Below are 121,896 nucleotides of genomic sequence, written 5' to 3'. Positions count from 1 at the left end.
CCACCCCAACCCCAAGGATAGATTCATTTAACCTGAAAAGCAGCGGTGCCTACTGTTGCATGGGGCACGTGGTACAGCTGAAGACATCTCTTTGTGAAATGCTCATCTATTATAGAGAGTTTCCACACAGCCTGTTTATCCTAAGCCTCCCATAGGCCTGCTTTTGAGAGTCTGAGATTGTTTGTTTCCTTCAGACTGCTTTCCAGGAGTATAAATAAGCCCAGACTGCTGTCAGGAGAGAAGATGTCCTAACCTGGACATCCCCAGCAGAGGGAAAAGGGAGTGCTGCAGAGGCACATGCAAATAGCCTTTGTGATAAACTGCTCTCAGAACATGAATATAGCTACATGGCTGCTAAAGGTTAAAGGTAAAGCAATTTTCTGTGGTGGTTGTGTGGAGTTCTGAATGTCCTTTCCTCATACAGTGCTGCCCCATGGTGGTGTCCACAGAGCTCCTAGTGGCTTGTCTTGGGAGCAGCCGTGAGTGCAACACACAACCCTCTGGTGTGCTTGCCTGCAGAAAGCCTTTCCAGTCACACCTGGCAACATAACAAGCCACTTCGTCTCCTCGGGTATGTGGGGTCCCCTTTGTCATGGGGGGACAACGTGGGGCCACACACTCACAGATGTGCGGTGCGCCTGGGCAGCAAATTGGGTCTTGGCAGCAGCACCGGCTTGCTTCTCCAAACACAGCATGAATGTTTCCCCTGCGTGGTCTTTCACGGGTGTCTAGAGAAAGTCTTGAAAAGTCCTAATAGTTTTGTTGGACTGTGCTTAATCCACTGACTGATGAAGGCTAGGACGGATTGGCCTCCACCTTGGTTTGTCTTTCAGCGCCTTGGAGCCAGGCCACCCCTTTAGCAGGGCAGGGGTCTGAAGCATTAGGAACTTTTGTTTTACCACTTCATTACTTACCTGAACAGCCGTCTCTTGCAGCATATGGTTTGCTATTGCTGGCATCATATTAGAATAAAAAATTCTAAAAGAAAAACAAAAAATGCCCACATAAATAGAAAAGCCAAACCCAAACCAGAATTCAAGGTTGCTTCTTAAATTTGGGACTTTCTGTTACTTATATGAGAGAAATGAGGGACTTAGGTTTGTTCCCTCCCCCTTAGCCCTTCTTCCATTTTCTAATTTCTTCTGGTTACATTCAGTTTCTTTCCCAGTTGCAGTTCTCTCATCTTAAGCCTGCACTAAGTCATGAGCCAGGGGTGCGTGTTGTTCATCACACCATGAGGACCTCGCTAGCCGTACATCTTGATGCAGTTTTGTTATGGCTGATTGCAGAGTTTGCAGATCCTTTTCCCCCTCCCTCATAGCTGTTTGTGAGGTTTTGAGCCCTTTTCTTCTGTGAGCTTTGCTGCCATGGTTTTCTTTTCAGTGGTTTGGATCCTGAGGCTAACATTAGCGCTAGTGCCATATTGCTTGTTTTCAGCAGCACTGCTGGACTATTTCACTTTTTTCCTTACTCGGATCTAATCTCACGGTTTGGTTATCTATACTGTTTGAAGTCTGCCTCCAGCCATCCTGGAGAAGCTTTGGGGTCCTGTGGGTACTGGACTGCTACTCATTACCAGCTTCACTGGTGACTTCCTATGTGCTCTTGGAGAAGTTATTTTGGATGCAGTTTTCCAAAGCAGTGTTGAAAGTAAGTGAGACTTCTGCCTCTAAGCTACTTCAGCCTTTCAGAGCGTTGTTCTGTGTCTTTGTCATCTGTTTGTCTTCCCATCTGTCCTCCCAATGGCTTGTTCAGGCTACCAGCTCTTTGGAGCACTGCTGCTTCTTGCTGCTGTTTCCATGTACGTGCCTTTGGCCTAACGCAGTGCGTTCCTGCTCTCAGCTAATAATGACAGCATCTTGGGGCAAACAAATGCAGGACGGAACTGGAGCTCACTTTGAATGAATCTGAAATCTAGGCTGGAATGGCCTGACTAGGGGATGCTGATATTAAACGTTCTTTTCTGTTAATCAGTTACATATGGTGGCCTGAATAAATAGGTGTATACAGGGCTGGGCACAGCCCTGGTTAACATTCAGCAGCTTGTGTCTGCAGGCCTGGGTCACAAACGGTGAGTGTGGAGGACCCAGGGTCCTTTAGTAAGCCCACGAGTCGTGGTTGTATCCCACCCACTGAGGCAGGGCAGCAGCTCCTCGTCAGGGCTCGCAGATGCCTGACATGTGATTGCACCTAATGCCCTGATCCGGCCAGGCAGCAGTCCGAGAGCCAAAGCAATGCTCTGCCACAGCTGCTGCAAGTGGAAGAAGGAGACAGTAAAGACCCATTAGCCACTCTTAATAAATCTGTCCCCAGCTGTGACAAAAAGAAAGGTGCTGGAGGTGCAGGTGGGACTGTGGGCTAGTGCAGATTCTTTTTTTTTAATCTCATTGTGGTTGAGGAAATAGAACACACTGCTATGTAATATATGACAAAATATATTATTTGGGCTTTTTTAAAAGGTAAATATTGCCAAGGAGTTTATTCTTCCAGCATTTCCACGTACATGTTAAGATATTTGGATCAATGTTTTAAGAAGAGGAATTTAAAGCAGAAAACCCGATACATGAGTTTACCTGAAGGAGTGATGAGTACGCATCAGTTATGTCAGAGGCTGATCTGAGGTGCACAGGGAGTTGTTGCTCTTTTTGCTGTTTCTTTGCAAGTGGGAAATTGGGGTCTTAACTTTATGGCTCTGTTTTGTAAATCTGGTATAGCATTGCTCACTGGAAAATGTTGTAATTGATACAAAACTGTAAGCATTCTGTGCTACAAGCCTCAAATTTTTATCGCTTGACTATTACACCACTGTATGTAATCAGCAACTGGACATCAGATGATAAATAGAAAGTTACTTTAAAATGGAAAACTTAGGCAACCTGATTTTCTAGTTTCATTTTAGATGGACAAGAACAGACACCACAAATGCATACTAGTCCCTTCTGTGGACATACTCTCTCAAACAATTCTTAGAGACTTTACTCTTTTAACTAAGGACATGACTGGCTGAATGCATATCAAACACATTGTTATTCATGCTAATATTTTCAAATTAGAAGCTATCTGTGGTATATTTTACAGAAACTGCCTCACTGCTAGCCAAAACCTGAAAGCTGCAGTTACTGAAGGTCTGGCAAGACAGAAATCTAATGTTGGTTTGAAGGAGCAATGTGCTGTGAGTGCCTGACTTGCCTTCAGGAGCAGTCGTGACAGACGGAAGGTTTTAAGTGTACTAACATTTTAAGTCAGGCATATGGTTTAGTGCCTGTGTTGCCCATGCTGAATGAATGTAAAACTGTCCCAGAAAGGCTGAGCTGAGGCAGAAGGTCTGCTCAGAGCAGGAAACAACAGGGGCATCTCTGTGTCATCGCGCCTGGGTACCATCTTCGTTTGCAGAGGTGCCCAGGGGAGCATGGCACCTGAATCCCATTGCCTTGCCTGACTAAATGGCAACCAAAAAATGTGAGTGCCAGCCCTGAAGCGCACACACACACGGTTTTATGATCCTCCCACCACGTCCTTTCCCCAGGACTATAGCTTCTCTGCCGCCAGACTGCATTCAGCACAGCACAACCACATGAAACCCGTCTGGCCGACTGTGAGGTTTCTGGTTACAGAGCCAGCTTTGGAGTGAGCTTGGCCCCTGCTGCAGTTAATTGGAAATATTTGTCCAGCGAACTTGCCTGGTGGATTTTGTATGCTGTTTGATTTCCTCATTCTTGGTGTTTAATCTGTCATATCAGAACTTGTGGCTTAGTACAGTCGGTTGGTACCGTCTAGAGGAGTGGGGTGGATGGCAGGCGAAGCCAGCAGACAGCGCAGCCCCCAGTGAGGCAAGTCCCATGGATCCCCACCCACTGGGAGGCCTGACGGGGACAAGGGGCACCAGGTTTCGGCTGGAGATTTTGAAGGAGGAGGGCTGATGGACGGCTGCCTGCTGATAGTGGGTGCTGGTTGGATCAATGGCATTCAGTACAATGCTTCCTTTGGGTAAAAGTGATAGAAGTAGGATATCTCTGTGCAGGATCATTGGCTGATTACCCCAGTGTAATTGCCAAGCAATCCTAATTGTGTTTGCTCTTTAATTCAAAATGTTCTTAACCAAGTCATCTGAACTCTTTAAAGTAAAAGTATTTGTTTCATTGCTGCCTCTAAAAAATATGTAAATCTCTTCTTCCTTGCTTTTTAAACTCGTTGAGCAATACCTTGACTTTGTTTTAAAGCCCTTTTGCCAAGCTTTTGTCTTAAGCACCAGTGACAAGACTATGAAAGGAATTAGAAAATTATTATGGGATTAAGACAGAATCTTGCTCATACACAAAAGACATGTTGATTCCTTGTCCTCCAAAGAGAGCAGTATAGGTTCTGCAATTAAATCTGGTGTAGCCAAATACAAAAGGAGCTTATATGTGCAGTAATGTATGTGGTAGGTAGGAAAGTAATGCATGGAACGAGCTTTGATTAAAAAAAAAATCAACACCCACCCCCAAACAGTTTTTAAAGGAATAGCCAACAATCTCTTTTAATTTTTAGTGAACTAAAGAAATATTATTCTTTACATACAATGGTTATTTCTCTCTATGGTAAAGAGCTAAACTGGGTACTCTTGTGGCTTACTGATTTTATAATGTGTTCTTTCTACCTGTCTCTTACTGATTTTATAACATGTTGTTGCTGCCTCTCTCATCAGCAAAGAGGTGCTTTGCTGCATGGGTGGAAATTTTTCTAATTCCATAATAATTTCCTATATAGATAAAATTAGATGGGATACAAAATAATTTATTTGATACTTCTTTGAAAGTTGTCCTCCACATCTAATTTTCAGCAAACAGAAATGCCCTCCTCCATATCCTCTTCCTTGTAACCACAGATACGTCCACAGCTTTCATAACAATGCTATGCATATGAGAAGGAAACTTTTTTTTGTGGAAAATTACATACAGCACTCTGGATTCCTGTTTGTTACAAAATCTGACCAAAAAATAATCACTTTAAAACTCTACTGAGTGGACTTTCAGCTATTTGAAACTCCCAGCTAACTGATGGTCAGTCTTAAACCATGAGCTCAGTCCTTGCAAACCATAAAGTTAGTGTCAACTGGAATCTTGCATCAGTGAGGACTTCAGGATGTGGCCGTGTGCATTACTCTGTTGCTTATTCCAGTTCCTGTTTTCTTCTCCTTTTGAAAACCCCGTTTGAAGTTGCTTCTTAATCTCCTAAGTTGACTTGAAAGTGCATATCGACCCTTTCAAGTATGAGTCACACCAGCCCTCAGTCATCACTATTGTCCAGAAATGTAATGTTTCCCTTCTCATCTTTTCTTACCCCCTTAACCAAGGGCAGCTATGATTCATACTGTAAAAGGGCTTGATTTGCGTTTGATATGAGTCAACAACTAATTCAAGATCAAGAAACAGCATCAAACAGGCCTTACAAAATGGGAAGGAAGCTTTCTTGTTTACTGTGAGTGAATCAAAAGTAGAAGCACAGACATTATACTTGAAAAAACAAAAGGTAGATTACACCATCTTGAAAACCCCTTTGCACAGATACTAGAAAGATTTGAAAAAAATAGTACATGTTAAAATATACTACGTTCCAAGCAAATCAATATGTTGTTTCTTTCTTAAACATCCCTGCTAAGGAAACATTTCTGCTTTGATTTCTTTACAGAAATCTTTCTGTTAGACTCTCTACAGGTGAGCAAAACAAGATGAAAAAATCTCCCATAAGAAATCCTTTTAGGAATGCACTTAAAGTGTACAAATCTCATCTTTATTTTAGACATAAGTAATTATGTGCTTACCTGCTATTGATGTCTGTAGGCTTTAATCACCTCTTTAAAGTTAAGTACATTTATAAGTTATTTTCCTCCACTGAGGTCTAAATTAACAAAGTCGGACCTAAGGAGGGGTCAAGACAGGCCAAAAAGTTGTAATAAATCCATAGGTCCCTCCCTGCTAATCTAGAAATTTACTTCAGGGATCTTCAACTAATACCATTGATTAATTCTGGATGAGTGATGCAGCTGAGCAGGAGCAGACTTTGCAGGATGATTGTACCTCCTAGTCTTGGGGCAATTTTCCTTGGAACAAATTAATATACACACTATAAATCTTGCCTGTCTTTTACATGTTTTTTTTTCAAAACCCACTTTGGCGAGAAGATGACCTGTTTCTTTAAATTGTCTTGAAAGCGGGTACCAGAGGAGATGGAAAGGGTAAATTCTGGTAACATAGTAAAGGATTTAGTATCTCTGTTTTCCTTCTGCTTATGTCTTAATATTCAGCTTCTCTTGCTTTCCTTTTCCCATCTGCCACCATCATGGTTGTCTACCTCAACTGTAGGTTCTGTGAGGCTTGCCTTGTGTCTTTAGGTGGTGGCCAGCAAATCACTTGGCTTTTTCAATGTAAGCCAATGACTGCTCAGAGGAAGAGTTTGGGAGAAAGGGAGATGGATCCCTACTCAAAGTCAGGCTGCTTACATTAATAGCTGTAAACTAAGAAGGCAAAATAAGGTGTTGGACCTCACCAAGGACTTTCATTTGTCCATGAAGGAGGGGAAAAAATGTAAGTGACGATGCAGCAAATTCTGCATAGCTCTCCATCAGGTTCTGAGCTAGTGCTTCTTTGCTTGTAGCTCTCCACAATGTTTTGTTCAGTCACTTAAACCCATCCTGACTGATCCCCTCTGTCTTTTCTAGTCTGCTCTGGTTTTGATCTTGGAGCCTCAGGATGTTTATCTTTACTCTTTCTTTTGTGCAGGTTTAAGGTGGGCACTATTTGTGCAGACTGTCTTAGTAATTTTCAGAGAAATCAATAAACTTGTTTTACAGGAAACAAGTGATTTTTATAACTGCATTTGCTGTCAAATACCTTGTGTGCGCTATTTTGTGACTACAAAATCATGTGATATACTGTCACAGTATATCTTCTGCTCCAATTTGTTTCAATTTATTTATAAAAATATACACAAATGCATTAATGCATCATTCTTTTGATTTTCCTTGGTTTTCCAAGGCTGGTAACTTCTATGCAAACAGAGATTTTATTTTATATGTAAGATCACATATTTCATGGGTGCATACCCTAATGGTGGTATTTCTAGAAATTAGGAATAATAATCCATAACCAAAACATGAACAGTTATTCATCTATGTATGTAAGCCTATATACACCAAATGTGGCCTATAGGACTAACCTTGTTTAAAATTACAGAGTTTCTTTTCTCCCCCCCCAGTTTCGAATATTCCTAGTTTTGACATCTATTGTGGTGTTGGGGGTTTTTTTCCCCCCCTATATCTGCATTAATTTTGAGGCGAGTACCATGTGGTTTTAACCATTTTTCTCCACTTCTGGTGTCCACAGACCTTTAATAGACTCATTTTTGTATTACCTATGTTAAAATTTTACACACCACTGATCTACAATCTTTGAGTAAAGTACCATCTGCAACATAAATTTATCCTCCAAAGCTGTTAAAAGGAGTAGGTTTACATTCGGAAGGCCAGCCAGCCTTAATCACTGGTATTACCTTTTGCAGAGTCTCAATTTTGCACTATGGTCTCTTGCAGTGACAGACTGCATCCTGTCTGAGACCAAGAAAATTTTCTCAAATCTATTTACATGAACAGCATCAGACTCTGGTGTTTGTACTACCTCTTTTTTATTGAAAGCTCAGACAGAGTGTCTGCTGACAAAAGGTCTTTTCCAGGTTTATATCTTAGCTATAAATCATCCATCTGCAATTGAAAAAATAACCTTCTCAAGGAAGTTGTGTTTGTGAAACCCTTTTCTCCACCATTGCCATAAGCAGTTTGCAGTCTGCTTCTGCAAGTGAGGAACTGGGGGGGTTGTGCATGCATAAGGGACAAAGACTTTTCATTTTCCTGTTCATATTCACTGCCATTCAGCTGAAATTAGGTTTCCTGCAGCATTAACTAGAGTCTCTGGCAATGCCCATCGTTGCAAAAATGTTGTTGCAAGGCCTCACATAGCAGGCTTGACTGACAATTTTCTATCTCAATTACCATCAGAAAATCAAAGGAAGGGCATCTTCTTCATAAATTGTTCTTACGGTAATTGTTATGATTAGTGTCTTTCATACACTATGTATTTTTTGCAGATTAAAGTGTTTAGGTCAACAGTTATGGCAGCCAGTTTGGATAGAATTTTTTCAGACAAATCTATCACTCCTGTGTACTTTCCTTCTCTGTAAGTAGGGAAATATTGATAACCATCTATAACCCCCCAAGGCCTAGCAAGGCCCCTAGATGAGTCCTGGTTTTCCTACCTAAGTTAATTATTCACCCCTACATTTACATTGCCGTCTCTACAGTTCCAAGCTTACAGCACTGGCTCCATATCCGTGATACTGTTCCATTCTTTATACTTGCAGCAGAATACCATCGGTAAACTTCAGCACCTTCCCATGCTTGGATATCCTTTTGTGAAACGATACAGGTGCAGAGCATAGCCTGACAGTGACAGCAGAGCACTGTGGTCAGGGGGGGTCAGTTAAAATTTCACAGACATGAACTCTCTAAAGAAATGTTCCACGACCTGATTGAAGTACTTCAGGGTGAGATGAGAGGGGGAGGGGCAAAATACATTTATTAAGAAATGCCTTTCCTGGTAGATATGTGGAGTTCTGTACACAGGCATCAGCTTGGCCCCTTAGAAGGTAGGTATAGGTAAAGAGTTTCCCCTTTCTCTTCTGGAGCTAGAGAGGAAAGACTCCTTCTAAAGGTGCATCAGTTACTCTCTGCTAGATTCAGAGCAATAAGTCTAATTTCTTCCTGAAGTTTTTGTCCAAGTACACTTCTAAGTATGTGTTGGCGCACATACAACAAAGAAATTGAGTTCTGTTAAGTTTATTTTGTATTCCACTGGTAGCTTTTTTATTCCATCAAAAAGAGCTGAGAATATGTTTCTGTCTTTTAATGGCTTCTGTCCTCCTACTGTATTCACAACCTACTATCTGGCATTTTTACCTTTTGAGTAAGTACTCCTTTTCCTGAAAACGTTTTATAAGAAAACAATTATAAATGTTATTTCTTCAAGATTTTGTTATACTTTCACATGGAGTGAAAGCATATGTCCACACAGTATGGATATTTAGTATGCATCTGCATCCACACATAACAGCTTGATTTCACTGGAGTGTCATCAAAAAAAGCATTTATCAATTCTTTTTCCTATAAATAGGTTTTCTTTTCAAAAGCATTTCTGTAACTTCAGCTAACTAGTAGCCTGTACACGCTCTCTGGGTGTGAGAATAACTTATGCACTGAAGTCTAACCTATAAAAACATGGTATTTCAGTAACAGGTTGTAGCTATATATGAAAACAGTCCCCCAACATTTTCCTCTCTTTTCCTTTTCACAGCATGGGCACGCACATTCTGTTTATTTTTGTCCTGGGGTTTGACTATGTCAAAGCCTTGCTAAAGCCAAGGTATACAACTTGCATTGCCTTCCCCACTGCCTTTGTCTACAGGGATGGTCACCTTGCCAGAGAAGGCAGTGAGATTAGTCATCATCCCCTGCCCTTGGTAAATCTATGCTGGCTGCTCACAGTCACTTCCTTGCCCTTCTCATGCCTGGAAATGGTTTCTATGAGGATTTGCTCCATAACCTTCCCAGGGACCGAGGTGAGGCTGATTGACCAGGACCCTCCTCCTTGCTATCTTCTTGCAGAGCTGTGTGGTATTTGTCTTTCTCCAGTGTTCAGGAATTTCCACAACTGTCATGACCTTTTGAAAAGGATGGAGAGCAGCCTCACAATGATGCCAAGCTGCTCCTTTAGCACCCTCAGACCCATCCACTCTGGTCCATGAAGTTCTGTACATCCAGGTGGGTTAAGTGATCCCTAACATCATCTTCCTCTGCTGTGGGTACTGCTTCATGCCCATGGACTCTGCTAGGAAGCTCGGGGACCTGGGAGGTCCAGAGACAAAGCCTACCAGTGAAAACTCAGGCAAAAAGGCATCATGTAACTTAGCCTTTTAGATGTCCTTTGTCACTAGATCCTAATGAGCAACGGGCCCGTGCTGTTCTTAGCCTTCCTTTTGCTGTCAATGTACTTAGAAAAATCCCTTCTTATATTTCACATCCCTTGCTAGTGCCAGGTCCAACCCCCAGCACCATCCCTGCCAGCTCAAGCAGTGTCTCTTTTCCTCCTGTGTAGCTCATCCGTGCTTCCACCTTTTATGGGCTTCCTTTTGGTATCTAAATCAGATTGCTCTTCCTCTTCAGTTTTGGTTCTGTGCATCACAGAACCCCTTTACTTCAAGTTCTAGAGTCTGCCTCCAAATTTATGGTACCAGATAATGCTCATTAGTGATCATCACTCCAGTGAGAATTTTGTGTTGGAATTTACAAGCTATAACGAGTCTTTTCTAGAATAAGCAAACAGTGAAAAGAGGGAATTAGAGGGCTCTCCACAAAGTTAGCTAAATCTAAGGACAGGATAAAATTAAAATGCTCTGTGCCTTTTAGAGGGCTAGTTCTCTTGCAGTATGTGTCTTCTTTTGCTCTAACCCACAAAAACGTTGCCATCGTTCCTGCAGGAGCAATAATCTGGGCTTCTTTTTAATCATGTTCCAGTTACTCTTGTGCTTGATCTGGAAAGGAAAACACATGAGGCCAATACTTGGCAAAATTTTTGTATAGAATTTAAGAATAAATAGATATGCCACTGAGCTAATAATCAGCAAAAAGTCATATCCAAAGCTGATTGTGAAAAATATGTATTTGCTTTTTGAAAATGTTTCCAAACTTACATGCATTCCACAAAGAAACTGTTAATTCTGATTTCCCCAGTTTTCTGTGTGAACCACCTTCCTCACTGAATAGTCCACAGACATTCACTGAAAGTACTGATACTTAAGATGATGTTCTACTCTTTGTCAAAGACCGCTGCTTTAATAGGATTATTTACATTGCATAGATTATATTTTTAATGGTTTGGGGGTATATATTTTCAAAATTATTTTATTCCGGCATTCAAGCTTTTGGGAATTCACCTCATCCCAGTATGCTTTGAACTGCTCAAATATTAGTTGAAGGACAAGAATAAATCATAAACAGGATTGAGTAAAACTTAATTTTGCATTTCTAATGAGTTGTTTACTGATCATCTCACCCATTTGTGCAGTAGAGAATTGGGGAGGCACTTACAGATAAAAGCTGAGTGCCTGTAAACTCATTTTTATTTGTATGGGATAATGCCAACTCTGATACAGATTCAGAGGAATGACAAAGAATGTTTTTTATATATTTGTCTTTAATATGTAGCATAGGTTGTAGACCCAGATGGATTTTAATTAAAATAAATACAAAGGAAAACAGGTTGAAAAAAGAGATCAGCAAAACATGAAAAGTTTTCTACTTCAGAGCAGGATTCAGATTGCTGCTCTGATGGCTACAGAGTCATATTTACACATTGCCCATGATCTGTTTGGGTTTTGCGTTTTCACTTTAAAGAAGTTTACTGCAAAGTTTTGATTTATTAAAGTACTCAGAAATTAAATAATAGCTTGAAGAATGTCAGGTTAAATGGCATCTTTCAGTGTTCACAGCTGATTTTCCTGCATTTTGGCACAACGTAACTCTAAGCCAGTGTGTCACAGTACATGAAGTTCCTGTGAAAATCGGTCAGGATATATCCTGTAGGATTGTTATGGAGCATGCAACCACAAAATATGGATCAGAAATGTAAAAATGGACCCAGAAATCTGCAACTGGTTAGGGCTGTGCAAGATGTCCACAATGAAAACAGAAACTGCATGAGATTTGTTTAGTTTGAGGAATTGTTTAGAAATTCAGAATAAAAACTGCGTTTGTCCAAAGGTTTGCTCAAGTTCACTAATTCGCCTACTGACACCAAATTAATTTTCAGATAAACCTGGGTTGATTTATAAACCAGTATCAAAATCATGCTAACTTTGTGGTTTCGTACAGTTTAAACTGGCCATGCTACTAATCCAGGTAGCACTCGGTGGTTTTGGCTGGGTTTTGACTGGCTATTTCAAGTTCATTAGAGCCCAAGCTCAAGGTGGGAAGCCTGGAGCTCCAAGCCTGCCCCGTGCCCTCCCCGGGAGCCTTTGGCAGGGCTGCAGGAGCCGCGCAGGGGAGCCGGGTCGGCTTCTGCAAGGGCAGGACTATAACTGAAGGAATCCGTCTTTCTCTCGGGAGTAGAGGCATTTCTCTGTTCAGTTGCAGAAGAAAGCGTGTGTGTGTGTGCCTGTAAAGAGCTGAAAAGCTGATTTGGGGAGTATGCATTCAGGCAGAGGAGTAACTGCTGCAAGTTCAAGAGCTATTTATCCAGTTGTGAGTTGAGAGTGTTTCTACTTGCGTTATTATGTCTACTAGTATTAACCTCTTTCTTCAACTTATGCCAGATTTTATCAGCAATACATGTTTTGAGAGATGAGTAACTATTTTTGGAACAGTGCTTGTGTTTCCGTGACTGTTTCTTCTGCATCTGTCTTTGGTGATTCGGAAGCAAATTCATCCACTTGTCTTCTCTGAAGTATAACCCGCCGTGCTTCTCCTGTTATGTGCATAATTCCACATATTAAATTTATTTCTTGTGCTGTATTTATTTTCAGTCACATGTCTCTGTGTGCATTTAAAAGGAGCCACAAATATTTATGAGGCAATTTTAACACTTGCCACTTACTTTTGTGGGGCTTGGTATTAGAGTAGGTACTTTACTAGCTGTGGCTGTACCAACCTTGGCTAATATTTCCTAATTATTCATATCTAGAAGTGTTATCAGCCATCACAGAGTGTTACCAGCATCATTTTAAGCTCTCTTCACCTTCTTCAGTCTGGGTTTTATTTGAAAAGCAGACATGCAGTCCCCAGCGAGAATTAAAGTAGAAGCATTACCTTGCAAAATATATGCCAATGACCTAATGATTCTGACATTTCCACAATACAAGCTTTACAAGAAGGCATGCAGACAGCAAAGTCTGTTTTTCTATCTCATATTTTTTTAATGGCTAAATGTTTGGAGGAAACAAAATGGATTTATTCTGCTCAATCCAGGGTATAATATCAGGACTTATCCGGTTCCGGGCCCCAGGGCTTCAGACAACTAACAAAACACATCTTACTTCTGCTCTGCTAGTTCTCTGTTATGCTTTTCACATGCAGGAAGAAAGAGTAAAAGCATAACCCAATTGAATAAAGCAGCATGGCCTGCTATTCTTTGCTTATGAAGCATCACATGATAGACACCAAATTAAGAAGAACCCCCCACCTGTGGTTAAGTATGTATGCAACTGTCAAGCCATTTTATATAATACAGAGGGAATTTCACCATCCCTTTCACTGCCAGAGTGCGGGAATATGTTAAAAATGTTCATGTATTACCAAAGCATGCTTCATTATTTTTTAATAAGCCAGTGATTTTATGTCATTTAAATAAAAACAAAGATCCTGCTCCCTGATCTATTTTGAAATGTTCCAGTCTTTCAAATCTTTTGCTCTGATATACGGAACAAAATCTAATCTGAGGTTCTCCTTGTAGAGTTTTAGTTGCAATTTGTTTTTTGGCTATTTAGTCGCTGTTTGTATAAGGATGTATTGGGATAGGGCTGTCTGCCATGATATGGAAAAAAAAAATCATTTCTAATAAAAATAAGATGCTATTTAAACAAGAGGTTAAAGTGAATCTATCCTCTCCATTGACCTTTTAGACTGTGGTAAGCAAAGAACATACAGTGCCAATTTTATGACACAGCCACGTCAAATATATTGTACGTGATATACTTTAGTTGTGATTTCAAAGAAGGTTTTGATGTAAGAGTTAGAAGGGAAAACTCAGTCAAATGTGTTCTTGTTATTTTTTGTACAGTAACTTCATGGACCAATCACCTAATGCCTAAAATACACCATATGCAAGAACTTTCCCTTAACCACAGGGTTTTCTGGTTCATTTGCTTGAAGTACTCCGAATTTTTCCCATTGCTATGAGAAGTCACAAGCAACTCTGATGGCTATGTCAAAGTCTTGGAGGCATCAGGCTTTTTTTCAGATACTGGGCTGGGAATTTTTTCTTTTGTGTTTTTCCTTCCTCTCCCTTTTTTGCAGCCTTTATCTACTTAGGTGATGAGCCAGTTGCAGTGATTTCTTTTTTACCTACATATGTTGGGGTCCTTGCAGCAAAAGGGCTTAAATTTCAGAGGTGGCCTGTGTACATTAAAACCCTGTAAATCTGGATTGCTTTCTTGTGATACAGTGTTCAGGAAATCAGCAATGAAGGAATCACTTTGAATTCATTAGAAGGATCTGTACTACAGTTGCGGGTTGCTGACTTCTCTGACAGAAATATTTCAAATACCTGGCTAGAGCCCAAGGAAATGCAAGCTTTAAAAGTGGCTCGTCGCTGTGTGTGAAAACCCAGTCCTTGCTAAGCGTAAGAATCATTAGTTGCTTTGGGGGATTTAGCCTGGAATTAACATCACTCCTTTTCTTTTAGATTTTCTTCCCTGCAGTTGCCGTTTCTCTCTGTGCATACAGAGGAAAAGCGTTGCTGGTGCCATTGCTAGTGCACAGTGTCTTTCTTTTATTTTTAACATGGGCTTCTACCAGCCGCAGAGGTGAAAGCTGTGGAAGCCTTCTGCCTTTGAAGAACTACTTAAGATGAAATGGTTCTGAAGTGCATTTAAGGGTGTTTACTTTAGGCACTTTATTTTTTTCTTTATTTTTATTCCTATTGGAATTGTCTAATGTTATTCATTAAACTAACAATTTCTCCCCTGCCTGTTCTTAAGTGTGACTTGTGACCTTGCAATCTGTGTATTTTGTCATCACAATGTGTTACCATGGAACTGATTTTGATGTCATGAATAAGGGCATTGTGAGTTTCCACGTTCCCAAGCATATTTGAGACACAGGTTTGGAAACAAAAATGACTTCACCAGTTAAATATTGTTAGATCCTATAGTATATCAAAGGTAAGAACACTTGTGCCCTATATTCCTTTACATAGAAGAATCTAAGGTTAGGAATTTCAAAGCAGGTATATACAAGAATGACACTACAAATAACATTTCACAAGATTAAATATTTTGTGAGAGCATTGAACTCTAACCCCTTTGTGTTACTGTAGACAAAAATCTTTCATATTATTCATGGAGACTTCTCAGACTATCCAATATGGAGCCTATATAAAGAGGAAGAAACACAGTGTGCATAACAGCACTGGGATGCTGCTGGGGCTTAACTCCTTCAAGACAATAGTGGCCAAAGGGAATTTTCCGCCTGAGATTGCTCACAGGCAGACAGAGGGCAATGTAACATTGCTGGTTTTGAAGCTGGGAGTAATATTTGGGCATTTTTCAGAAGAGAGCCTCACACAATGCACAAAGGAAAAATATGCTTTTGTTGGGCAGCAGAGTGCATGTATTGTGTGCCTTAAATTAAAAGGAAAGCAAGTTCCCTCGGTGATCTACCTACCAACTTGAGGTTAAAAGAGTTCAGTTGAATCTCTTGTCACACTGTTCCCCAGGGTGTTTAATTCATCTCAGTTAAAGCGTTGATAAAACTCTGTAATAATGAAAAATTCATTTGAAAAGCTTCAGCTGAGGTTAAAATCCCGGGTTGCATAAAAAGTGCTAGTGTAACAGTGACTTCAGATACATTTCTGTTTATTTGCTTTGCTTTTTGTTTTTTTTCCCCCTCCAAATGAGGTTTACCCATCCTTTGCATTTTACACTCCAGCTCAGTACCATTTTGCTCCTGGCACCAGGCAAATATGTCCTCATTAAGTAAAATTTATGCTAATACCATTCTGATTAGCCAGCAGTCATTGATATTCACTCTCATTAGCTAAATTGGTTCGCTGGAAGACATCCCACTGAGGATTTTTTTTTTTTTTTTCTGTTTTAAGTGGAATATAAAATGTATGGATTCACAGAGATGACAGATGATGATAATTATACCCTGTGTTTACTTGAGCAAGTTTTTTTTTTATCCTAAAGGCTCCCAAAGTACTTTGCAGCATTTACATCTGCAAGGAGAGAGAAGACTTCTTTTTTTTTCCCCTTCTGAAAAAGAGCCTCTGTCAGAAATACAGAAGCCATTCTGGTTTCACTGTTATTAGGACAGATTGCACAAAGGAATCTTCCATTCTGAATTCAGGAGCACTTTTTAATGAGACAGAATGCAGGTCATTTCATAGGAAATCTAGCTGGGGAATAAACTCAATTCACCCAGTAATGGGTCTTCCTATATACAATCTTTCTGGGGTAACGTTGCAACTCTGACTTAACATCTCTGAGAGTTTTGCCTGCAGTAATATTACGAAATTAACCTCAGTGTGAACCTTTCATCAAAATTACAAGGATTGTGTAAGCTCATCCATACCATCTTGGTTGAGAGGGCTGATAATTTCAGCTGAGAATTTTATTATGTTTTCTTGTACTAAAACACACATGATTAATTCAAGCCATGATTTAATATAGTCTGGTATGATGCTGTGAAGAGTTATCATCCATTTTCTCTTATCTGTCTTAAAGGGCTCTTGTTATACAGGGATGACCAAGTAGGAAGCTGTTATTGCCAAGGTGTGATAATCTTGTCATTAACACGGTTAGGGCTAAGAATATGTTCCTTTGTATCATAGTCTCCTTCTCAAATGCAAGATGGAAAGCAGTGGTCTTAATGCCTTACATTCTTATTTACATTAAAAAAAACCTTTCAGTAGATGTCTGTCTGTATGCAGGCGTATCTGTCCTTTAGAAACTCTGCCCCTATATTCTTCTGATAAAGCTCTGTTTACCTTTAAATACTGGTACTGCATACCCTCTCTTTTCTTTAAAGAAGAGAAACAGTTCTCCAGTCCATTCAATTCTTGACCTTGCTAGAAGGTTTATAAACAAGGATGTCTCTTCATACTAATGTTTTACCTTTTGAATCTTTAATCAATACTACTTCATTTAGGCTGCCAGGCAGCAAGCAGATGGCAGCAACCATTGACCATCGGCAATAGCAAGGTGCGAGACCCTGGCCCACAATGACCTTCAGCTGGGCTTGTAATTCCTCAGTTTGTCTTTGAATCCCCATCATTGAATAGTTCACATTACTCCTGTAAAATAATTGCAGTGTTTGTACATGTGCTCTTCTGTTTCAAATTGTCTCGCTCTTATATTGATCTAATCTTTTCTTCAGTAATCAAAACTAATTTTACATCTAAAAGATGCTTTGGAGGGGAGATCTGTGACCACAAACAGTAACGTGAAACCACCCAGATGCAGATAAATTGCCATTCTCCCTCACTGCACAGAGAAATTGCGTCCTAATGGTATAGCAATTACTTTGTTTCCATGGTGATGTGTGTGTGTGTGAGAGTGCTATAAATAATGTTTGATGTTTATAAACAATTCAGTTTATACTGAATTATACATACTATTTGTATGCTAATATCTGGAATGCAATGCTAGTTATTTCACAGCAATAGAACAGTGAACAGAAAGCTGAAAGTTTTGGGAGCACTGCAGTGAAACATGTGATTTTACTTTTTTTTCCACTTTTACATCCAAAGGAAAAACTACATGAGCTGAATCTATTTCCTTGTCATAATGTATATGCTTAACAACTGAAAAAAGTACTAGAAATAAAAATTCACTGAATTAACAGATTTTTTTTGCTACCCATCATCATTACTATGGGTTTGTCCCAGAAGGTAAAAACCATTTAGGTTACAATTTAGCAGCAAACTATTTCTGTGCATCCTCATTTTTAAGCCTGTATACTGATAAAATATCTTAGTTCAATGTTTTAAAATTACTTTCCCCCCCCCTTATTATTGTGTAATAGCAAAATATTTTATGTTTTTGTTTAGGCACTGAATTTTCACTAATACTGCAAAACCAACAAAGAGCCATCAGCATTTCCAATCAAGTAATAAATTCAGTTCAGTAGCACCTTGTTTGCTAGTCACGTGTGACTGTCAGGTTAAAAAAAATGGGGCTATAACTACTGTTTAATACAGTTGCAAGACTGGGTGCTGTGGCAGCAAATTTTGGGAAGAGGCATGTGAATATCCACCGGCAGGTAGAAATGTGCGGACAAGGGCACAGCTCTGCAGTGAAGGAGCACTGATAGCAACACGTTAGGGAATTCCTCCTCCTTCCTCCTCCATGGCTAGGGAAACACAGTTCACTTCTGCAGCTCCTTGGCCCCTGGCCAGCGTGATTAAAACGCTGCACCCCACCTCGGCGTGCTTTAATTGCTGCCTACACACTTTGCGAGCAGTGTTTGTACTTGTTTAGCTTTGGACCTTTGATAGGCTTAGCAGCCGAGCTGGAAGAGGGAAGCAAACACAAGCGAACAAATTTATGTTAACAGACGGTAAGTGTTCGTACTGCATAACACCTGTGGGCAGACACGTAGACAGCGGTGGGTATGCCCTTTAAACAGCAAGAGAGTGCCATTTGCCCATTGTTTAGGAGTAAATGAAATACATTGCATTAAATTTGTTCCTTGGCAGTCATCCCAGTCAAACTGCCACGCTGGTTAGCTGTGGACGCCCCTGTATTTACATTAAAATAGTTTGGAAAATTTTGCTTTTATTCATGTCCTGAGTATGCAAACATGATCTCTTCAGTGCGAGCTGCAAAGCGCGGCAGCGAGGTGTGCTGGGGGCTGGGCTCATGCCTCTCCAGCTCCTCGGTTGCACCGAGGCTGTTTGCTGGCAGCAGGGCAGCAATCCCAGTCTGGTCCCGAGTCGATGGGGTCCCCTATGCCTTGGATTTCTTGACACAACCACTGCCAAAATGACACAAATGGAATATTTGCTTTATCAGCTGGTGGGGGGGATGTTGGTTGGTTTGCCTTATCCACACTTGGAGTGACTCTGCAACCTGTGCTGAAGATGTTTTACAACACACTCTCATGGCAGGATGGCCGTTTTGCCCTGGTTTGTCACTGGTCTTGAGAAGAAAGGCACTTGCTGTCAGCTTTTAGGAAAGCATCAAGAAAACAAGGCTTTCCAAATAATAGCAGCTAAATACTGTGGGATTCAGTAGGGTGCTGTTAGTATTGCAACAGGGCTGCAGTGTCACTTGAGAAGAGCTCTGCACTTGACCACCAATTGCATCTCACTCCTTTCTCTCTCTTAAATAATTTCTCCATGGCTCGCCACCACACTGATGCCAGAGTGCTGGTTTTCCAGCAGTTTGCCTGTAGCTCTCAAAATGAAGTCACGGAGCCTTCCTTCTTGCCCTCTTCTCCCTCAGAGGATGCAGAAGCAGTCACCATCCAATGGTGTGGAGAAGTCAAACACTTTTCACGGCTGAATATAACTCTAGCCATAAGTTGCCTATGGCACGGCGGTTGGTATGAGTATTTTTGTGTTTTGCAGATGGCTGCCATGATGTTAAAACAGCTTGCTAAATCTGTGCAGTGCTACACCTGGCATGTGCTCCCTGGATTCCCAGGTCTGATTTGGTCTTCCTGACCTCTGCTACACCTGACCTTGGGACTGAGTTTTGCCAGGGTTTTCTGAATGAAGGAAAAGGGGAAACTATCTAGCTGTTGGGCAATATTTCACAAATGAGATCTCAAGTCTGGCCAGTAAGCTCATATTTAAACACTTGTGTTTATTTTAAAACTGAGATAATATGACAGCCTGGCTTTGTTTCAGTATTAGGTTTCTACTACTTAAATGTTGTTTTCTGTAGTGGTTTTTTTCTTTATATTCCCACTACCTTTTAAAAAAGATACTTTTAACACGTTTTGGCTTTATATATTTATCTAAGATGAATTTATCTAAGAAACAGTTTTGTTTGTCTTGGGTGTCTGCATTTGGAAGAATGACATAATACATAGTATATGTCTGAGAAGGCTTAGAGGGAATAAAAAAAGAGTTGTCTTCTTTTGGAACTTAAATATGAAATGCCACCACTGTCACATGGTCAGGTTTTTTTTACCAAAGTAGGAAGAAAGAAATAATATGGGCTCTATTTGAACAGAAATGTTCAAAAAGATAGCATCCTCCTTAAGCTAGGAGTAAAATTATTTTCCCATCACATATACACACAAGAAAAGTATCCTGAAAAGTACTCTCTTTTCAGGGGAGCACAGAAGTTTGTAGCTCCTTGGACCTAAGATAGGGTCTGGTTTGGACCAGCCAACTCTTTCTGTATCTTCTTCCCTCTCTTTTTTGAGCTTTTAGCTTAAATTTAATAAAATAGATAATTAAAATGAAACAAAAATTAAGACTTTGAGGAAGCCTACTCTAAAAAGTTTTCTCACTTGTTAGTCTCCCATTTCTATGGCCAACTTGAGCACTGCATCCCAACTCTTCCTTATTTTGGTCTTGATTAACCTTTCCTTTTTCATCAAAGAAATTTTTTTGCAAAGTTCTCTCACAACTCTGGGGTTTTTTTCCAACCAATGTAAGTGTGTGAACATGTTACAGGACAGACAAAATGTGCACAACTGTGTCAGCCTCGTAACTGTTGCAATTATATACTGAGTAGGCTCTGTGCTAACATTACTGCTCTGCACAGACTCCATCTTTTCAGTAGGTTCAATTTTTGATCTTCATGAGACTGCTTTTATGATATATTTTTTTTCTGGTGTTTCTGTTGAGTGTGTGAGCGACATTATCATTTTGAGACAAATCCTGAAAATCCCTTGTTGAGAGGTCTTTTTTCAATAGCCGAAGTACTGAAGGGTTAGTAAAACATAGGAATTATCCTAAAACCAAAGCTTTTAAACAAAAAGTGTTTCAAAATTTTCAAAGCTGAAATGGAATATTTAGGATGAGGTGTTCAAAAGTCAGTCAGAGGGTTTTAATCACTTTTGAAGCCAGACTTAGACAACCCTCTCATTTAAGTCACAGCATCCTCTAGTCCAGCTTTGCTGGATATAAAGTCAGAGCTGAATTTGGTGAAAACCATCACCTTTGGCAAGTTTCAGGTCAGGAGCTTGAGCAGGCTCTGATTTGATTTCTTGCCCCTTAAACTGATGCATCTTACCTTGCAGTCATCTGCAGCTGAAGGGTAAGATCAGTTCCCTCCTCTTTCAGCTAGAGAGGACGGGAGCAGACAAACACTTCACTGCTCTGAAGTGCCAGCAGAAAGGCTTTCGGAACTGTGGCCGACTCCCTCTACAAGTACTTTTTGGATCTGTCTCAGCTTGAGTAGAGACATTTGAACAGGCATCAGATTATGAGGGAGTGTAGCTAACTAAAAAGCTGGAGTGGAAAAAGGAGCTCAAGTGAGCCCATCTAGAGAAAAGGGGCATCTATTGAATGCAAAATGTTTTAAACAGAAACTGAGGATACTTTTCTAAAGGGAAAGGAAATGCAGGTCCTTGGAAAAGCATCCATTTGTCTGGGTTTTTTTTTAAAGTATTTCTGTTTGTTCTCTTTGCTGGTGGATAGTTAGGGATGGGGAGAAAATTTCAGGAACACCTGAAAACACAAATGGTCAGTGCTGGTGCTTTCACTAAATGTGTTTTAAGTATATATGACTTATACAGAGTCAAAAACTACAAAAAATGGTTCAAATACTAGTAGAGGACATTAGACTTATCAAATCTTAATTTCCATTTCAGGAAACCATCACCAAAAGCTCATATGACCTCTTACTATCTGCTTGTAAAAATGCATTGAATGAAAACAAGTGCTGCCCCTCATTTTAAATAGTAGTATGTTTTGTAAAATATGCCCTGATCAAAAATCAGTATTTTCCATATTTACATTATCTTTTGATTCTTGGTTACAAATACAGTCAAATCATACAGTAGCACTACCAGGGAGTGTTTATGGCTCATTGCTTCCTGTTTTGGATCTTTGGGACTGAAACTTGGTATTTACAGATAGCTCTAAAATGAGATTATCTCTAGATGAGATAATGGGAACATTACATGCACTCGGGTTTTATGAACCTGAAGACTAGAAAAGATGAGTATGGGGAAAGTCATTGGGAACAAGGAAATTTGGTGTTCTGATGCCTGTGTCCTTGTGCTATTACTTTTTCCTTTTATAAAATCAGTTTGATAATCCCCAATATCTAATAAAATTATTTCTATTTCATGGAAACTTTTCAGCACAGAATATACAGTGTACTGCAAAGGATTTGGAGATTAAGAGTGCTAGGGGTATAATTAGTTAAAATTAGCGTGGGTGAAAAAAATCCAGGATGTTCAACTTCTGTAAAAAGGCCTTCAATCAGAATAAAAGAATCTTGTTCAGAGGCATATAACAAGAATAAAATGTATTATTAATGCCTAGGAGTGGCTCTGTTTGACTAAGAAAATGCCATTAGAACCAAGTATTTATGACTAAACAGACTTGAATAGAAAACATGCAGAGAAAACTCTTGGTAGTTCATTTGTCAAAAGCTGGCTGAACTGTAGCCCTGTAATAATTATGTACTGGAGATCACGGGCAGAGAAGCTGGTGACCGCAAACTGACTTCCTCATTCCTTCTCCTTCCTCCAGGAGTGGTTTGGATTAGGTAGTTCAGCTGAAACTTCCAAAGCACGTATTTCCTTACCATGCTGCTGCAACCCATCTCCAGGTATTTCTTGCTTAGATTCACACTAAATGCTTTTCCCTGCACACACCCCGTTCGCCCATGAAATTAAAAGTTTAATGCTTTGACTTAGTTAAATGCTTCCCAAGTCCCCCTGCACGTGCACGCACGCACAAATGCCCAGGGAGGCAAGCAATCTATGCACTGATACAAAGGACAACTGGGCATTGCTGAACGTAACCCAACAACTCTCTCTCTCTCTCTGGTTCCTTGTCCTGAATAACAGATATTCTGTATCGCCTAATATTAACAAACAAAAGGCTTTTTCCCACGCCATTATATATTTACATTAGCCTACTGTTCAAGCTTGGCATGTTGGCTTCCTAAGAGTATTTGATCCTAGATGCAGCTCTGTGCCAGAATTGCTGGAACAAAATGCAGTGGGTGGACAAACCTGTCCCGCTGCATTGCTTCTAGCCTTTTAAAAACAGACAGCATTTATCTGACTCATTACTGTAAATGTACTAACAGAGCATACCGGTGATGATTTTCTGACTGAAAGTGCCTGCATCTGTTCGAAAGGTTAACACGGGTGCAGAGTAAGTGCGTATCATGACACATTTGTTGATACCAGCCAGGGGCAAATATTAAGTGGCTTATCTTTTAAAGAGAGAGATAAGGAGGAAGGGTTGTGAGGTGCTTGCCAATAAATGTATATTCATCACAACTGACGCTCCTGTGCACTGCAGTAACCGTGGCAGGTACGGCTGGTAATTGGAGGCCCAGACCAAAAAGCAGCAGGTCTGAGTTGTAGCCCTGACTCTTGGCTTTTGCTGGGGGCTTTGGCAAGTGATTTAGAGCCAAGTGAGGCTGCTTCCCATTCCTGCCTGGATGAAGTGGGGGGAGATTTCACACATCTCCACTTTCTCCAACTGCAAAATCAGAGCTTTCTTTTGCTTTTCTTTGAGACCTCCAAACAAAAAGACCTACAAATGAAAGAAAGAGGTGTTACCAGGTGTTATTATGGTGCTGATGACACGGCACATCTGGAAGGAAATGTAGAAAAGTTGTATCCCTGTATTTCAGTAAGAGGCCACAAAATCCACTCCCCTTAAAAGAGGGAAAATTGAGAAAGGATCTTAGAAAAATTGCTCTGAATATCTGCAGCATGTATTTTTCAGATATGCACACGCATATATGTATGTATATTTTAATGTATTTGCATATATTGTATGTGTGTGGGCAAATACATATATGTTGTGTGTGCATTTTAGGCTTTTTATTTGGAATATATGATGCAATTTGAGGAGTGCCTTTTTTCCTTACTCTGGGTATGCTAATTCTTTCAAGTACCGCTATGTATATATTTGTTTGTCTTTAAAAGATAAAATACTTGCCTCCAAAATTGACACAAGTTACCATATTGTGTGTGATATCTAGCACTACTGAAAATCCATGACTGCTAAATTTCACTGCCTTTTTAAACAGCCTAACCTGTAGCCTGAACTCGGCTTCAATGGGAGGGTGTAATCCATGCAGGTAATTGGGATGCAGCTGCTGCGTGTGGCCTGATGTGCTCAAGAAGAGCAGCCTGGATGCAATCCGATGCAACAAGCGGGAGAGCATTGCCATGCACACCCGTTAGGCTCCTTCACAACCTGTATCATAGAACTGTTAAACATTCACCCCTTGGACTGAAGTTCCCTGCACAGCACACATGTTAAAAGGAAGTCAAAATCATAAATGGGCTGCTTTGTAGGAAACTACTTCATCAAATCACTGGATAATAGTCTGGCTTTTACAATTCTCTTTGAAATAATTTCTGCAGGAAAATAGTTCATGCATAAAATCAGGGGTCGGAGATTGGTTGGAAGAGACAAGAACAGGGTGGCAGTAAAAAGGAAAGGCAAAACCAATTTCACTGACATAATAGAGTATCTATTCCACAACACATGAAATAATAAAGCTTGCAGTTTAAAAAAAAAAACTAAGGAAAATATAATTAGTGACCAAGAGCAGCTGAGGCAAATGGTAGAGGGGAAATCAGAGTTCATTCACATGACACGATTTTTGGTGCTTAATTTCAGCTGATAAATTATGCCGCATGTCTCCCTGGGGTTTTTCTCCAGTTGAGGAGGAGAGTGTCTGTCAGAGCTGAACTAACACCTCCCCTGGAGCAAGTTTGCTCTCCCTATTGTAGAGGGAGTCCAGAGAGGCTGTCAGCTCACTTAGCCCAGTCTTTTAGTCTTTTAAGTTGAGTGGTGTGAATAGTCTTTAAAATGCCTTTGGGTTTCCCTTTACCCAAAGATTGAGGGAATGCTCCTTTTCATTCTCAGCCACAGGAATTAAACAATAAGATCAAAATCTTGTAATCTCCTTGGGAATTCCTTTTAGTTGTATGGGATCTAAAATGCTGGTTTTCCCCTAAATTGCTGGGCAAATGAAGGCAGAGGCTAATCATACAGCTGGCTTTCAATGCAAACATTTCCAATGTCTGCTGCAGTGCCATTTGTTAGGAAACACCTATGAAACAAATATCTGAATCATTTTTAATGCCTATGCACAAGTTGAAATACCATTGAGCTGGTTCATTATTGATTTTATGGTCTGTTTACAGCGAAAACCCAGAATCAAAGTAAACTTTATTGTTCCCGTTGTTCTGGTCTTTCATAGTACCAGTTTATGAAAAGGACCGTCCTATGAAACAGAATTGCCCTAGGGTCTCCAAACAGGTAATATTTAGTGTATTGCTTTCAGTAAAAAGAGCACAAGTAAAGATTTTTAATTTACAACAGTATTATTCCCTCTGCCTCAGCGTTCTGTGGAAAACGTTACAAACAACAAACATGTATTATGTGAAAACTGCTATCTTATTCTTCACCAAACAAAATTTCTAAATCACATATACCTGTACTGCAGGACGACGCCTGGGAAAAACCCTAGATCTTAATTTAAAAGATGAGATACAAATTTAAAATTTGCAAGTGTGTGTCCTCTGTCAGAAAATGATCCCCTAAAATTTCCTAGTAGCAGGTAAAAAGCACCAAAAAGAAAATACTTGCCAGCCTTTGGGTGTACTTATGCTTCAGTGAAACAGTCTGAATGTGCAGAGATGCAGATGGGGACTTTGGATTCAAGGGGAAAAATGTTTGTGGGTGAAGTCCAGCCTACAACGCGGTTTGTTTTGTGTGCAGGAGGTTTCTTACAGTATCAGTATCACAAACTGAAATTGCTTACAATTTCCCCTGCCTTTCCAACTTTGATGTGTTTTTTTCCTCTTAGACGTAGTTTTAGTTGTGTATATCCCACATCTTGTTGTGGCTGTCACTCGGAGAGAAGAATGTTGGGTCTTTACTGTACCACTTACTGTACCGCCTTCGCTGTGGGAACTGTCATTGCAACAAAAGGTCTGAAGGATTGGAAAGGAAACGTGCAGTCATTCTGTCCAGTTATGAAAATTGCTATGAATGCAAATTATCTCTAGCTTTATAGAAAGCATTTTCTGTTGAACGCCAATTGTGCCTTCAATAGTGAAAGGCATATCAAGTTATTCACATGGGAAAGCTGGTGTAAAAGAAGGTCTTCATTTGTTACGTTCCGTACCACTTTGGCTTTTAACGTTAAACTAAGAAAGAAATCCGTGGAAATATGTTTGAAACTAAGTGACCTACTCACAACATGCTTCAGATTTGTTAAAAGATTTGCGAACTTTTGATGAGTTTCATCTACTTTCCAGATGTCATCGTAGAAACGAATGTAATATTACCGTTTGCTATAAAAACTTCCTGCAACTCTATTAACAAGTTTCCCATGATGTAATTAGATAAAGCGTGCAGTGGTTTTTCTTTTGCATCTGTGGGTAAAATGTTGTGCATACTTATGCTGTTATAAACCCAGGACAACTCAGCTCATTTTAATGAAATTATTTTGGACTTAGCTCTTGCGGAATTTGGCTATACCTTTATCTATAGCTGGGTATCTTCCCCAAGGGGCAAACACAAAAAATGTTCTACATTGTCTTTAGATTTCCTATAGGAAGACACTATTCTCAGTATCAGGGTTGTTGCTACTATTCTGACCAAGATAAATGCTGTAAAACCTTTTAGGTCCAGATTCAGGTAGGGTTTTCAGATGCGTCCATAATTTGCTTGAATCAGCTGGAGCATATGCAAGTGCTGAAGCCAGGGCCTTCAAGCCTCTCCTCTGTGCCTCTTATTCCTCTCTGCTAATCTGTGATGTGAGGTTCATGATCAAGAACCATTTTGGAGCCAAATGACACATTTCTATCACAAAACATTTATCGTCTCCTCCTTTGTGCTAACCAAAGTCTCCAGCAGCAGCAAGGCTGGTGCTTGTGCCAGTTTCTCTGTATCACTGGCGTAGGTAGATGACTTTGGACTGTGATACCGAACACAGGCATGTTCATTACTGTTTCTCAAAAAACACAAAAACATTGGTGTTGGAATCTGCCCATCTTTTCTCACCCAGAGAAGCCTGTACACAAATGACCTTTGCATAAGGCCTTCTTGCCTTCTTTCTTTTTCCTAAATGAGTAACAAACGAAAAGAAAGGGAACTAGAAGGGGGAAAATTTTTTAATGGAAACACATTTCATCTTTTGTTTTCTGCTTGCCATAAAACATTCACATAGTAAACAAATTTATCTTTGCTCTTAAATTCTTTAATAGCATACAGTATTTTGAGTTTTGCCAAGGCTAAGGTATGGTTAAACCACATTGTGTTCCTGGTCACATTCAAACTTCTGTTGTCACAGTCCTTTGACATCAAACTACATTTTTTAAAATAAAAGTTGTGGGTAGCCCACTTCTGTTCATAGACACCTTCATTAAAAGGTTGCCATTTTGGGGGGATGTTTCAGTACGTAAGTGGTAATGGTGTTTTCTGACCAAAACTGCTTTTTCTTGGGACATAGTTCAAAGTCCATGCATTCCCATGGTCAGCCCCTGCTTTGTACTGTTCAGTACATTTCTGAATGCTGCACCCCCACATGAGCAAAACTTTTATAGGATGCTCTGAAACGTTATATTCTAGACAGCTAATCCAATCGTAGGACTGCTACTGTGGTATTACAATAGCTGACAGAGCTATTTGAAATAGGGGTATGTAAAAAAAAGAGAGAAAGTGTCACTTTGGTCCACTTTTCAGAGTGGCTGGTGTTATAATATATAACCTTTTTTTCTTTTTTAACGCAGTGTAGTTCACAATAATTTAAAATATTCTATAGACATTTAAACGATATACAATAATATAACTTAATTGGATTCCTCAATTGTACTTAACAAATACTATTCTAATATATTTACAGTATCTAGTACCATAAGACTGTGCATTACTGTGTTTGGGAGCTTTATTTGCTTCCTGTCAAGAATGTAGTGAAGATACAGTATATCACTATTATTCAACAACAATACCCATGAATCAAAGAGACTTCAAATATGGAGTGACTCTAGCATTTTTGAGAGCCCCTGTTGACTTCTTTGAAGGTGCACTCGTTCACACCAAGGCTGGTATTTAGAAACCAACAGCAACAATGGAAAAAATGAGCTCTTCAGTTTTGGATTGCTCTGTGGCAGACTCACGAAAGGGGTCTGATTTTCAGAGGGTAAGTGCTTGGGATCAGAAAGGCAGGTCCTCATGAGCATTCAAACGAAGGTCCCCAAGTGAGTAGTTACTTTTGATAATACAGGTCCAAAAATTATGGAGGCAATCCTGGTTCGTTCACATATCCAGCATGGGAGTTGGCAGAGTGGTAGCTCTGCCAGCCCCTTGCCCAAAGAGCACCATGTGGTGTGGCAAGTGCTCCCGTATCAGGTGGGGAGGGCTCATGGCTCTGCAGCCCTTCAATAAAAGTAATCGAATGAGGCAAAAGCTAGAAATGCAGATATGCAGACATTAGGAAGTTTTTAATCCATGTTTTCAGAAAATCAGGTAGGGACCTTTGCTACAAGCAAACATTTGTCACTCAGTGTGCTGCATTGTCAGTGGGCATATCTGGCTCTCGGGGCTAAAAACACTAGATTTTACAGTAGTAAAATATCCGAGGATTTTTTTAAAATCTCTCATAGGGAAAAGGTGTATGAGTTAGAATTGAGCGCTGGTGTAAAGTCAGCTTCTTTCTTAACATTCATATATTTACCGGGAGGTACATTATTGCCAACCTTAGAATAACAACGATGCAAACTAACCCAAATTTTAGCTTTCTTATGCTTGTGAAGCCACAACAGCTCACAGGTTGCAGCAACCTAGAGCTCAGCTACCATATTTTTATTAACATCTCAGTTCATACTGAGCATAAGTTATTTAAAACTATTGGTAATATTAACTTTCAACCATTAAAAGCAAAATGCAATGCTTGGAAGATCCTGCCAGTGCATTTGACGGCAAAGCAAAACCTTTGATATTTGTCGAAGCATGTCTTTGTATCATAAAACTCCCTACAGGGAGCTGAGAGCAGGTGCTCCATGCCTCAAGCCTGAGTCTAAAGAGTCATTCTTATTCAGGAGGCAAGCAGGAAAAGTCTTTATCAAGCATTTGTAACCACAGTTTCACATGATCTTTTTGCTTAGTTCTGGTAATTGCTTAAGGCCTACAGTAATTGAACTCTAATAGTGGAGTGACAACAGATCAGTAGCATTGAAGAACTTAGGGAGAACCAAATACAAAAGTCATAAAGTCAGAATTCCAATAAGTTTACATTTAGTACAGAATTAAGACATAGCTACCCGTTAGTGCTTAGATTTTTTTATACTATTAAAAACATAAATAATTTTTTTTAATGTTCATTCAAAGAGTTCCAGTGTCACTGGCAGCTGATGTAATTTTGTGAACATTATTTTTTTCCAAACTGATAGTGGAGTATTTCCACCAGAGGTTTTGTCTCCCTACCAGTTGTTTTCTCTCTACCTGCTTTCTTAGAAATTTAGGTTTTTGCAGGAAGACTGCTGTGTTCTAGTCAGTGAAGATTTTGTTTCCTTAAAAAAAAGTCTTTATTTGCACAGGGCTCGGTGGTTTTGTTGTTGCAAAATAGGAGAAAGTGTCTTTTTCTTTTAAGTTTCATAGGACCTGCAATGCAATCAGCTTCTCTGATATGTATAACTTACAACACTAAGAGAACTCTACAACACCCAGATTGTTGTAAAAAAAAAAAAAAAAAAAGGGGGGGGGGACGTGGGGAAGAGAGAGACAGAGGAAGTTTCATGTGGTTGTCAACATCACCTTAATCCTATTGCCCTTGTTTCCAAAGCAGTTACAACAGCCAGCCAGCCAAAATGCACCATCCTTAGAAGTGTAAGTAGTGGGGAGGGAGTGGTTGTTGTGGTGTTGGTTGGTTGTTATTTTTTTTTTTCCCAAAGAAGATTAGATGTGCAAAATGATGCTGTCGTTGTTTGTTGTACTCCACTTTCTTCACTCATGGTGATTTGTTCTGTTCATTTGCACGATGCCGTTATTTGCAGGTGAACACCTCTGTCCGCTCGCTACATGTGTTGCACTTCACAAAGCAGCACCAGTGGAATTTGCAATTACACTGCCACACCTTGGTGTACTGGTGTGTGTTGTACCCTCTTCCACAGCACATCATGTCACACCCATCAGCGTTGGGAGAGGTACGGTTGCAGAGTCGTCCCTGGGTACCGACACTCCCCGTGGAAGCATCTTCCTCACAGTAGTTGGGTGACTTTTCGATATACACTAAATCCGTTTCCATGGGTTTCTGGTAACTCTTAATCTGCTTGATCTTCAGGAAGGTTGGCTGTCTTAGTCTACTGGCTCGTACCACCTCCACTTGCACTGCAGCATTGTATTTCTCTTTCAAAATATATCCAATTTCTCTGAATTTAGGAAGCGTTGTCCAGCAGGTCTTAGTTGTACAGGACCCTGAAACTCCATGACACTTGCACTCCAGTTTCATCCTCTCTTCAAGAACCTATGTGTACAGACATTTGCATATTGTTACTGCAGGAAAACAGTATTGCAAGCTTGCTAAATCTCAATCTGTTTACTTCATATCAATATTCATTACTGCTGGTTGAATTTTACGAATGCATGCTTATAAATCTTCTCACCTCCCAGCAGAATGCTTATAACACATTTTGTTTTACATGGCATCTAGTTGGAAACGCAGTGTTTTGTCATTTTGTTAAAGAACATTTGCATTCTGTCTCCAAATATTGGAAACTATTTACTTAAATTTCACAAGACATGTCTTTAGAGCCAAAGTAATTCATGGGACTCCACTGACTTAAAAAAAAATATTCAAACCATTTTCTTTTTGAAAAGTGAAAAAAAAAAATTTAGTCTTGTAAGATTCAGAATATTTAATCTTAACTACTCTAAGTAGTGTTCAAATAATGTTTAATTTTTTTTGACCAGCTTTAATATCACAGAAAAATATATACTGTGTGGCTGGTTGGAAAAGCAGCCACATGTTTTCACATAAATTCATGTTTACTGCATAATTAAAAAATTATCCTGTACCAGCAGTGGCAACAGTAGCACACCTATTACCTATTCAAACCACAGAGCATACCATCCCCTTTAAAATCAGCACTCCTTACACTATTTAGCCCAACTATCAAGCAAATGTTCAGCAACAAATATATCTGTTGCACCAGGGCAACAATTACACGTTGTTAGAGGAAATAAAATGCACTGAAGGGTCCTGTCAGCTGTGAGCCAAAGAGAAAGGGGAGCTTTTATTATTGCTATTGCTGGAGGAGGTTAAGCTAGAGGAGATTAATCCAGCATCAGATGGTCCCTAGAAGGGACCCAAACTGGTGGGTGCTCAGGCTCACGCTCTGCTCCCAGCCTCCCACCTTCACTGGCACATCCCTCCTTCTCCAGTCGTGGGTGTACGCCCTGGGGGGAAGGCAAGCAGATGCCATCCCGCTCCGTGTGCATGGCGGAGGGGAAACCAGCCTCACGGAAGCGCCTCTCTGATTTTCTGCCCTTGCGCTACCACTTAAGCCTGACCACAATTACACCCACAGCCATCATTAGCTTATGAAAATCAAGGCCTAAGAACAAAGCAAACTGATCTTTCCCATTCGCCATGGGATGCTAACAAAGAAATATGAGCTACCAAGCTTGTCTTAAAGCATTACTGATGCTGCAGACCATCTCCTGTAGTGGTTTTGTTGCAGATCCCAGAACATGACTGAAATGGGCAAAGGATAAAAGGGCCGAAATCCGAGTACAATGGCATAATGAAGTAGAAGGGAGTAAAAAATGCTTACTGCTTAAGAAACTGGCCTTAAAATAAAAGCTGTAGGGATCTGCTTATCCCTGCAAATAGAGGGCACCCTCCTGAGTTGTTCGAGTTTCACTTAAATTGTATGTTTTGTTTATTTCCAGATTTCTGGGGTTTCAATATTGAAAAGAATATTTGGTTTTGATTCTGCCTTGCCAACACACAGTAGCAAGTACAAGATAGCTGAGCATCCTATTGAAGAATACCTTAGACCTCCTGGAACTACAGGCTTTGCCCAGGTCAAGGTCAAGTTAGCCTAGCAGAGGCAGAAGTGATATCCAGGAAGGGTTAGCGGGAAGAAGTTCCTATAGGTGTGACTACTATAAAAAAGAAAATCAGAAAGGCTACGATGAACCGCTTTTTTGTGGACACTGGAAAGGCCACTGACAAACGGTATCACCTTCCTGTATTCCCTATGGAAAAAAGAGAAAACTTGCCACCGTCTGCTGCAGTGGCAGCATTTCAGTGGTGGTGAGTAGGGGAATGCCTTATGAAATACTCCAGGGTTTTTCAGGGGTCTCCACTGTCTCCACTTCATGCCTGGGCAGAAGGACATGATTTTTCAAAGACCCCGAGCACAATTGCAATCCTGTTCCACAAATCTGAGTTAGAATAATCTATTGGTGTTTAGATATGCATGTAAATATGTATAAAAGCGCTTACAAGATTTGGTTGATATTGCTGAAATGTGCGCGTTTTTTGAAACTAGCCCGTTTCTACAGCTTTCTCAGCCACTGGTCAACACACAGCTGCAGCTACAAGAACTGCAGCAAAATCCATGACAAAATGATGGGTGGAAGGAACCTTTTCTACACCTTCACCAAAAAGCACGAAGATCTAAGGACTTCCAGGAAAGCATTACCAATGGGATGGATCTGCCACACCTGATCCACTCCGTAAGTAGTAAATCTTGATGAAGAATACACGTTTTTTCGTGTTCTGCACATGTTTCTGTTGTCTGGTGTTTGGTTGGAAAGGCCAAGTCAGTGACTCACTCAGAGTGGGAGGAGGTGAAGCTTGTGAGGCTCCTTATTCTCAACACCCTGGACACTTCCAAGGAGCTTCTGTCTCTGTCATTGATGTGCTTCCCTGATACAACAGAAAGTGTCATTGTTCCTGAAAGACAAAGATATCACCATTTCTGGTGTCCTAGGTGATATCTTTGTAGATGTATATTTATATATGGATATGTGTATATATAAATGTTTGCTTGTGGGTTTGTGTATTCATTGAGATGCTGCCATTTATACGCAGCACTGTCTGGCGCAGTCTGTCATACAACCTCCATCTTTATCCTAAGTCTTGATTTCTTTTTTTGTTGTCTTTCTGAAGGTCCAGTTTTATGAGTCATTTTGCTGTACAGAAATCTGATTTCACTGCTGTATTTTTTCAATGGTTCCCACTGTTTATTGTGCTGGAAGAACTTGCAAATATATGCTGCCACGCAAGCTCAAAAAAGCAGAAGTTTCAAAAAGTATTAATTCATGATTCTGAAGCCAATCTCACAGGTTTTTTATTTTTTTGGAGGCTTCTCTCATGAATGTGGAATGCTTGGGGTTACAACACTGAGCGCAGGCCCAATCATCAGGTAGTTAAATTCCTGAATGCTATAATTTGTGTGCCCACAGTCAGCTGTGGGTATAAAATTGTGCCCAAAAACTTGGAGGTCAGGGAATACAGGGCCCAAACTAAGCAGACTCTAAGCAACATTTTTTTCCTTCTTTCCACCCAGATGGTGTGGAGTGTTCCTCTTTGCTGACCAGCCAGCGTGCTCCATCTTTCCTGGAGGTATGTCCGTCTGCATGGTGTTTCAAGCAGCTTCCCACTTGCCAGCAAGGTGCCATTGGCAAAAGGTGGCAGGATTTGACCCTGTTCATTCAATGCTGTGGATGAAGAGTGACTAACGTTTTTCTTCCTAAATCTCCCTCCAGCTCGGTTTTCCTCAGCAAAATTCCCATCAGAGCTTTGACCCTGAGCCTTAAAGGTACTTATTTACTCAAATGTAATACACTGTGCCAAGCTAGGTGCCTGATTAAAGATTGAAAATCATTAGCTCGTACAACCCACTCTCTCAGCAGTTTCATTTGTCATATGTCAGTGCCTTGTATCTAATCTTGAATGGTTTACAGCAAGATCTACCTCCCAGAGCAAATTCCCATCGTTGAACTGTGCTGCCTCAGACTAATCATAGGAACATTCCTTAGGTCCCTTTTCCACATACAGACCCACTCCCACCCCAGTATGGTCTTGCCAAGTAAAATTTTCTAACTACTGCTACTTTGTTAAATGAATTGTGAAATATAATGTTTAAGCTTTCTTATCCCACATTTTTGTACCTATATAAATCATATGCTGAAAATGCAATTTGAAGGTTGTCCGCTGCCAGTTAAGTAGAAAACGACTCATGAAGAATGAAATAAAACAAAATGATACGCATGAAAAGAAATTAATTTTTTCAAGTTCCATATCTAGACCCAACTGCATAACATCAGATACAGTTTCTGTACATATTAAAAGTCCTATCTGAATAAAATATGTAAAAACAATAGTAACATTTTGTGTGTGTTTGTTTTGGCTTGCCTGTTCTGGTTTGTGTTTTCCTTAGTGGAAATGCACATTTTTGGACCAGATGTTGAATGTAACAAAATCCATATTACTTTTTGACTACAGTATCAAAAAGAAATAGAAGACCTTAGGAGTCTTCCCCCATCAAATATGCAAGTTATCAATTTTTGTTCTGGGTAATAACAGTACCAAAAGAGATGTATCCTGGTCGCAAGATGTCAGCACCCCTTTGGATACTTGCAGCTGCAGCCACAGGAGCTGATGGCTTGCTGATGGTGTGTGGGCACTGGCTAACCTTAGTCTCAGTGCAGCCTGGGGTCCACCACTGCTGACAAAACGCTGATCTCATGGACCCATCTGGGAAACAAAGTTGAGTTGGTTTGGGTTTGGTTTTTTAACGTGGATAGCTAGGGGTATAACTAACATTAGTAGGGTGTAATGCTACTTCTCTCTGAAAATATCCTTCATTAATAGCAGATCACAGAGCCCAAAATTGAGCAGTTCATGCCATGTCTCCTCGGGTAGTGCCAAGCCCTGAAGACATGGAGCCAGCAGGAGAGGAATATGGGTGCTTCAGCTGCATATTTTCCTTTTTGCTCCTCTGTGAAGCTGTTCCATCAAGCATCAAAACACTATTTATACTCTGTGGGATGGAAGATGAGGAACTGAATTGCTGTGCTTACCCCTTCTCTTGTCACCATCCCTATTTTTCCTTTTGTTTAATTTGATGAGAGCAGGGGGCCACTGCTTTGCAGTGGATCAGTATCCAGCCACAGCGTGAGATGGTTTTTCCCTGACACTGGCCAGAGCTCAGCAGGGCTGGGGACCCTCTGAAGTACCAAGAGGCACCAACTGACCTTCTGCCCTTCACCTGCCTCCTTAGGTAAGGTATGCTCTTCCATAATATCTCCACTGAATGTATTTAAAAAACTGAAAGCCCACTGCTCCCTTTACCCAAGTTCTCTTGGCTAACAGGAAAATAAGCCTGGGATTCTGGGACCTCCTGCCCATCAGATGAAATTCCCTACTTTAATGAGGATGAGCTATAGAGCCTAACCATCTGTGCCTCTTCTCTACCTTCTAGAAGAAGAGAAAAAAGCCACTAAGTTTGAGCAATAAACCGCTGCAATTGGTTAAAACTTCCTGAATTTTATTTTTACAGTGAAGTGTTGCAAAAAGCAAAAATCTTGAGAAGCACCCTTCAAATCATCCTCAAACCAAGTGTGATTGCAGTATTTCACACTCTCTTCTATGAAATTTGCTGTAAAGCTTGAAGGCAAAATTTTAAGTTTCATCTTAAAGGGTTAAAAATATTCCATTGCTGGTTTTGTTCTGTAAGGCTATATAGAGATGTCAGGTTTGAGGAGGTGCAGTAATATTTTACTAGATGGATGATATCTGTCTTGCATACATAGAATGATATGCATGAGCATGTGCATTTCTAGAATAAATCCATTTAGCAAGTCCTAAAATATTTGGCTATTCCCCCCTCTAATTTTAAAGCAAAATGTTCAAAAGTAGGATAGTACCAGATGTAGCTTCTGGCAGTCAATATTAAGGGTGTGTTTCTGGAAGAAAAAAATAGGCTAGTAAATCCAGCCCGACTGGAAGCAGGAGAACTATCCTCATGAGCTTTTGAGCCAAAGCTTGAATATTCAGGACATATGGATAAGCATTAGTTATCCATCTAACCCACCCAAGCTGTAACACCAAACTTTTTGAAATTGGATTTGTATCTGTCTGCAAATCAATTTAAGTGGGAAAGTGAAAATTATGCCATGAAGCACAACTATCGAAAGCTTTTCTTTCATGAGTGCTCTCACAAGGGATGTGCAGTGAAATAGTTTGTCTCCTTTAGAGAAAGAAACTTTCAGCAAATGATGGACTTAGGGCTGTAAAACCTGGAAAGTCGCATTCTTTAAATCACTGAAATTACTTAGGAAACAAAGTCACATTTTAAAGAATATTTTAGGCTTATAAAAACATAAAATTAGTTGGCTTTCACTTCTGAAACTGGGATTCAGCCTGCACTAGGACTTTGAACCGTTTCATCTAGAGTCGTTTTCTGGGCATTGCTTCTAACCTTTATGTCCTGTTAGGTGACAGTGAGGGCAGCCTGCAATGTATTACAGCATGCTGTTCATCTTGCAGAAGTGAACTTACTAATTTAAATATTTCATGTGAGGTGAAGTGAGCTAACACTTCCTTACATATTTTGTGCACAAACATAGAAATGTTTTTAAATATCCATAAATATGTACACATACACACACTCTACATGTGTGTGTGTGTATGTATATATATAAAGCATGGTGACCAACAAATCACCTCATTAGCTGTTCTACAGCCAAGGCATGTCAGCAAAAAAACCCTTCCCAGTACCACAGTCCTGTGGCGCCAGGAACTGTGAGAACAAGCCATGGCTTAGATGGAAATGTTGTCCCAAGTAATTTAATAATCTCTTCTGAAGAGAGTCTGAATTATTTTTTTTTTGTCCCCACACTCTTATTGTTTCAAATGCAAAATAAGATGTTGTCATCTTCCAGGCATTCAAAAAAACCAAGAAGAAAACCCCATAGACATTACAAAGGAATAAATATTGGGATGGTACCAGGCTGAGTTGCTGGCAGTCAGCGTGATGGGTGTGTTTCTGGAAGGGAAAGAAATAGGCCAGCTTTTTCTCCGCATAACCACAGTCATTGTCTATCGTAAGAGCCTAATTGATTGATAAACTGTTAGAAACATTTGTTTTCTTCTTTTTGGTAAAAGCTGTGATCTGCTACCAATTTGTCAGCTTGTTCTTTTAGTTCCCCCCTTAAAAACAAACAAACAGAAAACCCCATTTTTATAATTGAGATTCCCCATGAGAGCGGTCATTGTTTTGAAGCTTTCAACAAAAAGTTAAGATTAATGGTGTGCATTCCCAGATGTTACTCTTTCTAAGTTCATTTATTCCAGAATAAAGATACTTGTTTCTAAAAATACATGGCAGAAAGCTATCTCATAAAACAGCATCAAAGCTTACTTGGTTTTGTTGGTATTTAATTTTTCATTACTCTATCAAATTTTTGCCCACAGATCTCTCTGCAATCATTCAGATTTACAACAAACCATTCTTTCAGTAACATTTGCATTAGACTTACACCAGTCTTCCTTTGGGGGCTTGTTTTCATTTACCACACTTGTACTTTCCACCCTGAATCATAGCGGCCATTTGAAAACTGATGGTGAAGTTAACTCTTTTACACAGCACGGCGCTGTTTTGCCACAAAGCATAAATCTTCCATCAGTAGCATCTCATGTCACCAGGAATCCCTAAGCATTTATTTCTTCCAAATGGCACCAATGGCAAGTCCATTATTTTGTCACTGTTGCTATTCATTATAAATTTATTAGAAACTTCACAAACTCGCCATTAGCTGAAACAGTTCTTAGAAATGAAATGCAGAGCCATTAGGGGAGGCAACATGGGGCAATCAGGGGATTCATTCTCTCCACTGTCATCAGAAAACCCCTGAAAAACCTAAATAAATTTATTCCAGGGAATTACTTTATCAGAGTGTTGTGCTGAGCATCCCAGCCCCAGACTCAGGTTAAAGAGCCCCAGGAACTATTTCCCCCCTTCATCTGTTTGCAAAATTTTTGCAATTATTTATACAGCGTGCTGGTTTTTCCTCAAAGAGAAATTCCTCAGGACTCTATTTTTACCAACAGTGAAATACCAGCAGGCCAGCTTTTAAGAACATCCCTATGAGAGCAAAACATTATAGTCACTGATATAATTACAAAAGCCTCCAGCTTCCAGGCATGTCTGGGACAAGTGCTGGGAGAGACTGAGGGTGGGCAAGACTCCTGCCCTGGCATATGAAAAAATCCATGTGATGGTATAGGAAAGCATCCAAATATTTGCTCTGGGGGAAAAACTGGTGGTCAGAGTCCTGGATAGTGATCCTAGCAGTGGATCCTTCTGGCCACCTGTTAGAGATCTAGTGACGTTATCAAGTGCTTTCCACTGACTTCAGAGCAAGCTGAAAATAACTGTAGGTAGGGTTGGGAGCTCTCTGCATCCTTTTTTCCTGTTTCTGCCTTAGGAGCCTATGGGATTTAAAGAGAAGACTAAAAAGAAGATAACAGATTTATTGGCTAAATACCATTAATCTTTACCTAACTCAAAAAGCCAGTTTGGTGTGACTAAAAAAGAACTGTGAGCCTTACAATTAGAGTTGTAAATGTTGGGGGGTGAGGGTGAGTGGGTGCGGGATGTTAAATAGTGAAAGTGCTGTAAAATCTCTGTAGGAAACTACAAAAGCATATATATTTCCTTTACTGTCTTGGCATTCCCACTCTAAGGTTGAAAAGATTATTTGAGAAATTCAGAAGCAACAAAGAAGTAAAAAATAATCTGAGTTGCCTGTGATCTCCTTCTTACCTTTTATTCCTATTCATAACAAGGGGGAAATATCCTTGCTTTGGTCCCTAATAATAACAGTCATGAACAGAAGCTTGGTTCCAAACTGTTTCCAAATTTTAAGATTAGTCACATGCTGACAGAGTCTTGCTCAGAGAGGTACGAGCTTTTCCCAGTTGTGTTGTGAGATTTTTGGAAGGTGAAATGAGGAAGATGGAGGCTCAGTGTTGTGCTTCTCACAAATGTCCAGACATAAATGCAGTTGTTTCCGACTTGAGTGTCAGTAAGGACCATGTGGAATGTGTCAGAATGACATCCACACGTAAGCAAAATCTCCTGGTTTCAGATTTTGTGTCAAGTTCACAATGCAATCCAGGTTTACCCAGGACCCCCGTAACTGCCAAATTTCAGGTGAGTGTAGGTCAGATTTCAAGTCTGCCTGGATTCTCAGAAAGGACTTGTGATTTCACATTGAAATTGCACAAAATTCTGTGGCTGCTTTTGTAAAGGCCCAACCTCAAAACAAAGAAAACAGCCTAGTTTCCAGAATTTTGTCCTAAATTTAGTTTCAGTTACTCTCGAATTCATAATGTCTAAATTATACAAATAGTAGATGATCTCAGATGAACCAAAATCACTAAGTATTATATACTGTACACCTTTGCATATCCATTTCATGGGAATGTATGTCATCACACCAACATCAATTCTAAACATGACCCCAGCAATATTTTATATGAGCACATTCCTTGGGATTTGATGGATTGTACTTAAAAACAAAAACAAAAAGCTCCACCACATCCTTTCAGTCATCCTTAGCTTTTAAAAGCGATACAAGACATTAATGATTATAATGAATATATGTGGGTATAAATAACTACTGAAAATGCCAACAACAAAAAAAGTGGGTAAATCCCAAAATACTGTTTATAAAAAAAATATGTTTGGGAAAATATATTGTCAGTATCTACAGGCCTTTTTGTTACTGTCTCAAAAACTTGAAAGTGAGTGTTACCCTTTGTTTTCACAAGAACATTTGCAAAAAAAATTAAGTTTTAGAAATGTTAAGAGAAATGCATTTGCATGGATGCTGCTACCCTGGTATGTGTAAAAACACACACTTTGGTTTGTTTATGTCCCCTGCTTATGAAATTCTGATAAAGAGTACAAATGCAATTTGCTTAATAAGAATCAGCAACGTGGCCTAGTGGTTACTGGTTATTGGGCTATACTGGGTGATCTGGGATCAGTGCCTGGCTCAGATACTGAGCTGTCTTCTGTCCTTGGGCAAGGGACTTCACTGTTTTCTATCCATGCATCCGCTTTTACTCTTTTGTCCCTCTTTCACATCTAGACTCTTTCACATCCCCATGTTCAAAATGGGACATGCATCAGCATCTCTGTGGCGGTGACACAGTGCCCACCACAGAGGATTGCCAGTTTAAGCAGGGATGATAATGCACCTAGCAGTAATAAAATGCTCCCTTGCAAGTTTAACAGGTGGCTTCCATCTTCTTTTGCATCTGAACATAATGTATGATGCTGAGGTGAAACACCCAGGCTAAGAGAAGTGGTAAGACCTGGAGTGGGTCTTGCAAGCTTCTGTTTTACCAAGAGAAGAACAGAACTTCTGTTCTTCTTACACCTCTTAAGGATGCTGTTCTGTCTGGCTTTTCAGTCAGCTCTCTCCTTCACCTCGCAAGACCTCAGTATCGACCATCATTCAAGTATCGATCCTGTCTCTTCATTTGAGATTATGCCCCATAATTGGTCTTTTCATCACATTGAATCTATACAGTACTTTCATGCCAGTGGATAACTGCTCGTACTTCAGTTTCAGTGCACAGCCAGCTGCAGTCCCCAGGAGTTTTTGTTGCATGAACTGAGTGTTAATAAGGAAAATACAGGCAGTAAGGTAATTGTACTGCTTCTGTCACTGCCAATTCTGCCACCTCTGCCCACCGCAGCGGCCAATGCTCAGTGTAGGACTGAAAGCACACACTATTTTAAAGGAGAAAATTTCAGTCTAACTTTGGGGGCTGGTTGTGGAGGACTGGTACACTGGAGTCTTCTACAACACCGGAGGGCAGAAGCAGCATGTTTTTAACCCTGGGGAAAAACTTGGAAGGGTATAGTAAAATCTCACCTGAGGTAGTTATACACTACGCAGAAAGATTTGTTATACTTTTTCAAGGGCAAGATTTGAGACCTATGAGGACTGTTATTCAATGGACGTATATTGGCATAGCTCTGTGATGTTTATTGTTTCCATTGAAAGCAACTTATTAATTGTTGTAGACATTAAACTTTCTTCTTCCAAAGTGATTCTTATGCAGCTGCTTGTAGCCCGCCACTGAGAAATGGACAGTTGTGCATTTGCTATGAAATATTTCATTAGAGCTGTTGTCAAAGAAGTATTTTGGTTTGGAATGGAATAAATAGCTACAAATGCAATGCAGACACTCAGTCCTGTCCCATCACGGGCCCCAACATCTCTTGCTAGATTTTTGCGAAGGAGATGAAAAGCAAAAATTTATCGTTATGCCAAACAGCTCCACCAAAACCCTCTGTGTTACCAGTGGGCCTGAAAAGAAGACAGGAAGCAGAAACGTTTAGGGGAGCAGCTACAATACATGGTCATCTCTGAATAAAAAGAAACACCAACAAAATATAAACATTAGATGCCATCAGGTAACTTGATGAGTGAGTGTGGGATAACAGCAGAGAGGGGTAAATTCTCGGGATAGCCTCCTGCCACCAAGCCAGCCTCCCCCCGTCCTCCAGTGCACACATTTCCCCATCCCTCATCCTTTCTGGAATACCTTTCTTCCAGCCTCATTGTTGTGCAAGTTCATCAGCCTCCGTGCATTCTTTTTGATTTCTCGGGCATCAACAAATCTCCGGGAGAACTCAATGCCGTATCTGATATCCGCAGAGCAGCCTCCCCACTTCCAGCCCTCCTCCTGGTTGTAGTAGCCCTGTTTCTCTCGGTCACAGCCACAATTGCTGAGGTTGCCCTGGCTGCAGGCGGCCGTGACAGCGTGTGCAACCCCGGCAGCAGTAATGGCATAGGTGAACGCAGCTTCCCTGCTTCCTGTGGAGAGAAGCCAAAAGCTGATGGGTTGGCAGAAAGGCAGCACTTACTAAAGAAAGTACACACATTTTCTACAGGAACGGTGTCAGGCAGCAATGTGAGGAGGCCATTAGTACTACGTGTGTATTTCTTATTCCTACAGAATTAGATATGTAATTAAAATGCTTGGCTCAACCGGGGCATATTACCCCAGGTAAGCACCAGCCATATGGTAGTCCCACCTAAACCCATTCACCAGGGGGGAATTTGGCAATGATTCTGGACAGTGGTGAGGTGAGGCAACTTGATTTGTTTTTACACTGTCTAGTCAGGTTTGCAAGCTGAACTTTATCTATTTCAGATGAATAATAAGCGAGTCGCTGGCGGCAATGCTTACTGGAAAACGATAGTTACCTCTAACCATTGGCACTGCATGGAAAAAGAAAAGCATTCAGACAACGTAAAAAATACCAGACCCTTTCAGACATGTGAGAGGACTACAACACAAATGAGGAAGATTACTAATCCACCTTTATAAATGCTCCAGCAGCTTCCGTTAGTGATGCTGAAAGTATTGCAAGAGAGGACTATAGAGACAAGAGCTGGGTAGGTTTTGTTTTATTTCTAGGTAAAGTAGAAGCTACCCCTTTCCCTAGCTGACTTCTCTGCGATATTAATTTTGCTGTAATGACCTTTTTCCACTCCCACTCTGACTCAGACCTCTGCATTACCTTGGCTATTGAGCATACAAGGGGTATGGAAGTGCTGTGGCAGCATTATTTCCTCTCCAAAACAAGTGAGATACTGTTATGGAAGTACAGCCTTGTTCAGAAAAAAGTCTGTTTAGAAAGTTCCTTTTTTTTTTTTTTTCTGTGAAGCCACTGCTTGCCAAGGTTCCTCATTCCCAATTCCATGTTACAGCTGTTGCTATTGACTATATGAAGAGAGGTAAATAAGCCCCTTTCTTTACTGTACCCTGGTTGGCTGAGTTGCCTGTGGGGTGCACATAAGCAGGGAGATACAGGGGCAGAACAAAAGGGATACTACAGCCCATTCCTGCTCTCACGTGAGACCACACTGTCACTGACCTTCAGCAGGGCTGCATCACAGCCCTTGGCTTTTTGCTGTTCTGATCTATAACATTTCCCTACAAGTTCCCTTCTCAGCGCTATCATCGTTTTCCTCTGTGTGTTTATCTGGTGATAAACAGGCAATCTTGTAATACTGCAGCCAAAGAATAACTGTAAAGAATTTGCAGAAAGTTGCTGAAATGCTTTAATGACCACACACAGAGCTTTAACATCGTTAACAGATTTGTAAAGGAAAAAAAAAGAATAAATTTTCCAGAGGAGAAAAAAACAAAAAAAAACTTAGACGGTATTTTTAATCTTTTATTTTAGGATTCATATGTATCATAACTATTCTTGAATGACCAGTGCACACTGTGGGGCTTTTTGTGTTTTATATTTCTTATTTTCACAGATAGCTTCCTGAAAGGTTACACCACTGCCGGATACGAGAAAGATCCTACAAGAAAAAATCATAAACTGGTTTTTGGCACCCTTTACTTGTTTCTCCAAAGCAATAAAAAAGAAACTTAAGGTAAGAGAAAAACAAAAGGGTGCTGTGTTCTTCAGGTACCAAGAAGGTTAAACTGACTTGTGTATTATTTGAGTACATCAAGCAATGGAAGCACTGACTTTGCTTTCAGACACAGGATTGTTTTGTTGGGGTGTACGATGTGTGTAGTCTGGTTCAGTGGTTCCCAAACCGTGGTCTGCAGAACACTGGTGGTCCAGGAGGCCACGGTAAAGGGTTCGCAGCTAATCCGCAGAGCCATATTAAACACTGTTTTTAATAGTGTTTTCAATTAAAAGTTTGATGATAATGATGCCTGGTGGTCTGCAAGAAATTCTGAGGGTTGATAGCAATCCAAAAAAGTTTGGGAACCACTGTTTTAGTTCCTAGTGTGTTCTCTAAAAATGCATATCAATATTCATTCCTCTCTTCTTCACCCACCAGCTGAAGTCAAATCTGGGACCCGTGTTTTAAAATGTATCTTGTTGACTTTGTTCTTCTAAAAAAAAATTATTCTTAACTATAAATTAAATGACTGGAAATATCAGATGTAATAGGAATTACATATATAGATAACTTTTTCTTTTCTTCAGGATGGGGGTAAATAAGAATGCATAATCAGACCCAGGAAAAATTTTTGTTCAGACACCTTTGAAACACATGTAGAAATGCTTATAAACAAGCAGAAACATATTCCTGTCAGGCAATATAGCAGCTGTGACCCACAGTTCAGTAGATTTACTCAGAGATTAACCAGAGAGGTTGCTTATGTTTTATGTTGAAGCTCAATACATGCCAAATATATCCAGAGTAGAAGGCAAGCCATTTTATCACAGCCACTGTGTCTGTGATCTGTCTGTGAGTTTTCACATGGTGCTTTCCTCAGTCAGTTTTGTAAAACTGAAGAATATCCTGTCTTTACCTTTCTTTCACTCCTCCTCATCCCCGTTATACCCCTGATTACTGATTACCTTCAGGAATAGAGGAAAACATCTTTTCTTCACCCACATGACAGCTATAGCAGTGATGGAATTATCTCAAGTAATGGGGTAATACCAAATGCAAACCATACTGACTCTCCAAAGAGATCGCTCTTCTGTTTCAATGCAGCTCTAAAGTAAGAAGGGCTCAGAAATAAATCTGGCTTGAAAATCCTATTCCTTTTGCAAGTTCTCCTGCTAAGAAATAAGAATTTTTTAGGTTTAGGTTTCTTTAAGTAGAGGATGTTCCAAAACTTGCCTTGAACTTTAGTGTAAGCATTACCTCAGCAGTTCTTTAAAGTCCTAGGATCAGTAGAGTCCATCAGAAAATGCTGATGGGGGGAGGGAGGGGAACCTCTGTGCTCAAATAATGTGTCTGCTGTACACAAAGCTTTCCATTAGCATGTCATCACTTGGAATCAGTTCTAAGCAAGTCTTTGTTGGGCAGCTAAAAATATTTAAGTAATGATTCCTGTGATACCTGAATGGAGAACAGTAATCTCATTTTATGGAATTTTTTGAGATTTCAAAAATATTTTTGTTCTGCAATGAAACAGAGACAAGTCTTTCCAGAAATGTTCATGACATTAAGAAATACTTATAAATAGCAGTAGATAGGGAATTCAACCCAACTCTGAAGCTAGTTTTTTTTCTTTTTCCAGTGAATATCCTGGTCATCTGGTTATTTGGTGCTGCATATGCTCAGTATCTGTGTCTCAGAAGTAAAAATCTTGTTTGGCTTCTTCAAGTTTTCTGTCACATAGATCAGAATAATTCTGTCAAGATTTTATTTTGGTGGAAAAGACACTGTTTTGGCTTTTATTGTGACCCTTGGATTCATCCATTGCTCTGTTAGAAATGCCTGCTTTGGGGTCAAAGAAGATAGATCTGATTTAATTCCCAAAACAGAATGAATATTTACATGAGTAACATGAACGTTACTCTGTCTGATGTAATAATTGTCTGATCTGATAACTGCCTGATCTAAAAACTCCAACAGGAGACGACTACCAGTACTAACTGAAATGAAGCCTTTTGTCTTTGGTGAAAGCGCTGAAGGTCACTTCTTGCAATCTGCCATGCCATGAGAGAAGACTTGTCTGTGGTCTGCTGGTCTGAGTTACTGCCATTTACTTGAGTTCATTTGCATTCTGACTGAGGGCTGTATTTTAAAAGCACTCCAGTACCCACCAATGCAGGCAGCTGCTGCTCAGCCAGACAGATATTGGATCATTGCTTCTTCACATGAGTGATTTCTGGCAGATAGGGTGAGAGGAGCCTATTTATCCATTGTTGGAGTTGCGGAGCAGCCTATACCCCTAATTTAGATGTCATCTCTGACTAAGTTTTAGACTGGTAACTGAGCAGTCTAAACTTAGTACAGTCTGATGTGGAAATTATTACAAGTTCCATAATTGCTGTAGTTTACTACAGTCAAACATGCATATATTCAGCAGCATATTTTTGGCATGTAACCACAATCAGCTGAGAGTCATATACACTAAATACATTTTTTGGTCATTCAGCTGTGAGTGCAGGATTAAAGATTTAACTGTTTCATAGTTATTAGCAAGGCATCTCTTTTTCTGAGGAACTAGACGAGAATATTTTGCTATTCCACACATCATTCTGAAATGGCTTATGTCAGCAGCTAGATGAATAAGACTGCCACTGAATGTCAGCTATTAGAACTGTAAATTCACTTGTAATACAAAACTGTAGAATACATGCTATTTAGCCAGTAATTTGCTAAATCTTTCTATCAACAATGATAGAAAAAAAATACTACACGCTACTGTTAAACAAAATAAATTCCTCATGTATTTACACAAGACACCAGATTGATTATATGACACAATACAATATAGGTCAGTGGTAAGAAGAAATGAACCATGGCAGAAGTTTGATTTTTTTGCCAAACCTATCCTTTTCAACAAGTCTTCTTTTGCAAGTGAAAGCTGAGGACACATTCAGTCATTTTTAATGGGCAAAAGACAATAGGCACAGCTAGATGAGTAAACTAAAACGCAAACAGCACCCTAAGTAGGGCTGGATGAAGACTTTTGCAGACAAGTTTAGTTCCTTTGTAATTCTGTATTTTATTCAACACACTATTTAGCAATTCTCAAGGAAAATAGTACAGGCTCTTCTGTTTGGGTTCAGTCCAAGGGCAATACAAGCCAGCGAGAGTTTTCTCACTGTCTGGAGCAGATCCTTTCTCTATTTGCATTTTCAGTGTAATTGGTTTTGGGCTTCTTGGTTTATAATCTAAAAGCAGGGATTGGTTTAATTCCACTATCCCTCTAATTTACTATATCCACTGCTGCATATCAGCACTATAGACTACTGAAATCAGTTTGTACAAGCAGAAAAAATCGCCACAGAAAAACAGGGCTGGCAGGACCCTCAGAAGGGTTTCTAGTCTGACCCTTAACCCTATCATAGGCTAATAATGTCCTTCACAACAGCTTTTTATTTCTCCTGTTCTTAAATATCTTCAGTAGTGGAGGTTCCACAGTCATTTCAGTGCCTCAGGATGCCTGCTGGTACATGTTTTACTAATTACTAATATTAACCTGAAACTGTCTTTCTGAACACAAAACCACCGCTGCTTTCTCCACAGATGCTAAGAACAAATTACTCCTTCCTTCTAGCAGCAGGAGCCTTTAAATATTTAGTCTTCCACCCCTTCCTAGATGTGTTCCATCATCAGATCTCGCAGAGCATTTCCAAGAGCCCTGCTCTCCTGGCCGGCTGGCCTGGGCCTTGCAGTGTAGTGCCAGAGATGCGACAGCTGAGGTCTTGCCTGCTTGGGGTTAGAGCAGAAGGAGCACTTCACGTCTCACATGCTACATTCCTGTTTACTCATGCCAGCATGGTGTTTTCACAGCAGCAGGACACTTTTGACTCTTACTCAATTTGCAGTAGTCTTCTGTGCAGCTGCTCTCACACCAGATGTTTCACATCTTGCATTTGAGCAGCTGATTATTCCCACGTACAGATCTTTGTATTTCTTTTTCTGATTTGCCTCTGCTTTATTTTCTTTTTTTCTTCTTTTCTGAACCATTTCTCCATGGTCATTTTCAATTTGACCCAAACTTCCTCCAACTTCCTTGCAGTCCTTCCCAGCCTGACATCCGTGGTCATGTCCAGCATGTAAATCAGTATTAGATCCAGCACAGATCACCAGAAAACCTAGTTATCACATCTTTCCATTTTGGTGACTACCCTCCAAGTTCAATTTCCAGATGGTATGTACCTACTTGGTGTTTCCTTAGTTTTCTTATGAGAACATCGCAGAAAGCAATGTCAAAACCTTTATTTAAGTCCAAGATATATAGTATAAACTGCTTCTTCTCTGCCTCTGAGGCCCTGGGTGGCAAAAGAAGGAAATTAGATTGGTTTAACACGATTTGTTCTTGACAGATACTTGTTGACTGTTACTCATCTCCATGTTCTCAGTTATGAGCTTACAAATGGGGTTTTGTTCCCATATTTTTTCATTTACTGAAGTTAAGCTGATTGGTCCTATAATTCCTTTCTATTTTTCTTTTAGACAAAGGCACTACATTTGTCTTTTCAATTCTTCTTAATTAAGAGTTCTCCACAAGTTTTCAGCACTAATAGCTGTCAGGACTAACAGCTGTAAAATGGCTTCATTAAATGTTCCAAGGTAAGTGACAGCTAACTGGAAATCATTCAACCTGGACAAATGCTTACTTCTGTCTGGTGCCACGGTGGTATTCCTCTGTCAATTATATTAGTTCTATAACCATCTGCTCACCATTGACCTTTCTAGCAAAGGCTGATGCAAGAAGCATTTGGCTTTCTTGACATTAACCTTGGTTTACACTTCCCCCAGGGGCCCACTCCACTGAGTAGTAGACCAGATTTTTTTCTTCATCTTCCACTCACTGATGAAGTACCAACTGAATGATTACTGTGTAGCCTGTCATCAAAAAACCAGATATAGCTATCCATGCTCGTGAGGTTCCTCTTGTAGCACCAGTGCTCAGAAGTGCTTCTGAATGATGAGCCTGGTGCAGATTAAATATCTGTTACTCTAGTAGGACTTTCAGGTCAAATCTGATGGAGGCTTCTGATGGTCATGTTGGGTGATGTTCTCCTTACAATATTTATTTGTTTCCCATTTCCTCCCTAAAACCCTTATCTTTTACTACAGTCTAATTAAAATAGTCTTGTTTAATTTTGTTTCATCCAGATAGGTCTTTTTAGTCAGACTAGAGCCAGAGCAGGACTTGCACATGATTTCAGCATCTTCTTCCTAGACAGCTCATGTTGTCTAGTTCCGGTTTCATGTGGTTGGGACAGAGAACATTGCAGATTTCAAAGCTGAGAATGTGTAGTGCTATGACATAATGATTTATTTACAGATTCTTCTCTATTCAGCATTTTTCATCTCTATACTCCCACTGTTTTTATGGTTGGAGGTGCCAAAATTTTGGCCATCAGTTTAGAATCACTCTGTCAACTGGATTGTTTTCTGTTGCTCATGTGGGTTTGTCAAATTTTCTTTTAGAATGGGCTGTATAGGAGCCAGATGTATTCCACACTTGCCGTTTTGCAGCTCCTTGCTGTCACTATTTATATGCTTTTGGAAACATGTCTATTAAAAAGAGCTATTTACTATGCCTCTGCTTTTCACATTTTTTCAAGCATTTTTCTAATTTCTTGGTTATTTTCTAAAGGCTTGGTGGTACTTTCCGCCGTGATTTCTGTAAGGAGGCTTCCAACAAGTTACAGGGGAGGTTTATTTAATTTACCCCCAAAACATATTCAGCTAATTCCTGGCAACTGTAAACAATAGTCAGCATTTCTGTTCCAAAGTGAGCATAATTTTGTTGTGGTTTTGACTGTCTTTTGGCAGCATGTCCCTTAGTGAAGTTTTCTGGGACAGCTCCTGTGAGGTAAGTTAGCTGTGATCTTTGAAAGGGTGTTTAGAAGTGCCCAGAGAAATATGAAATTTTTGGGCTGTAAAACTGTATTTGTTGCAGCAAATATTTCTTACTAACTCAGCCCTAACAAACAATCTGTATCTCATTCTTACAGAAACTGGGGACATTGAGTTTTGATCCAAAAGCACCACTGCTTGTTTTTGTCAAAGCTTAATCAGAACATGGTGTTAAGCACTCATTTAAAGAATGCACAAGAGCATGGCTTGAGAAATACGCAGTGCACAAAGCGTGAGGGGGTAGTTCCCAGATACACTGCACCATTGAGAAAAGCCTGTGCAGTGTCACAGCCGGCTGTGTTTTCACAATGCTACTGCTAATACTATCGAAGTACCATGTGGGAAGCAATAGCTGGAGCAGAGAAATTGTCTCCTGCCTGTGTTCTTTTCTGGACCTACTGACATCCCATTGTGGGACTTAATGATTCCCTGCTGAATGTTTGGTGCTTTTTCTTTTCAATGATAACTAGTGGTTTGATATATCATAATATATGAAAGCTCAGATGGAGACATCTTGCAGCGTACTGGGGTTTTAAAAAGTTCTTTGCAAGCCTTGTCAGAAAGCATGGACTCCTGAAGGCATCTCAAAGAAACTGGGTCCTCAAGTATGCTGACATCCTTAAATTAAACGGGGCTGTGAGGAGCCAGATGTTGTTATATACTCTGTTCTATTCTATTCCATGCTAATAATTCAACCACATCAATCTATTCACAGTCACAGTTCTTATCTGTAGGATTTGCCACTGCATTATGGTCTCTTTTATTAAGTGCATTTCACAGGGAGAAATAAAAACGGTATTTAAGAAAAAGGTAAGGGAATCTATAGATATATGGGCACATATTTTTCTTTTTTTTTTAGGTTTGCTCTTGATAGTGCTCTTGCTTGAGACCTGTTAAGTATGGTTTAAATATGACCTGTTAAAGGCTTCTGAGATACCTGTGTGGTGCTCAGCAAGGGAAATGTTGTCCACTCTGATTTAAGAAATAGAAAATATGCTTTATGAAACCACCACTCTGAACCTGTCAGGGAAATGGAGGACATTACTACCACATTTTTAAAGTAAATTTCTTTTCAAGTCAATTTTCTTGCTCAGTTTAGTAGGGTACAACAGCAGGGCAGGTTGTTACCAAACCATTTCAGTCACTGAAATTTTCATGTGCAGGGATTTTGTAGGCTTGAGCCTTTAGTGAGTGAATCAGTCCAGAATGGATGTTCTCCTTGGCTGTCAATAGCAGATATTTCCAACCTAAATCATTCTATGATTCTGTGCTTGTATTTGACTTTGCTACAGACCTAATTTCACAAATATTCTGTCATCCCTACTACTACCCTCATAAATATTAAGAAATCATCGCCTTGCAGAATCAGACTTTCTCAGTGGGCTTTCTACTGGTTCATTATTTTAATTAACTCATTTCAATCATTTCAGTAGCCTGACATACGAATATTGTGTTGCAGAACATCTCTTTAAAAATAAATCTGCACTGCCATTTGCATGAAGTCATCTTCTGCTGTATTATCTTGTGTCACTTCTAACCTAGATAACAAACCCCTGAGGGCAGTGATCATGTCTGTATTCTTTTGTAAATCACTGTGCACACCTGTGCTTTGCTGTAGAAACATGTTAAATAATAACACCTTTTAAAGGGTTCACTGAATTATGAGTAGTTGTAAGCACTAAGTTCCTATACCTGTGCATGCCAGAGTGCCTGTGGGTGGGTGTCTGTGTGTGCGAACGTCTGTGTATGTTGCAGATGAAATTTCATCTCTTGCTTCAGAATTTCTTGAGGCAGTTTAGTTAAATCATGAATGTTACCTCAATATATTGTGCAGAACCTATTGGTGGGCCAGTAGCACTTTGCTATAATTATTGAATTATAGATATACTAAGTGAAACCCAGCTGAAATTGGTGTTAGACGCAAATCTGTTTATGCAAGAGGTAGTCCTTGCCTTAAGAAGCTGCATCGTTTAGCTGAGGAGGACAGCAGAAGAGAGCTACTATTGCCTCTTTTTCACAGGAGCAGAAGGAGGTTAAGGCACTTATCCATACGGCAGAAGAACCTGTAAGAGAACAAGCTGTCCTCTTGTTGGATTCCCCTTGTGCAGAGGCCACTGAGGAATTTAACTGTAGGCTTCTCAGCTGACAACTGAAACACAAATTCAACCCCATTCTCTGGGAGGATGTCTCAGTGGGACAGGAGAGCTCCAAGAAAGAAGCAGCAGCTCCTGGAACTGGGACTTCTCTGCTCTCCTGTTCCACATACTGTTCTTGGCATAGTACTGAACTGGTCATCTACTGCCAGAGCCATAAAGGGATTTGGACACAGCAATGCTCAGCATCACCATGCCTGCCAGAGAAGTACACTGCTAACATTCTGTACTCATACCTCCTCACATGCCATACCTGCACAGTATGAGCTCCACATCCTTCCTTTACTTTTCACTTGAAAAAAGTAACTAATTTAAGTGTCTTCGTGGAGTTTTGGTGAGGTTGCATTTGCTTCTGTCCCTGTTTGGAGTTGATGTTTCTTGACTACTAGTAAGATGTGCAACTTTAAGCAGGATCTTAAAAGCTGGCTTCTTCTATTTGTCAGCATACTTTTTTCTCATACTCACTTCTTATGTTAGCGAACACCATTGTTTGATATATATATATGTGTGTATTAATCTAGAAACACACACAAAGCAATAGCAGTAGCAAACAAGCCTAGACCAAGATGTTTCGTAGGTATGAGGTACTGTTTTCAAATTAGATGCCAATGTTTACAGTATACAAAATTAATTGAATCTATAGGACAAGAGCTAGGCACCTAAAATTAAATCTGCGAAGGGATGTTGGCTCTAAAGTTTGTCTTTTAGATGTTCTTCCACCTAGTATTTTGCATGTGGCCTGGATAGGAATCCAGCCTTACCAATCACTGAGAGAGTTAAACACCAAAAAATCAAGACTTCCAGAAGCTATCAAACTGCATGGGGAAGCCCCAAAGCTGGGAGCAGAAAATGCGAAGAAAGAGAGAGAATCTAAAGTTATCCCATCGGAGAGTAAAAACAGATCTCCCTGCACAGTGAGCTTTTCCAGCTATGTTGGCAGCAGTCATTTAAGTGTAATTACTGAGGGTATATGGTGGTTTTAGCAAAGGAGATCCCACCCTTGAAATATTCCACTATCAATCCATTATCCTGTTTTATATTCTGAATGGAGAAAAAAGATTTCATTACATTAAAAGCCAGAACTTGTCTTTGTTGGTTTCACTGATTAGGATAAAAATATTCTACTGATAACTTCTACTAGTGTATTTTTCTAGGTTTTTTCAGCATATCATTTAACTTGATTCTATCAAGTACAGAATTAGGATGATTTTATATAAAGTACTAATTCTACTTAGTCATGATGTTTTTAAAATAAGGCTTATGAAGAGTAGCAGTATCTTTTTTTAAAGTGAATCACATACACTAAGCATCTACTTGGTCTGGCCAGGATCTGATAAATCTTTATTTAAATTGTTTGTCAGATTTCCAATCTAAATCCAGAGAAATATTATAAAATAGCATAACTATCCATCATTTTGTAGCTTTCACTGCAACAGCAACACAAGAGGAGTATTATGTCAAATGACCATGAAATAATGCCATCTAGAAATACCTTGATCTACATACCCTTTTGTGGCAATAGCAATGAGTATGGAGGAAGTACTGCCCAGCCCCAGAAGTAGTGACAGCCAGGCTGGGGGCCCTGAAAAGCAATTTGTGTAAATAGTGTACCAGAATGTTGCCTTTTTTCTGTAATATTCTGCACAGGAGTGTAGCAGAGAGGTTCTCGTTGCATTTTCTAGGAATTGCTGTTAGATTGTCTCCTGGAGGATAATTCTGCATATTGTTCATTGAGGTTGTCCTACAAATCTGTTTCTTACATAAATTCCTGGCATGGTTTCTGATGCCTGGCAGGACAACTTAGAGGACCAATTCGAGATGTCAAATTTCACAAGTAACTCTATAACGTGAGCACTATGGCTGGTGACTCACCACTCATCCTTTAGGTCTGGGGGCTTTAACGTGTTTCTCTGGTGCATTCTTGGCAAGGTAGGGTTTCACAGTTGAGACGCAGTGAGTCTTGATCTGGTAGTTTAGGATGTTACCACTCCCTTGATATCTCCCATGGTAGCAGAAGAACTGTGCCTCGTTGGCTTTAGCTTATAGTCCAGCCCAAACCAGCCCCTCCCTGGTGGTTGCAGCAGAGAGGTTGGGTTTGCAGGTCATCAGTCTGAGCCTGTGTTCTGCTCTGCTAATTCTGCTGCAGAGATCACATCTTCTAGGCATAGGACAAACAACTGGGCAGTAACCCTTTAAGTCACTGGCATCCCCTGTCAGAGCTCAGGTTTTGTGGAAAGCAAATTAGAAAGATCTGGTGGAAAGGCTGGGTTTAAAGCTGCTTTCAAATTTGCTTAAATATTTTCCAAATGCTCTTACACTGCTTGTGTGGCTGCATTCACATTTCTGATACATTTGACTTCCCTGACAATATTTCTGGGAGGAGACCTAGGTTCAAGTAACGATGTCTACGCTTCTTGGTGTTTAAAGGGTTTCGCCTGGTAGTCAAGTTTGTAACCCCAGTGAACAAGACATGGCACAAATCACACATATGAAAGAGATTTAAGAGTAAAGAGCTCAGACGGTTTTGGATAAATACACAAAGTTTAGATTCTGGTCCAAACCTCTCTGGTTTGCAAAATGAGTCTGGAAGCATCACAAGAGCAAAGTCTTTTTTTTTTTTTTTTTTCAGCTCTGGAGTTTCTGGTCCTGACAGGAGTTGGAAAGCGACAAAATTCACATAAACAAGGAAGAATTATATGAATCTTCTCAGGACTCATGAAAGATACTGAATCAATGTTTAATCTGAACCTGTCCAGATAACCCTACCAGTCATGTTATCTTACCCAGTAGACTAGTGCCTGTTGTTTGTTATTTGTCTTGTGTTAAGCTTGTGTTTTGCCAGGTGCTGAGCAAGCTCACCCTAAAATGCTGATCCATACCTGCAAGAACTTGACAAATGAGTAGATGCCGGCCCTGTGAGTTAGCTGTCCCTTCAGCTGAAAAAAATAAACGTTATAAGGATAAAAAGATCAATTTTCTAGCCCACAAGGAGCTTCTTCCATTGTTTTTAAATGCAATAGGCTAGAACAGAAGGATGAGTTTTAAACAAAGATCAGAAGCCAAATCAGTAGGTTTTGTAGGTACTCCAGCTTCAGACCAGGCTTTGTGACCAGGCAAAGAGGGACAAGTCCCTTTCTGCAGTATAAATACAAGAGTATTGAACCAGATAGATTGGTATTGATACCAGTCTTTGAGATGCTGATTACATAAAAGTACTTTTTAAAAAATGCTAGCAAATGTCCCTACTGCAAATCCACCACTAAAACAAGATATGGGTCTCATTAAATAATCTTTTTAGCCCCCCGCTTTGCAGCAGCCTGTTCCCACATCTGAACTTTGAAGCTGACCCCATCTTTGTGATGGGCCAAACCAAAAGCCAGATCTGAACACCACTGAACTCTGGGAAAGTTCAAATCTATCGTTTGTGGTTCAGGTTGAGCTCTAATTAAAACAGACCAGTTAGAAAGGCAAATGTCTTAAAACCAAAACAAAACAAATGTTTCACGTGAAAAGTCTTGGATTAGGCTATATGGTACCAAGTAGTGTTTTTATCTATCACATGATGTCATGTTTCTCTGGCTATCAACGAACTGACAGCACACACATGCTGCTGTAGGAGATATTCCATGCAGACACTTTGAACTTAACTTTGAGCAGGACACAGTATTCACAGAAATACTTTGTGCTGTGCAAAAACCCATCAGCAATCTTACTGCCACTAAGATTTGAGGGTAGTCTGCCACCTTTCAAACTTTCCGTGCCCATCCCTAGGAGCACAGTAGTCCAAGGTCTTTTAAAAATCAGTGTCTTGCCTTCTTTGAGTGAAGCTTATGCCTCATTATGTCAGCAGTATGTGGAATATTGCCACTAATCCCTGAAAACAAACAAGAAAGCAGTGCTGAAGAAATGTTGGTTGTGTAAGAGGGCAGGGAAATCCCAGTTAACTCTCCTGCTATGGGCTTCTGTTTATACTGTAGTTAATACTACAGTGTCTGTAATAAAGCAACATGGTTGATCAATGGATGAAGGCAAAGCAAACAAAAAGCAAGGGAACTTGGTTTCACATTATTGAACTGCTGAAGTAAAAGAAAATGGGAGACAGCAAGGAGAAAAAGAAAGAGAAGGAGGCAAAAAGCACTCAAGCCCTATCGCTGGTGTCAGGATGTCACTGTGCACCGGTAGCTGGAAAAAGAGGGTGTCAGGAAGATTTACTTGGAGAATCACAGCAGATATACAGTGAGCATATGGTAAGTAACCAGTAGTCTCTCTGCCTGTGGGCTTTGTTCTCTCTTTTTTATGTTACATGTAAGTACTGAACATGTAAGTATTTTCTCTTCTTGAAATTTGAGTTTAGGCTTTTTGTGGACAACTGCCTAAAGTTTCCAAACTACCTTCTTATGCAAACTAAGGTAATAAACTTACCAGGCCTGTTCTACTGAGATTTTTCAGCATGGTCTTTTTTCCAGGCCTGGACTTTCTAGAAGACCAAATCCCTCCATGACATTTCTGTCCTTTGCTTCCTGTTTGGATAAGAAGACTTCAACAGCAACCATTTCTGTTTGAGGAGCCCAGAGTATTTCACAAATGTTTAAGTGAAGGTTAGTCCACGTTATTTAAGCCTTTCCATTCCCGGCTGAAATTAGATACCTTTAGTCTGCAGACAGTGAGGTATGAAGTGACCTGCCCAAGATCACAGGTGTATGGCACAGCTGGGAACAGGGTCTAAGTCCATTGTCTCCTGGTCCATGCTTTAAGCATAAAATGATAATTCTCACACTGAACTAGGAGCCGCAGCGTATGTGAAAAATGACAGGAAGGGAATTGTATTGAGCATCTTGAGGTGACACCTTCCTCTCAGCTTAGACAAAGAGAACGAAAAGTTATTTTATCCATCCTGAATAAGTACTTCTCGGGTCAAAGAATATTCAAATATTTTCACTTTTTGCTCAGAGGAAATTTTCAGTTCAGATGTTTCTTTACTGACCAAGTCATAATTAAAAAAGCAACCTTTCTAATCAATCATTCTCTAGCAATATATTAAATTCTTTTTATGGCATCCTTTAAAACATACCAAAACAATAGAAAGCAGTAAAGGACCCACCTTTGCAAAGGAAGGAAAGACTCACAGTATTTTCTTCTGCATCAATTGTTCATGAAAAAAGATTGCAGGAACCTGGACATTACCTTAGAATTTTCTTTAAGGCAAGAAGTAGAGTAGAATGGAAAGAGCAACCTACTTGTGTCCTACACATGATGTATTGATTTACAGCAAATCTAGTTGAAAGAATCACATGTTCTTGTGACATTGTGAGAAACGCAGCAGAAAACATATGTTTATCAACTTGCACTAATCTTTCTCTGAGTATGGAGTGCCACAAGTGCTTAGGAATGAGAAGAAGTTTGAGAACAAAAGCCACTTCATATTTTAGGAAAGTTCACCACCTTTGCTATGCAGTTAATAAAATACCCCATGTGTTTTCACCTGGGATACCAGCATTGGTAGTTTTCCAAAATACTGACTTAGACATCAGGACTATCCTTCAGAAATGCACTGACCTCAACCTTCTCCCAGCTACCTACCATTAACAGCCAGAACTAACCCAGCTTAATGAACAGCAATGCACAGATGCTCTGCGGACTTCTGATTTTGGAGTCTGCTCATTGCCGTTCACCATTACCAATTTTTCTTGCTCCTGGCTCATCTCTTTTTCTTTCCTTCTCTCTTTCAATGCATTTGTAGAACTGCTCCGCTCTTTCCCACATCCTCATGTCCCTAGCCAGGCAGTTAAAAGGCTTCCATCACAGAGATTGAAAACATACTCCATATTAAATGTAACAGAATAGTATGACCAGCAAGTCTATGCTTCAAACACATTTGATTTATATCACAGCTGAGAATAAACAGCAGGGGAAGCAACTTGATGGGTTGCTGGAGGCTGTGGCTACCCTTTCTTGTGGAACATGTCTCTGTCACTTGCTAAATAGGTGCACCATCTGGTGGTAATTTTGGACTCCCACTTGTTCTTAAATTTCCAAATAGCAGTGGTGGAGTTCTGCCTGTGGTTGCAGCATACTTTATTTTTTTTCTTGCCACTATCTGTCTGAAAGTCATCAGCTAAGACAACTTTTGCAGGTACTCCTGGTGAATGAGTACCAAAGAATAACTAGGACTTCAAATGAAGATCAAGTTCCCATGTCTGCTGTGTGGGGCAAGTGGGTATGACTTTATGAGAGGACCACATGCTCCCCTGAGAAACATACATGGAGAGGCAGAAAAAATTCATAGATATTAACAAGCTTGATACATAATTAGGTAGTCTAAACTCCCAGGATAGTCAACAGGGACAGTCATGCAGTCAAATTAAGATCCAAATCACCCTCTGGAAGTGCTTCTCTCTCTTCTTTGACCATACAAGGAATACAGGCTGACAGGTTCCTATCTTAGACATCTTGTGCAAATGCCTGGAGCAATGTGGTATGAAATTGGGCCAAAGGAAAGAAGTGAGGAAAGGACTCCTCATTTCTCTGCTTTTGTTGTCTGAAGCCTTTAGTTCAGCAACACAGACAGAAACCATAGCTACCTCTTCATGCCATTCCCCTCAGAAGGTGCAAGGTTGCACTGATCATGTCCAACGGGACTTTGCATGGAGACCTCTTCTGAACCAGATGGATGGAGGCTGAATCAGAGAACAAGTTTCCATGTTGTCATGAAGAAATGAGTGAACAGGTAAAAATAAATCATGATCCATGAGTAAACTTTTTTTGTTTGAGCAACTTGAATAGAACTTTCCAGTCTACAGCAATTCAGTTCATGTCTGTTGAGCTTCTATCTAGAGATAGAAATGTCTTCTTCTTGAATATAGCTTTCTGGCATGAGCAGACTACTTAAAGACTCCTCAGCAATGCAAGTCCACTTTTCACACTGGCACTTAACCAGAGATTGAACCTCTGCAGTGGAGAGAGTATTATAGACAGCAACAGATTACACTTGTGGCTAAAAGGTGTCTCCTAGAGCCACTTCAATCCTAAACCCAAATCTGATCAAAACTGGATAGGTGTGACAGTTTTTACTAGCTGAAGGACCCGTCATCAGCTTGATCTTGCATGTTGGGTTTCACTATGTCTACTGTATTCTGTAAGCCACTCAGGCATGCGTTTAAAGTGAAACAGGACTTACAACAGAGAGTTTAAAGTTAGGCATGTACTGGGTTAACAGAGCACAACTAAAGTTGTTGGCCAGTTTGAATCCTGAGAGAATAGTTACCTCAGCACTACCATGCTACATTCATTTTTTCAAGCTTCCAAATGATAGATAATACAGTCCTTTTACTTGCTTGCTTTATTTCTTTCATTTTAATCTGACTCTTATATCAGTAACAGTAATATTATACTTCACAGTTATGGATATGCAATATGTCAGTAAGAAATAAACTACAGTCATGGGTAATTTAATCCAATGCTAAAAAGACATGCATGATACTCAAGAAGGAAATTCTGTCAATTAGAAAATAAAGTATTTGTCAAATGTAATATTCTTGAATACACCAGCCACTTCATAACAAAAAGAAATTGCTCATGACTGAAGGCAAGACAGCAAAGTGCATGGATTGGTGATCTAAGCCTGAATGCTAAAACATTTGTTTGCAAATCAAAATTTACAGATCAACAAATGCTGTGTGTTTTGTAATGTTTGTAAATGCCTCTCTGTGCATTTCAAGTTTTTCAATTTAGAAACAGATGGTTTACCAAACAGAACGTATCCCAAAGAACAGAGGAAAGGGAGGGATGCTTGCTACAAATGTAACTCAGAAGTCTAATGTTATGTTTAGCCTGTCCTGCTTGATGTAGAGGTTGTACTAGATGACCAAGCCTATCATCTGTAATTCTAGGGAAGAGATTTTGACAACATAGTTAACCACAGTAGTAAAGCTCAAGGAATCTCCAAAGTCATTAGAACCCCAAGTTATTACAGGATCACATACTGGCAGGTTAGCTGCCATCCCATGCTACCTGTCATCTTAGGTAAAGAGCTTCCCTTGCAGTGGCAAGTTTTGGCAGCACCTGCCTGTTCACGAAATTGCTCTGTACTTAAAAAATCAAATATTGTATAGTTGATTTCCATTTAACTTCCATTTAATTAGGTTTTAGCTGAGTCCTTGCTATGAAATTCACCTCCACTTGGAACTTCTGCCCATACCCAAAAGCCAAGAGCCTTTTTAGTGGCTGTAAAACCCTGGCTCTGGTGAAAGCAGTAGTAAAATTTCTACTGACAGCAATAGGACCAGATTCTGGCCCCTGTCATTTTGGATTAAGCCCAGCACCACTCTATTTAACTTTAAATGTTATTTGCCTTTCTGTTTTAAGAGTACATGACATTGTAAGTCATTGACCAATAGGACTGGGACACTGGAAGTCTAGAAGACTAAAGCTAATGATTCAGCATGCTATGGATCATTTGTAGCCAGCAATTTTATTACAAAGTGACATGAAAAAAAAAATTACATTAAAGAACATTAGCATTCCAAGTGAGGCACTTGGAAGTAAGAAAATGTCAGACTTAATGTTGCTGCACAGTTAGCCCTGTTGTGTCCAAATTTTGGTACAGTATTCAATTAAATAATAGCCTAGAATTTGCAAACTACCTTTTCCGCAGGACCTCTGACTCACTCATCCCAAGGCAGACTAGAAAAGTAACATGGAAAATTTCATCCTGAGTAGCTAAGCACAAGGTTAAAAACAAGAGAAAAGGAGGATTTTTGTTATGGACAATGTTGAGCAGGACATAGAGTTGCAGGTCATTACAGACTGCCTGTAAGGCCACAATATACATAACAGTACCTTTTTCCACTACAGCTAAGTACATATTTATTACAGAATAATATTACAGAATCAGGGTTGGAAGGCACCTTTAGAGACCATCTAGTCCAACCCCCTGCTAGAGCAGGTTCACCCAGAGCAAGCTGCACAGAGTCATCCCAGAGGGTTTTGAGTGCCTCCACAGGAGACTCCACAGCCTCTCTGGGCAGCCTGTTCCACTGGTCTGTCACCCTCGAAGTAAGGAAGTTTTTCCTCATATTCAGATGGAACCTCCTGTGTTGCAGTTTGTTCCCCTTGCCCCTTGTCCTGTCACTGGCCACTACCGAAAAGAGCCTGGGACCACCCTCTTGACACTCTATCTTAAGGTATTTCTAGACATTAGTAAAATTCTCCTCTCCATCTTCTCCAGGCTAAACATGCCCAGCTCTCCCAGACTTTCCTCATACAGGAGATGCTCCAGTACCCTCATCATCTTCATGGCCCTCCACCGGACCCTCTCCAGTCATTCCCTGTCTCCCTTGAACCAGGGAGCCCAAAACTAGACAAAGCACTCCAGATGGGGCCTCACCAGAGCAGAATCCCTCCACCTGCTGGCCACCCTTCTCCTAATGCCCCCCAGGATCCCATTGGCCTTCTTGGCCACATGGGCACACTGCTGGCTCGTGGGCAACTTGCTGCCCACCAGGACTCCCCGGTCCTTCTCTGCAGAACTGTTTTCCAGCAGGTCAAGCCCCAGCCTGTACTGGTGCATGGGGTTGTTCCTCTCGAGGTGCAGGACCCTACACTTGCCTTTGTTGAACTTCATTAGGTTCCTCTCCATCCAACTCTCAGGCCTGTCCAGGTCTGGCTGAATGGCAGCCCAGCCTTCTGGTGTACCAGCCACTCCTCCCAGTTTGGTGTTGTCAGCAAACTTGCTGAGGGTACGCTCTGTCCCTTCATTCAGGTCATTGATGAATAAGTTGAACAAGACTGGGCCCCATACTGACCCCTGGGAACACTTTAGGCCTCCAGCTCGACTCCATGCCATCGATCCCAACCCTCTGAGCTCTGCTGTTCAGCCAGTTCTCAATCCACCTCACTGTCCACTCATCTAACCCATATTTCCTGAGCTTACCTATGAGGAGGTTATGGGAGACATGAGGTCAAAGTAGACAACATCTACCTACCTCCCTTCATCTACCCAGCCAGTCATCCATCACAGAAGGCTGTTGGGTTGAGTAGACATGATTCCCCCTTGCTGAATCCATGCTGACTACTCTGAGGATGATCACAGAATATAAAAAAAACTACCTCCCTCCCTTCCCCCAAAAAATGTTTCTTTTCCATACTGACACTTAAATGGAGCTATTCCATTTAATAAAAAACAGGTACATTTGGTTTTGAACCATTGAAACAAAGCCTTACACTGCATCCCCACATCAGTCCACTGTTTTCTGGGAGACCTGAGGTTTAAGGTCGCAAGAAGGCAATGTGTCATGCTATGTGATGTCTGTTACCAAGCTATGCCGTATGCTGTGGAACCCTATAGCTTAGAATACATACAGAAGCATGTGAGAGCAGAGCTCATGAGATACAGAGACTTGAGTCTCTGCAGTGACAGTTCCCTTCATCAATTTACATTAATGCACTTAACTAATTTAAACTACAAACCAAAATGGAGTTAGTTATTCAGAGTCAGGTATATCAGTGTATCTTAGTTTGAAAACATCTGCAGAAAAACCTCAATTCCAAGAATATCGTTATTTTTATATGTATAAGTGAAATGAAACAGAAGTTTAAAAAGTTAGCACTTCCCTCAGGATGGAAATTCCAGATTTCATTGAGGTCAACATCTACCATTTCTCATCCAGCTGCAAGCCACACAGAGTTCATGAAGTAATTGTGTTAACATATTAGTGCTATGTTTAGAATAAGGATGTCTGCCTTCTAAAGCAAGCCTGCTGCCAAAGAGGTAAATATTTAAATGGCAACAGTAACATTTTACTTGAAGATAACTTGTACTTCAAACTTGTGACCCTTGAGTGAAAAGAAAACACGATTGAGCTACATTTGAACTAGACGGTAGTACCTTACAAAAGGACTAGGGAATAGACAATACAAATTGGGAAATATAGATCTATTTGGGAAATATAAATCTATTCATGGCTGGAAAGTATCATATGCTACAGATTATATATGCTAGACATTTCTTTTGTAGGGAGACAAAGAAAAAGAGATAGAGATAATAAAATTAACGCAGAAAAATGGCATTTTTTTCTAGTAAAGTCAAAAAAAATTATTACTGTCAAGTCATAATTTACAAATGGTACTGTCCATTCATGTTTATCTTTTCAGCTATGATTTACATTGTGTTTTGAAAACATTACTAAAGCTTCACTGGATCATTATGAGGTTCTGGCATCTAAAATTTTTAAAGCACAGAAAAATTATCACCCACAAATTTTCAAATTGATTCACTAACTGGGAATCCTCCGTCCTCTCAAAATAGGATGTTTCTTTAATACAATAGTACTTTCTTAGAATAGAAAGATATATTTAGTTTTCTAAAAGCCTCCAAGTGACAGAAACCTACTAAAATGAAGTCTGAGCCTACCACTCTCATAATAGGCTGTCTCCCCAGTTAAAATAATATAAATTCTTAGCACAGTAGCTGTTTCATAACTTTTTTACCAATCCTTCCCAACCTCAGCTACCACCAGCTGGGAGGTTTATTTTCTTATTCTGGTTTGGGTTACTGTCTTGCTTTGCTGCTTGTGATAGCAAAAAGCTTATCCACCCTTCTACAGTCAGAAAGTATGAACTGAATCAACTTCATTTCCTCCAAAGATGATAATGCAAAGTAAAATAGACCTCTTACTTTAGTTTGTAACTGCTAGATTTTTTTCACAGCTTTTTTTCCACTGTTTTGCTTTCCATCAAGATTAATTGCACTGAAAAAAACTGTCCTTGTAAGGCATCTTACATGCCTTATAGCTTACCTTACTGCCTGTAGGGTAACTAGGTGCACAGGTCTTTAGGTGGAATAGCCCAGCTTTGCTCCAACATGGCCTTTCTACCTTTGTAAGGCAAGTTGTGAGATAGTCACTGACATAACTTAAATCTTTCTGCAATAATATATATCTAATAAGCTAGAACAAATATACAGGATATCCTTAAGCTTAAGGATATTTTTATTTCTCCTTCCAGCAACAACATGTCAGTTGTGAAAAGAAATGCGCTGTTTGAGACATTTTAAGAGACGGCTTTGCAATGAGTGTTTGCAGTGTGATAAATCTTTCCTGCAAAATGAGCACGCTGAGGCCATCCTGAAATTCTGGAGTCTTTTTTCTCTTTACCAGCTGCCTCTGCCTGCCTGCCTGTAAGTTAGCCAGCTGGTATGGGTTGTGGTTCAATATGCGTGTCTTCTTGGGTTTTTTTAATTCAGCCTAGTAATGAGCAAACTTTCTAAATAACCGGGAATTATACATCTTATTATACACCACTGTCCTTCTGTTAAAAGCTATCCTTGCATAAGCTACAGCTCATTAAATTTGCCATGGTATTTATATCATCTACTAGTTTAACTAAATCACACTTGCAAATGCAATGGCTCTGTACAACATTTTGTGGAACGGACATCAGCAGACACTCCGAAGTAGCCATGTGAATAAGAAAGATGCAGTTTCTATTGGTCCTATGTGGACTTCTGTAAGTTGCATACATTCCTAGAACAGATTTCAGCTGATTGAATACATCCTATGCACCTCTTTCCTGGCATCCCAGGCATGCTGCTGCACTAGGAGATGAAAGCTGATGCCATCCCCTGAGAAGTCACTTCTCACACTGCAATGTTTTTTACTATAGCCTAGCACCAACACAAACATCCAGTTCAAATTACTAGAAACAAGTTTCTTTCTGATCAGTTGCTTGGATCCTTATTGTTGTCTGGGACCATGTTATATGACAAAACAAAAAACCAGAAATTTTTCCACATTAGGTCCAAAAGCCACCGTGCAATTGAGGTTCACAATAACTGACAAATGCCTAAACCAATCATAGCACCTACTGCTATGACAAAGATAATTACTGCCTTTCCACCAGTGAAGTGTGTACCCTGCTCTGTATCATATTTAAAATAATCTAATTCCAACTCATTTTCCCCCTCCAAATTGTTTCCAGCTGTACTGTTCCTTTCTTTCCCCCATATTGTTTTTATTGGATATAACGCAAGTCTGTAAAGATAGATTTTCCCATAATAAATACACAGATGTTAGAATAATAAACATACAGTCAACCTGATATATGAATATTACTAAGCATTAATAAATATATAACTAACAACATAAATCGATTAAAAAACTGGAAAATGAGAACATAAAGTAATAGAGAAAGAAATGACAGGAGGAAAGAAAGGCAAAAAGTGAGAGAAATGTACTTACTTTAGGCAAACTATCTGGATTCATTTATGGTTCCCTTTACTGATTTTTTGATAACACTACAGCACAAGTATGGTTGTAAAGCATTCCTAAGAATGTCGCCTATCTTCATGTATTGGAAGTTTTCTGCTCATACTGAAAGTCAAGCTTTCCAAGTTGGCCAACTCATACCATACTAGACACTACTGTGCTAGATTAATGTATCTGCTTGGACACAAATTTCCATTTTTGGAGAATAATGAGTCTCTCTACTCCTCCCATTTTTGGTAGGAAGTTTTTATGAACATTTGGCATCTCGGTTAAACCACCATCATAGCCCAGAATAAAAATGACTGAATTCATATGCGAGTCTGAATCCAAATTTAATTAAGCCTATATATGGCCTGAACCAAAAATAATTTACTGACTGACACCCCCTCAGCATGTATGATAAGATGCCAACCATTTCTCCATGACACCATCACTTACATATCTTTCATGCCCAATTCCCATATTCTTTCAGGACTGCAGCTAAAACACTGGGATCCAATGTGGACTTAGTTACCTGTTTCCAGTACAAACATAGAAAGATCATTTTTTTAATGAGGATCTTTCCTTCAGAAGATGTTCCCTCCCTTTCTTAGTCTTTCTTCTGTTTGGAATTACGCTGTCTTCTTAGAAGTTTATGTGTGCATGTGTACGAGTGCATGCTTGTATATAACTCTGACATTCAACTTTATTTTCTGATTGTGTTTCTCAAAATAACTTGTAAAGTCTTCTTCACCTGTGAGTTAACAAAATCCATGCACAGATTTGTCTTTAGAACTGTAGTTTTCTCTCCCATCCCTCCCCCCTTTCTGCCTGGAGAGTGGACCAGAAGCTCAGCAAATGCGTGGTAACAGTGAGCTTCTTAAGATGATGTTTTTCTCCTAAACATCCCATGGCAAGCAGGGTTTTAACCTCACTTCAGATGCATCCTTTCAACATGCCAGAAAACCACAGAACAATACAAAAGGTCAGAGATTTTTTAAAAACTTCAGAACTCCCTTGTTTTTTGCCTATTCATTGATTCTCCCCTGTCAGTGGCCCAGATCAATGATTTGCCAAATCATTGTAACAACAACACAGCCAAATGAATACTAAATCATGATCATTTTCCACATCATGAGTCTGAGAAAGGAGACATCTACAGATTGCTTTTGATATCTGGACAGCTATATTTTTCAAAACACCTTATTTTTGCCCTGAATTTAACACTTGCAAGAGCAGTCTGTTTATAAGCACTTCAATTTGGAGAACTCCAGCAGAAATGGTCAATGCACAAATAATTAGCCAGAATCATCCACTGTCAAAGAACAACAGTGGATTTCACTTTCATCATTGATTCTGACTCCATACTCAGAGGCTGCACTACTTACTTTGTTGTGTGGAGTTATTTGCTTCCAAACATTATTAGTGATCTGTAACTTTTAAAGGTACCTACATAACAGAATGTTCCAACCATCATTTAGAGGACAAGAGACCAGTCCCTCATGCTGGGGCTCTTTTGCATCAATAACCTGATAGGACCACAGGCTTTACTTTTCCAGATCACTGTCCTTGCCCTCAGAAAGTTAGGTCAATTCTCTTTAAACAATGGTTATCAATAACAATATCATTAACCAATTAATTTTTGGATCCATCTGTTAAAGAGGTAATCTTTGAAGAGGCAATATGTTGATGAAGATTGCAACAAGAGGAATGAGTGGAGAGTGCAAAAGATGACTTTATGTGAGAAGGTGGCATGAAAACCAGGGATGAGTGCAGGAAGCTGACAAATATAAGTATGTGCAGAGACAGGATGAGTGAAGTGAGTGCAGTAGTGATTTTTCTTTGGGGATGGCATGACTATGGAAAAGTTCCCAGATATAAATATACCAAAAAAAGCTATGCACAATGCTTGGCTAATTCATCCCATGCTACATCCTTTGTTCATGCTATTAATTTGGAACTCTCCATCACTTTTTAGCTCTGGCTGCTATAAATCTTTCACACCAACATGAACGCCCCATGCCTAACATAATTTCTACAGTTGTTACACTGTCCTCTAAGCTATTTCAGTTGTTTTGAATACAGACTCCCATGTATTATATAGGTGGTACAGCCCTCATTCACTGAAGAAACTCTTTGAAAAAACGGCTCAGCACCAATCCAGCTTAGCTAACTTACTGGGGATTCCCTTGGCACAGTAGGATCCCCAGAAGCCACATGAGTGGACATTTGCTCCTGTGCCATGCCTTCTGGCTGCTGCTTGGTTGTGGCTGGAAGACATGCATAGTTGGAACATAATGGCACCCAAGAGATGTTGTTGTCAACAGGTGCACACATGTTGGAGAAACCCCATGTTGGGTGAGTCGGGGGATTTGTTATGAGTTTTGATGGGGAGTGTTGCATCAGGGTACGAATTACCATAAACATAAATCTGCACCTGTCAGTGTTAGTGGTAGAGTCTTGGCCTGGAGGCTAAAGAGTGGGTCCTTTCTTTCCCATACAGAGAAAAAGCAACTAATTTCATGCTATCACAGCTTACTCACCCTCTCCACGCTGTTACCTGAATAACTTGCCTTGATTGTTCATCTCCCTAAGCAGTTCTGGGAAGAAGCTAGATGAGCTTTCCTTTGGGGTGAAGTGAAAAACATGCCTATCTTTTTTAGTCTTAATTATTTCTTCAGTCTCTTCAGGCAGAACCACATGTCTGGTTCGGTGTTGCCATGTGCGTCAGATACAGACGTGTTTTGTTACACATAAGAATATTTATGCTTACAAGTATTTTGTACTTTTAAGTAGGGTTTCTTTAAGCTTCGTCCTTTTTTACTTTTTTTACATTTTCCCCCCTACATATTACTAGTGTAATAACACCACTTCCTAAACCCTCTCCTTTTCCTAGATACTGACCACATCATCTCTGGGTGCTACTCCACTAATAAAACAAATAAAGACATGTGGATCATGGGATCCTTTATAGACCTGCATGGAACTCATCTGGCTTAGCTGGCAGGGTCATGTAAACCTTCTCCATCCGTTACAGTTTGTGTGGTTTCACACCCAACAAATGTCAAAGCAGAACTCAGCTGCAACTGCCAAGTTCTGTCTGTGTTTGGGTTAAGCCATAAAAGAACCCACCAAATTCCACATCAGTCATTTCAGAGTTGCAAGAAACCACCCAGGTTCGGTGAAGAGGTCAGGAATCTGGGAAACATTTTGGCAAATATGGCTTGACCAGTGGCTCAAGAAAACCTTGGGTTTTTCAGACTTTGTAGTCTGACTAACCTAATAGCTGGTCTATCTTGATGCCAAACAATTTTTGTTCCCTGTAGCTTTTATTTTGTATAAAAACGTTCAGAATGAAAGCAGAGGCATGACTTTTAGTCCTCTTTAGGCATTTTGGCTGCGCTCACTTGCAAGGTTTCTGAGGATGAAAGGAGTCTCTCTGGTGAAAAGGATTATTACTCATGAGTACAAGGATGGAGCTGATGATGTGCCACAAGATTCTCGCCTTAAAGAGGAGAGCAGAACTGGTGAAAACCTTTTCACCGGGAAGCTTAGTGATGACACTAATTTTGGTACAACCTTCCAGAGCATGCCTCTTCAAGGACAGATGTTAAGAGGGCTTGACTAAGGGCCAGAGCATGCCTGCAAGCTTTGGCAGATCAACACAATACTGCATGAAGAAGTACAACAGTGGTATGTTTGGCAGTTCTGTATTTTCTGGCAGCAACATAATTTTGGACATCAACTTAAGATAAATAAGCATAAGCGTGACCAAGGAGGACCAGACCTGTGTGTCTAATAGTCAAGACATGTGGCTAGATGTTTTTCTAGTTCATTTAAAGTTGAAGGTAAAAGTCAAATGTCAGGTTATTGCCTGTATATGGTGTCTTGAGAATATTTAATGCCTTCCGCTTACAGTCTTTTAGACACAAAGCTAGGCAAGAAGTATTATCTAAAAAGAATTAGCCAATAGGACAAATGTGGGAAGAGACACTGATAAGCAAATGTCTCACCACCAGGTTTTCAGCATCAAAACAAAATTCTACCAAGCTTTTTTTGGAAGTTCGAAAGGTCAGACTTCTTTTGCCATTGATTTGGCTTACTGGGTCTTTTTATTATTAGTTTTAGACCTCTCCACTTCTGTGATTTGGTGTGGAGTAATGCTCACAGAATATGACAGATTCTCTGTGGGTGTAGCTCAGCTCAGTTCCCCTGATGCCAATGGATTTATTCAATTACAACACTTTACAGCTGGGCCACTGTGCCCTTTAAAAATGCCCAAACCTCAGCCAGACTCTCAGACTTGCATGTCCTTCGAAAAAATATTCAGTTCCACCATTGACTTAAGCGTACCTCAGCTTTTGGCATTCACCTCACAAGAGTGCTGGGGAAAAAAAATGAAAGCCTTGATCTCCAGTAACAACCAAAGCACCATGGAAGTAATTTCTTCTTTGCAGGTGGGATGAAATGTTATGCCTTTTTTTCACACAGCTTTAATGAGATCTTATGTATGACCACATTCAGTTGTGTTGGAGGCACAAGACTTACCCAAACCATTGAATTCAAAAAAGAGGTGTTACCCAAGGAAGAATCAAGCACAAGAAGAACAGGATACAACCCCACTGAGAAGACAGATGTTATCACTCTGAGCACCCTGTGAGAGCCACATACTAAACAATGTTATCCCAACACTGAGCAGCAGACAGTATGGGGGGTGGTAAGTGGGCAGCCCTTTGGGGAGAGAGGAAAGGTCAGGGATAGGCTTAGGATACTCAGCTAGGCAATGACGAAAATTATGATCTCAGTGCTGGAAAAAATTTGCATAATCTCCCCTATGAAATAATGTCAAACATAGGGTAAATGGAAAGTGATCAATTTAACTTCTGCCAGCTAACAGCTTGTCAGGCCAAGGTCCTGTATTATTTTCTTTGAATAGGTTTCCTGCCTCAAATCACTTGCAGTATTTTCTTTGCAGTATGACAGCAACACTAAAAAGGATGTGTACCGCTGCTTTATATCAGAAGGCCAGTGTTGTATGCACTGTACTTCCATCAGTTAATTGGGACTGTCCCATTACCTAAGCTGTTGGGAAGTCTGCAGAGGGATTTTTTAGAGCTGATTTTACTTCCCTTTTGACTGGCCGTAACATTCACCACAGTTATTATGGCAACCTCTAACAGGACAACAGTTGGAAATATTTTTTCACAGGGTGTGATGATGCACAGGGTGCAGGCATCTGGGTCATTGCTGGGTATGAAGTTGCACAGATATGAATGACTTCATCTACAGATCACTAGAGATTTCGTGTCTCTTGCCAGTTACTTTTCAATGAGTGGAAACACACAGACCACAGTTGTTCTTGGAGCATCACTGTTGAGCCCCAGTAGGCAAATACCAGAGGGTTATAAACCTTTGCAGGATGAGAATGAGAAAGCTAAAAGAACACCAGCCCCAATGCATCACTTCAGCACTGTATTAGAGATACCCTTACCTACTCGAAGCTCTTGTCCAAAGACTGTTTTCTCTCCCAACGCAGAGCAGTTCCACCTTCCGTACCGAAACTGGTACTGGCACTCATTGATTCCCATTTGTGCCCCTTCCCCGATCACAATGATGGCATCAGGGCGGCTCTGGCAGATTGCTCGCTGCCGAGGGGCCAGGCCTGGGATTTTATTGCAGATGATATTAGCTCCTAAAGCCACCACAGAAGACAAAGCTCTGAAGAAAAAAAAAAAAAAAAAAAAAAAAAAAAAAAGCAGAAAGACATGTTATAACCAAATTGAGGCCATTAATTGCTTTTGCCATGTGCTGCCATGCGGCAGGCAAGGCGCTGGGCAAAGGGGAGTGGTAGGAGTTTGGATTCCTATAATTATGCCAACTTATCCCAGCCTCTCTGATCTGTCAAGAGAGTCTGGAAATCTTGCAGTAAATCCTGATCTGATTTGTGCCAGAAACAGCAAAGGAACAGAATTTTGGCACTTTTGCTTCCAGTCCTACACAGAGCCATCAGCTGATGAGATGTGGGAAGCTAGACATATTTAAAAGCCAAAAACAGTGATAATTGATTGTCCACAAATTGCTGAAACTCATGTCTGCTTTGAACGGCCTTACATAGATTCAGGCTCGGTGTTTTAGTTACTACAGCCAGTTCATCCATCCCTCATTTGAAAGTGTTAAGCACAATTTAGAGAATGACGACGCTACCAACCGTCTTGCCCATTGTTACACTCAGGGTATTAAGTGATTAATGAAAGTTCACCAGCATGACTGTGCTTTTAGATCTGGCAAATATCACAAAGCCCATAAGAGTAATCCTTAGTATGTGCCATCCAGACTAGAAATATTCTCATTCTTCAAGTATATTTTCAGAATTCATTATGAAGTTTGCATATAACTTGCACCTGCCATATGTTTTCACTTTAGTACATTTATTTTTCATTTTTCAGCTCACTTTTCAACATCTTTAGAAGCTACATTTTAGTGGTAATATTTTGAAAAAATAAGACAGCAGGGGTACATGTTCAGTGATGCCTCAGATCACATCTGCCAAGTACCAGCCAGGCCCATGCTGGGATGCTTCAACTGACTCTGGACAAGTCAGCAGGAGCAAAGAGACCAGTGTAGCTGCATTAGCAAAACAGGCCTTGCTCAGCATGGTGTGATGGACCCTGAGACAGCTACACAACCAGTCTGGCAAAGCACCTGCCATGCTGCCCAGCAGGCTTTCCTGCTCCTCAGCTGGCAAACCAGGGCACCAAGAGCACTGCTGCTTCTTGGAACCTGCAAGGATGCATCTCCGCAAACCCTCTCCCTTCTTTAGCTTGTCCCAGCTGGTATTGTATCACGTGGGTAATTTCATTTTCCCATCAAATTCTGTTGTTGACTGCCTCTGTAAGGTAAAGGTGATTATCCAGATCATGCTCCAGCACCTCGGGCTTGAGTGGAGTTCCACAGTAACAGGTCACAATATATAAACAGGTTAGTAGCAGGATACAAACTAACTTCCCCATTACCTTCCTCTCCATCGTGAACACTGACAAGCCTTTCTTCTGAGTATTAAAAATTTCCCACTGGAAATGTTGCTTTTGGAAAATACTGACTAAACAAAATTGAAGAATTTTATAGGAATTTATCTTCATCAAAAAGGTAACTGCGAAATTACCTAAATGTTACATTTCAACTTCATTTCAGAGTGTTTCATTTTGCCATTTCAATAAACTACAGTAAAGCCAGAGCAAAAAGGGTGAAATGGAGAACTCCACCCTGGCCAAAATGAAATACCACTTTTACTGTGAAATGGAAATTCCATGATGATTCACCCTGCCTTCAATAGGTATTTGTGCATCTTTACCGAAGTTAACAATCCATGAGATATTCACTGTGTTTTTTCATTTATGGCTTGGGAGGGGTTTATAGATACAGAGACAAGGTATTGCAAACACAGAGCATGCATGCCATGTGGTATGACCTATTAAACAAAAATAAGAACAAAATGCAGTTGCAGCTTCCACCACTCACAGTCTTTGAAGCAGGAGCACTCAGATCTGTGGCTTTAATTCATGTTCCTCTGGGTACTGAGCAACAAAGCTGAAGCATCAATTAGACCCAGTGAGTCCTCAAGACTCATGCAGGTTTTGAGCTAACGTTTTGTTTCTGGCCCATCTCTATTTAAACAACTGAATCAAATATTTAAATTACGACATCTTTAAATGATGACTTTCCAAGAGATATGATAATCTTATAAAAAAAAAACTATGAGTCTGATGTAGAGATCAGATTCTCTGACCTTTACAATGGTACTTAATATATTAACTTATGGCTTCAAAAGTTGATGAAAATCACAGGGGCAAGTATCAATATTTGGCTTTTTAAAAATCAAGCACTTCCTGAAACAGACAAATGAAGGTGTTGTTTTCTTTCATACCTGATCTCTCTGACTTCAGCGACTTTCCACACCAAGTAGGATGTACATTCTGAAAATGTTGCAGTAAAATGCAAAGAAAAGCATTTTTCCTTTATAGCTGATATGTCGTGTCCAGGAACTCTTTGATGACCATAAAATGCCAGGACCCTTTCTCAAATCATGTTAGGATCCACATCTGGCCCTTCCATGGTTTTCAAGTTATGACAAGGGAAAGGTACCTTGTATAGAGTAAGTAACCTGAAGATGCCGCAGGGACAGGGGACCCTGCCATTACAGTTTAGTCGGTGGTTCTTCTCCCTGAGGGAGGCTGAAGGGAACCCAGGTCAGCCACTCACTCTCTACCGGGATGCACAGGCAGTGATTCAGCTGAGGAAAAGGTGGATTTCTACAGCTGTTCTTCAGAGCAGAGCAACAGCCAGGGCTCCCTGTCACCAACACCTCCCTGGCTCAGCATATGCAGCAGTTCTCTGGGTGCCTCTCAGGCTCTGCCCCATCCTTACCCCATCCCCTCCACCTGGCTTGGCATGGTTCTCTGGGACAGAGCAGGTGCCCAGGCATCCTGCAAGACCTCCCCATCTGGTAACCCATTTTTCTTGCAACAGCAGCTGCTTCAGACACTGACCTTTTTACCCTTCTAGGAAAACCTAATCCTGCAGGTATCTGGGGTTGGGCCCTAAGAACAGACCTGCACATTCAAAATTTAACTTCATACTCAACACACACGCACAAGACATGCAGTTCTGGTCCCTTGGCTGCCTGATGGTCATTGACTTACTGAGGCCACACAAGCAACTTACTAATAAAAATTGTATATAAAAATTATTTGTATATGATATAAATATTTTTTTAAATAAAAAAAACTGAGAAAAGCTATAAGATAACTTTCTGACATAATTTTTTTAGAAGTGCTGAGTGCCCACAGTTTTCACTATTTTCTCAAGTTGAGGAGCAAAAACTTATGACGTTCAAACCAAGGAAAGCAAGAAAGAGTTAGCCACAGTATCTACCCCATGTGTAATTTCCAGTTTAGTTGCTTCCTCCATACATATTGCTACTGTCACATAATTAGGTTAAAGAGTGTATTTTTTGGTCTCCCATTGTTTTCGGAGTGGGCTTTGGTCAAAGTATTTTAATATAGTGGGTCAATTTATCCATCCAGAAAATAAGTATGACCATATCTGCCTTAAAAGGTGTTGTGAAGATATCATAATTATTATGTTTGTAAAGTGCTTTAAGATATTCCTCATGAAAATAATTAAACTGCAAATATTGGGTGTGGAGTGGGTCTTAGTTTTGTTATTATTACTTGCAGGGACTTCCCCTTTTCTGGCCTGAACTTACCAGCATATTCCCTCAGATTTGTTTAGCCTACTTTTAAATTGTTACTATAATTTTACTGCCAAAAGAAATGCTGAATCATGAAACTGAGGTTTTGGAAAACTTTATTTATATTAAAGAAATGCACCCAACAGCATTTCAAGCTTCCTCTCTGTTATTTCTTGTGGCATGCCTCAGTTCGTGCATCTGTCACACACTCAGGGGGGTTGTGCCATGCTCCTTCCCCTTGGCAGGTTGAAGGCTGCATTATTTTTTTTACTAGATGGAGAATGTTTCACTTTATAACTGTCAAAAGGCAGATGCCCATGCCATATTTTGGCATCTTCTCCCATCTAATCTTTCCCTGTGGTGCAACTTCCTTGATTCTTATCACAAGGAAATCCTGAGTGCAGCATTTTTGTGAAGATTTCTGGTACAGTTTACAGTAATTGTAACCATCCCGCACTGCGACAGCCCATGCACACTTCAGAATTTGATGCTGCGTCGTCCACATGGGTTATCCAATTAAAGATCATCCACGTGGGTTATCCAACTGAAGAGCATTAATGGAATAATGTCACATGTATTAAGCAATTAACAGTAGAGACTGGCATATAAAGAGTTTTTACCTTTCTTCATCACTTAGTCATTAATCCAAGGGAAAGTTCAGCACTGAGATTGAGCAATAGTTATAAACAGTTACATCCAAATTAAAAAAAAACACTGATCTGGGCTTGGATAGGACTTTACAGTTCAAACTTCCAACAAACTAAACCTGAGGAGCAATGTTTTGGAAGGCCTGGCTGCTGCATCAGAATCCTGAAACATCCATTTTTTAATTCTTTGAAAAAATTACTATGACTGCAGTCATAGCAAGCAAAAGTTCATGGCAGTGGGAGACAAATTTCACCCTATTTTCAGAATTAATGCTTGTTTAATTATGCAAAGATAGATGACTACTGTCACAAAAAAATGAAAATTGTCCCCAAAAATGTATTTCTTGTTATGGTTCTGTCTTTTTTCTGGGACCTGAACAACTACAGCTTTCCTTTTCACAAAGTTATGTGGAAAAATTGAAAGATCACAACGATGAAAATTACCATCTATTCCAAGCATTTCATAAAGGTAAAGGTCTTTGAACTACACTTCAGAAATTAAACATGAAGGCCTAAAATCATGTGAGTTTTAAGAACATAAAATGTAATGCAGTGTTGCTTATCAGAAAAGTGTAGTCTTCATATATGATTTACTTTCTTGAGTCTCTATTTTACATTTGCAAATATAGGCATTTGCTTAACTTAAGCACATTAGTAATTTCATTGATTTCAAATGTTGTTATGTTTTTGCAATTTCAGATGAATTTCACACATAGGAAGGTTGTGATGAACTGTAGCCTATAGAGGGTCTCAGAGTGTTTGCACAAGTGGAAAATACATAAATATAAAGTAAATCCTTATAACGAACAGTTGTACAACCACATGCACTACATGAGGACAATTTTTTCTTTTTTTTCTGGTTTAGAAGAATCCAAACTTTGACAAAATTATGAAGTAGAACTGTCTACGTATAGATAAACAGCAGTAACTAACCAGTTTTCAGTTGTCCCCAGGCTCCTGTACAGGCACAGGTGTGTACTGAGATTTCTCCAAGGTGCTTAAAATTCAGTTCCAACAAATATAGAACAAAAGAAGACATAAAATAGAGAAACCAAACCAAGAACACATTTCATACAGATGAAGCACTTAACCAAGTTAGTTTTAACCTTCTGATTAAAAAATAATAATGTCCGAAAAATTCCTCTTAGCAATCCTTGCTCCCTGGGCAAATCACATATTATTGCAGGCCAGGAGGAGCTTCAGAAGCTACACCTTCTCCTCCAACACCCTCGCTTGTATTCCTGGCTGCACAGCAGCACAGAGCACATTTCCCCCTGACCCGCTGCGCCAGCCTTACTACCAGCCCTTCAAACAGGCACCCGCAGGGTCACTGTCATCTCACCCCTAACCTCGCTACTCGATATTCACCTGAAGCTGCTGTTGGGGGGGGGGGGGGGGGGGGGGGCGGTCATTTTCCTCAACGAATGAAGGGATTTAGCCACACAAACCCCATTAACAGCAGGTGAGCTGCATGGCTTAAACCTTGGCACACTGTGCTGAAAACTTACCCCACCATAGCTGATAAAAAATTCCAATAATGGATTCTTTGTTAGAAGGAACCACCAAGATACTTTGTGGTGACACTGTGACACATCTGAAACAGTACACCACTACCGAATGGTTTACTTAATTAAGAATTCCTAAGTAAATATTTTGAGCGTGTATCAGTTGCAGAAATTGGCAGGAGCATCCCAGGCTCTGAATGCCATCTGCATATGTTTAGGCTTTCAATTGTGTTTTCCACCACTGACTTTGGGGAATCCTTGTTCAACACACGTGTTATTGAAATGGAAATCCAGTAGGGCTGCATGGTGCTGTCCTGCAGCGCACCCTTCTCTGCCAGAGCTCCGAGCAGAGCCTTCGGACCCGCGGGCTGTAGGCAGCAACGTGTTCAGTCCCATCAAATGAAGGGCAGAGGTTTCTTTGAGGAGGTCACCCCGAAAAAGAGCCTGCTAGGTTATAGAGTACAATTGCTTGCACGGTCAAGAATGAAAGTGGTGGGCTAAGTTGAGGTTTGATTCACACAAGGGCAGTGTGCGCCTCGGGCTAAATGCCTGCCTTAGAGAAGAGTGAGAACGAGGACCCCATCCCTGTATGCAGTAGTGATGGGGAGAGCATCAGCAAAACTTTGGATTTGTGCCCTCCCCTACCTGCCAGAGCAGGGAGGCACAGGGTGGCTGCTACGGAGCCAGCAGCAAATGATTAGGCTTCAGGAGGAAGGACTGGGACATTGCCTGGCAGAGAGATGCCCCCAGGTCACAGCGCCGGTGCAGCGGCGGCCTGCGTGCTGCCCCTAGGACCCCATGCTCACAGGCTGCACTGCAGCAGCAAGCATGGGCTTGCACCCACATCAGGCGCCCTGACAAAGGGTGGCCTCAGGGCCCACGTGTTTTCCACTCCTCAGAGATGACACCTTTATGCAGTCCCTGCTGATGTGGCATTTACCTGCTGGTTTTCTGGAGAAAAGCTTACACGAAGCACCAGAAGCAGCAGTGCAGGTGTGAACATTATGAGCCAGAATGGAGATGGTAAAAGCCCTGTTACCCAACAGAGCACCTCCCACTACAAAAAGGGTTTGTAGCTCTTAGTTATTGTGGAAAACCATAGGAATACCAGTGGTCCTGAGCCTGAAATGGAGGATAGCTAGGGAGTGGCTATCACTTTGGTTTCCTAACAGAAGACAGCTTGAAGCTCCAACCAAGAGCCCAGGAGCTATTCCTTATCTAAATAGCATTATACCATGGTAGGAAGACTGGGAGTGGTTAGAAACAAAATTTGGCCATCCTACTCACCAGCTGTCACAGATTCCATCAGTGCTTGGTACTGGCCTTTCACTAATTCTTACTGTTCATGCCAAAGCAAGAGAAAGCAAAAGCATCTATGGCTCAGGAACATTTCTGGGATGGTGCCACCTGAGGATTATGCCAAAAATGACAATCCAGTCTGATTTTAAGTTCACCTATTTCTTATTTGGTTTATGGCTGGTCCACCGCAATAATTTTTGTTGATCAGTCAGGGAGGCAACACAAGGTAAGTAACAGTAGGATATCCTGAAGACCTGTTACATCTCTAGTTTACCTGTACACAAGTTTTTTACACCAAGGGAAGACTCATGGAAAACAGAAATGCCTCACATGCCCTGTTGTATAGACCACACTGTCAAATTGGACATTTACATTGGACATTTACTGTCTTATAGGAAGCATTCTGAATTTTCATGGCAAACTACTATATAAGAAGGGGTTTTTTTCTTGTCTCCAATCACATTATTCTAGGGGCATCTTGCTATAGGGTGGAAAGCATTCACATCTTGTATATATAAAAATTAATAAAAGTAAAATAGGATGTTAAAATATCTGAGGTGTGGAAAAAATTGATTCCAAAGCAATTTGGGTTTCAAGAAGCGTTCAGTCTGCTAAACCAGAGTAAACTGATAGGCCTGTGTTGGAAGCTGCAGGAAGGCAACAGCTCTCCCGGTGTGCATGGGGTTATTTGTGAAAAGCTGGCATATTTCTGCTTTGGTCTTGCCAGCGATGAGGGTGGTGACACCATAGCATAATTGAACTTATCTGAGTAAGTCTAATGAAAAATGGTGTTGATATAAACTTATTTGATTTCTTTTAAAAACTCAGGACTTTGTCAGATTTAGAAGTGAAACTGAAACACTTCTGTTCCATATATTTTTTTTCTTACAGTTATATAAACACAGTTAATAGGACCTACCATTTCAGTTCTGCAAGCATCCACACACGGGTGTTATGCCCAGCAAAGTGGCAAGAAACCTCCAGCACCAGTAGCAAAAATGTCCATCGTGAATGCCAAGATCCTGCTGAGTCCTTGCAGTTGCTATTGATGTCTAGCACTGTTATTTGCCTTCCACCCCATTTCTGTTTTCCTTTAGCACTAGAAAAAGTCATGCTGATACCTAACAGAAAGTTACAGAGTTGTTTGCTGAATAGTGATCCACCGCAGTGGAACGCAAAATTACCTTGCAGAATAACTGTGGTGGGATATTGCAGTTCCCTGGTGGGGCAATACAACTTTGAAATACCAAAATGACTGGAAGAGATAAGCCACAGATTTTCTGTGTCTACACAAAAATAATTCAATATCATGGAGAAGAAAAAATTTCACACTTCACATGTAAAATCCATGCTTTTGTTACGTTTTTCATATAGCAAATAAGGATTAATAAACTCTTTCCATTGTGCATCACATATGCATAGATATGGGCATTTTCCAAACTTTATCAATTCCAAGCCTTAATTAAGCATACCTGGAGAGCATATTTTGGCTTTGTCCAAAGTTTAGCAGTCTCCTCTCTCTTATGGAAAGGTTAAAAGTGGAAAAGAAAAATGAAGTTAATAGCAGGTGTGCATCGCGAGTTTGAAATCTTATAGATGTTCTGCTGGTGGAATCTATTTTAAGATATATGGTTTGTTATATTTTCCATTTAAGTATATGAAATATCTTAAATTTGGGGCTTTGCATGCACAGGGTTTCCATGGATATGATACAAAAAATTGAAAGGGGAAAACATGTCATAGTGGGTCTAGAGGAAAGGAAGATAGCTGCTTCCCAAAAGGAGATCATCTGGCTTTACTAGTAGCTCTGGCAGTTCAGGTAGGAATGCATTTTAGCCAAAATGTGAGCAATGAGAATAAATTCTGAAAATCTACTAATGAGCCATTATGTTGGAAAATTTAGTCTTTTGTGTTAATATTAACAGCCACTACAGTGAAGTCTCAAACATGGGGATGAATGCATGTATGCGGCTTTAAGCTACACCTGAAAATCTGTACAAAGCAATCTCAGAGGTCCTTTCAAGTGAGGAAGGTAGAGAGGCCATATTGACCCCACAGACAATGTGCAGTTTGGACTAAATGACCACTGGAGGTTGCTATTTGTGCACAGTGCTTTCTGACTGGTCTTGAATTAGCAGCAGAAGAGAAAAAATTAAATTCACTTTGTCAGTGACATTGAATTTTTATATACTGAATACACCAACGTATTGTGAGTCATGATTTGTTTCTTCCTTTCCTTATCACTATTTTCATGGTGGCAAATCTTTGCTAAGGCCATGAGATATTGGGATACGAAATTAAATAACATCCGCCAACAAAATTAAAACCAAAAACCCATAGGCTTGTTGCTGCCAGGTTTACTTACTGGCCTGTTTCTACATCTGGAGTGGGTGCACTGCTCAAACCAGTGGCAGCTCTCGTTGTCCCCATCTGTTCTAATCTTCCCACTTAAGACAAGATCATTGTCTGCCAACACAGGGGATGGAGACCACAAGGTCTTCACTTGATTTTTCTCTATAATTGATGAAGCTTTAGGATGACACACTGTCAGGGGAAGGGCAGCCTCTCCTGCACAGGTGTGCAGGAGGTAAGGAAGTGAGTGTGAGGACGGGGCACATCCTTGGCAGAGCCCAAGTGTACCATGCAGATCATTGGTTCTTTTGGTTGCAGAGCCTTGAGCCCCAAACTTCTTCCATATCAATGGCCCACTTTCACCTTTCCCTCAAATTACACTCGTTGGTGTGCACTCATTTTTAATGAGCACACTTGCATTGTTTCTAATATGTGGGAAAACTGGGAAACATGAAGTCCCAGAAGCAGAAACGGTTGACCTCTCCAGGTCTGGCATGAATGCAGGTATTCTTTCCTTTTTCAGCCCAACAAATTACATCATGGTTTCTCCCAGGTGATTTGCTTTTGGAATCAAGGTATTTTGTCTCTTCTAATATTTTTCTATTGATTTAGAGAACTCACACCCATTCTGCATGTGCTACCAGTAAGCAATATGCCATGTCACATCAGTCAGTGGCAGGTTGGCATGACCAGAAAGAGTGTCCACAGAAAATTACACAGGCACAAGCTAATGGAAGCAGCAGGGAAGCATCTGTTCAATTTTAGGTGACATGGCAGGTACAGCCTCCCTCCTGTCCTTGGTATTAGAGATGCAGAGCAGTTGGACAGCCAACCCACATCTCAGACCAGGGTACTTCTGCACCATCAACCCGCTGTGAGTTCAGCCTCACACAAACATACCCAGACCAGCTTTAGGTGACCTGTCAGAAGTTGCAGTGTAACCACCATAAATGTGAGATCAGGGGCTGGTTGCCTGGGTATTTGTCCTGCTCCTGGGACAGGTTTGGCAACCAGGAGGTTGTGCTGTTAGATGGGTAGCTTTAAATGAGTTCAATAGACTGGCTGCAACTGGAGCATGCTCCTCAAACAGAAGTGCCCTGAAAGTCCCCTTCAGCTCAAGCAAGATCTTGCAAAGCCTTGATTTAAAGAGGGAAAATGCTGTTAGGACCAGCATATTAAATACAAGACATATATGACAGATTTCAATATTCTAGATGCATATTTGACACCCATTCTGCCTTCCTGGTCATGTAGCCCTATTTGCTTCAGTGGAAGATTTCCTACTAAGCTGCCAGTCACCCTAAGTAAATGTATCAGAATATGTCCCTGCAAGAAGACTTCATAGTAAACATCAAATCCCATCATCAAAATGAATCAAAGATCAAAGAGGTAGAAGCTTTGCCCTGAGGCAGGTAGCTAAGAAATACAGAGTGCAGAAATGCTGCATTTAATAGTTTTTATATACTATATATACATTTATATACAAATATATAAATATTTGTCTAAAAGCAAAAGAAAGAAAAAGCAGCATGTTTTTGAGCAAATAGCAAACTGAGGTGCACTTGTAAAAATATTTTTTTAATAGCCTGTTAGTATATTAACTAATCTTGCCTTTTCTCTTTAGAATCTGTTTGGTGACCTTTATTTCCCAGTAAGAAAATTATTTGCAGCCTTTCTGCACCATCATAACCAACTGTAAGCAAAACTGCTTGCCACTTTTATGGAGCAGGCCTGCATTCCTTGCACCCAGCAGAACTCCCACTGCAGAGAGAAATTCTGATCCATTGGATAGATAATTTATGCTTAACTCCCTTACATGAACTATCCCATTGAAGTTGTGAGGCAGTTTCTCTACATGAGGATATTCGTGTCAGTAAGAGAAGGAAAGAGGATTTGGTAGTACACTGAGATTCATCAGACCTTCAAATCTGTTCCCAGAAGTTGGACATTATTATAAAATGGCTGCAGTCTGAGAAAGCCTTGAGAGTAAAGAAGAGGGAACCCTCCAGAAACAGTAGAATATAAAAAAAAATATATATTTCCTATGCAGATTTCCAAACATTCAAAGCCCTATTGCATTCAGCATGTGGGCTTCCTGCAAACAGAAACACAGTGTTTTATAACCTGAACTGTCAACACTGGCACAAAACAATGTAACACCCAACAGGGCTATCCATGAATTTCTAAGGTTTCTTTCAGCCGCTTATTTCAAAATTTTAATTTTGAGTGATGTAAGAGCCATGGTAAACCATACAGTAACTTTTCTAGTTCCCTGGCTTGTTGAGTTTATTCCAGGTGTTCACAAGGATTAGCAAAAGCCATTTTGAGTAGTTTTTCCAGAGGGCGTTTGTAAATTTGGTAGGCAGCCATAAAAATCGTGCATCTGTGTTATTATCCCAGTGCCCCGTGCTGGGTGTGTCCCTGGCTTTTTGAAAATTGCTATAAGCTTGTGAAAGCAGCTGGATTAAATACTTCTAAAATCTCTCAAAAGATCACACATACACTGACAATCATACAGATGCAAGCGCCTACCTGCATTTTTGTTATGTTGACCCCAATTTAGCTCCTTCTTGCCTTCAAACTGAAGATGCTGTTGGCTATGGGCATCTTGCATACCTCCAGTTTTCCTCCAGTTCGCTTTCTAAACCTAATTTTGAAGTCTCTTTATGGCCACGTAGTCCAAAGAGTCAACATATTTGAAGGGATGATAAAAGTTTGGGATTCACAGCTGAGTCAGCAGAGGCAGTACTAAAACAGCTACATAAAAATGAGTTGTATGAAATCTATAGAGTATACGGGCAGATGGTGTGGCGCATACAGTGTCAGTCAGTGAGCACCCAGGGCAGGTTAAGGATGGCTGAACAGCTACACCTGAGCCACACTTTTGTCTTCATCTGTCTGCCAGCCTCACACTCAAAGATAAACCTTCCTTCACTGATAACAAATACTTACTCTGGTTTTTTCCCCAATGCTGTCATTCTTTGGCCACTGATTTTTTTTTTAACCTTTTTACTCTTAAGAGCAATAGAAATTGATAAAGTGTAACCTTTCTGTCAGAATTACATTTAACCATTCTAAAGAAGAAAAACTTAAGCTAACAACAGCATCATAGACCATAATTAAGTCTTGAAACTACCAAATTTTCCTAAAAACCTAGAACTTCAATATCATTAAACCCTAAGGCATCTACCCTCTACTCAGAAAGTGAGGTTAGTTAGAAAGGGTTGTGATTACAGCCAAGGATAGTCATGGACATGCTCCACGGTGTGAAATCTGCAACCTATATCCTTCAATTCTCCCAGTGGTTACCCAGATGATATGACCCGCCTCTGCATATGGTATTAAGGCAACCCTGGCAAAACAAAGCACATGCCTATCTAGAAGTATACCAGCAGAATGTGTGCATCAAAGGATCTATAAGTACATGCCAAAGCACTCTGTTGGACTGGCATCTGTATGCACAACAGTGTGCAGAACTGGCCGCTGTATGCTTACATTGAAAGGCTCCCATTAGGGTGTTACAAGACCACAAATGCTGGAGTCTGAATGAGTTGCATTCCCCAGAGAGAGTTTCATGAGAAAGAAACGTGGTAAACAATTCTGCCTGCATGGTGATGGGAAGGCACAGTATTAACAGAAGGGAGTGAATAAGACTGAAAATAACCCTGAGGAGACAGTAGTCCGTCCACCTTCCTAAGGCAGGATCAGGTACATCTTCCTCACTCCTGACAGATACTTTGCACTATTTATAAAAACACCCTAACTTAATTTTCCCTAAATTTCTGCAATTAAAGCTCAGTGTTTCTTTTCTAATGCCCAATGGAAACAGAATATTTTATCCCCAGAAGCCTTGCACTGTCTTTTTTTTTTTTTTTCCATAGATCTGCAAAGCAAAGAAGTCTTCATTCAACTTTTAGTCTCAGGCATGAGATCTTTGATCATTTCTATCACTCTTATCAATGTTCCTTCCCACTGGTCCATGTTTTTCTGCACAGCAAGATAAATTAAATATCATTACTAGCACTGAAGGAAATACACTCCCCTCTCCTCCTCACAGAGATGCAATAATAAGACAACTGTCTTTGCTGCCCCACACGTTTAGTGCCATTCTGGATGCTGCCTGCCACCCACTGGTCCTGGGCTGCCCTTAGCTCTAATGTGGGCAACATCTCAATACAGCTGTGATCAGTGGGTATCTTCCACTCTTACCCTTCCTTAATCACCATCCTTATGTCCCAAACCAAACCCCAAAGTGTCCCTCCTTCCTTCATATCACAGTCTGAAAAAGCACGTAGCAGAAAAGACAGGTGTGCTGCTGCTCCTCTGAGGCTTGGTCCAGTGCACAGCTGTCCTATATAAGGGGAATGACCAGTTCCACTGACCTAATTAAGGACCAGAGACCTCAGGCTGCATGCAACATTGGGGGTCCCTGGCTACCCATGTTAGATTAACCACTGCAATAGCTGTAGGTGAGAGGGAAGGAGCTGGTTGGAGAAATCACTGTAATCATATTAAGAGGCAAATTTAATATATTGAGTGTATCAAAATAAATATTGGCTCAACACTGAGGTCTTCTTTTGTAGCCTTCAGAGTGGTATAGGAGGAAGATGAAGCAAAACACTACCAAATCTAAAGATAGGTACATGTGGAGGGAGGAGAACTGAGGTAAAGTAATCTTTAGTCCTCATTTCACAGTGAATTTCTGTTGTTTCTGACTTCTTCAGTTCCTGTATGGACCCAGTGCTAAAGCTATCTTGCAGCTGTGTCAAATGGGTCCTGCAAAAATAGTCTGACCTTGGAACTTGTGCCTCATCCCCTCATTAGTGGAGCAGCAACACTTGTGCAATCAGTGTCCAGTCAACAGTCCTTTGATGTGCATATAAGGGGAGTTGTAGCATCTGACTTTGAAAACATGGGACAGATGGAAGGGAAGTATGGTAAAAAGTGTAGAAACACAAATTTGTATAGATTATGCTTGATATTTACATTAAAAGTTTTAGTGTCTGGGACATGGTAAACTCTGACAAGTAAAAGTATTCTCACTAAATACCTAGAATACAAAAAAGTCATGATTTAAAAAGATCTATTCTAAGAGTCTTGAAAGCATTGCATATGTTGGCCCCCACCGATACACAGTCTGAATAAATCTAAACCAAGTTTTGGTGCAGTATTGAGTGGAATTTCAGCAGAGGAAATGAGTTTCCCAGTAAACCACAGCCAAAGTAGGCTTGAGCTGCTTTGCTTTCGTTGCACTTCTGAGAACTGGAACAACTGCTCAGGAGAATTACTGTAATCAGAGATCTGTGAACTGGCCAAGAGAAGTGAGGTGGCATCACTTCCAGCCTTACTGGGTCATTCTCTTACCTCTCAAAACAAAGCCAAAGAAGTTTTTGTTGTAATGTGTTGGTGAAAAAGTGTCTTTCAGTTGCAGGCTGAAACGCAGTTTCTATTTGTTTGGTTTCTAGGCCAGCCTGCATGCTCAAGGGACCCTAGGAGTTAAGATTGACTCTAAACTGTTAGATGCTTCTGAATTTGCTATAATTCATGGATTTTCTATAGACTATGGTATAAAACTTTGTATGCAATACACTTTAAGTAAACAGCTCTAGATTTAAGCCAATGTCTTGGGGGTTTTTCAGCTTCTGAGTATTTCATCACTAGTAAAAATCAAAGTGCCTGATTTTATTGGATTACCATTGCATTATTCTGTCAAAGTGAATCCTTAAACTCCGGTTTCTCTAGCTCACACACAAATTACTTGTGCCATATCTTCAAGCATTCCTAGCTTAGCCTATAGGATACAGGATGAAAGTTTACTGTCATGGCAAAACAAACACGTAGTATGGGGAAGACATCACTGTAATATAAAATTGGAAGCTGAAAGCCCAAAGTAACTTTGGGAGCTGGGTTTTGGTTTCTTTGGATCTTTAATCCCCAGAATGGCTCAATTTTTTTGTCCAAATTGTTCACCCAGGTCTAATGACCATTGAACAGCGTAGCAGGCACTACACATGAGATAGGATTAGAAGGTCATGGGATCAGTCCATAAGTAAGACCACTCACCCCTGTCACAAATCTACTCAGTTGACAGACAATTCTTTGTGATGAGTTGGCCACCCATTTGAAGGGTCAACAGAAATCTCGCTTATTTTGAAAATTTGACCATGAGACACAAGCTGCCTTTCTGTGTGGGAAAGGCCACCCCACAGATGCCCAGAAAAAAAAATCACAGTTCATGCTGTTCAAAATCTGTCCTCCCAAGGCTCTTCCTGTGGTGGCTAGTGTTTTCCAAGCTGAGTGCTTTTACTCTGACTTTTGATGTGCTCTAAAAAACACTTGCATAATGTTGTTAAAATCTTTATTTTAAAGGAAGAACTAGTTGCAGTGAATAAACACCATATGTATTTGTTCAATAACATTAATAAAAAGCACATTTTGAATGCTTTCACAAAAAAAGGTATTATAAAATAATACCTTAATGCTACGTCTTAAAGTATACTTTAGACATCTCAAGCATCTTGTTTGTTATGCTTCAAAACTTTCTGTCACCAGAAAGAGAAAAAAAAAAAAATCCACAACATTCTTTCTGCCTTACAGAAGTACAAGAGTAAGAAAATCACCCCTTTGGGGTTTTTTGTTTAGTGTTTGGAAAACTATAGCTTCATGAAGGATCTGGTAACTAACCCATATGGTGCAGATCCTGATAATACAATCCAAACATCACAAACCAAGTCCCAAAAGGCAACAAAAATCAGCATCTTTGTTGTAGAATATAACAACGCAATCTCATACCAACCCAAAATCCAGTTCCTCTGGAGATACCAGATGCCTAGTTCACAATGGTGATAGATGATGACGCATGTCCTGCTGTTTGACGTTGGCTACTAGAGATGAAACAGAGGGCTTGATCTCTTGTGGTATTAAAAAAACCTCTGGCATTTTTTGGAATCAGAGAACTGATGGAAGATCAGATAAGTATACTTGCCTGTGTAAAATTCCTGTAAGTATGAACTATATATTGTATTCTTTTCTTTCTGTTTAAACAGTTTTTCTGCATTTGTCTGTACAATGACCATTCTAGCTTTTTTCTGGTAAAGCTGGGTGCAAGAAACCTGCTGATTACTTGAGCAAATTTGATAGTTTCCTGCTAAATGGTTGATATTTTCTAGTTCAGAACTGAATGATTCTGCCTAGGAATTCAGACATGGTTTGATATTGAACTCTATGGCCCAGTGAATGTAAAATTGTGCACACACTTCAGAAGCCTGCAACTGTTTTGGTACTCCAGAAGGGACAGAACTATCATATATTCATGACTTAGTTATACACAGCACATACAAAGTGTAGATGGATGGGTCTTTAACTCAGAAAGAAAAGGTGTACAATTTTGTGTGTTTGTTAGGATGCTCTCTGGCTGGAGAAGTGAAGTGATGCCAGGATGGATTTTGGCCATAACCTACCACAGAGGAATTGTGGGTGGCAAAAGAGACAGACTTATGAAATGGGCTTACTACTTTTGAATTTAAATCATGTACTTTTTGGATCTAGAAATGGTAATGAATTAATCCACAATGCATGGAAGAGGATGATCATTGTTTTGCTAATAGAGGAAAATGTGATTCACAGAACTGGAGACTTCAAACAGGAAGCTTGATGTTATAAAGATTTTTATTCCATAGATCCTTTTTTAACCATAAATATCATGATCACTTCTCTAGCCAGTTTGGTTATTTAGCTCAAAACCACCATTGTGCTATTTCAGTGAAAGACATAAACATTGACAGTTTCTTGGTGAAGGTGTTATTCTCAGTTCTGCCAAATGTTCAGCACAGCATATCCTCTACCTCTTCACAATATCACTGCATAAAACCCTAACAGCGCGGAAAGTTCATCAGGAATGATAAATGTTTCCCATGACAAAAGACCTGTCACTCAGAAGGAAAATGTAATCCCAAAAGAGAAATAAAATAACTTGTGGTATAAGATCCTAACACATTGCAGCCCACTTAAGTCACTTCTACTGACTGAAGTCTACAGCAAGATCTGACTGAAATGTTAATAACTTCCAGGAATAAAATAGGAAAGACCAGAGAAAACTGGAAAGCTTGGGAGAAAGAGACCTCACAGACCATACCCGCTGCCCTCCCTTGCTAGAGTGTCACCTATGTCCATAATGTGGTCACAATTGTGACAGCAACATAAGAAGATCTATGCAAAAGACTGAGCAGTGTGAAGGAGGCAGAAGGGAATGCAGTCTGGTCTAAAGAAGCTGTGTCTGTGCTTCATAGGGTTGTTAGTCCACGCCAAGCACCACACTGTGCTTACTGGTGGTGCCCAAGCTAAACAGGGTATACAGGACACCAACAGCTGCACTGTGCAAACCTGGCAATAGTGATCCCAGAGAAGATGTGCACTATGGCAGAGATGATTGAGCTGCTTGACCTTAGATGATTTGATGTGACAAATACAGGAACTGCTAAGGAAAATAAACTCTACATAGCCTGGATTAAAAAAAAAAATAGAAAAAGCTGATAATTCAATAGTGGGGGTTTTTCCAAATCATGGCTTTTTTTCCAGTTATAGAAGAGATTCACATCTAGCTCTTCCAAGATATAGTTTGTGTATTTTAAAATGTAAGAATAAGAGGAGAAAAAATGTTCTGGCACATTTTTGGGGGTAGGTTTCTAGAAACTGATGTGCTCCCTTATTTCCCTTTCCACACTCAATGACTGCAGTATTCAGTGCTGAACTGGAAAAATCTCTGAGGGTGAGAAGGTAGTTCTATTTCTGTAACTATTAAGTCCTTAAATTCTGTGTAGAAACTGTCAATGAGGCAATGGCAGATAATGGCAGTTGTGTTGTTCTGGGCTGCTGAAAATTATCCCAAGGCTGGGCAAACTCACATCATTCAAAACTACTAATTTCATCATGATCTGAATCAATGATGTGAAACTAAGAAGCTGTATTGTATTTGCCTACAGCAAGTTGTCTCCTTGGTCACCGATTCTTTGTGACATCCTTGTATCTTCATGGGTTTAAAATTCTGCACAAAATACCACAGATTCCACCAATATCACCTGTGCTTCACTTAATTCTGTCAACTCACACAGAAGCTAATATTTTCAAATCATTGTTACTTCAAGCTAGAGGGAATGGAATTAAATATCCCTTACTGCAAAGCATGGTAAATTATTGGGTAGCTTTTACCTTTTTTTTTTTTTTTTTGTCTTATTGACAGACTGTCTTCCTGGTGGCTGAGATCCTTGGGTTTGATTGCAAGCTGTTGACTTGCAAGCTTACAGCTGGCCTGGCCTGTGTTAAGTCATAAGGAAAGTTGTGTAGAAAGCAGCCAAATTGTAACCTGACACTGGAATAGATGACTAAAAAGAAAACATGAAGCAGTAGATCCCTGCGAAGATCTTGTGAGTTACTGCAGCCAGGAATCGAAGCCAGACTTCTGCAATTTCTGTACAGCAACTTTATCAAGGAATTAAGTGTTGCTGCAGCAACTCTATACTTATCCTTGCTACAATGAGTTCGTTTCCATTATTTTTTCTTAATTAGCATCAGCTGTCAGTGGGATCCAACACATTCTGAACCTTCCTCTGAGCATGGGGAGACACTGTGCAGGCCAAGCAAATCATTTTCAAACCTGCCCTGTGTGAAATAATGAAAAGCCTAGTGTCTTAAAACATGGGAGATTGAAAATTCCTAGCAATAGCAATAGATGAGAAGTGGTACTGTTAGAAGTGTGAATACTGAGGAACAGAAATATGCAAAAAACCGCTTGCTTTGAATTTGAATGTGGCAATTAATCCAGAACATCTTCTGCTTCACAAAGCTTTTAATGAACTTTAATGAAAAAGCTGGAGAATATCTTAAATGGCTCCCTACCATCTTAACTCGGTGAAATTTTTCACACGCCGTATGTTTGCCAAGCAAATCTTCCTCAGCTCCTCAGTGCTTATTCAAGCCTGCAGAATTATCCATTCCCTTTTGGGGTTAGGTGCCTCCAACTATTATAGCACAATGTAAAAGGGATCAAAACCCCACACAGGAGTTTGTAGAAAACTGTTAGCTATGATTTTGTATAGATGTACATCTTCAGATAGGATCAAAAGCAAGCAGTTTTGATCTTGCTGGACACTAGGTTAAGTTTTTCTAGGTTTAGTTGGCTGCCTCAATATCCTCCACATTTTAGAGGCTTACAGCTTCTAAATGGCATGGGACACCTCGCTGACATATATTTAGTGTGGTATTTTACCATGTTTGGCTTCCTATTGTCTTTCTGAATGAGAAGCCTTAGCACTAGAATGTTGGGGAGGTGATAGGCCAGATCATCCCATGTGTTTAGAATTTGAGATGGAGATCTGAGAAATTGTCCTCTGGAGTCACAGTCTCATCGAAAATCAGGCAACCTGACTCCAGACTCATGTGGCTCTGTTCATACCTAGGGTATCAGTTCAATTCCTGTGTTCACAGCCTGCGTCATGTGAGGGATGCATCAGATAGGTGCAGGATATCGGGAGTCTCCTGGTCCTGAAGAGCAGCCTACGCTTGCTCTCCTTGCTTACCTGTTCTTCCAGGAGGTCCATAGACAACAGGCAGAGAACCACTTCTCCAGTGGCCTGGATATTGGATCAAAATAACAAGATCTGGTCCTAGTCTTGGCTCTAATTCGCTGTGTATCTTTGGCCAAGCTGCTTCATATCCTTGGACTTCTTTCCTGCTTCCTTGCATTCATCTGTTTTACCTTCCTAGACAGTATGTGGGGCCAGGACAGTGACTTGCCCGTTCTTGTAATCTCTTCCAAGGCACAGACTCAGTGCTAGGCATTAATTTAGTTGACAAACTAATCAGAAGGCACATACCAACTGATTCTCACATAGGTACTGTCATTTTTAGTGCTTCCCTCTGCCACCCAGATTATCCTTTTCAGACTCTTTTAAATGATCCTGATCATTTTTGCTGCTACTTCTGTTATTCATTTGCATGGAAGAAAGATGTTGGGTTGGGATTCTGTTTTGTCTTTCTAGCTGCCCGTAGTTTTTTTTTTCCTAGCTAGGCTGATGTTGTTGCCAAAGTAGTAATTTTAAAACAAACCACAAACCATCCTATTCACTTTTGCCAAACATACATCAGTTTTTTCCAGCTCCAAAGAAGGTACGTGAGTGTAGGTATAACAAATCTTAAATGTCTCCTTCAGGTGGCTCAGCAGTACCATCTTAAGGACCATTTTCAAATTCAGCTATGTTAAACAGACTAACTAACTACAGTGTTAGTTACATGCCTAAAATGTTAATGTTGGTTTGTATATCAATTACCTCCAACTAAAAACAAGGAGGACACACTGAATATATTATATTTCAAATTCTTACCATAAATACAGCCCAAGTAAAAATACAGCAAAAGTTTTGTGAATTCATAAATTCTATTTAGACTCCCCAGTTGGCAATAACACACCTTTTCTCTGCTTCACTGTCCTTTCCTTCCTTGCTTGCTGCACATTCCCCTTGGTCTGGAGGAGCTGAGCTCCCAACAAACTGAAGGTCCTGCACTCTGCCTTGGCTGGTGCAACCACGGGACACCCAAACCTGCGCTGCCTCCCACTCTTACATCGTGGAGGAGCCAAGTGGCTGCATGCTGTCATCTAAAACTTTGTAACATCACCCAAGTCCTCTTTTGACCCCTAAAGAGGTCATGAATTTTTTATCTGAGAAACCCTGAACTAAAGCACATGCCAGAAAGGATCCAGAGTTTATCTGAGCACTTCCCAAGGTGAACAGCCCACCAGTCCTGTTAGTGGTTTGCTCTAGCGACTCCTGCTGTAATGTTTGCTGCCATAAAAATCTGAATGATTCTGTTTCCAGCTCCCAGTCATTGACTCAGACACTAACGCTTGCCACAGCAAAGCAAACAACAGACAAAAAGAAAACTGAAACCTCTGCAGTGCGAGGTTTCTGACAGCAGCATCCTAAAATATCATTGCTTTCTCTTTCTTCACTAACCAATCTCATGGCTTTTCCTCAGGGTAGTTAAATGGTGAGAGAGTAAATTTAACCCATTGCTGCTTGTGATTTAGTTTCTTCCCAGCTGCCCACTCTCTTTTGGTGTTAAAGTCCAGACGATACTACATTGCTCACTCTACAAGTTTAGCCACAACCTAGTGACCTCTCAGAGGGAGAGTCTCACCTCTCCAGGCCTGTCTCTTGGCCTTGGAGCTAACACTGGATATCGGGGAGTTAGTTACTGCTAGTTACAGACGTGGCTTCATGGGACCCATGGGGGAGCTGCTGCCAAGCCACAATATCCCTTTACTGCTCAACCACCCAGCAGCCATGGTGTGATGATGTCTTCCAACTAATGCTGCTCTGACAGAATTTGGGCTGATTACCATGCAGGTGGGAGATCTCTGTTCCGTGAGCTTTAGTCAGCCTCAGGCCACCATTCTTCTGTTCAGATGTGTTCTATTATATCCTGCTTCTACTACCACCCTTCCTCATTTACCCTGGCCTAACACAGCCAAGCTGGTTTGCAGGATGCACCTTTTAAAAGTTGTTTTTTTTCTTAAAAAAAAAAAAAGTAAAACCAGAAACTTCGAGGGTTGATTTTTTCTTTCAAGCAGTAGTTAACTCCACCCTTGTTACAGATACCTACACACACACATGCACATATACACACATACCTATGCTCACACACAACCCAACCTTGCTTTCCTTCTCTAGCAAAGTGTAATCAGTTGTAGAAATTACAGTGTGCTCTAACATCTTTATCTAAAAATACACTTAGTTTTAATAAGACCTAGAGTTTAAGAGTGAGGATGGATTTAACCAAAGGCTTGTAAGCAAGGGTACAGTCTTCAGCAAACTGCCCTGTGAAATTACCACTGAGTGGTTTTCTTTCAGCTATGTGGCAAAGTTTTAATTTGCCTTGTGAACGCTTCTGTTTCTTTGGCAAGACACAATGTAGTTCTTTTTTTTTGCCCTGCAAAGGCATCCAAATATGTCTCTTCATTTACTGAATTGTTGACACAAAGGAGTCCAGTGTAACAGGCCAAGTCAATGTATCTCTTCATTGTGAGTAAGGCTAGCAGGATTAACCTTCCAAAATGAAAGGGGTGCAATAAGCCAAATACCAAAGTCATTAGTGTAATATGAGGGATGAATTTGGGCAATGCCTCTAAAATCCCAAACCATTAAATTCTAGGATTTAACGGGCTTCAATTAAGTTGTTAATTTAAAAGTGAGTGATCTAGTATATTGTGATATGTTGTATAGGAAGCCTCAGAAAATCAAGTATGGAAAGAATTGTTCCCTAAAATTAAAAAAAAAGAGATAGACTATTTACATCAGGGTTTCATGTCCTTCCATTTAAACCACTGTAAGTATACATAATATTAACTGATAGAAAGTAACTCTGCACTAACAGTTTAAGGTCATGAGGTCAAGCACTTGTAAGTTAGGAAATGCCAGAATGAGGACTGACAGTGAAGCTGCAATTCATCTGCCTTCTGTGTGTGCATAGTTCAAAAGCAACACAATGGTTTTTTTTCCACAGGACCCTGTCCTCCACTTAGTGCACAGGGTGGATGCACTCCCTTGACAAGGGACTGCTCTGTCTTGCTTTCTCCTTGTTCACCATGCAAGCCCCAGGCTTTATTAGCGCTTCAGACTCCATTTTATTGATGAATTCTGAGCTTGACCTTGGCTTTTGTATAGTGCTGATCAATACAATCTGTGAGGGAATGACAGAAACATCATTTCATAACACGTCTTTGAGGAGAGGAGACATGATTCCTCCCACATTAGAAATTTAGCAAGATGTAGCTATGAAGTATTCACCAATCCAAGGAGCTCAGCTTGACAATGCTTAGGACGCCAACCTTCAAAATATTTTTTTTTGTTTGAAACACTGATCCTTCTGACTGCTGCTGCAGCTGGGATTGCTCCCCATTTCAGCAAGTCACATCCTGGGAACACTAATCAAGCCATCAAATACAGGGAACAGGTACTACTAGCTTTAAAAAAATAAAGAAAAAGAAAGTTTAAATGGCTCAGCTGGCAATACACAGGCAGTCAGGCCAGGGGAAAGAACAGGATGTAGTTCCCAATTACAACATTCAAATGCCTGGACCCACAGGAGCCTCCCGCTCTCCCGGACAGCCTGTGCTCAATCACAGCCCCTGGAGGAAAGCCTACTGACCCAAAGTCACTCCAAGTGCCCCGGAGTGTGCACTCCTGAGGCAGGGATCCTGTGGAAAAATGTGACTGTGAATTAAAGATCAGATACTAATGCACACTTAGGTAGGAGCCACACTCAGGATCTATTGGCAGTTCTCAGGAAAAAAAGAAATAACTTCTCAACTGAAATTGAGAAGTTCTTAACTCTTGAGAATTCTTAACCCGAACTTCAAATGCCAGATTTGTACACAGCTCTGACACCAATTGCAAATTCCTGTTCAAGAGCTCTTGAGATTATGAGAGAAATGGTCACGAAGGTCAGGGCAGTGTCCCTTTCTGTAGGGTCCTTCTAGGAGATTTCTAAACTGTCTTGTCTGACATTACTAGAGGCAGTCACAGAACAGGAAAAGTCTCAACACCAAATTAAATGCATAATGACCCCTCCTATAATTTCATATAAAAATTCTCCCTCCCTGCTTTGGCTTGTATGTATAGTCCTAATTTATATCAGCTGTGGCCCTGTTTCTCATCCTTATACCCATTCTGAATAATGCTCTACTCAACCTGTAGATGGAATCACCTGAGAAGGTTGAGAGTCCAGCATAGACGATAATATTTAAAATTCACTGCAATCTGTCTTTCAGAAAAGGGAGGGGGGGGTGGGGGGTGGAAATCACTTCTGCATGTTGGGAATGCCCAGAGTTTAGGCTTTATTTTATAACATTCTAAAAGGATCAGAGAGAGCTCTGTATTGTCCTAGGTGGTGTACTTACCTTCGAAGATGTACTTTTATAGGTCTTTTTCACGATATCTGTTTTGTTATTAAAATTAAAAAGCTATGTAAGAAAATTGTTATAATGCTTATCATTTCCTTCACCCTTCAGTACATTTTCTGAAGGGAGAAATGAATCATTGAGAGGTTATTGCATCCCACAGGGCAGGTCCTTGTGAGAGAGAATGTTGTGAAGTAAAAGGAGTAAACAGTGGTCTCCACATCAGCAGGGCTCCCCAAAAGAAACTTTCAGAGTTAAAAATATTTCTGCATAGACTGTAAGCCTCACATTCAGCACCATCTGAAAACCCAGGCAAGCAAGACACATCAAGCCTAAATGAAGTAACAGTTTAAAAAAAAAATCTTGCTTTATGGGCAAAACTTATGGAGTTATGGAAAGAAAAGCCACTAGAATAAGAAGGGGTTTTCTTGCATTCTTCATGCATCCTAGCACCCTTTTAATAAGAGATTACTGGGAAAAGCAACACAGCATCTTTCTGGAAAAGCTAAACATCTGATCTTGTTGCCCATGCCACATAATTGCTGCTAATCCATATTCCATTATGTCATACTCCGCAATACCTCTTCCCTTGCATGCGCAATCCTGTTATCTCTTTTTCCTCCACTCACATCTTCCTCTCTGGTCCTTCAAACCACAGGAAACAGTTTTCATTTACTACTTTCTGAGAGTTAGTTGTTGCTAAAACCTCTCTGGTATTTATGATAAATATTAGTATCTATAAGATTCAATCGACTTACACAGCAGCCCTCTGCTCTTTCACGGTATTTGTGTTCCACCCACACTCTATACCTTCCCAGATCTGAATTCTCTCTCTGTCCCTCCTTGTGACTCACTCTCGCTGCTGGAAGTCCCGAGCACACTTTGGTAGCTCTAGAGATTGTGCCACCTCTCCCCAAACTGCTGCTGAACCTCTTTCTTGAATTAGAAAAGAGCTCTGCTGTGCCTTCTCCTCACCTGCACAGTGACCATGGCAAAGGCTAAGAAGTTGTTTTGCTTCAGGAACAGCAGTGGGTTGGTATAAACAGGTCTTCACTATCCCACCTTCAAAGAGATGTTGCTATCAGTGCCATCACCCTACTCAGTCCAACAGCCTAAAGGAGGATGCCACTGCTGCAGCACCTCTGGACTATTTTAACTTAGCGAGGGAGTTACAGCCCAAATTCATCAATCCAAACATCCATGCAGCACAAAGACTGTCAGTGCACATTTTCCCTTACACTGCTTGGGATCCACATGTATCATGTGATCATGGAAACAGCGCAGTTTGGTCCTCAGCCCCTTTAGCATCTCACTTGCTCCTTTCTAACTCTCCTGCATCTCAGCATTCAGGCAGCCAGGCTAGGCCTAATCCATTTTAAAGGGAATTAAACAAAGATGTTTGGTAGTCTTCTTCACTTCTTTTCTGTGCCATACACAGTGCTGCCAGAGGTGCCCGGGTTAGGTAACTGGATGCCCCAGGTTCCCTCTACCATCAAGGAAATAGCCAGCCACCTCCCAGGATGATTCAGAATGGAGGTGGATTGAATTACCACATGGACCTGCCTGTTTCTCCATTAACTATAGGAGGCACCCAGGGAGACCAGACTCCTAACTTGAGAGCCTCTCCTCATTGCCTAAATTTGGTTGTATGAATCCACCTCTGCATGTTGCTGCAGATAAACATTCAAATGGATTGCAACACACCACTGCCTTTCACGGCTCCTTTTGTTCTTCCCTTTGTTTACCTCTTATCATGGAGCAATTGTGGTTTCTGCACATTGACTTTTTCAAAGGAAAAATCCTACACACAAATGTATATACCAGATGACTTTGAAAAAAACTCTGGATATTAATGCCAGGGCCAATTTTCTGCCACTCCACAGCACGTGATCTATGAGAAGCCACCCTGGTATGCCTTGGCTTTACCAGGACCTACCAAATATGAGTAGAAGCTGCGATATCTGCCATCCTTCTGGGCCATGTTAATGCTTGATGTGCATTATCAGCCACTTCTGGGCTCGATCCAAAGCCTATAGAAAACAGCGGGAGTCTTTTCACTAGATTAATTGGACTGGGAAGTCAGTTCTCATATCAAAAAGAGTACTTTGCATGTTCGTTGGTAATGACAAACAGGTGAGTTTCAGATGTTTCATGAGAAAGGGGTCTGAGCTGCAAGTGGATTGAGGTGCCAGTTCTCCAAAGGTCAGGGTACATTTGGGTCCGCTGTTACAGTTTCCAGTATCTATACTGTTTAACGCTGCTGGTGGTGCACTAATCTTCATTTGTTAGGCTGGGGATGACTTGTCATAACACATGAGTGGTTTAACAAGTGAAGATAAGAGCCTTTTCTAACACTAAGCTCTTCTGTATCTGCTTCATACAGCATTCTGCATTTGAATAACAGGGCTGTCTCAGTAATCTCTGACTTGCACTACCATTTATGGCTTAGCTTTTAACTTTTATGCAATTAGCAGAAGTGGTAGCGTTTATTTGCTTTCAAAGGAGACTATTCCCTCTTTCTCCCTCCCACTGCAACCTCCACACCCTCCCCTTCAATCAGCTGTGTCTCAAACTGGGAGGGAACTGGAGTAATTTGACGCATCCTATTAAAGTAAATGATTGTATCAAACAAAGGTGGCTTGAGCAAAAGTCCGTCAAGAGACTCTAGAGTCTACAAGAGTCTCTAGGGACTCCAGAGAAATTACTGTCCTCACCGGCAATATGTATATAGGAAACCAGGGTCAGTATCAGCACTCATTGTTGCCTTAGCGTTCCTGTCCTGCGCAAGACTTTGCCTGTTCCTAAGGTTTTCCGTTTCCTTCCCTGCTAGACCAGGGGATGGGTGGTAGGTGATGAACTCCACTGGTGCTAGTGACTGGCCCTGCTAGAAGTTACTTGGTATGGGCAACTGTAGAGCAAAGCTCCATTTTAAATTAATAAGTAAATAAACAGCAAATGTTGGAATGGCAATGAACAGGAAAAGACAATGCTGTGGGAGGAGTGACCAAAACTGAAGGGTTATGCCGTGTCTCTGTGCCTGGGGTGGTGAGGCAGCTTAGGTGCAGCTCTGTGAGAAGAGGCACCAAGAAGGGAGGCAGTGCTATATGCATAGCCAGGGACTGTGTGCATCTTCAGCTGAATGTACAGACAATAGCAGACATGTGTGAGTGAAAGAATGTTCTCCAGGCTTCCAGGGAAGGTGATTACCCTCAGTAAGCTTTTAACAGTGTTAGGGCTGACAGCAGAGACAGATAACTAAAAGGAAGTCTGTCCAGTACCCAGATTTTTCCAAAGAACTGGAGGCCAGATTTCCAGCACAGGAGCAGTCTGATTTCCTAAAGAGCTCATATCTCCTTTAGGCATCTACGTGATGTTACACATTTAGCATGTTCCATATGCAGATTTGTCCCTTTCAATTTTGGTGATTGCAGTCAGATTTCCCAAAGAGGTTTGAGCTCCTGCATTAAAGACAGCTCTTAAAAAGCAATGCAAACTGTCCAAGCAAAGATCTGAGAGCAAAGGGATAAACTAAACAACCCTGGTCAGGAAAAAAATGTAACTGAAAACAGTCTGGTGAAGCAACCACCCACCCGAGGGAGCATGCTGTGACTGAAGCACACACGTCACCGGTGGCTGCTGACGACACGCAGCCTGTCTGTGTTTGCCCCACGGAGCACACCAGGCATGGGCTGTAGACATGCTCTTAAGAGCGTGTGGAAAGTTTTTAACACACATATGTTCCCACTGACTTCGAACCAGAGCCAGTGGGATACTCCCAGGCTTAACTGCTTTAGTGAAATTAGGCCACAAAACGTCAGCCTCTTGCTGAACTGGGCTAGGCAAGGAACCTGATACAACAGATAGCTTTGTTCAGCACATGCACTGATATCACTTACGTTGTGGTGGTATCAGCTGGTAAGCTGTGGGAATGCCTCCTATGTTACTTATCCTGCACCTCTCATACTCTCAGTCCATTAACCCAGCCTTGCTGGAGCCACTTCTGAAGCTCCAAACCTAAAGCAGCGGTTACAAACCACTAGCATATAAATAAACATATTTCCCCTCAGAATTGGTATTTCCTACATCAGAGATGCAACAGTCAGCCTTGGATGACTGACAGGCTTCACATGTAATATCTTGCAAGTCAGCACTGGAAAGGAGCATGCTGTAGCACTGAGGAGCTAGGAATGGTCTTCTGTGCATTTCTAGGCCCTATACATTCACACTTACTGAATCTGAGGCAACACACTATCCACTCTTACGTAGACAGTGGCCTCAGGTTGCCTAAAAAGCATTCCTGTTATGACATGTTCTCATTCACCCTATGGCCTGTAGATTAGGAGGCTTTTCACACTTTAAAAAATGCAATTGCATTTTCTCCTGATTGCAAATATCTACACTAGATAACAAAATATCCCATCCAGTATTGGGACCAAAGCCAAAGGACACATTGCTGAACCTCAGTTTCTGTATCTACACCAACTGCTAAGTCATTAGGGCAGTGTCAGCTGAAGGGATTTTGCACAACTGAACACTTTCACACCTGGACACTTTCACAGCTCCACAATGCTGCTGCTGTATTACAGACAACTCCTTGAACTTTCAGTATCAAAAACACCTGGCTCTAAAGGAAGATGGGCATGACCAGTAGTAAAAATAACATGTTTCATAACTCCCTCAGGTATTTCTAGGGTAAATCTTTTTTTCTGTACAGGGCATCACACAAGAACATAGGAGGCAGGACTGCCGGGCATCACTCTGTGCACCATCTAGCTGCGATCACATCCCAGCATACAGGAGCACCCACAGAGTCTGCTTGTGCCATGGGGCTCCAGGAAAGCCATCCCTGGAACACATGATGACAGAGGCAACAAGGCTTTGCTGGCAGTTTACATACATGCAGCAACACGTTGCATATATATTGGCAGGCTCTCGCACAGACAGTAATTGGGACCAACTACATTGACATGTCCTCCCTCACTATTTGGAAGCTGCAGGGACCATTCTGATCCTGAGTATTTTCTTAACTAGTGCCTTAGCCCTCCAACATATAAATTACTGTAACCTTGCTGCTCCCCTCAGTCTGCAAGGAGTCTGAAACTATAGCTCTGAGAGAAATGTGAGCTGCGCAGCTCATGCTACAAATTTGCTTTTCCTGAAATCTGCCAAAAATGGCAATTAGTGTGCTTAACCATTTCACTCCTAATAATGTAACCAAAAGCTTTTAGGCAATGTGCTCATGGATGACTTTGTTGAGGTAACAGCTAAAAGGAATGCAGTGTGGAGAGGGTTCCTCAGAGCCAGTGGTGGTGGTGGAACTTAAGGAAGGAATTCAAGCTCTGCACTTTTGCATAACAGCCTTGCTTTGCCTCCTGTCTAGAAGGTGTCCCAAGGGTTCAAGCCACCTAAAATGTTTCCTGTGGAAGCTTGCCAAGCTCCAGAAGTACCAACTCCCAGATTCTTGTGTCCAAATCTCTACTTCTTCTCCAACAACCTCCTGAATTAAGGAGGCATGGGGAAAGGATTAATGTTGCATAATTAAAATCTGGAACAACACAAAATGCCATGTAATTTACATTATAATATATAAATGCACAAAATAAGTCTTTTAACTGCACAAGAGGTCATGCCCAACCAGATCTCTCATGTGGCTTCAGAGGTACAATTTAACTGCAATGTTACTGTGACACATGTTGCTGGTGCAGGTACAGGCCAGATGAGCACAGCTCCATTTATTTTCTCTCATAAAATTCAAACTTGTTTACAAAGTCACAGCTGTAGTGAGATTAGAGATTTTGATGAACAGTGTGTGTTAGACCTTGGAGCTAATCCAGCTACAGAGGTGGTGCAATACAGAGGAGGAGAGCAAGCAGACATAAAAATGCTAATGAGAATGCACGTAGGATCTTAAAAGAAGAGGTGTAGACGAGTATCATTCTGATATTAGTTTTACCCCTGTGCTCTGCAGGTTAGTTGGCAGCAAAGTCCAACATTTTTCTATCCAGTCTGAAACATGCCAGCATAATGCCAGACAATTTTTGAGAATTCCCTGCTCCTCAGTAGTTAAATTTTGTTCTTTGCAATTTTCAGATTTCTGACAGAACTGCTGGTGACAGTTGTAATAATATTCTGTAAAATGTTGTGGTGGTGATTCTTTGAATGCCTTTGTGGTTTGCTGTCCAGAGTTATAATAACCTATGTTTGCCCAGATATGTGTTCTCAACTTGGAAGCACTGGAGCTAGCATTTACTCTTCTGCCTGGGTGACTGCACGTGTATGCCAGCATGTGTTGCTGAACATGTGAGCGAGACTCTCTCCGGTGTCTTCCCAGTGCTTCCCAGTCCCTGGGAAGCATATTTTTGGGTTCACATCCCAGGGAAAGTGAGCAATGAGGTTTATTCCAATGAGCAGAATCCACTGATGGGGATCATAGGTGATTTCTGAGCCTCCTTTCAGCTTCATCTGTTTCTCTATTAGTTATCTCCTTAATCATTTTATTTTAGAAACAATAATGGAGGGAATAGAGGACAGGGAGAAAAAGAAAAATACAGCTCCGTGATTGTATGACAAGAGTGAAACCAGCACAGCCACAATGACATTAGTTTCAGTAAGATAGTTTACTTCAGATGACAGTCTTGCTCTGTTCGTCTCAAGGAGTTGAATTTGGGCTCCTCAGAAGGATGAGATACTATAACCAGCTTATGTTAACATTTGCCTGGTCTTAGGTCTGCACATATATGTCCTTAGTGAAAACTGCTGAGTGAAACTTTGAGAATCAGGATTGTGGGACATAGGTTACATAGGTTGAAATCATAAACGTGTGTATGAGGCAACAATTTCAACTAAAAATGCATGCAACTTTGGAAAGAGAACTCTAAACAAAGCTAAAAAGAAGATCCCCAAACCACTCATAGTCAGTCATAAAGGACCCTCTCCTGAGTCCTATATCTCGTAAACCCTCTATATATATTTGTGCTGATGAAGAAAACAACATAAAAGAAGAGAGAGATGTGAAATATGCATGGTACTGGATTTAGTTTTATATAAACAAAAATATATCCCAAAAATACTTTACAAAGTAATAAGCCAGACCCTGGTAGCGCATGGATGCTATAAAAGCCAAGGTCTCTAGTCTGTGCCAAGCAATAGCTCCTATATATATTTTTACAACTGGATCCCAGTCAGCTGAAATATTGAAAAGAGTTAGCTAGTTAGCTCTAGAGATCGGAAGAAAAGAGGTGAATTTAATTTGAGAAGAAAATCTTTCATGGTTTGGCTGCACACAAACAATGCTATACCCCCTGAAAGCTTGGCTTTTGAAACAAATTCATGCTCTAGAGGAAGGAAAAGCTGAGCATCCCCTCGGTAGCGCCTGGCCCAGTTCAGCCTTGCGCACCAGTATTACACAGTGTTTGCTGTGACTGAAAAATTGTAATATTATGTGTTGCCATTACGCTCTCCAGTTGTGGACTCTCAGGCCAAAGAGTACATTTACCCCAATACTCACAAATTAAATGCTGCAAAGTGCCTTTAATCCATGTCCTTTCTAACCATTAGTATCACAGCATTTCTGAATCTCTAAACCTAAAAGTGCACCCACGTAAGGCTTTAGGTTTCGTTGATGGTAGCATATTGGGATGCTAAATAGTAAAACTGTCCTTAGGAGTTCAAGAGCCTCATCAGAGATCCCAAAATCCTGCAACTAAGCTTAGAGCTAAGCACAATTTATGTGGAGCAGCCATGCAGAAAATCTTCTTCCAAAGCCAAATTCTCTTATTGATGTAAACTGCGCTTTGTCTCTTACCTCTTTTACATTCCCTCTCCTGCACCTCTCCCCCTGCCCTCTCCTCAAAAGGGGGATCATCCTCTTCTAGCTGAAATTAGCCAGCTATGAGTTGTGCTCTGTCCTTTGTTGTCTCTCTTCCTGACCAGCGATGGTCAGTCACATCCTTTCTGAGGACAAATGAGCCTCAGCAGCACAGTGGGTGTCTCCGGGCTGGGGTCAGTTTCCTGAGCTGCTCCGCTCACACTTTCTGATCATGCTTCCTAACACCACGCTTGCCTCCTGGTTCCAGGCTATGCTCCTCTCCAGACTCTGGTCCTCACACTGAATTGCAAAAAAGCTGCTCTCAGGTGATTAAATTTCTGACCAACAGACGAGGTCACGGGACCAAGAAAACAGGCTGAACGATGATTCGGCTAAATGCTGAACCTCCCAAGAACTGCCTCCCTCTCTGGCAATCATCCTAAAGCCTGTTTCATTCTCCAGCTGCAACTTTTCTCTTTTCCATGCTCCCCTAACTTCTCACTTTCTCCCTTCCAGCTGCTGGGCTCCTTCCCTTTTTCTCTTCCCAGTCCTCTCACTGTCCTTCCCACTGGGTTTTCCACCCCACACTTCTCTCCATTCCCTTCTCCCTGGAGCACACACAGGCCCTGCCCTGACTGCCCCTCCCTGGCTGCCTATCACTCCCCATCACCTTTCATCTCAAAAATCCTGAGGTGGTAAAAGTTTGGTCCTCAAACGCAACCAGCAGGCTGAAAGGGAAAATCTGACTTACTGATATAAACTCATATGTCCCAAGCTGAGATTTCACTGTCACTCTGACACTGTATGTTTTCAGCTCGTTTTTCATGGCTTTGCTAGTGAAAAAGCAAAATTGACAGCTATCACCCAAATTTAAAGCTTGATTTAGAAAAGAGTTAAACATGTGTTGGAGTCCTTTTTTTACTTGTGGAACATACAAGGGTGCTAGGGACTGTATATGTCCTGTGTTTTCCATGTTTGGGACACAGTTGGCTTAAATACATGCATGTAACTACAAGCTCTTTTAAGCCAGTATGCCTACATTTCTTCTCCATGTGTTTTCTTGAATTTAAACCTCAGCTGCTATTGAAAGGGAAGCTTCTATTCTGGAAAGAGAAACTATACATAAAAGAGCAAATTATTCCAAATAAACAGGGAAACTTTTTTAAAAGAGAGAGAGAGCGCTTTGTAGTGAGGCATTTATTTTTTTAAGAATTCAAGAATTATGACTTCTATACATATCTATATGACTGTATATCATCTGTCAAACACAATTTTCCCCTACTCTTTCCATCGTCTTCTATTTCTCTTTACAGAAACAATTTTTCACAGTGGAAGGATACACTGAATAAAATAATCTATTGTTTATTATTTTAAACAAAATAAAAGGAAATCCAAAATATGTGTTTCACAGTCTAATACCAATAAACCACTGTGAGATGTCTACTGGTAAGATGCTCCTGACACTTTTGTGTGATACAAAGCAGATTCTACCAGAGCCTAATAATACCACCCACTTAATACCAACACTTTTTCCTCTGTCTGTTGCTTCTGGACTTCCATAGCTGTAATGGATCTGCTCAGAACTTTCTATCATCTTAACAGTCACTTCTTTAATATCACAGCATGCTTCACTTCCACATGTAATAGAGAAGCAGCTAGGTGACTCACTGTTCTGAGAAACTAATGCAAGTAAAGTAGTGCCTTTGTGCTAGCGTAAATGTAAATTACCCCCAAGAAAAAAAAAGCGCAGCCACCTCTTGGGATTTGCTTCAGCTCAGTGGAGAGCTGGTGGCAATATTGCACAGCTTTTTATTATCCAAGAAAGGCTGGAAAGACATTCCTTCAGCATGCTGGCAACATGCTTCTCATCCCAGGTGTCCTCTGAGACTGGGTCTCTTCTGGGCCAGAGACACAGCCATAAGAAGCCGTATTATTCATTGCCAACTAAACTAAGAATTTCAGCTGGCCTTAGCTTCCCTCTCAGGTGTGCTGAAGAGGACTGCTAATGGTTTGGGAGCTAAGCTGAGATTCAGAAAAGCTCCACTCTACTTCCCTGCCCTGCTAGGCTGTGTCATTTGAGCCAAATAATTCAGCCCCTACCTCCTGCAGTTCTGCAGCATCTGTGAAATATCTCCTGACAACATGGGGTGCTAGTGGGCATACACAAAAGTTTGTAGCAGCTTCAGCAGGGACCACTGACAACATAATTAGCTGCTGGAAGAGCTACCAGCAAAGCTGGTTGATGCCACAGATCTGACACAGATCTAGGTATCTCCAAAAGAACAAGAGCAAAAGAAGCAATGTGATCTTCTCTTTAATGGCAGTTTCCCTGCTGAGGGACTGTGTGATAAGTTTGAATGTGTAAGGCAGTTGTAGATCCAAATATAAGACCAGCTGAGGTGCCAGAGTGTGTAACCGCTGTCTCTGAGAGCTCATTTTGGATCATGCCACATGGATCTGCCACCTGCCATCTTCCAAAATCTTTCCCAGCACCTCAACCCTCTACAATCAAGTAATGAAAATTATGTACCTTAAAGGGCCAATATGCACACTAAAAATCAGAAGATCAGAGTAGAATCTAGGACAATAAATAATGTTTTCCTTCTTTAAAAAAATTATTCCGGGAAACTGTATGGCTCAGGGGATTGGTATTGGGATACGGAGCCTTTCATTGCTGATCCAAACATGACCCAAGTCAGTAGTGACCAAAAAAATGGTTACCGTTTGGCAGATGCTTTGTGGCCTAGAGTATATAAAATGAGTTGATGGTCTTAATCCAGTTCCCAGTGGATGACTATCCACATCACAGAAACCACTACCACAATTGGCACCCTTATTGGCAGCCTTAGCAGGTTGGCCAAGGATTAAATAAGTACAGAGACTGAGCCACCCGCTTATGCCTAGCTGGAGGTTGCCCCTCTAGGTCATGGATGAGACACAAGGATGGGGTGGAGTGGAGAAGCTCACACACCCTCTGCTTGTGCTGTGCTGGTTTTGTGGGTAAGGAGAGGAATCCATTTTCCAGGGCTGTGATTCAGGCACCCTTCATAAGCAGTACATTCATGTACATGCATTTAAGCATGAATTTAAAAAGGAGTCAGAAACTGAGAGAATTTCGGAGCTTGCTCTCAAAGAATAAGGCACCATTTCTGAGGAATTCATCAAAGTCACAGTAGTTATACCAGGGCTGCATTTAACAAAATGCATACAAGCAACCTGTAAAGCGGCTCTAGTTTGAGAAACATTCCTTTTGCTGTGCTATGTTGTCAGTCATCGCTTTAATTATCTCACAAGATATCTTAGAGTGAACATAATCCGTGCCAGCTATTGTCAGAAAGCTCAAGCTGATTTCTAATTAGGTATACAATGGCAACAATCATGTAAGCAAAGATCTGATGCACCTCCAAAAACATATCTGTGCAATACGAAGAAAAGTAGGACTTTTGCTAGTACTGAAAGTGTTTTTCATTTTTGGAGAGGTAAAATACACCAGCCCCTCTTTCCAATAAACAGCACTATCCTAACAGAGTACAACATGAGAGCTAAATCCTGCAGTTATTCAGGCAACATTTGGATGGAGCCAAAATTTAAACTTAACGTTTAAATTAGACAGCACCTAGGCTGGCTGAGCAAAGGGCAAATAGCACAAGTTCTGCATGTGCTTTCCTGTGTGAAGGCACAGAGACATCTTCCCCTGCTTGCAGCCCAAGCAGGCGATGCTGGAAGAGGTACCACAGCATGCAGGCAGGAAAGGCTCCCACAAAGTCACACCAAGGCCTTGGCAACACTTGAAGTCACTTCTGTGCTGTTTCATTTTATACCTCTTACAGCATTGCAGCAGACACGGCAAGCAATGACAGCTCTGCCCAAGTAAAGATGTGGGGAATTAATTCTGCGAACAGCTGGATTAATAAGCCCCTTTCTTATTCACCTCTGTGATAGCCAGAGTGCCTCATAGTCTGTTGGACCTTATTACACCAAGTCTTTGACAAGAAGGTAGTATCTGAGTATCTGAGTTTGTGAGTATCTGACTGGTATTTTTCACTACCAGACTGATTTAACACCTAGCTTCCATACCTATAGTAAGACCAGCCTGTGAAAGCAGGGCATTTTCAACCTGCCTAAATGGCAGAAGAAACTGTCATTTGATCTTTGCTGCAGTACGGCCCACACGTGTTTTAGTTTTGAAAGCACTTCTTGCAAAATGGAAATCCCAGGAAGCAAAAGTGTCAAACTCTTACAACAAGGTTCCTTGTCTGTGACACATCAGAAATGGAGTGTCTTGTCCAAGGGAGCCGTTTCCATTTGGTTTTATTTGCACCTGAATTAATGCTCAGATCATTGTGAAGGGTCTTTGTGAAGGGAAGGTCCAGGTTTGGAAATAAGCAGAGTGCAAAGTGGTAAGTAGGATTTCTTCTCTATCAGCTGCAGAAACACCACTCAGCACAGTGCATTGCCTGACCCTGGCCATCCACATGCTCCTGCCACGCCAACACATGTTAGATGTGAAGAGCACCCTAACAGAAGTACTTGACCTAAACCGAACAAATTTCCTAATTGCAGTAAGACAACACTTGAGGGTGTGGTTACCACAGAAAATCACACCCATGGACAGATTAGGAGCACCTGGCTGCACCTCATGCCTCCTAATGTCCCAGGGGCATGATTATCTCATCAGGTGCCACCTGCCAAGTCTTGTTGCCGAGGAGCTGGCTTTGGCACGCTGTGCAGCTGGGGTGGGGAGAGGAGAGGAGCACACAGGGGCAGGCACACATGCTTGTCTCAAGTTCATTCCTTAAAAGTGAGTATTTACACCAAGAGGATGCCTTGGTTCTGCTCAGAAACATGTCTGCATTTGGGGTTGCAAAGGAGCAAGCCGCTGCTGTTTCTAGATTCTGTCTGGCACCCCCACACGCTCAGTCCTGCTTGCATGGTGTGCTACTGGCTAAAGGACGCCCCTGAACTTGCCAGTCTCCAGCCACAGCTTTTCCAGCCACTCAGTGCAGTCTACAAGAGAGCCAAACAGGTGGATATGCCTGGAAAATTGCATGGCTGACAATTTGCAAAATCATTTGCCCGTTTTCTCTCAGCTTTGACCATGAAAACAGCATACCAACTTCCAAATAGATAGCATGTGTCCAGGTGAAGTTATGCTGTGCACATTGCCTCTGCGTGCAAGTCCTTCTCGCCTCTCCTATTCTCTTTCATCCCCAGTTCAAGGTGTGAAACCTAATCTCCACATGGCAATTAGTGGATCATGGCCCAGCAAGAGAAGACAGACCAACCTCTGCCTCTGCCAGGGCTGTTGAGCTCCTCTGGAACAATGAAGATCACAAAACACAAGACAAAGCTCTGAGCCCAGAGGTAAGTTACTCTCGGTCGAAAGGATCTGTCTAGGGAACAAACTTTCAGAGATTAGACTAATCCTGAGTCTGATGACCTTTAGGTCATAGTGCAAGAACTTCCTCTTTGATACATCTTTTACAACATAACCAGAGTGACATTAACAACAATAACCTGACCCCATCCCTCCCCTCAGAAGCACCTACCCTAGGCAGAGCTCCCCAGAGACAGAGAAGGGAGAAGAACAAAAGACTCCAGGAAGTCTGCTAGGGATGTGCCAATCTAATTATTATGTGCAGTGCTCAGATACTGTGATGAGAGGTGCCAATAAATGAAAACAACCAAAAACTGTAAAACTAGGTGATGTACCCTTTAGGTCATGGGAGCGGAGAAAAAGGAATTTACTATGAATCAGATGAAGCCATATTTATTTGCACTCCCACCCTCAGCCCTTTTGGTAACATCATAGTCCACTGGATTTGAGGCTACCCTGACAGATTTAGCAGTAGTCCACAGCAGTAGGGAATAGATTTAAGCCCTGTCCTTTGCTCCTTGCTCACTGTGCTATACAGCAGTGCTGTTCTCCATCCAGCAAAATCCTCCTCTCCTTTAAGGCTCAGCACAACAGGTCTGATTCAGAAATGTTCCCCTTCCTCTTCATTCCCCATGAATTTCTCACTCTGAGTCATTGGACTACAATATAACTTTAATGTGGAAAGTTTTGTGGGTACGTTTTGTTTTCTTTTAACTTCAGAAAAGAAAAGGTACAACCAGAGGGGGAAAAAAAAGTGTCTCATGGTTGAGAGGACTCTTTTAACCAAGGAGTCACATGGCTCCCTGGCAAGCAGCCAAAGGAGTCATGAGAGATGCTGCCATTCCCCTCAGCACTCCCTTAACCATGTCCTGCCTGCTACCCAGCCTGCCACCAGCCACCTCGCACCCTGAGGCCAGCCGCTCTCCTTGGCCAAGCCTTGCTTCGCTGTGCCTATGGAGGCTGCCTGGCTCCCACGGAAGGAGGAAGCACTGTCAGAAGTGATGCTCATGACTTTGGTAAGCAGCATTTTCCCTCTGCCCTCTCCCCGAGACTGCACTGGACGTGGGGGTGAAGTAGGTGATAGCAATGCCATGTTTCAGATGAGATGTAATCATGCTGTCTTTGCTGCTTGTGGTTGGAAAAGAGTCACTGAAAGTAATGATGTGGCACTTACGCCGTGTTTTCCATTTTCAAAGTGCTGTGGCAGCTTTCTCTCTCCTGCCCCTCCCCTACTTCCAAGCCATGCCAGCATTGTTATTGCCCTATTAAAGCTGTGGGAAACTGAGGCAGGCAGAAGTCAGGATACTGCTATTCAGCATCCCAGGCATTGGTCCAGTCTCAGACTTTGTCTTCACTGCAGAGTGAAAGCCACCATGGAAAAGCATCATCTTTAGAGGGGCTATCCTACTGCCCTCGCCAGGGTCCAGATTAATTAGAGATGCACCTGGGTTTTTTCAGATGCTTTCTTGCCTTGCTGCCAGGGATGTCAGGACTGGCGCTGGTCCTACATGTCCATACAGCTCTGCTGGGCGCTACATAGGAGCTGCTGCATTCCACCCAAGTGGTAAGTGAAATGATCCTTGCCCAATTCACCTGAATACTGGAGGATTAGTTCACTTATGATCCCTGAATGAAAGAAACTATTATTAAATAGTAGTCACATTTCATAATTATGTCTCACTTCAGTCAGATTAGGAGGGTGGATATGATATCCAGTCCCAGTACTTCAGCACTTAAACAATTCCAAATAAAACACACCTCAAATTGTTTTCCAGGCCCTACTTGCAGGAAGATAGTGGTTTATATCTTTATGGGCTTACACTTACTTCCAGCTCTGAAAGCTGGGCTGCCCCACAATGCATAATGAGCAAATGCTGCAGTGCTTTTGAAGTGCTTCTCCCCTCACAAAATAAATAAGGTTTTGTTTCTGTGTCAGCTCTTACTTTCACCAGAGGCCATAATGATTCTTTCAATAGCCCATAGAACTGATTTTGGGTTTTGTCTGACACGGCCTCCTATTAATATTTCTTTTGCTGTATGTTCTCGGGAACTATGGCCACATTCCCTTTAAATTGCATAATATGGCAGCCTGGGCCAAGGCTGTACTCAAATGGATACTGGAAGAACAAGGCTTGTGCTGACTTTTTGTTTGGTTCTCCTCTCACTGGCACCAGTGTCACTCCACTGAGAGCAGCAGCATCGCTCCCGCTTTATTAACTTGCTGAGCTGTGGACGTAACCCCAACGGAGAGAAGCCTTAGGCCCTCAGGGATGAAAAGACAAGATATAAGAGCTTCCCAAAATGCTACACAGGTCTACAGTGATGGCCGTCCAGAAGAAAATATTTTTGAATGCCTGCCTTGTGCATTCCAGGTATGTGCTGGTAGAAGATGCAACTCATCAGCATTATCTTTGCACCACAAATCTGCCAGGAAAGTCCCTAGAGTTCAATCCGTTTTGAAAGTGATGCCACTGATTTGCAAAAGGGTGGCTCTACTTCAAATTAAAAAATTGGGATATGCAGTAGAGTGACCAGTGGACTTGGTGCCACTTCACAGAGGAAAATTATTCTGCAACATGTTAAACATCTGAGGCTAGCTTTTGCCCTCATTTGCACACTTGCAATACCACTGGATGTCCTGTTTTTTCTTATTACTCAGGAACTCAGGGTGAAATTTGACCTTGAACAAAGAGCTGGAACAAAGAGTATTTCACCATGATGATTAAGTGGGATTTTTGCATAAACGTGAATTTTATCCTTTGTGGGTTCCTGCCACGAAGGAAATACGATCTGCAAGCATAGGCTGAAAAGAAAATAAATCTTCAAAACTGTAACTATGACATGGGTACAAACCATATGCATTATTAAAACTATTTCTAGAAAAAGATACAATAACTTTCTAATTTAACCTGTCTTTAGATTTTCTAAAGAAGATATGATTTTCTGTAAAATAATTATATGTGATAATCATTTTGCTATCAGGTCCTAGTGGAAGAAAGATATTTTTTTTTTATGATGAAAGCAATTATTTGGCCTTAAATATCTTAACTTCAGAAAAGATGCCTATACTCTCTTAGAACCGAATGAGGCATCTAACTTTCAGCTCCATGACACTGTCAAGAAAACTGCCTTTTAGAAGGAAGTCTGAGGGAAAAGTGTGGAAAAGACAACTCAGTGGTTTATCTAAGGGTTTGTCTTAGCAACATTTAGGCAGTAACAGAAGAGAGAAGTCACAGAAATATATTGCATATGGGCAGAAAAATTCACTGAGAAAACACTTTTAAGTCTCTATATCTTCAAGTTTGCTCTAGTTGAAGTATTTGCAACACTCCTTATGCATGTGCTGTGGCAAAAGCAAACACATAGGAGTTGTCTTTACAAGAAGTAGCCAGCAAGTCCTATGCAACTCTCCACAGTGGGGGGAAAATGTATCCTTTTACCTTTGGGGGAGGATTGAAGGGAAAGTAAAAGAGGAGAGGGTGCTAAGAACCCTTAAAGGACTGAAAGGCATTCTCCAGGAATCTGCCTTCCTTGGCTTTTCTTCCAGGGCACTCCTGTGTCTGATCTCCTGGTCTGTCTTAGCCTCCCAAGTAATTCTGGGCTTCTAAATCCGAAGCTTTTGGTGACAAGTTGGTTCAGCTTATTGCCAGGGTATTCACATGTGCATGGCACAGTCTTAGAACCCAGAAGTCGTGGAGATTCTGCTTTCATGTGTAGATATTTTGGTCATGGTTCTCATGACTGGTCCTCATACTCTTCTATGTAGAGTGCTGCTGTAATGCTATAGAAGTTATATTCCTGGGGCAGGTTGGGGTAATGCTGTACAGGAAGGCAGTGAAGCATCAAGGAGGAAAGACCAAAAACAATGAGAAGAATCAAGCAGGCAGGTGAACCTGGAGTTGCAAAAAGCCATCTGACAGGTAGCTAGCAGGTAGAGGTGTTATGCCATCATGCATGAAAGACACCAATGAGAGTCCATTGAGGGTAAAATGACATGCAAAGGTTACAGGCTGAAGAAATCAGGCTTGCAACATTAACCAGTTCTGTAACGCATGGTGTCAGCACATCTGCAGATCTCCTTTGGTCTGTAGCTGGTCCCAGCTTTCTGATGCTTGTGGTAACTTGGGAGGAGTAGAGGGTTAAACTGTATTTTGGAGGTTAGGAATCTCTCTGACAGCATTTTGGTCCAAATTACACAGTCCCATGCACTAAGAAAACACCTGGCACCATTCTACCTTTAGCATGCCACATTGCCAGGCACACGTGGTGCATTTTTTCCATTGCATAAAATGTGTTTATCAGTCTTAACTGTATAATTGCAGCTTGCTTTGTTTAGCTCTTTAACACCTCCTTTGAAAGATTGTCTTCTGAGGGATTAGCCTTGTTCTTTGATTAATATGCAAGCATATCTGCATTTAATCTTACCTACTCATCTGAATATTTCATGTTGCTTTATACCCACTTGTTACATTATGTTAGTAATGCAACACATGTAATAATTCCATACTGTCATCCTACAAATTCTAGATGCTTCCATCTTTCCTTATAATTACTGAAGTCATTACTTTTTTTCCATTTTAAAGCATGCTGGACATCTAATTGCCAAAACCTGTTTGCCACAAAGGATTAAGAGAGTTGCCTACATCGAAATGCATTTGGATTCAAGGATATTCAGAACTTGAATGCTTGGCCTAGCTCATGGCAGGGAGCAGGGTGGCCAGTCACAGATACACCAAAGCTCTGTGGTTTCAGACAGGGAATTTTAGTCTGGGTCTCTCCAAGAAATGGTGTACTCTATCTTCTAGAGCTACCAAGAAGTCATATCACAATCACTGTCCCATCTTTGTGTGGCTGCTTCAGTATAGGAAAATAGCCTGTATCAGGCAGGTAAGCCAAGCTCACAGTGATTTTGGCAGCCCAGCCCAAGCCCCCTTCCTTGTTTCTGCTGAGCAAAAGCATTAGCTTTAGGTGATCCTGAGAACAATCAATACCTTTTGGAGGTTCATCTGTTCTGTTTCTAAGCCAACACATCTCTGGGGCACAGTAAAGTTGAAGTTCCATTCCAAATCCTCTTATAGATTACTATTATTACAGTACCATGTAAAAGGAGTAGCTAAGGATCTCCACAGAGCTCTCCTCGGGCATGGGACAGTACACAAATAGAAGCTGAGAGAGCAAACCCACCCTAAAGGGTACAGAGTCTCAGTTGTAAGATGAACAAGGTGCAAAAGCAGGGAAATGATGGATTTACATCACAGTCCAGTGACTGAGCCAGAGACAATCCTGTTCCCACAGCAAACAGTTCTATCACAGAGGTCAATACAGCCTCGATCTAATGGGGATGGGAAGAGTGGACCAACCAGTGTAGCTCTGACTGTATCAGCTAATGTGGGAGCATCAGTCACTCTGGTTGATATGAACAGCAAAGCTATGCCTGCCCTTCCCTTGAAGGCTCTGCACTGCAGAGCAGGTTGGCTGTGTTCTGCTTCTGCAGCTCCCTCCTGCACTACACATGTCAGGAGACAAACTCTGGGGACTGTCACCAGCAGTCCTAATCTTTAGGGATTTAGGCATGAGTACTCCCCTGTAGGCATATGAAAAATACGTGTTTCTTCTAACCCGCTCCCCTTGAGTGTGGGGAAGCCCTGTTGTAAAGGCTGTGAAATTGTAAGGACGTGAGAGCATCTGCAGAACAGGTGCAAAACGTGCAGAGGATTTTTCTCCCTCTGTATTTCCTAACCAGTCAGTAATATCTACTCACTAATATAAATTATTTGCTGTATTGTGGTGTTAGAATACACAGACGCTTTGAAGATTTATGCTGCTATTACTACATACACACACTCTCTCTTATGAGTTACTCCAAATCGCTTTATAGCCAATAACTGAATTAACTCTGTCTATGTGCCAGCAGATAATCCCCAAAATAAGCTTCTTAAGAACCTACTCTTGTGTTGCTGGTGAATGCGTAAGTGCTGGTGAATGCCTAAAGAAGATGAACAGTGAAAGGAGTACACAAATGGAAAGTTAGAGTAGCACCATCTTCCTTAGAAGAAGCTAAATATGTATATGTGTACAGACACATGCATACTGAAAGACGCACTGCAAGAAACAGTGCCAGACAGTGTTATATATAATCCTGGGGTTTAGACATTTATACTAATTACATCAATATTATTAAATGTCAGGTTTATATTTTAAATATAAATATAAATAATTAAATAAATTAAACAAAATATGTCCAGAGCATTAAAATGCATAGATCATCCTACTACCAGCTGTTCTAGCTGCAGTCAATTTTCTTTTTCAGCAAGTCAGACACTAATTGCTTCTGGTTGTAAAAATGTTTACAGTGTCTCAGCGGGCCAAAGGTTAGTAGGCAATTGCGCCGAAGAAGATTACTTTATCAGATAGCATACCTACAATATAGAAATCACTTTTTTTAAAGGAGTTGGTTCTTTAAACTAATTTTGGATATAGTCTACTCCAATTTAACTTTCCTCCCAGCTAGCGCACACAGAACACTGAGGCCCCGGTGCCTTTTTCATTCCTAAAATGACATTTCATTTCATCATTGTCTTTTTCACTCTGAAAACCCACTTTCATCACGATGGGATTTTTGCTTTACAGCTTTCCTAGCGGGATAACGGAGCTGAGCCGTGCCCCCCCGCCTCGCTCCGCCTCACACACAGACACCCTGCGCTCGGTTCGCTCGTCCGCTAAGTATTGCGCCGGGTAGTTTCATCTCTATCCCTGAAGGACCAGCAACTCCGAAGCCGAGGAGTTGCTCCCGTAGCCCAAAGATGATAGAGATCTCGGGCAAAATTAACATAACTATTGACAGTCCATGGGAGCTCACTAAAGAGCAGCTTGGGAAGCATCCTCCCCTCCAGAGAGCGAGGGTAGCAGAAACAGACACCAGAAGATAATGCTCGAACAGGCTCTACTATGCTTTAATCTTCAAAAGCTACCATTAGTAAGCCAGAGAAGTATATTTACCCACAAGATAAACACCACAAGTTCGCTAGGCTACTATCCATTAGGCACTGAAATAACTCCTCTCTTTTAACTTTCCAACGGGAGCGAGGCGAAGCATCGCAGCGTGCCCGGCTGTCCCCGCCGCTGCTCCCGCGCCCGGGGGGCCACGGCAGGGGGGCGGCAGGGGCAGGGCACGGCCGAGATGGGCGAGCCCGGCCGGGGGCTGGGCCGGGGGCTGGGCCGGGGGCTGGGGCCGCGGGTGGCACGGAGGCAGTGCGGGGAGGGGGCCGGCCAGCCTCTGCCCGCCGGCACCGGGTGCGCTGCTGTCTCCCAGGGAGGCAACCGGCTCCGTCCCTCTGGAGTGATGGATGGAGGGAGGTGCGCGTTGCTTGGGGGCTCCGCTTTGTTGGGTTTCACCTCTGATCCCTTTCCCTTCTGCTCTGCTGGGCTGCAATAGCCACCCCGGCTCCGGCTCCGCGGGTCCAGCTCCGAGTGACCTGCCGCTGAGGGGATGAACCGGGGATGGCACAGGGAAAGGCGAGGGAGCATTATTTACCCGCAACAACTTCTCATTGTCGCGGAGCAGCGCTCAAAAGATCCCCAAGCAGTTCGCTCTAAATAAAGCAGGCATTGCTTCCCTTGTATTTCCCCTCAGCAGTCGCCTTAGTATTATTATTATACTTCTATAGCTTTTGCTTTCGGACCTTATAATTATGTCACACAGCAAGGGAAACCGCTAGCATCCCAGCATCTGGTGTGCGGTTTAAAACTTTTGTTTTAAGATTTGAACTATTTATAGAAGGAAAACTTTGTAGGATAGTAATTTCCTACGGTTTTGAGAAAAATATGGCTACGCTTATATTATAAGGGCGTATTTATTTATTTATTACGACTTCTTCCTCCTGCTTAAAAAAAAAAAGATAGCCCTGCAATTTTTTTTACAAGCTATTGGTCACCTACCAGCAGACATATCCCGCCCGTGAATAGAAACGGGCAGCTCTGGCTGAATTAAACCTAACGTGCCTCCATAAATCAAGCGCCTTTAAAAATCGGTACGCAAGACATGTGCATTTCATTAAGAATTAAGAATGTAGAAATAGGCGTTTAGTTTCTTTTTATGGGTGTGTTTATTCCTACTTTTCTTCCATAGTGGTGGATTATATTTATCCGTAGCCCACAGAAAATACGCACACGCACACACGGAGGAACACACGCACACGTGCTTGTCTATGTGCATGTGTTCCTGTGCATGCATAGAGAAAGGGAAAAAAGAAAAGATTCATATATATAGATGCACATCCAGTTCAGGGGCAGGAGCTCAAATTTTGCACCCGCTGGGGTGCAAAAAAGTCTGAGCTCGGTGCAGGGGTGGGAGAGAAGGGAAATCCGCCCGGACCCGGCAGCCGAGGTGAATGTGAGGCCGGGAACACCGAGGCGGGTTTTCCACATCACCGACCCCAGCTAGCCCGAGCCGAGGGGAGCCCCTCCGCCGGGCCCCCGGGCCGGACCCGGACCCCCGCTGCGCTCCCCGGAGTCTCCCCGGGACCGATCCCCGAGCGCCGGCGCGGCGGGGCACGCCGGGCTCCGGCGTGGGGAGATGCTCGGGGGAGGGAGAAGGGTCCCTGCATTAAGCCGGCTCCACCGTCCGGGGGACCGGCCGCCCCCAGCGCCCTCCTCGCCCCACGGCTGCCCCACAGCCTGGTCAGGTCTCGCCCGGAGCGCAGAAGCCCTTGACAGTTCCCCGGCAGCCCCTCCGGGCTCCGGCTGGCGGCCTCGGCCGAGCCCGGCTCCCCTCGGCACCATGGCTGGCCGGCGCGGGGACCCCGGCCCGCCACCCCCGCCACCCTAGCGCGGCGCCCGGCGGGGACAGAGACCTGCCGGGGGACCTGCAGGAGCACGACGGCGGACACTCTCTCCGCAGCCCTCACGGACTAGCCCAGCCGCTACTTATCCACCGCAACGTTAGATACAGATATAGATATTAAAAAAAAGAGACCGAAACTCCTTGCAGTCCCACCCACCGACTCTCATTTCCCCCACCCCTACCTCCACCCCCTTCCTCACAAGGAAAAGGTCCTGGAGCCAGCTCTAACCGCGGGACTGGAGATCCCTCCGGAGCAAAGGCAGCCGGCTAGCAAGCGCCTCCGCGGCCGGGGGCATTTCCCCGGACTGCGGGGCTGGGGCGCTCGCCGCCGGCCGCAGCAGCCCCGAGCTCCTCGGGATCTCCGCGCAGAAACACGCTTCCCCCGGCGAGCGCGAAGCGATGCCCATCTCCGGTCTGGCGGGAGGAGGAGTCGGGGTCGGAGTCCCCAGGGGAGACGCCGGCCGCTCAGTGCCCCGTTGCCCCGCCGCCCTCCAAGGTGCGCCGCCCCCGCTGCGGGCACGCCGGGCCCCGGCCTCGCCGGCGGGGCAACCCCGGGAGTTACCTGGCGGTGTGCACCTTCCCCTGGCAAAGTCCGACCGGCGGCGCCGGCACCGCCACCGGCACAGCACCTCCTCCGCCGCCGCCACCACCGCCACCACCATCCTCACCACCACGCACTGCATGGAGCTGCCGCCCGTGCTGGCTTCTCCCGGCTCCCTCTGCTTTGCGCATTGCCCCTAGGTAGCTGCTAGCGGGGTCATTTCAAACAGTATTTTGAGAAGAGAAAAAAAAAAAATCTGGATCACTTACAGGTAACTCCCACTGGTAAGGATGAGGAAAATCTGAGGGTAATACACTGAGAGTAACACACTGCGAGATGAAAAAAGGATCATGGCTGAATCCCGTTTACACTCTTGGAGTTCGCTTCCTTGGTTATTCCTTTCTGGCCCCCCCTGGTCGTAATTCCCCACCCTTTTTGGTGTCAGCTGTGGCTTGAATCTGAGTTGGAATCCAGTCCCTTGGGCTTGGGGGGGCTTTGTCTGTTTGTTTGTTTGTTTGTTTGTATTGTTGTGTCTAGTATTCCCCTGGTGCTAATGCTGCTCCCTGTGCAGAGTATATGCTGCTGCTGCTGCTCTCGCTGCTGCTGCTGCCTCTGGGCTCCTGCCTGTCATGTCTCAGTGGTTGGAAGTTGTTACAGTGGGTTCTCGTGTTGGAATGAGGATGGTTTAAGGGATTTGGATGGCAGAAAGTGCCTCTCTCTCTCTCTCTCTCCCTCTCTCTGTAACTCTCCTGAGACTCGGGGCTGCCATTGGGCAGTCAGTCATTGCAATCCGCCTACTTTTTTTCTTTCCCTCTCCCTCTCCCTCTCTCTCTTTCTCTCTCTCGTGGTTTTTTGTTGTTTTTTTTTCTTTCTTTCTTTTTAAAGGGGAGGATGACAATGGAGAGACACTGATCTAGCCCGGGATGCAATGAATCCGTGCGCCCTGGCGGAGCCCTCTCCGCACGCCTGGCTCCGCGGGGCGTTGTGACAGCCCCCCCTCCGCTCGGCGAGCCGTGGCACCCTCTCAGCTCGCCGGGAGAGATCCTGAAGGAGCTGGCAGCTCCCAGCTCCGCTCTCGGTTAATTGCTTTATTATGGGCGGCTGTCCCAGTTCCCCTGAAGGGTTCCACCGGCCCTCTAGCCTCGCAGGGGTTTGGCTGTCATTGTCCCCGGTGTTGAAAATTAAGCTCCGGTTTCAGGGGAATCTATCCAAAAAAAAAAAAAGCGTATCTGTTGTAGTAGCCCGCCTGAGTGAGAAATAAAGACATGTACACGCGTAGCTTCCTGGCGAGATTGAATTTCGCGTGAGGGAAGGGGAGGGAGAGGACTGGTGTGAAGCAGCCGGGGTAGGGGGCGAGCGGAGGGCGCCCGGGTCCCCGCACCTCTCGCCGCTCCGGCAGGAAGAGCTGTCGTCTCCTCTCTTCACTTTCCCTCTCTCCTTCCTGAGAAGATGCCAGCCCGAAGAGGCGTTTCCCGGCAGGTTAGTTGCCTCTCCCTGCCTTTTCTCCTCCGGCCCCTCGGAGGCGCGCCCCGGGGGAAGGGATGCTCGACCCGTCCCGCTCCGGCGGGCGGGAGCCCTTCGCCCCGCGTAGCCCCGACTGTGCAGGAGACGGTCGCTCTTCCTCTTTGCCTCGTGAGCTTTTGTCCTTTTTTTTTTTTTTTTTTTTTTTTTTTTTCGGAGGGAGAAAAAAAGAAGTTTTAGTGGTGGGAGAGATGGTGGAAAGACGTGGGCTGCGGATGCCGGGGCTAGGGTTTGAAAACGAACCCCGAAAGCGAAACGTGCACCGCAGATAATTTAACACAAATGCAGCCGAAATGAGCAAAAACCAGGCTCCGAAGGCTCCTCGTCCGTAGGATTTCTAAATGTTCGTCTCAGGTTAATCGACTAATGACTCAAGGAGTTTTCTTGGCCAACAGCTCTACCAAACACCCTGGGAACACCTCCTCCAGCTAACCAGTCCCAGTACATGGATGCTGCTGCCTCCGTGACACAACGAAATATTCCTTCAGATAGAATAGGAATTGCAGAGCTGGTGTAAAAACGTTGTCTGCCACCCAATATGCGATAAAAATCTTTTCGGGATTTGGTTTCATTTAACCACTTTCATCTACAGGTTCAGTACAGACGCTGGGACAGTCAACGTCCTTTTGAGAAACGCTGATCTCGATTAACAAGACACAGAAGCTTAAGCCTTTCAACGATTATTTACATCCCAGAATCGTCTTATTTATAATTATGTAAGATTCTAAAACCGTCGTATTTATACTTCTTCAAGTGTGCGTGTGCGTATGTATACATATATATAGACACACAGATGTGTATCTCCTGTAATGCCCGTTCTTCCTCTCAGGCATGCAGGCTGTGGTTGGGGCAGCTGTGCTGAACGTGAACTGGGAGAACGGGTAGCCACTTTTGATGTTTTATTTCTAGCATTTGTTCGGCTTCGGATATATTTTTAAATGTGCATCTGCTTTTAAAGATGTGCCTGGGGGAAAGAAATAATAATAATAATAAAGTCATTTGTAAAAATGCAATGTGAATGCTGGTGCTGGAAACCTTCGAACTGGTGCGGGCAGAATTTGACCCAGCCCAGCTGAAACGAAGACGGTTTAGCAATCTCCAGAATTTTTGGATCAAAGCTGGTTTTATCCACAGCTTAGCTGTGTAGGGGAAGGCAACTTGTATAAAAGAAACCAAATCGTGCCGTTTCTTTTCGGAAAGTTAAATTTTATTCTAAAACCACGGGCCGGTTATTACGTCGGAAAATTAATAGTGATGATGATGATGATAAGAATAACCTGCTAAACTCCATCCAAATGGTTTCTATATGTATGTCAGCCGGGGGTACCGAGAAGCGCACTTGTTTTGTTGATTGAAGCCGAGTATATTCCCTTCAATAAAATGGTGTGGCACTGGAGGCGAGGGTACTGTTGGTAACACCTAATACGGAAATTTCAACATCTGTCGTTCCTTCTTCCACAAACACGTGTATTTTGGACAAAACAGAGGCACAACGGCACTGAAATGGTTGCTGACACCATAGTCGGGCAGATGAACCAGAGCAAGCATGAATGAAGTATTTCCTTTTTTTTTTTTTTTTTTTTTTCTCTTTCCTTCTTTCCTTCTTCTAACTGTCTGCTGCGGCTTCCTTCTTACCCCAAACCTGGAGAGTGTCCGGTGCAAGAGCCCGTCAGAAGCCGGTAAGAGCTCGGAAGGTAACACCCGGTAGGCAGCACACCGGACTCCTTTCTGGTCGGAACCGAGTATTTCTTGTATCTCACCGAGCTGCAAGTCTCGTCCCAAGGGAGAGAAAGGGGGGCAATGATGAGTCTCTTAAAATGAGCGGATGTCCGGCTGGCGGGGAGGGCGAGGAGAGGCGGCGGCAGCGGCACAACGAAGGATGCCCGTGGAGGGGCCGGGGAGCGCAGCGTCCCGCCGAGGGGACCGTGCCGGGCAGCCCCGGTGCCGTAGCCGCACTGTCCGGGGTCAGAGCGTAAATCCTGCCGGTCTCCTCCCGGGGCCCCCGCGGCCTCGCCGGGGCTCCCGACGCTGCCACGTGGTGCCCGCCGTCGAGGCTGCGCCCCAGCCGCTGCCTGCCGCGGGGCCGGGGGGGCGGGCCGGGCTGGGCCGGGCGCCGGGGCTCCCCGCGGCCGGACAGCCCCGGGGATGGGCGAGGGGAGCGGGATTTCGTTGGCGTGTGCTGTAAACGCCACAAGGACAAGGCGAACCTCGCCGTAGGGGCGGAGAGCGGGGCTGGCTGGCCCGTTCCCTGCCGCCGCGTGCCTGGGAGTCGCGAGAGGGAATGGCGTGCTCCGGCCTCGCCAGGGTGGGCCGGGGGGCCCGGCGCCCACAGCCTTGTGTGCCCCTGGCTCCGCTCGGCTTTGCCGCACGGGGCCGGGGGAAACATCCCCGCCGCCCCCCGAAGGGGTGCCGGCGCCTTCCGTTGCTCCCTTGGGCAGCGCCGGCTCCCACCACCTGCATCCCACCAACCGCACCCTGACCTCCGCCCCGCGGGGGAAGGGGGTCCTCCCGCTCCCCGTAGCGCTGCCCGGCTGTCCCCCTTCATTCCCTCCAGAGAAGACAGAGAGGAAAAGGGTGGGGTTTGCCCCAAGAGCCCTCATCCGAGCACTGCCCTCGGCTCCGTCTTTTCCAAGGTCACATCACTCATCCCCAGCGCATCCGCTGTCACTTGCATCTGTGGTACAGCTGTGGTTTTTAACTTCCGACGTATTTATTAATTAAACTGGAGCCGAGTGCTCTGCAATCTTCGCAGGAAATATTTCTGTTTTAATCCAGCTGCTAGCCGAGGTCAATATTTGGTGTGATCTATTTTCGCGAGAGGATACAGAGAGTCAGCAGGTTGCAGACGGGTTACGCTTCGCTGCCTGAATGAAAACGTCATCGACAGAAATATCAAGGGATGCTTCACCTCACGCCTCTCTCTCTCCAGCAAACTCGAGGATAGGGAATAGAAATGGGAACAACGGGAATTCCCTGAGAGGAAGGACTACCTGAGCGGGATCTTGCTCTCTCCTCCTAACTGGACATAGCGGCTTCTTTACGTGTCACCCCCATGGGACATCCCTCGC

General features: G+C 41.8%; 1 protein-coding gene across 1 annotated transcript; it reads right to left on the bottom strand.

Moving 5' to 3' along the window:
* Positions 1–2,636: 2,636 nt before the first annotated feature.
* Positions 2,637–118,503, bottom strand: WNT7B (Wnt family member 7B). The gene is made up of 4 exons (XM_080393372.1): positions 117,577–118,503; positions 70,226–70,452; positions 41,560–41,831; positions 2,637–30,441 (listed from the first exon to the last, which is right to left on the bottom strand). The coding sequence occupies exons 1-4, from the start codon at positions 117,657–117,659 to the stop codon at positions 29,962–29,964; spliced, it is 1,062 nt and encodes a 353-aa protein (XP_080249498.1). The 5' UTR covers positions 117,660–118,503; the 3' UTR covers positions 2,637–29,961.
* Positions 118,504–121,896: the final 3,393 nt, after the last annotated feature.

The sequence above is a fragment of the Falco punctatus genome (genome assembly GCF_963210335.1).
Source record: "Falco punctatus genome assembly, chromosome: 6".
NCBI classification, from domain to species: Eukaryota; Metazoa; Chordata; class Aves; order Falconiformes; family Falconidae; genus Falco; species Falco punctatus.
Note: the sequence above shows the minus strand (reverse complement) of the source record. Positions and strands in the feature narration are given on the sequence as shown.

Bases quoted from the DNA above. Each gene is read 5' to 3' on its own strand.
- WNT7B (XM_080393372.1), bottom strand. From the start codon at position 117,659: ATGATCCTTTTTTCATCTCGCAGTGTGTTACTCTCAGTGTATTACCCT. The intron at 70,453-117,576 runs GTAAGTGATCCA...TTTTTTCTTCAG, and splicing joins CTTACCAGTGGGAGTTACCT to AGCTTTGTCTTCTGTGGTGG. The intron at 30,442-41,559 runs GTATTCCAGAAA...CTGTACACATAG, and splicing joins ACAATGAGGCTGGAAGAAAG to GTTCTTGAAGAGAGGATGAA.